Source organism: Pempheris klunzingeri, chromosome 12, assembly GCF_042242105.1.
Source record: "Pempheris klunzingeri isolate RE-2024b chromosome 12, fPemKlu1.hap1, whole genome shotgun sequence".
NCBI classification, from domain to species: Eukaryota; Metazoa; Chordata; class Actinopteri; order Acropomatiformes; family Pempheridae; genus Pempheris; species Pempheris klunzingeri.
The window spans coordinates 13325451-13458149 of NC_092023.1; the positions used below are offsets into that span (position 1 = coordinate 13325451).

General features: G+C 40.3%; 6 protein-coding genes and 1 non-coding gene across 9 annotated transcripts; 1 reads left to right on the plus strand and 6 right to left on the minus strand.

The window, feature by feature from the left end:
* Positions 1-14897: 14897 nt before the first annotated feature.
* mtx2 (metaxin 2) lies at positions 14898-20095 on the minus strand. The gene is made up of 10 exons (XM_070841380.1): positions 19944-20095; positions 18769-18816; positions 18615-18661; positions 18267-18339; positions 17803-17879; positions 17494-17586; positions 17344-17382; positions 16716-16841; positions 16530-16606; positions 14898-15988 (listed from the first exon to the last, which is right to left on the minus strand). Exons 1-10 carry the CDS (start codon positions 19981-19983, stop codon positions 15829-15831), a joined length of 780 nt encoding a protein of 259 aa, XP_070697481.1. The 5' UTR covers positions 19984-20095; the 3' UTR covers positions 14898-15828.
* A 2225-nt stretch (positions 20096-22320) lies between these two features.
* Positions 22321-24950, minus strand: LOC139211112 (homeobox protein Hox-D4b-like). Its single transcript, XM_070841381.1, has 2 exons — positions 24512-24950; positions 22321-23853 (listed from the first exon to the last, which is right to left on the minus strand). The coding sequence occupies exons 1-2, from the start codon at positions 24948-24950 to the stop codon at positions 23543-23545; spliced, it is 750 nt and encodes a 249-aa protein (XP_070697482.1). The 3' UTR covers positions 22321-23542.
* A 14416-nt stretch (positions 24951-39366) lies between these two features.
* trnaq-cug (transfer RNA glutamine (anticodon CUG)) lies at positions 39367-39438 on the minus strand. The gene has a single exon. It is a non-coding gene; the product is annotated as a tRNA-Gln (tRNA).
* Positions 39439-43917: 4479 nt separating this feature from the next.
* Positions 43918-46308, minus strand: LOC139211109 (homeobox protein Hox-D9b-like). The gene is made up of 2 exons (XM_070841377.1): positions 45627-46308; positions 43918-44162 (listed from the first exon to the last, which is right to left on the minus strand). The coding sequence occupies exons 1-2, from the start codon at positions 46306-46308 to the stop codon at positions 43918-43920; spliced, it is 927 nt and encodes a 308-aa protein (XP_070697478.1).
* Positions 46309-50041: 3733 nt separating this feature from the next.
* On the minus strand, positions 50042-53835 carry LOC139211260 (homeobox protein Hox-D11b-like). The gene is given in 4 exon segments (XM_070841548.1): positions 50042-50063; positions 50685-50861; positions 51928-52066; positions 53157-53835. Coding segments are annotated over 4 exon segments (1017 nt in total).
* A 6130-nt stretch (positions 53836-59965) lies between these two features.
* lnpk (lunapark, ER junction formation factor) lies at positions 59966-70295 on the plus strand. 3 transcript variants are annotated; one of them, XM_070841373.1, is made up of 16 exons: positions 59966-60068; positions 61206-61275; positions 62163-62204; positions 62695-62745; positions 62834-62970; positions 63100-63158; positions 63677-63717; positions 64047-64130; positions 64247-64298; positions 64512-64619; positions 64900-65010; positions 65297-65402; positions 65753-65823; positions 66038-66208; positions 67422-67511; positions 68963-70295. In XM_070841373.1, the coding sequence occupies exons 2-16, from the start codon at positions 61249-61251 to the stop codon at positions 69184-69186; spliced, it is 1374 nt and encodes a 457-aa protein (XP_070697474.1). In that variant the 5' UTR covers positions 59966-60068; positions 61206-61248; the 3' UTR covers positions 69187-70295. The 3 variants fall into 3 exon arrangements, with proteins under 3 accessions (XP_070697474.1, XP_070697475.1, XP_070697476.1); XM_070841374.1 differs by having other exon boundaries at positions 64918-65010; XM_070841375.1 differs by lacking the exon at positions 67422-67511 and having other exon boundaries at positions 68963-70293.
* Positions 70296-72365: 2070 nt separating this feature from the next.
* Positions 72366-86692, minus strand: chrna1 (cholinergic receptor, nicotinic, alpha 1 (muscle)). Its single transcript, XM_070841372.1, has 10 exons — positions 86486-86692; positions 79760-79902; positions 78326-78370; positions 77712-77821; positions 77396-77591; positions 76947-77184; positions 75728-75951; positions 75497-75611; positions 75091-75215; positions 72366-74022 (listed from the first exon to the last, which is right to left on the minus strand). Exons 1-10 carry the CDS (start codon positions 86538-86540, stop codon positions 73894-73896), a joined length of 1380 nt encoding a protein of 459 aa, XP_070697473.1. The 5' UTR covers positions 86541-86692; the 3' UTR covers positions 72366-73893.
* Positions 86693-132699: the final 46007 nt, after the last annotated feature.

Consider the following 132699-nt stretch of genomic DNA (forward strand, 5'->3'; position numbering starts at 1 on the left):
TTTTAAATAAAATTCTTGTTGCATTTATATGCTTCATATAAATTTAGGGGGAAATTACTACAAGGGCCATTATTATGATAGTAGTTTTGTCATTAAATCATTTGCTTACTGTGTTTCTTCTCCCATTATTTCAAGTTCCAACATTTTCTCTAGCCTTTTTGGTGTGCAGTACCCCACCAACACTGTTTACAGTGAGGGTGGACTCGTTCATCACCCAGGCCGAAGTTGCCGAGGTGGTCAGAAAGCTCCTCGGTGGCAAGGCACCAGGGGTGGACGAGATCCGCCCTGAATACCTCAAGTCTCTGGATGTACAGGGACTGTCTTGGTTGACACGTCTCTGTAACATCGCCTTGTGGGGGGTGCTTTGGGAGTATGGGGTCCAGGGCCTTTTGCTAAGGGCTGTCCGGTCCCTGTACGACCGGAGTAGGAGTCTGGTTCGCATTGCCAGCAGTAAGTCAGACCTGTTCCTGGTGCATGTTGGACTCCGGCAGGGCTGCCCTTTGTCACCGGTTCTGTTAATTATTTTTATGGACAGAATTTCTAGGCTCAGCCAGGGGCCGGAGGGTCTCCGGTTTGGGGACCGCATGATAGCATCTCTGCTTTTTGCGGATGATGTTGTCATGTTGGCTTCGTCGGGCCGAGACCTTCAGTGTGCACTGGAGCGGTTTGCAGCCGAGTGCAAAACGGCTGGGATGAGAATCAGCACCTCCAAGTCCGAGGCCATGGTTCTCGGAAAAAGTTTGGTTTGCCATCTCCAGGTCGGTGGAGAGTCCTTGCCTCAAGTAGAGGAGTTCAAGTATCTCGGGGTCTTGTTCACGAGTGGGGGAAGGATGGAGCGTGAGATCGACAGGCGGATTGGTGCAGCGTCTGCAGTAATGCGGTCGCTGGATCGGTCCGTCGTGGTGAAGAGGGAGCTGAGCCAAAAGGCAAAGCTCTCGATTTACCGGTTGATCTACGTTCCTACCCTTACCTATGGTCATGAACTTTGGGTCATGACCGAAAGAATGAGATCTCGGATACAAGCAGCCGAAATAAGTTTCCTCCGCAGGGTGGCCGGACTCACCCTTAGAGATAGGGTGAGGAGTTCGACCATCCGGGAGGGGCTCGGAATAGAGCCGCTGCTCCTCCACATCGAGAGGAGCCAGCTGAGGTGGCTCGGGCATCTGTTTCGGATGCCTCCTGGACGCCTCCCTGGGGAGGTTTTCCGGGCATGTCCCACCAGAAGGAGGCCCCGGGGAAGACCCAGGACAAGCTGGAGAGACTACGTCTCTTGGCTGGCTTGGGAACGCCTCGGGGTTGGAGGAGGTGTCTGGGGCCCGGGAAGTTTGGGCATCTCTGCTAAAACTGCTGCCCCTGCGACCCGACCCCGGATAAGCGGTTGAAAATGGATGGATGGATGGATTTTTGGTCCTCTTTTGATGTTGCATAGTGCATAGTGTCTCCCAAAAGACATTCAGCAAGTGATTGGCAGAGGTCAAGGGTCACCACTGAAGCTCCCACCCCACTAGTGTTTCACTTTACCAAAGCAAATAGAAGCATGGAGATGGCAGAGAATCAAATACCTTGGATGGCTTACCTCTCAGTGTTTTATTTTGTCAGGGTCTATTTTATGAGTCAGATTTTCAGTTGATGTCATCAATGTGAAAACAATTGTTTTAGGTCTTCAAGCTTAGTTAGTCAGTCATTTAGTACTGGAATGTAAATGAAGCAACCTCGTTTCCTGCTTAATATGCTTATACATCATTCATTTGCTTACCAAATTTGTTTTGGACATAACATAATTGTTGCCTGGGTGTCACTCACAGGCTACATTTCTTCAGCTGACATCTCTACACAGCTGAGTCGCCACATCCCCACGACCAAGATCCTAACTATAACCAAGTGCTCTGCAAGTACAATAAATAAAAAGCACAATAAATATTTGCAGACATATTCAACATATATGTCTAATACACTCATGATGCCCACAGGATTGATACCAGTGACTTTGGTCATTCTCTGACTTTTCCTCTGGAGCCAGAATGAGGGTCACATTTGGGGTCGTAAGTGAAATGCCCAAAGCACCACCGTGCCTAAGAACAGACGCACAGAGCCGTTAGCATAGCTCTAGATGTTTACTGTTTTGGTTTCATGTTTACAGTCTTCACACTATTTGGCTTTTGACTTTGACTTTTCATTAAGTTTCCCTCGTAGTTGTCACGCATCCCGAAATTGGCTGTAAACGCTCCTTTTTGTCATCCACCTTCCTGCATTTATTCAAGAACTGTGCAGAGTGTCACCATCCCCAGACACCACCACTATGAAAAGGTCAGAAAAAGCCTGCAGGTAGAAGGCGATGACGTCCAGTCATAAACAGAGGAGACGATGGGGGGTCTGACATCGGCTTTACCCCAGGCGACAACAGCATCTGGAGTGTGTGTGTGTGTTAATCTGAGTAGAGTGTGTGTTTAAAGCGCAGTGGGATGATCTGCCTTCATATCCACAGAAATGGAAGAGGAGATGAGGGGGTGGGTTTAAGCTTGTTATTAGGAGCACCAGTCAGATTCTCTGGAAAGGGACGGGAAATCCCTCTCTGTCTCTGTGATTGTCTCCCAATCTCTCTCTCTCTGGATTTGGAGTCTGCACTCCCCCTCACCCCATGAATCTTCCTCTACGCCTCCTACTATTGTAGCACTTCCCATGAAAGCAGCAGAAAATTGATTGTGATAGGGTTAAGCCAGTGCTAATGTCCACACAGACCAAAAAAAACCCTTCCCATGCAAAGGAATGGGATTATAATAAAGTAATAAAGTGCTGCACAAGCTATAAGATCTGCTCTCTGTTTTTCATCATGTGTAGACAGAGGATTTAGAAAACTATAAGAGTAAAGAGATTTTAGGGTTGCAGGACAATTCCAGCTTTTGTTTTTGCGTATGTAAGGTATGACTTAAAAATTGCTTGAGATTGATAAAACCAACTACTCTCAAAGACTTTAGTTTTATACTTAACATTATATCGATATTACAATTCCTTTTTTCCACAACTTTAGTCTCATGGAAGATAATTTGTAATAGGAGGTGCTTCCTTATGTTAGTGAGAAGCTTGACACATTTTTCAAGTTTCAAGTTTTAAAAATCAAAATCCAGGTTAGCTTTTCTAACCTGCACCCAATAATCAGTGTCCATAACAAAATTAATTTAACAAACAATAGTCGATAACAGACAGTGTGATAGATTTCCTTTTCTCAAGAAACTCTTTGCATGTCAAATAAACTACACCTAATGGTTCAATAGTTCAATTTGACATACAGCTCTCTCCCTCCATTGTTCCTTTCTGCCTCTCTACTGTCATCTGTCTGACAAAATATCTTAATAAAAACAAAAGAACAAAAAAACTAATTTAAAAAACTTTTTGTGCAAAGTTCTCCCTCTCCATACTGTGTGGCAGTGTTGAGACAACAGAAGTGCTCTTTTTACCACATACATTCTGTCACAGCCCATTATGATGGAAAAGCTATATCTTACCACCATCAGCTCAGTGGACAAACTAGAAAGCACACATGGTGTGGTTGGTGGATGGTCTTCAGTGGAAAACTATTCTGTAAAACAGAGCGATGCTGAAAAAGGGCCTGATGGCTGCTCGGTCAAATAAATAAAGGTTAGTGACGAATAAAACAGAGCTACCAGAGCGAGGAGAAGCACCAAGGCCAAAAAGGCAACATTCCCTTAGCATACAAAAGCCTGACAAAGAGTTCACCTAGTTGCTATTTCTGGCTAAGCGGCTCACAACAGAGGCAGAAGGATTGGATTTCAGCGCAGCGGCCCCGTGGCTCTGGGCTAGTGGCTCTGGGCTAAAGGCTAATAGGGCACAGGATATGATCAGTCAGGCATGATGAGAAGGTAGACAGGAAAAAAAAAACGAATAAGTGAGACGGGGCGAAACAAGAAAGGGAGGTGGGGATTTCTGGTGCACCCAGGCAATAGCAGTAATACATATAAACGCTCACACACACCCAGAGGGGTAAGACTTTAGTCAGTGGCCGGGGGCAGCAGTAGTATTTGATGCGTGATTAACAAATTAATCTGCAGTCCTACTCAATATGGATTAATGAACTATAAATAGCTCTCATTAATCTTCCATAGAAATAATGACATTAGCATCATTAAGAGGATCTGGATAGTTAGCATCATTTGGGTTTTTTCCGGACCACTGCCCACTTTGTGTGTATGTTTGTGTGTGTGTGTTTGTGTGTCAACATGTGTTTATGGGTGAGAGAAAAGTTTCTCAGATCAGCCACAAACCATTGGCAAGAACGACTGTAATAGTTGAGAGGTTTTAGTATGTTCAAAGTAAAGGCTGGTTTGAAATGGTAGAGAAAACCACATTACTCAAAATGGAGAAAATGTCATCTACTGTAGGTTCTATTGTGGCATCAGAATTAGTGTTCAGTCCGTCACTGCTGGTTCAATGTCAGTTTTAATGATCTTCCGTGGATCATCTCAAACCGACCGACCAATGGATTTATTTAATGTCTAGTATGAAAAAATGGTACAAGCATCATTTGCTTTAACAAGCTATTTCTGGCAAGTTGTCTGATGTCAATTACTCTGTGTGAGTGTGTTCTTTGTTGAGACTAATTAGAGTTTTTTATAAACAGATGAGATTTTTTGGAAACTGAGGACATTTATTCAGGTTCTCACATCTCTAAAGGGATATTTGAAGTTTAATATTCAGCTTTAGGTTTATGATTCTAATTAGGTTTGGCTTAAAGTTATACTAAGGGCCTGCCAGATGAATTGTGTCAACATTGTACACCTTTCACACCAACCAGTCTGCTGGTTGCTAATGATCTTAGCTCATTTTAAGTTCTGATCACCTGCCTGTTTTGTCTTGGACTTGTTGGACTGCTTTCCTGTAGCCACTGTTTTTTTTCTGAATTAAGAGAACTTTGTGTTTTACCATATCTATTCTGCCTCCATGTCCTGCTTTCAAGTCCATACAACAACTTCACAAATTCCCTAAAGGTCTATGTGCAGCACCTCTGTTTGTTTTCCTGTTCATGTTATAAACAAGTATGGGGGGTTTAGGTATGATTGCCAGGCCACTGGGTGTAGATCTTTTTTTTTAACAAACTTTTACACATGAGTTAATCCAGACCTCTGGAGCGTGACGGGACCGCCATCTGGCCATATGAGATTTGTCACTGTCCAATGAAAACCTTGCATCTCCATGCTGGTTGATTTTCATCCTTTTAGAAGCTTACACGCACCTCCTGTAAGAGCCGTCATTGTTTCGCTGATGCATTGTAACTTAATTTATTAACCTAATTTAGTTACATTTTAGAGATCAATATTCCCTGACAGAAAAATATTATTTGGTTGCATATTATTTGAAGCAAATACTGTGAGTGACAGTAAGCAACATAATGAGTATCCAGTCCCAAAGTCCAAAGTCCAAGTCCAACAAAAAAAGATGTTCCACAACTGAATTAGCCTCACCAAGCATCATGTCCGGGCTTCTTTCTCTTTACCTCTCTTTTGACAGATTTTCTGTCTGAGTTGAACACATCAGTACAAAATGGGAGCCAGCTCTTGAAAAAAGCTCTGCTCTTTGATTTTGAGTGACTGACACTGAAATCTGACATTTGTCACAGTTCTTTGAGATGACTAAAAAAAAAACATGGAACTCCAGTGTAGCTTCACTAGATAAACCTCAATATAACATTACATCAGTTATCTATGGGAATGATGTACGCCACCATAAAAGAGTCATCATAAGTGGACCCCGTAAAGAGCATCACTAACGCTGAAATAGAAGCTGTGAGGAGACGGCCCCGTATCACGCCAAAGTGTGTAATAGACCCGCCAATCCAATGAAAGGACACCATGAGAGTGTCTGTTTTCACATAAGCATGTAAATTACACGCATGAATGAAGGTGCAGTACCAGCAGGGGGCGCTAATAAAGGCAGCGATGGACAAACGTATCAACATGTAGCGACAGAGTCCGCATAGGGAGGAGGCCACTGTGGGTGGATTCATCAAATAAACACAGGACTTTAGGGTTTGTTGCCCATGTGACACAAAAGGTTAGCGATGAGTTAACGTTACTTCATTTCTGTAAAAAACAAATTTGTTTTATCCCTTTTTTTTCCCCCAAAACCACTGAGTTTTGGTACTTCATTTTAAAAGTGAAACCAATAGTTGTGTATTTGTTGTTACTCTTTTGGCTGCGGAATGAGAACGTGTAGTTTTTGACGCTTAGACAAAGCAAAACATGACAGATCTATTACACATTTTGGTGTGATGCCAGATGGAGGAGGACAAGAAGGGATGAAAAAAAGAGAGAAAAAACGAAATGAAACAGAGGAGCACTTAAACACGCAGACGTCACTGTACTGGACGGTATATCCACTTGACAAGTACATGAGAAACACATTCTACCACACCCGAACACACACACACTTTGACATTCTGCTGTCGTGTTTCCAGTAAACATCACGCTCTCTCTCTCTCACACACACACACACACACACACACAGACACTGTTGTTCCAGCTGTGGTGAATACAGCCAGCTGAACTATAACATAAGGAAAAACACACACACGTAACAATGAAAAACAAAGAGGGCACGGCACCCATTTCTTCTAAAATACAGGGTAAGGCCTCTGTAGGACATACAGTATATGTGTATGTGTACTTTTGTACTCCAAAAGCCATGAATTAGAAATTAGAGCAGTTCAGTTAAAGGGTCTGATGTTATGAAGACAACATGTGCTTTTTGAAATGCGGAATAGCCTGCAAATAGAAGTTTTGGAGTGTCTGTCCCTGGATTCATTTCTTAGAACTTTTTGAACATAAAGACAATGCAGGATGTTTTTGCATAAAAAAAATAGGACAGAAAACAACAGTGAATGAAAAGACACTCACTTACCTTTCTAATGAAACTACAGCCGAATCACCCACAGCCTTTGAGCAGGAAAAGAACATGTTTGACCTTGTGCAGACTGGATCTGAGGTATACATGGATCACTGAAGTGTGTGTGTGTGCGTGTGTGTGCATTCGTGTGTGTGTGTGTTTTTAAGGTCTGATGTTAATAGGTCTCATTATGGACAACCTCTAATCAGTAAAAATAGTAATGTAGGTCCGTGTTTAGTCTACACACACATGCATGTAGTATTCACTCACACACATTCTTTATGTTTCACATGATCATTAAATTTCAAGGCACATGTGTTGGTGTGATTATATGGTGCTGGGGTCTCTGAGGCCATTTAAGCCCTATGGTCATAGACGGCCTGTACACACACACACAGACACACACACACACTCATATACACACACACACACACACACACACAGAGACTAGGAATGAGGTCATTGGAGAAAGAGTGACAGCTTCAGGAAATGAAACACACCTCAGATTACAGTTAAACAACATTAACTTACATTTAAAACATGTGGCTTTGCATGACTCGCTCTCTCCATCAGAGCCGTGCGTCTCTTGATTGAAACCTTTCCCCCTTCTGCCGGCTGCTTTAAACACAAACAGCAGAGTGTGAAAATGTCAGTGGAAGAACACCCAGTACTCAGTATTGTTACTCAGTATTTGTGCCCAACTTGTAGTTTCTCCTTTCCTTCACATTCTCCCTGTTGGTGTCAGCACACACTCAGCAGAGTAAGAGATATCAAGGCTTATTTTCCACCCTTCAGAAGAAGCCACCTGCTGCTGTTTAATATTAAAATCAAGTTTCAGCGTTAAGTAAACCATCATAGTAAACACACAAGTTTCAGCTCAGTGTTTTCATGTCAACACACACATCAAGTTACTCTTTGCTTGCTGTCAATCACAGAACATCACAAGACTGGAGTTTTCCACCAGGAAATAATCTTTTAAAAACATTATGTTGCCTCACAAACTTCATTGTTACATCCATGCAGTGCTTGAGCTGAAAGATAAAAGGCATCTTAACTCTAAAGCAGCCTTTATGAATAAGCAGTTTTTAAGGCTGGTTTACCATGATGAATGACTATTAGGCATTTGATTGTGTTAGATTGTGTTGGTTATTTCTCACTTATGTCACTATATAAAAACAAAAAGCCCATTATTTAAGTGTTTTACGTGACTTAAGGGTGTATTGGTAGACATTTCTTTAAATTCTTAATCAATATATCCAAATAGCAGATACAAAATAATTTGTTATTCAGTCTGTTGTAGCCAGACACCTATTCTTTTCATATATGTGATCATTTTTGGTTTCTTTTTACAGAGTTTCCTCATCCTTAAGCTGAAGCACAGTATCAAAAGTTGAGAAAAGTGAGTTCTGGTGGGTCTAAATTCATATTTGTCACTGAATTAGAATTGCTGAGAATTGCTTTAAAATAAGTTGGTAGACAGCTCTCACCACACTGATTCTCAGTAGATATTGTCTCTTCAAAATCCAAACGTTTTCTGCTGCAGCTGTGTGGTTTAATTAGTCACACATTACATGCCAAACAATGGGGGCGGAGCAGCACCTGCATGCCCCCTCTCTGGGTCTGTCAGACAGAGAAAATGAAAGATCTGAATATGATAAAATAACAACATCGTCAATAGTCATCAGTAAGTGGTGGTACGCAATTAGAACTAATAGTACACAGGTTGGAAAAAATGACAAGATTTAAACATTAGATGTTTCATTTCGGTTTTGCTGCTCCACCTATAGATATTAAAAAAGTTTGCTTCTTCAATGAAATTGGAGGCTGGAATCAGTGTTAATTCACAGCGGTTACAATTGACTCCAAGATTGGCAAGCTTTCATTGTGGAGAAAGTATCTCATTCAGCATTATCCACTCCTCCACCAGTCATCCATGTACTCTGTATGTTCGAAACAGTGTTATTTTAGCCAGGAATTGGCTCAATACGCTGCATTCATTACAGTTTACATGCACCGTAGCTCGATCACTGATTGTACTGTAAACACATAGTAAAGACATAGGCGCATGTAAACGGTCCATGCTGACTCCAAATGACACCAGGATTCTTCTTTGAAACAAGTAAAGAAATTGCTGTCTTGACCACAAAACTCATTATAAATCATCACTCATCACCGAAGTTACTGACCGGCGTACGAAACAGTAACCGCAGAAAATCATCAGATAACACTTTAATACAAAAAAAAAGAAAAAAAAAAATTTAAGTGTTTTGGAATTAAGCCCTTTAGCTTTGGTTGGAGATTTCCAACACACAGTCTGGGCTCAAATCCAACATGTTTGTCTGTTTTTGTCCCTAATTTGCACATGCACATTTATATTCTAGTAAGTGAGAGCTGGCACACACAGCTTGGATTGGCTTACTATTTTATTATTTTGAGAGAAAATTTGACATGAACACTTACATATGTACCTTACAGATGAATGCACCTTAAGAGCATGGAGGAGTATCATATTCTCATATACTCCTTGCTTAAGAACACCTTGACAGCCACTTGTGGGGGAGCAGAGAACATTTAGTATTTATTCTAAGTGGATATCGCCTACACCAGGGTGAGAATAAACCACCAGGTGATCCAAATGTTAAACTGTGAATTGCTGTGAGCAAAGTAGAAGAAAATGAGAACGTGGAAACCTTTAAATGTTTAAGCCTTTTAGAGTAAACAGCAAGCTTTCCTTAGACAAATCAGACTTGTGTTTTTTTAACATGTAAATTCTGACTTTAAGTCTGCAGCAGCAAAACAAGTTTATCAGCATAAACTGTGAAGGATGAGGCTGAACACGACTACAAGAAACAACACAGTCAATTAGAAAAGACATGAAAATCATGAAGGAGGGAAGTAATAAAGCGCTGAAGTGCATGTGTACCATGTATTATTCATGTTGTGGGGACATAATTCTGTTTGCACAGTCACATTGTGGGGGATCTTCTTCATTTTAGGGACAAAATGCAAGTCCCCATTATGTAAATAATTTAATGAGAGGATGAGGCCTTGGATCAAGGTGTAAGATCAGGTTATGGTTATGGTTAGGGTAAGAGTTAGGATTAGGCAAGTAGTGGTTATAGTTAGGTCAGGGCAATTGTCCAGGAAATGAATGTAAGTCAACAGGATGCACTCCAAATTGATGGAAACACAACTGTGTGTGTGGGTGTGTGAGCACGTAGGACTCCACTTCCAGTTGTGTCTGTCAGATGCAGATGCTCAGAAACGATCTCTGCAGTGAATGGAGAAAGACATGAGCAGAAAAGGGAGAAGGAGCAGTCAGACGATGCAAAAAGAATCATTTGTTCAGTTTAGATAACCTGAAATAGATTTTAAAATGACATTTTTGGATGAACTTTGATGAAATTGATGAATTGATAAAAATGGGACATGAACTGTGTTCTCTGCCGCCAGTAGTAGATGTTTTATTGACCAAACCCAAAGCTGCATTCAGGCTGAAGGTGAAATTTTGCCACACCTGTATGAAAATGTTACCAGTAGCATGTTAACATAACTGTCTAAGTCTCAGTTAGAGCCACCCAGAGTACATGTGTGTCTATTTGCTACCATTAATTGACATTAAAATGGTACTGCAGACATCTAGTGTTGCATTTCCATAAAGTTTGGGAACTTACAGAAGACAGATTTTAAGAGATGGAGGCGATCTGTTTTTGAGTGGTGAGAATACTTAAAGTTCAAGGTGGAGTGGACGAAATGGAAATCAGGCTTGCCAAGCAACGGGAGATCAGTTTGTGCCCAAAGACCTGCCTTGACATTTTTACGGAGACCTGGCTCCATCTCAGCGGTCCGAATCAAGTCACTGATTTCGACAAGCGGACCGTTGCTCCAAGCAGACTGAGCGTAGGACTCCGTGACTCTGTGTTTACACCAATGATGCTTGGAGCTCAAATGCAGTCAATGTTGATGGTGTTGATCAATGTGGTACCCAGATGTTGAGCTATTATAGTGTGAAGAAGAAGAATATATTATCATCACTATCCTGTTGCTGCTGTTTACATTCCCCTAAATGCGAATTCAAAAAATACACAACAGCAACAAGTGGTGTTTTGATGTGTATGTGTAGAAATAACTGTATATATTGTTTTTAATTACATTTCTGAGGAAATTGCACAGTTTATTCGAGTACAGTGAAGGGGTGAGGAGGGGGTGATGAGGGGGGTGAAATGCTGCCCCCAATTAGTTTGGAACAGGTGGCCAAATGTTACAAATTGCACCTTTAAAAATATTCCTCCAAAGCCACAGAAGACAATTTGTAACTGTGTCCACGAGCCCAGCAGCACTTCATGTGTAAAATCAGCGGAGTGGCCCTTTAGCTTTATATATGCCGTTGCTAATTGTACAAGCTAGTAATTATTTGTATACCACAAGAGACTGCTTGTCAGGAAAACACAAACATAGGTTATTTTAAGTGTTTGAACTAACAACTAATGCAGCCATTGTAGAGAAAACATTAGGTTTGTCATTGGGATTCATTTGCCTTTAGTTTCACAAAATTACAAATGTGTGTAATTTTAAAACTGCTTAATTTGCATTCATTTTCTCGCTCCTTTGTCTTCCTCTAACTGATTGAAGGGTATTTAGCAAGCATTCAGAACCGTCAGCGAGGAGACTCATTTGGCTTTGTTCACTGAAAAGAGCTGCCTACAAATAGTTTTTTTGTTTTCTTGCCACGAGAGTGTAATGAGAGGGGCAAGGTTTCCTGCAGTGCTGTCACTGCGCCAAGCCTTGGCAGGGTGGTGGTAAATCACAATGAATGTGGGGGATTGTGTCATGTCTTTTTTTTTTTGCAAAGTCAGCCACTCAATGTTGGTTAACATATTTTTTCTAGGTTAGAATGATTTTGTCATGTACAAATGCATTCTCCTAAATTGTATGTGTGTGTGTGTGGCTTATGCAAACACACACCCACGGGCCCCAAATCACAAAAACGTCCCTGTACTTTGACACCTGAGACATCACACTGATCCTGTTTATGTGAATGAGATTAGAGATATACCGGGTCACTGCGCCAGAGATGACTTATTGCATTGGTTTTATCAAATTAAAGGCATCAAAAAAATTGTACACCATATGCATAGACACACATAAACTATCTCACCCACACATACAATAAAAACAATCTTCTCTTGCTGTCTTCTCTCTCTCAGAAAGTCCAGATTATGTGTCATGACTCACTCTGATATTTGAGCTGTTTAATTATCAGCCTCCACTCGTGTTGTTTAATCCGACACTTCACATCTCAACACATGTACATATGCACAATCACACTTATAAACTCATATAATACTCTTTTTTATGCATTTTAATACCTCCCTCACTCTTTCACACACACACACACACACTCTTATTCAGCGCACATTTATCTTTATGAGGATCTCTTAGTGACGCTACATGCATTATCAAAGCACCTACCTGAGACCAAGTCAGAAATCATAGATGGAAATAGTATTTACTATTATTTTCAGCATGTGATGTAAGTGATGAAATATCAGACTATGTTATGTCTCGTGCTTTGTTCCAACATCACTTATGGTTATGATTAAGTGGTTTTGATTCAATTATAATTTTCTTCTATAATACTGCTATAATGCTGAACTGTCAAAGGGAAAGAAAGCAAATCTGCTTTTTATTCCGCAACGTGAGTAATTGAAACCTCGTTTGTGCCAGTGTGTTACACATGTGACAACATGAAATGCACATCAGAGGAACTGAAATGATTATTCTGAGTGCATTCAGACTCTGCAGCTCCACCCCTTCGAATTCGTCAGTTATATATTTTTATTTATTTTATCTTATTTATTTATTTTGCATTTTGTCGCATCAGGGCCCAGCATGAGCATGCATCAGAACACAGAATGATAACCAGTGCAACCAGCTGTGCTACATAGAGGTCAGTGGTGCAATGAAAGCACAACAGAGGCCAATCCACACATCACATACAGCTGACTCATAAAACAACATATTCAGCAAATGAATAAGTGAAAAAAAAAAACAAATGAAAACAACAATAACAACACTATGCTAAACACATTGAACACTGTTTCTCTGGAAAAGATTTACTGTCAGTTTTCTTAGTTACTAAAATACAGCCTTATACAATTTTGCCATTAGCAGCAGGCCACTAAATCTCTGCAGCAGGAGGATCCTTTTCTGTCCTCATGCTGCCCCCTTCTGGAGGACAGGTTGTCATTACAATCTGTGGATATCAGTATATATGTGATCAGTGCAGCGCTACTTCTCGCACTGTATTATCTTCCACTGTATGTGCATTTAAGTACCAGCAGGAACCGCTACATATTTTATTAGGACCTGGTTCATACAACATAATCACACTGTAAAAAGCAGGCTGTGTTATAAAGTCTTACAAAATGTTTCAAAAATAAAGGTTATTATAGCAAAGGCCCTTGTATGTGTTCACTTGATTAAGCATGAGACGAGTGTTTGCTTCAGTGCATTGTGTAATCACATAATATACTGAAATAATAGTCTTTATGATTAGATTTTAAATCAAGACACCTCTACAAGACAGGCCGTCAAGATTAAGTAACATTGTTGACTTTTATCAACATTTAGTTGCAGATACAATATTGAGAAAGAAATATGCAATTTTTAAAATGACCTTAAAGTCACATGTTGAACCTCGAACGTCCAGTCCCCCTACGGTCTGAGAGCCCAGGGCAGTCTATTAAAACAAGAATTTGGAGAGAACATCGAGGACGTTGCAGCTGTCTATACTGAAAGCAGCGACAATGTTTTAGTTAAATGATAAAGTAACAGAAAGGTCAGAGAACCACCTGATGAGTTGCCATGGCTCTCGGTCTACAGGCGTCCCTGCTTCCTGTGGTCTCTGTCCTGCTCATCAGGGAAAATCTGCTCCCCTGGTCTGACTGGCTGCTACATGAGGATGCTCACCTGGTCTCACTCAGCCAGTGTCTAGTGTCTCTAAAGCTGCACTGATGATAATATGACAATAGGTGACAATATGACTCCACATTATCTCTGTTTGACCCATCACAATACAGGAAATGTGGTGTACATTGCTCAGGCATGTTTCTTAAGAGAAAATGTTTGATTTTATCTTTGATCTATAAATGAACTTAGATTATGGGATCATGTGGCTCATGGCGGCCTGAGGCTCCAGGTCATGTGGTCTGAAAATCCACAAATGTCTGTGGACTTGGCTACCCCTAAAAGTAGGATGTACTTTTCTGTGTTTGTGTTTATTTCTCTCTGTCTCTCTGTCTGTTTGGCCGATGGCCTCTCACTGAGCTATTCGGCTATTGCAGGTCATTACTCACGATGCCACAGATCCTGGAAGTTCAAAGGTCACACTCTGACCTCACAGGAAACCTGGACGACAGACACTCGCTTCGTCTGTCACACACACAAACTGCTCAGCTGGAGGGCAATCAGAGGTGATCAGACATTACAACTGAGCTTGTCTGAGGCCTGGAGGCAAAGACACGCACAGCAGAGTGTGTGAACCCAGCCGCCAATCAGGCCCAAAAATAGATTCCCTGGGATTTTCTCATAGACTGAAGCTGACTGTCTGACTCTTTTCTTAATTTGTTTTTGTCTATTTGTTGCCTTTAATTTTGCAGCATTTTCTAACTCTTAGTAAAAATATGAACATATTCCAGATAGTGAGAATGTTTCAGTGTGTGTGTGACATTTATGAGGGTTATAACTGTATTATTTAATAGTGTATGCTTCCAGCATTTCCATTATCATTTATCAATAAAAGATTATTACAAAAAATGTTAAACAGTTAAATTCCGTTCCTTTACGTTTTTGAAAGAAAATTATCGTTAATGTGCTATGCAATCTAACATTAAAACATGAAACATCAAAAATTAATCTTCCATCCTAAAACCAAGAGTTAATTTTATGCAAAAACTAAACAATAAAAATACTCAGTATGTTGAATTTAATGACTTTTATTTTGTAGGCACTTTCAATTCACACAAAGAAAACAATGGTGGCAAAACTAAGGAATAAGTCACATTCTCTTCATTATCATTATGTTCATGTGGTTATGTTTTATGTACAGAACAAAAGCAAGTATGCTAACACCGCCTCACATTTCTTACAAGCTTCTAAAGTTCCTAGAAGGAAAAAAAAAAAAAAAACAGCAAACCAATTGACCATAAACCCAGTTTAAGTCCTGCCTTCTGGAGGGCAGCCACGTCACACCACTGTCAAATCCATACACTACCTCAATGGGAGTGTGTTGTATTCATGGACGCACTGTGATACATGTCCGAGTTGACAGCATCCCTGTGTAACAGAGTGCCAACAACGAAAGAAAATAAGAGCATATAAATAAACCTCTGCTAGTGTTGGGAAGCATCCATCCTGCTGACGTGTCCTTGAGCCCGACACTGAATCCCTGTCAGCTCGTCTGACTTCTGACCTCCTTCTAGGTCAGCAAAGAGCTGCATTACTACTATCAGTATTTTTATTTAATTCTCACAATGCTAGAAATGTGAAGGCTCAATAGTCTGTTGAAAATTCATTTGGTGGCTTCCTGGAAGCTTGGAAAAATCTTTTAATCCCTTTAAGAATTATCTGTAATTTTAGAGTGTTTGGGTTCCAGTCATACGTAGAATTATAGAAAAGACCTCTCTTCCTGGTATATTTATCTATGAGCAGTGGACACATCTTACTTCTTACACATCCAACGGTCTCCTCTGGACTCCATGCATTAATGTACCAGTACGAAACAAAATGGAGAGGTAAAGCAAGAATCACGATGGGACAGGTATGTGAATTTAAGCCATTTTTAGCCTGTCAGTGCTACATTGAGGGAATGAGAGAAGGAAGGACAGAATGTACAAGGTGAGATAAAACAGAGAGGTTATTTTCAGTTCTTCAAGAGCTCTTGTCTTCAAAGTAGGTCTGTTCGATGCGTCTGCAGAAGGACAGCAGGTTGCTGTAGCTTTTGATCCTCTCTGCCAGCTCAGTGCTGGTCAGTCTGGTGGTCAGTATAGTGAAGAGGTGACCGAACACCAATGCATCCAGTTCTGTAGGCCTGCAACAAACAGATACAGTTATTACTGCTGAGGTCAACCAATCAATAGAAAATGTTATTTTTCTTGAGATTTTAGTTATGTGGTATGCCAGGTCTAATTTTTTGACCCGAGTGGCAAATTGAGATATTGAGAAACCATCTTCTTTCCAACAATCACTTCATCTGTTTCCCGTCACTCAGCTACAAATTAGAAATCTGAGCGGAAGGGTTAAAAGATGCGATGATGCTAACATACAGCACATTAGTGTTTTTTTAATCATGTCGTTAAAGGTGTTAATACATACTAACTGTTCTAAACAGAAAGAAGCTCCAATTTCAGAACATTAGCAAGTCAATATGTTTTTACACCACAAGGTGGTGCTGAAGGGAAAGCTGTCAGATACTTCCAAACACAAGATTCCTTTATGGCTTGGACCCCATAAGGTCAGCGAGGATTCAGCATATTACTGAAGTATAACCCCTCACTGTGCCATCCTATTGTGTTTTGTTATTCAGCTGCTATGGCAGACATACAACAGGCATCAGTCAAACAGATACATACTGTTTATTGAAGAAGTATGGTTGTGTTCCCAGCCTCTGAGACAAAGCCTGGCAGCACTGACTCACATCCTCATACACCTGAAACACATGACAGTACAAAAGGTTTCTCGTTTTTGAGACTACAAAACCACAAACAGCATCTGAGATGGCGTGAAAGCCTTTGTAAAGCATGCCAAACCATGCTGACCTGCTCCAAGGTTTTCCCTCCCCAGCCAATGGCGTTCATCTTCCTGCGAACCTCCCACTGCTTCTGATAGGCGAGGATGTTACTGAGAGGCCACGAGTAAGGATTGCTGTATCTGGGGCGTGAGATCTACGCAAAACCCATACGTATGACAGGCAATGAGTAATAACTCATAGACAAGTATAGACACAGGCAGTGTAACGTCACCACTTGTGTCAAGTTTTTCACCCATCATGGCAGCAACACAATGACACCTACTGGACTGAATCATGACTTCAGCTTCAAATGCTTCCTCTTAAAAAGTTTCGAAACACAGAGTGTATTCAGTTAGATCTGTTCATTTGTATGGGATTTATCATTTCATGTGCTTTACTCATTGTCATGCTGTCAAGAAAAGTTGCATATGGGAGCTTAGTTAGTTAATTTCCATGAGATCCTTTAAGTCAGTCGCCTGCCAATTCCTGTGTACAAATAACATGACTTCCAATGTCCTCCATGTTGGCATATTTGCAGACATGGCCAGAATAAATTGTTAAAATTGAGATTGCCAGCTTTGTCCTGATGAACTGTGTTTGCACATAAATACTGAAAAGGTTCTAACTTTCAAAGATCTAACTACAAGTTTACACACCTCAGCAGCTGTAGCGTCATCACACCACTGAACGTACAGCTGTAGAGAGGAGAGGACACTTGAATAAGATGTTCCAGAAATATTGATAACAATTGTGTGTAACTGTGTTGTTTCAGCTGTGTGCGTGTGTGTGTGTGTGTGTGTGTGTACCTCAGCAGTAAGCAGCATGTTGTTTACCAGCTCCATGTACGCTTTCATTTCAGCTCTCTGAACATCATCTAAGCCGTCGCTCAGAGAATGACCCTGAGAGCCCCAAAACACACACAGAGAAAATCAATCATCTAAAATTCATCCTATTTTCTAACTAATAAACAAAATAAAAAAAAAACTACAAGTGATTTCCTAACATGAGTAATGTGCCTAGAAAATAAGGTGGTAAGATGCTGTAACTCTGACTGTCTGAGCGTTAAGCCAGCTGTGATGAAAATAAGCACAAACTTCAATATCTGTGTCACACACCTTAGCTTTGGTGAACTGCACAATCGGCCCCAGTTCTGACACCACCTGGTTGCCTACGTGGATAAAGGGAATCTTACCTACACAGAGACAAAAAACACATAGATAGACCATTACAAAAATCCACACCAAATTAATCAGTCACTTTTGAAGAGTGCCAATAACCACAAAAAACAAAAGAGCTAAGCAGCGAGACAAAGTAGTTATGGCCAATAAATATGCAATAAAAGGCAAATTGAATGTTTAACCAGCCAGAAGATGTAAAAGGATAACATATGTTTCAACTTCTGGTTATACATGAATACAAACACTGACTGATCTGATTTGAAAGATGAATTAATTAAGTAATATTGTTAATTTTGCAGTGAGACAGACCACACCACTAAGAGCACATGCTGGAATTCAAACACTAGCGTGACGAGACAACGTGGCAAGAGTAAATCCTCTTTAGCAGAATGTGTACTAACCAGAGGGTGACATGTATTCAGCGTTTGCCCTACAAACCACCTGCACAGGCAGACCGCACATCCTGAGGTAGGCCTGTGTAGAGGAGCAACGGGACAGCGTCGGTTAGTGCTGACACAATCAACTGACAAGAAAAAACTGAAAATTGTCTGCAAGTAGTGCTTTTCGCGGAGAACACACACACACACACACACACACACACACACACACACACACACACACACACACACACACACACACACACACACACACACACACACACACACACACACACACACACACACACACACACACACACACACACACACACACACACACACACACACACACACACACACACAGGACTTCACCTGAACAGCAAGAGACGAGGCGCAGTCTGACAGCAGAATCTGATCCTCTGAAAGAACAACACCAGGGTACTGTTGACAGCTACACAAATAACCGTGCGTCCACAGTGACAGTTCATGTTATTTCTCCATTTCACACCAGCACTGACTGACTTACCCTTCAGTGGCTGGTACAAGGTTGCAGTTTCAGGCCAAGGCTCAGCAGCTGTCAGTGTCAAAAACAGACATACAATTATAACACGCACTTATAAGGTGACATGTTGGCTCATTAGACTGTTGTGCTGCTGGTTGGCATTATCATACTGTGCAATATACTCAAAACTGAATTAATGTAAGGTTGACTAAAATCTAACAAAAAGCAAAGAGACACGCCCCCAGAGAGGCACGGACAACACACTGGCTATCCCTATGTTTAGCTTACGTTAGGATGCAGGCTCATTTTGGACTTTTGACGTAAATAAACGTGCAAATCCGGCGAATATTGAAAAAGCAAATTCATCAGAAAGCAGATTAATTTCTCGGCAACACTTCAGGGGGTTTCACGTCAATATCAGTTGTGTATAAAGTAACAAAAACATGACTAATGCCGGAGGAGTTTGGTAAAACTCCATTCAACTCTGTACAACCTCCGTAAGATCCAAGATGGCAGATCATTTCTTCTCTTCCCAAAATGTTGTGCTGCTCAGTGGCGCTGCGGACACTGCTGCCGCTGATGGCTGGAGGCTGTATTACAACCAGCATATAGTTTTTGCATTGTCACTGCAATATAGCTTCCGGCCACAAGCGGCAGCACTGAACGCACCAAGGCCGAGCAGCATTCCAGTTTCAGCGAAGAAGAAGTTATAACCGCCATCTTGGACCTTACATTGACGGTTCAAATTAATCTAATTTATCCGCGCTTCACTGAAGTAAGTCGCATTTTTTAACTCGAATCAAAACTGTCATCGACGGGAACCCCCCTGTGCTGTTCCTGCTTAAACCTGCCGTGCTCCATTGGGTTTGTATTTTTAACATTAATCAGTTAAACAACTTTATTAGCGTTGTATGCCTAACATGGGTGCTATATTTGGTTAGCCATCTAGGACACGTAAAGTTAGCTAGTGTGACAGTCCTGAATGAGAGCTCCGGACATTGGAAGAACTAGACAAGGACAGTCCTCGATACAGTGATAGCAGAGTAGATTTGCTACGCCAGGCGACAATAATCGCTAATTTGTACTTAACGACCGTTTGGGAAATGGCTACGTCCACACTGTAGATGTTCGCTGATGCTAACTGGCTAAAGTTAGCTTAACAGACAATAATAAAGCACTGGACAACGTCAGTACATTACCCGCCATCTGCGACACGAAAGCCTCTGCCGCAAGAGACATAGTGGTGTTCTAATATCCTTATTGCTCCAAAATGGTAATTATAATGAGCGATGCGGTCAATTCCACTGCATGCAAGTTTAAGGGCAAGTGCTTGCTCCACTGTCATCGACTGGTCCGCTCGCATTTGCTGTCCGAAGAGTAAATATAGCTCGGATTTTTGGTTCCGCTTACGTCCGAGCAGAAGATATCGTTTTGCTCAGTGTGTGGATAATCTAAGTCTATGTCATAATACACTACTCACAAAGAGTTAGGGATATTCGACTTTCAGGTGAAATATATGTAAAATGTAAAAAGTTAATGCTACAGTGATATTATATCATGTAAGTAGGGCATTTAAGTAGAAGCATGCAATGGTAATTTTTATTCATCTTAAAGAATTTATTGAAAGAAAATCTAACAATAGTGGTAGGTATACCACAACAAAAAATTTTCAGTGCCTCAATAAATTGGGATGTGGCCAAAGGACGTCCACTCCTCTCCTTTCTGTGACTCTTCCAGTCTCTGTATCACTGTTACAACCTCCTGATGACACTCTGTGACCCTCTAAGCTCAGTGAACACCTCCTTCTGAGGACTTCCTGTTTGAAGCCTCCAGTGTTGAGGTGCTGCTGATCAACTGTTAGGTGTCGTCTTGGTCTCATGATGTCAGAATGTGAACAGCACGATGAGGAGGACTGTTTAAATACCAATTCTAACTGAAGCAGGAAATGTATTGGTCGATTCAGGGATCAAACCTGTTGTGAATTTTTCTGTTAAGCTTCTTGTTAGAGAACAGCAACTTGTGCACTTGTTTTTCCTAAATGAGATGTTTTCAAAGTGATGTGACTTAAGTCTGATGGAGCTTTTCTAATATGTTCGTTTTTTTTCTTTCAGGCTGCAATACCCAGTTCAACCAGGCGGGGACGTTCCTGCTTCACCACTGTCAGACTGTGTAAAGGCAGGTTGGTGTAATACATCAGCCCACACACATGACGTGCACCACGTCCAAACACATACACCTCTGTCATTACAGAATGTGATTTAGAGATGGTTACAATACAGAGACCACAATGCACAGCATATAATCAATGGGACAATTTACACTGTTTAGTTTTACTTGTGTTTATAAGAAATAAAGCCAGTTTTGCACACTGGCCATCTCCACTGTTTTCAAGTTTATTAGTTATTCTTTTTGTCCATTTAAATAAGATGACTATATTGTCAATGAGTAGATGTTTTTACTGTTCCTGTACGTTTAAAAAAAAAAAAGGCTATCACAAAATATATAATCGGCCAAGTGGATGCACAACATGGGATCCGAGTAATAAATGGCAGTTGTTTAGTGGTTTACTGAATTTCCCACAGCAGAGCAAAGTAAATAAAGTATCCCTCGGCTCTCTTTGGCGTGTGAACCTTTTAGAGGTTTTTCGTTAGTGAGTATTTGGACCTCAGTTGGCCTGAGTGGTCAGCTCTGTGGTGGATCTCCAGTACGTGATAGATATTGCTCTATGTCAGACCTTTTCCTGCACGTTTAACCACGTCTCCACCGGAAGCCACCAATTAATGCCTCTCATTTCCCTTACCCCCCCCCCCCCCCCCCCCCCCCCCCCCACACACACACACACACACACACACAAAGGGGATTTCTTTCACCTTAAGTACCTCATGTCATCCCTGCGCTGTGCGTAAACAATGCGTAAAAAGCGCACAAAGTCAAAAGATCCTCCGAAGGGCTTAGAATATTTTTTAGACCAATGTGCAGCTGTCATATTTTAACACTTTACCCTCCTGAGGAAACCTATAGATAGCTTACGTTTTTAATATTTTAAAGCAAAGTAGAAAATTCTGCCTGCAACGCCGAGTCTTTTCTGCTTCTTTATCCTCGTTTGGCTTAATGCAGCAGTTAAAGGAGAGTGTCGCTCTCCCATTTAAAATCCTCCCACGGGACAAAATCCTCGCATTTAAAAGGTTTCTCGGTTGAGATATCACTGACCAGAGATTCGTCTTGGCTCACCGCAAGTGGATAAGTCATGACTTGATCGTGTGTAACGGAGAGAAGATCGCCCTGTTTATGTTTTTAAAAAATCAATCATTTTGCCACATGTATTTCTACACTGACAGTGAAGGGAGGTTCTTTGTTTGAGCCAAAGATGAAGCTTGGATTCGTCTTTCATTCATAAATCATGTTAGGAGTAACTTCAACGTCACTTCCGTTGAAAAAGTCATCTATCCTCCACTTACTAACAGTCACAACACACAGATGGTGTGTGTGTGTGTGTGTGTGTGAGAGAGAGAGATATATTATGCAGTTTGAAACATTTTTTTTTTATTATTTTTATCATGTAAGTATGCTATTTTATCAAAACATTTCCACATATAAAATTCTTCCGCCCAGTTTGTCTTTTTTTTCCAAAGATGAACACATACAAAAACGAACAGCGACGATGCTTGCTACGAAGAATAAAATATGCTTCTAAATAATACAAATAAAAATAAGTACTGGCGTAAGGCTGTAATAGAAATCAATAGCATATTAAACTGGAATCAAAGAGAGAACACATTCTTTGAAAATGCAACACAAAGCTGTTTCAGAGAGGATTCTTTTAAACCTCTGAATCGAACAACAGACGCTTCAAAAGAAAAAAAAAAAAAAAGGTCTGTTCGTTAAAACCCTGTAACCCTGAGAAAAATAAGTTGGATTTACAGTCAGCGTCGTGCATCAAATACCTGTACCTCCAATTTGGCTTTTTTTTTTTTAAAGTATGTATTTATCTATTTATCCCCCTGCGTACAAGTGTGTACAATTTCCACCAAATTATTGCCAAGTTTGTTCACCTTTGGAATTAAAAAAAAAAAAAAAGTCTGCACGATATGGCTAGTTATCCTACTAAATATGCATTGTTTTTGGATGCTCCTCTATGTACAAAATACAAAGCTAAAACATTATGTCTCCAACCACTCTGCAAGTCAGCTGCCCAACAATTTGGCGTATCTGCTCTTCTGGTTCTTGCTTTGCCCCTTTTTAAGCGCCAGTTTGTGGAAACAACATTTTGGTAATGTGCATATTCATAAGTTAGGCTATTTCATCTTTTAGGTAGCTATTCTAAAACCCTGTATTATGTTTACCCTGTAGAAATAAAACCCTGTTTTCTCCAAAAAGACACGATCTCTCCTCGTTCATCAGATCGGGAGAGTGGAAGACTGCAACCAATAGGCGCAATGCTTTTGCGCCTTAAATACTGGAGGTCTAATTATGAAACAATTCCCTAAATCCAACAGAGATGTCACACCATCTACAAGCTTTAAGTTTACCTAAATGTAACACTCAAAGACATTCATTAATGAATTAAATATCAGACTAAAATTGGATGCAACCTATACACAACAGAATTACTTCAAAGTAAAAAGCTGAAATATAAGGCAAAAATACATTTTATACATTTCATAAAGCCTCATTCAGGCCTCTAAATGGACGGCCTATAATTTCAAAGCAGTTTAGAATTGTTTCGGGACTGCAGTCACCCTGGATCGATCAGTTTTGGAGAGTGAAGGTGCTGTCATGGCTGCCCACCGCCTCCTGTTCACCCAACCACCGCCTTCACGTCGCTGCTGCTGCTGCTGCTGCTGTTGTTGTTGCTGTCCGTGGTTTTCTTGTTTTTGCTCCTTCCTTTGGTGTTCGGCAGCTTGTTGTCCTTCTTCCAGCGCATGCGCCGGTTCTGGAACCACACCTTCACCTGCCGCTCGGACAGGCACAGCGCGTGGGCCACCTCCACGCGGCGGCGGCGCGTGAGGTAGCGGCTGAAGTGGAACTCCTTCTCGAGCTCCAGGACCTGCTGGCGCGTGTAGGCCGTCCGTAGCCGCTTTGGCTCCGGGCCCACGTGGTTCGGGTTAACTGTAAAAGGAAGGAATCAAATGTATTTATTCTTTATTTGCATTTCGAATTATCAGCTGTAGTAAGACTATTATCCTTAGCGGGTTATATGATAATAGCCTTTAGGTCTGCACTATAATAAGATGAAGAATCTGGAAATCTATTGGCATAAGATCTTATTTAAACATTAAGCCTATATTGCAGTGATTATCACGTGGTGATTTTTTTTTTTTTTTTTTTTTTAGTGCTGATTCTCATTTGCAGTTGTCTGGGGAAAAGACCAAGAAACGATTTCTACTTCTAACCTGCAGCTTTTTGTGCAGCTGCAGCGTTGCACACCAGAAGCATACAATTAGGCGCGCGTACACACACACACACACACACACACGCATGCACATATACACACGGGCAGTGGAAGGGCCATAAAACTTTATAGGGGTTGTAATTCTCCCTGACTCTCACTGAGACCATAAATAACTCGACAACAAAAAAAACGGTGCACACAAATGGACAAAACAGTAGAAAGAAAGAGGGGGGGGGGGGGGAGAGAAGAGCGAGAGTGCGCCTGGCAGACAAAAAAACATAAACATGGGAATCAGACGAGCTGAAATGATGAAGGGATGAAATGGAGAGAGGGTGAAGTAGATAGAGGGAGATGGAAGTCTCCAGGCTATCTCACCATGAGCGATGTGCACTTTCTTCATCCACGGGTAGACAACAATGGGCGGCTTGTCTCGTCCCTGGCAGCCCGTTTTCCTCTGCACCTGAGCGGGCTTCACACAGGTCATCCAGGCCTGGCACTGCAGGTCACCCACGGCAAATCTCTCCTTACCGGGTGCGTCTGTCTCCCTGTAGCCGGGGAAGGGCGCACCTTGGTGCTCCGAGTTCTCCTCTCCATCCTCCTGGTTGTGCCCCTGCAACGAGTGTTGATAGCCGGTTTGTTGTGGTGTGTATGGAGGCGGAGGGGGCTGCATGGGTTGATAGCCCCCTCCATAACCACCACTACTGTCCTGAGGGTTGTTGTAATACCCCCCTTGGTCACTAAAATTACTGTAATCTTCTTCACAAGGCGGGAACTGCGGCTCAGCATATTTACAGCTCACCACGTAGGACTCCATGATTGATTTATAGCGAGGCTGGTAGGAGAATACTAATTTTTCTTTCTCTCCCCTCTCTCTGTCTCTTTTTCCCCCTCTGGCATCAAGCCATCCTGCGGCTGTCAAATAGACGGACGGCCGCGCGGGCCACGTGACCCTGCGGCCAGCCAATGAGAGGCTGCACTTCGGATTGTTTATGTCGGACGTAATGGGATAATTTGAAGGGGGGGGGGGGGATGTTCATTATAGGACTAATGAAGTTTTGCTGGGGTGGAAAATGGTTAAGAATACATGTTTGTGGACTGAAAAATAACGTTAAGACCAAGACGTCTGTCATGTGGAGACTAATTACTAAAATAATTTGGATAGATCTATAGGTAAGATAAGATCACCGTTATTAATTCCGAAGGAAATTATTTCTATCTATCTATCTATCTATCTATCTATCTATCTATCTATCTATCTATCTATCTATCTATCTAATCTCGTCTCTTTATTTGCCCTCCCCCCACCCCATCCCTGACACAGCACCTATTGAGAAGGCACGGACTGTAGATTTATGACTTTTGGCTGAATGACTTTTACCCCCACACAGATGGCCAGAGCTGAAAAATTAATCTGGCCCATATTGAGGGACGGCGAGGCCATATTTGGCCTTGTGACGAGTCAAAGGGTCGACAACAAAACATGGCTGACCAGAAAGGCCTCCAATAAAAGAATGAGATAAAAGGTTCCCAGACAGTGACTAGTAGTTGGCTTTGTTAGGCAGGGGTCAGCCCGAGGTGTCCCGTTCACCACCACCTTCTCGGCTTTTAAAGGGAGGGGAGGGAAAACGCATCGCTTCGCTTAAAAAATGATGCTACAGCAAGCTGGAGGAGAGACAAATGCGACAGGGCTGAAAAATGAAAGCGAATGACGCTGGATCTGAAATCGAAGAACATGAAAGAGATAAGTGAGAATATGGTAAATCCTCACAGCCCTCACACGAAGCAAAAGTCACACAATGAGGATGCTTGTATTTAAACGAAGTCGTTTTTCTCTTAAATGCTAAATCATAAACGTCAGAGTCTGAAATAAATCATCAACCGAGGAATAGAACCACAAATCCACGTTAAATCCTCCAGGATTTCTTCTTTGGCTGCAGCTGCTCTCTAAGGATGCTGAAAGTTTAAGCTCAGCCAAAACCTCTTAATAACTCCTGCGATGTCCTATTACCTCTGCCTAATATACCCCGCAATAATAAAGAGAGGAGGAAGAAAGTGTTTTTGCTTGGCTGGGGCATTAAAGGGGCTCATACAGGAGGGTGTAATGGCTTTGAAGATTTTGGCATGGGTCATAGAGTACAAGTGAACTAAAGATTATATGGGCTCAAGCTATCTGACCTAATGAGCCATTTGTTCACAGTAGCTCATTATGAATGACTGGGAATGACTGATAAGCTATCAGATGGTAATAAACTGGCTAAATATCACAGTTTTCTGTCTGTATGAGCAAGATAAGGCAAGATAAAGCAGCATATTTATAGGAAATACTGTGAACAAATATTTTACAATATTACAGTCTCATTGGCTACAGCCCTTTATGAGCAGAGTGGACTGCAGAGCCATGTATCTAGTTCAGAGTAAAATCTTTACCAGGTTTATACGCACAGCAGCGTGCAGTTGTGTTTACTTTTTTCTGTGTTTAAGCTTTGTGCTGCAGCCCCTTTGCTGGTCTGGATTTCTTAAACAAGACTCAACTGAGCAGACCTTTAATGCTGCCAGGGAACAGGATCCAGTGGCACAATCCCCTAGTATACTGTGTAACTCGGCATGTGCAAACCATCCCACTCAATTTGGTGATCAGTTTGGGAGCAAAAAAAGAAAACAAAAAACCCTGATTTCTCCATTACCTCACTGGAGCTGCTTGGTGCACAGTCCACCGCAGCCTCTGGGAAAGTGTGAACAGTAAAAAAACAGCAGGACCCAGGAAGGATATGTTCCTTTGGCAAAGTAAAATCAGTGTTAACACTCATCGGTTTTTCATTCTCTTCCTTCAGATTTTGATTGATGGTTAGTCATCGCCCATAGACTCCCCCAGAACCCAATCTGTGACTAAGACAGCTCCACACACATTCGGTTCTACAGGGTATATATGGGCGAGGGTTTGCTGCACGGCTGGCTGCTGATGACTTCTTCTTCTTGTTGACAGTGATTTACACTCACATCTTCTCGCACACTTCTTTTTTTTTATTGTGTTTACTATGTCTCTGCCTCGGACCAATTACAGTAAAACACCATTCAGCCATTCATTTTTAAGATGTGCATGTTTCCCGATACATGTGATGTATCAGTGTCGTTGTTCTAATTTATTGAAACCATTAATGGTGCTGTAGCATGTAGCATTTGACATCAATAACTCATTAAGACACCCCGCATTAATTCTAATACATAAATGTAATTACTGTAAGCAAGCAGGACCATCACCTAAAAGACTGGCAGCCTCAGCACTGTGGACAAGGTGGATATTGAGTTGGGAAATGTGCATGAAATCTGTCTTGTAGCACAGTGGGAGTGATTTACAGGAGTGAACAGCAGGGGGTGGAGCTGGTGTTCCACTGGAAAGGGAGCTAAAAGTTTGTTATAATGGCACAGGGTGTAACATGTAAAACGCAGATGGAAGAATGAAGTATTTATGATAACCACCAGCATTAACAACACCGGCAGATAAGTGGTGTGAAAGGAGTCGGCCATGTATTGATGTTTGTACACCCTCCTTCACAATACATCATCCAGCTCAGCACTGTATTTCTAATTATGTGACCTTGGTGGTATTGAAGCGCCTATAGCTCTGTTGGTGAGAGCCGAGATCTGTTTTACGACTGGTAAATTCGCCTTTTTCACATTTTCCCCGTCCACCGTGGTTTTGAGGATAGAATAAGGACAGCTGGTCACCTGCCAAAGGTGGTGAACATGCGACCGGCTAGTTTTACAAGCTACCGACCACAGCACGAACGTGACCAGCATTGGGATGGTGGCTAATGGCAATTTCTGAACTTGGCCTGGACATCAGATTGGACTAAAATGAAAATAGCAGTGCTCGAAAGAACATAGCCCGGAGGGGGGAAATCTAAATTCCTCATTTAGGTCTCGCTGAAATACATTTATGATGCTCCCCAGACCATATAGATGTTTATAATTCAGCATCTGTCATCAGCTGGCCAGTAGAAGCGCTGAAGGCTACATGACCAGGGATGAATTTAAAGTCTAATCAGGCAATCTGCGATGAAAGCCAGTTTTACCATTGTGACTGATGACATAGATGCTGTAGTTGCTGTTGTTGTTATCTCTATTTGCTTGGCTACATGTTAAACAAAGGGTAAAATATACATCTATAGTAAGTATTGATTTTGATCTCAGTGTATTCATCAATGCCCGTGCTCTACTGAAGGCAGTCTGTCATCTTGTCCCACTTCCACACATCATGTCTTTATTCACACATGCACGATAATTTATCATTAAGTCACTGCTGATGCTCTCTTTCTTTAACACATGCATAAATAATATAAGCAGTGTTGTGCGTGTGTTTTTACTGTATGTTTTGGCCTAGAAGCCGTAGGGAGTTTCTGTTTCTATTTTTTTTTTTCTGTGTTCTGGCTGGGGCTCATTTTTGCTGTTTACATTCACTAAATTCCCATGGCCATTTGAACGAGGGGCTGGTGAAGCTCTGGTCTGATCCATTTGTTGCTAAAGCAGAAAGATTAGGTTGCAGAGGACCAGCAAAGCGTTATGTAGAGTGAGATCGGTTTCAGACTGAGCAGTGGGAAAGGTAAACTCAGGGGAGATTTAAAGCAGAGCTAAACATTGATCCAAATGGATTTGGTTGACTAATGAAACTGCGCACTTTAGAGCACCCATCAGATGTAAATGGTACAAATGGGCAGAAATCTTTTCAAGTTAGGACTATTAATCCATGCCCCTGCTAAAAAGGACTTTGACCTAAAACTTTCATTTTTCACACTTATTCCAGGCTAAACTCTCCTGCTGAATGGGGGGTTTTCAGAGGTGGAATCATTAGCTCGCACCTCTTCAATGGGGCTCCCTAGCTCTGAACTTTGGTGGACTCTCCCTTTAGAGGCAACAACAACAACGGAGTGATGTTTGGGGTTTTGAAAGAGCATTCTTCTTTAAGAATGTAGCCTAGCTGCCGTCAGGTCGCGAGAGGGTCAATCAGAATCGTTGACCGCGTGTTCACCGTTCACCATCAGTCCTGCGCTGGACAGGGCCACGCAGGGGCCCGAGCTGGGGACCATCCAGAGTTCACCCGGCCTGCGGGAGTCGCGAGTCCATTGTCTCAGAGGTCTCTCTCTCTCTCTCTCTCTCTCTCTCTCTCTCTCTCTCTGTGGATGGATTATTGTTGTGCAAAAGGCAAACGCTGGTTTGAAATTAAAGGGTTAAATTGTGAGAAAAGGAGGATATTTTTTTTATTATGTCATATTTGGGATTAGCAAAAATGTCATTGTATTTTTCCTGCTGCATCCTTCACTGACTTTTCCAATAACTGCCGTTTAATCACCCCCCTTATATCCATTTTAAATTATTGGTGAACTATTGATTAATGCCAGCATGTTGTAGTTTACCAGGATGAATATCCTCCGCCCATCTTTGTGTACTTATTATCAGAATATTCTAACTGTAAGTCTGATTTTGACTCTGCAGATTATTTATAGTTTTGCATACAGACCCCCCCCCCCCAGTTGTGATCTCAACACTCAGCTCACGTACCCACACACAGCCTCTCGTGTAGACGGCCCTTTAGATAAACTCTTCAGTATTTTGGTCCCTGGTCGTGACTTGGCTGTGCGATATAAAGCCATTCAGATGTGGCTTTTCTTTCTGGGGTCGTTTCACTTTTTCATCTTAGACAGGCTGACCGCCGGCTCACCCCTCCGCCCCCGGCCCTCTGCCGGGTCAAAGCCGAGCTGAGTGCAGCTTTAACCCGGTTTAGACATTAACTGCGACCTCCAGCCCTGGGAACCCGTGCACCGTCTCCCACTGACCAGCAGAAGCCCCAAAGATCCTGACTGCAGCAGGCAGATGAAACACTGAGTGAAGTTTAATGAAAGCAAATGCGGCACAAACGCCGACTCAGGAGTGCAGGAGTTTAGAATTAGTTGCTGTAATATCTGTTTCATCGAATGAACGAAGTGTGAATTACAATTTAATGAATTAAATTCGTCTGATACTAAAAAAGAATGAATTGGATGGTGGATGGGTTTTTACATATGAAACCTAAATTTTAAGGATGGTGGTAAAAATCCAAATCTAGTGAAGAAATTTTTTAGACCATAAACTAATAATTAACAGATCGAAATACTGCATAATTAACAGCACAAATTCTGTGGAACTACTACAAATATTAATAGCTGTATGTTGTGTTCTTGGATGTCTGTGTATAGATTACAGAGTGTGTTGTATCGGTCCTACGGTCCGAATAAGTTGCAGTTTTTTGCGATAATAATACAATGAAATTAATTTAGTAAAAAAAGAAAAGAAAATACACAGTTTCTGTTCGTTTACAGAACATTTGTTTGCGTTTATGCACAATCTAGTAAAGAGAATTAATCTATTTTAAAATATTTTCCTGAAACTCACTGTTCTATAAACCTGAGGATTATTTGGCACTAAGGTTATTTGACAGATTAATGTCGTGTATTGTTGCCTGAGCTCTCCTTTCTGAGTCCTCAGCCGTGACTGTAATCAAAATGTTCTCCTCGCCATAAAGCGCCGCTGCAGCCCGCAGTCCTCCTCTGGCTCCTGTTTACAGTCTGCAGAGGAGTGACGCTGGGTGTGAGCAGATATAGCAGTAAAAATGTAACATCCCAAGAAAGTGCCATAACTCCCGACCACTCAGCCTCTGTTTGCATGTGCACACACAAGCATCCATCAATACAGGACCAGGAGAGGAAATGATTCTGAATCAGCAGCTCTCAGTCTGGGGGCAGGTTGGATTTCTAAAGTTGTGAAACTGAACACTTTCAATCCTCCAGCCTGCAGACATGAAGAAAGACAAGTCTCAAAGATGGCTTTTCTGATCCAATATCGTTAGAGCTTCATCTAAATCGCTCGGCTGTTATTTCCCACCAGGCCTTATTTACAATTATTCTGAGATATCTGAACGGGATATTATGTTGTCAAAATCCTGAACCCTATAATCCTCAACATGTGGAACAAGGTTGTACCGCTTTAGAAAGAAAAGGCTGAACTGTATGCCCACTTAAGAATGGACATGCTGCGGGAATCAGTACACACACACACACACACACACACACACACACACACACATGCTGTTTCATGTTAAGGACTTCCTACGAAACTACGAAACACGGTATAAGGAACAAAAGATTTTTGGTTGAAACCCAGGATAGTTAATAAAAAAATAAAGGTTCCCACGGGCCTTAAAAGTCCTCGTACGTTTTTATGTAAAATTAAATTTTAAAAGAAAAAGAATTAAGATTTTTTTAGGATAACAATATCTTAATTTGCTTAAATGTTTTAAGTATGCTTGAAATAACAACAAAAATATTTAATAATCCTGCATCCCTGTTGAGAATAATCCTCTATTGGATCATTGTGTAGCTAAACGATAAAAACAGACTAAAAAAAAAAGAAAAAGACGTGAACCAGCGTCACTTCTTACTACTGACACACGCACTGAATTTCAGCCAAACAAGGCTCTGAAGATTATTGAACCTGATGTCCACATCTCCAAGAAAACGTGAGTTAATTATATTTTAAGTTGGGCTACAGGTGGATCTCTGGACCCCCTCGCTCACTTCACCATGGGCCCTTGGGGGCTCCCTGGACCACAGCTTGAATTCGGGGAGCACCCCCCACCACCACCACCACCACCACCTCCACCAGCAGCACACCTCTGTCCCTCCATCCGCCCCCTGCCCCTTACAGTCATAACTTCATATCTGTGCCAAATATGAAAACGAGACACACTTACTGGTTCTGTTCTGACCTTAAAACACGGATGTTCGTTGGTGTAAAATCCGGTCGGATTGGATCGAAGCTGATTATCGGAACCGTCTCCGTTGTGTCTCTCGGCGGCACAAAGAGCATTCTGTTGATTTCGGACAAATATCGGCTACCAATCCCATCTGGCCGCCTGTCGGCTATTCTCTCTGAGTTATATTTTGGGGCTTGTCAAACCGCGGCAATAAAACACACTTTATTACCGTCACGTGCTCAGTTTTTTTTTTTTCCTTCGCTCCCACGCGGGTTCATAAATTATTAGGCCCTGCACCGACAGCCACTTTATTCGATAATGGCGCCAAAGAAAAAAAATCCTTTAATCTCTGGGGTTTTTGTGCTGTTGAAGATTAAAAGATTATGAGTTTTGTGATTACAAAGAGCGAATTGGGTGGTTGTGATGAATTATTCCCTTTTTCGATTTTATTTTCAAACAGTTTTTGAATCTTTTTTTTTTTTTTTTTAAATGGCAAAGAGAATTAATTGTCTTTGTATTTCCGACGTTTAAATCGACTTATTTACCTTCTCGATGTAACTGTGGCTTTTTTATTGCTGTAATAATCGAGGGAAACGCGTTTCTTTGAAAAGATTGGGTTGGACATTTGTGAACTCTGTAAAATCCGTGCGTAAAACTTATATTTCGTGTGCGTAAAACCGAGAGTCCTCATGCCGTCACCCTGCTTATATCCCCGTGTGGTTTGCGCTGCAGTCCTTTCCTCCAAAACAAGCAGAGACTAAACGCTGTTTGCATTTTTCCGGATGTTTCTGGAATGTTGTTTGGAGCATTTGTTTCCTGCTTTGATTTCCGTAAATGGGGAGCAATAAAACCATAAAGTGGCTCTGTGAAAACACACCGCGGGTCTCTGTGTGTGGCTGTGTGGCAGCTTTGCTGCTGCTGCTGCTGAGGACATTTAAGTGTCAAAACAACACACGAAACCAAAACTTACATAAATAAGTCTTTAAAATAGGCCTGCATGAGATTACTTCATGTCAAGTTGATAATAAGAGACACAATGCTAAAAAAAAATGTTTGGAATTGCTTGATGAAGGTGTAATAAGTCAGCCATCTGACCACAGGGAAATAAAAATACACGCATTTCACATGCATTTAAATTGATGTGCAGCTACCTTTTCTTGTCTTAGTCTTAGTCTAGTAGGAACCAGTTTTTAGTTTGGATTTATTCGTGTCTTTTATAATGTTCCTAAAAAAAATCCCCAAAATATTCAGCACCCACATAACAGTTAATGATATTTTTAATAACGTGCAGGATGTCAGCCGTTTAGCAGACGAGATATTTAGTCTTAAAGAACTGCGGTGCAAAATATTTTTTATTTTTCGCTTTAATCAACAAAGCCTTTCTGAACCAGAGCCCAGTTGAAGCCATGATTTACAGCGCCTTGGCTGGGCGCCCTGCCTAACAGCGCCTCCCAGCTGCGGTAGCAGAAAATCACGTCCAGGGACTACAGGGCGGATGTTCGAGGTGCATTCAAGGTAACTGGGAGAAGGGAACTCTACTGACCTCCAAGTTGAACGAGCTGGAGGGTGAGGGGAGGATCGGGTCTGAACCCTGGGGTTGATAAACACCCGCACAGCTGCGATCTGTGCACTGAAGAATCTTGAGTCTGTAGCGCCATCTAGTGTTGTAAAAATACACAACAGCGCCACCTTTGGCCCGTGTGAAGCCTGTGAAGGATGCAGCAGCAGCAGCAGCAGCAGCAGCAGCATATCTGCACTGTGGAAGTCTCAGCTCAAGATATCTGATAAAGGACTCGGAAGATGTAGCAACTTTCCCACCAACAGGAGGAGCTTTTAGTAGCAAGTTTACTTATTTTAATCAGTTGATTTGGTAGGAATTTGTGTCAGTTACTTTTTATACAATATGCAATATATGCGTGCAAAACTGCGTCCATGATGCAAATAAAAAAAAAAACTTCAGATAATTTTTATAAAATACTGTTCAAATGGTAAATTCAGAGAGCTGTGCAGAGGTGGGTTGTTTTGTCATTTCTGCACCGCACTGCGTTTCACCTGTGTTCTGACTATTGACCCCCCCTAGTGGTTCGTATTAACACTAACACTCTTGGCATAAGAACTGGAGAAGAAGGTACAATTACCTGACCGTCCATCAAAACCACATTATCAAAATGATGCTATGTGACAGAACATGCTTATTAGATCTCACACAGTTACGTTTGTTCTAATCTGCCTTTAAAGCAGAAAATGGGTTTAATATGTGTGAACCAGACTGTCTGTATGGTAGAAATATTAAGTGAGAATGGAAACAACAAAGAGTCATTGTTAGTCTCAGTCATTGTTGATAGATAATGAAATAGTTATTGTTATTTGTCGGCTCGTGTCCTTTTTGTTACCTGTATCAGATGATAGTGGCCAACTGCACCAAACTGTGTGAGCTCTGGAAGGAAAAAAAAACCCAAATGAAATAGCATGAGTTGCCTAAAACGTGAACATCTCTGCATACATTTTCAAAGTCAATCCATGACACAAAGGCCCCTTTGCTGAAAAGCAATGATCACATATTTTGTAGTTGTTTGGTTGTAGTAAATCTAGCCAAGGGAGGTTTTCAGGACAAACCTGCGGGTTGTTTTCCTCTTTGTGGCTGAATCTGAAGCCTTTGCATCATCCTGCGGGGACGGAGACACAGACATGTTTTGTATTATGACATCTCTAGATGGAGAGTTCTGTCTGTATCTCTGTGTCCCTCTCTCAGGCTGTCTCTCTGGTATCTTTCTGTCTGTCTCAGGCTCTAATTTAATGTTTGTCTCGTTCTCTGCGTCACTGTCTTCCCTATCTCCTTTTGTCTCTTTGTTTCTCTCTCTCTCTCTCTCTCACACACACACATTGACACATAAACACACACACACACACACACAGATTCCCTGCTGCATTGCAGTAGGTTGTAAATACTGAGTGCCAGCTGAGCTTGACTGAGCAGCACCAGTGAAATACTGTCTTTGTTTCTCTCTATCTCTCACACCCCGCCTTCTGCCCTCATGGGGGGAAAAAAAGAAATGTAAAATTCAAAAAAGGGAGAAAATACTGTCTCTTTTGTCTCTGTGACCCTCTGGCTGCCCTCATAAAAAAAGAACGTCAATGAAAACAAAAACACAGGCGAAAGGATTCCTTCTGTCTTGGTCAGTCCATCTGTCCAAGTGCGTTTTATGGAGGAGGAACGAGACACTCACTTTCTTTTTTTACAGAGGCCTCAAACGATTAAATATAAAAGCAGAAGGAAGAAATATAAGCGGGCAAATGGGAGAACAGGAGTCTGTCTAGTCGGAGGACTGGATGATCCACTGAGCCTTAAAGTTTGGTTATATTCTTCTCGAATGCATGCATGTCTTTCTATACACAGACATATAGCCTACACACTTAATTGTAGATAAAACTTCACATTTTCTGCATCAGATCTGGTAATTGCAATCATGCTATTATACAAATCGCCATAAAAGACGCTCCTGCTCCCTTGTCATCATCTCCAGTAGCCTTTTGACTTGTCTGAAGCATTTAAAAATGACTGAAGCAGTTAATCAGTCTTGTATCTCTAAATGTGCAACACAAGAATTAGGTTCATATTCAACTAATGTTAATCTGATGTGCTGCTGTGCAGACACAAGAGAGCCTGATCACATTTACAACATCAGATATTGTGTAGAATATCAGCTGGAAAAGTCTGATTAACTGAGCAAATCTATTATATAAGATGCAATTAAAGCCTACTGAGGGCATTAGCACCATAACAACCACAGCAGAAATTGATTAAATTATAATTAATATTAAATCTGCACACGCAAGCATCTAGTGGAGCAGCGATTGGATATCTGTTCTGTGTTTGTACCTGATGTGAGCTGTCTGCCGGACTCCATTTCCCTCTGCAGCATCCTGAGAGCAACACAACAAAACAGGATATGAAAAACTCAAAGCAGATAGAAAAACGAAATTTCCAGCCAGAAATGAGTGGGAATCGCTCTTGCGTACAGGCAGTTAGGAAGAGTTTGGCCTAGACAGTCGAAACAGGAGAGGAAACATGCAAAGGAATCTACATACGCATCATTTTCCGCCTGCAGAAAGTTGTTTTCACAGCATATCGTTGATGAATCAAATAAAATAACGTTATTTTATGTCTACTGGGTGTAAACAAGGGACGTTTACAGTTTCATCTAACGAATAAATTAGACAGATCTAGATATTTTTATGGGGAAATACTGCGGAGACACAAAAAGATGCAGAAAGAAACCGTCCGTGGAGGCGCGCGGGTGCCGAAGCGCAGTTCTGACCTGCCAACAGCGCGCGAGCCGAGGTTGGCAGCAGCACTGAGCGCGCACACATGACCATTAGCGTCCAATGGCGGCCAGTGTCGGCTCGTAAAACGGTTTTATGACCAGTGTGTGTGTGTGTGTGTGTTTGTGTGTTTGTGTGTGTGTAAATTATGCAGACAGAAAAGAGACGCGGTGGCAGCTGCGCTCGAGAGAAAAGCTGCATTTCCAAATAAACAAACAAACACACGCACACTTTTACGCACAGAGAGAGATGTAGACACACAGGGTGAGTTCAGCCTAAAGAATGGTTTATTCGTTTGAAGGCATTTGATGTTGTCTGTTTTGCAAAGCTGATGTGTTTGTGTTTTTGTTTTTTGTTTTTCTTTTGGTGGTCCTGGTCATGTCATATTTGTCTGGCATGCAGGCCTGGAAAAAAAAAAAAACAGAAAACTAGAATTCCTTCACAAGAGAAAAGCTGTGGCAACATTTTTGCTCTAATGAAACAAAGATACAAATAAAGACGCACACAGTTTTCCTGAGACCAGAATCCCTACACATTAGTTTCTGCAGTGTATAATAAGACATTTCGGTGAGGTCTGTTACCTCAGTACATGCATGGCATATTTTCTGCTTATTAAATCTCCAGTTCATTCATAGTGGGGATGGTGTAGTATTAAAATACAAAAATGGCCTACAGATTATTAGTGAGGAGAACAGCTTGAGTTATGGTCAGACTTTAATTTATTTCTAGTGAAATTATTACATTAAAGTTCTCTAAATTTGTAACATTAATTGATATTGTTAAGATTGTTTGCAAACAGCCTCAGAGCCAATCCCTTCAGAGATACTGGTATTATATTTGCTCGCTTTGTGCTTTCTTGGAAAATTATTCCAAAATACTTAAGCAGCAGAAACACGTTGTGAACTCTATATTAGATTAGATCATATTATATCATATTATATTATGTTGACATGGTTAGCTTGTTAGCAAACATTTGCTTTACATTTACATCCAGCAGTTACAGAGCAACACTATCCCTCATTTCAAATCAAGTTTCGGCCTCCAAGGCCAATATTAATCCTCTTTTAGCTGTTTTTGCTGGCTACCAGCCCCTGAGGAAAATATGTGCCTCTTAAGCTGCTAAATGTTTCACTATGTTGACCAGCAAGTAGCCAATCGTGTCTGTCTCTGTTCGGTGCTGAGCAGATAGTGGTTAAATACCACCTGTGCAATTCTACCGTTTAAAGGAAAGAGCCAGTCACATGCTAAAATGCATGTTTTCTCTTTACTGAAGCTGCCACTCTCCCCATTCTCTGCATTTTCTATCCTGTATTTGTCCACTTGTCACATTTGGCACCTCATCCTCAGGGGACACACAACTGTGCGTTTAAATACAAGTGTCTAAAACTAAGCCAACAGTATTTCCTGTTAAATCAGATTTTTTTTATTCAGAGTGTTGTGTAAGACAAAAACTCCATAATTAACTCCACCACGTGGTATCTATGTTTTTGTTTAGGTCTAGGATTTATTGTTTTTAGAGTATTCTATAGTCATGCAAATGTCTAAGAACACGAGCAGAAAGATGGGCTGGCAACATTTTAATACCTTAATTCATTCATTCGTTCATTACCGCTTACATCCTGGACTGTTTACCAGTCGGTCACAGGACTGACACACGTAGGGACAGACAACCAACTAACCGATCATTTCTGTCATAGTTCATCAGTGGAGAAAAAGAGAGGGCTTTTTAAATGTCAACAGTATTTTTTCATTATGTTTGTAGATCACCTTTTTCAGGGTTTTCTTCCTGTATTTTGAGATATTTGCAATTTTCCCTTTTCTTAAAGTAAACATGTCTGACTGAGGTAGGTCACAGTGATTGCACAGGCCTGAAGGGGATGGTTTTATTTTGAAGAGGAAGTGGAAAGTAGCATCACACAACCCTCTTACTGGACTAATGCTCCAGTGCTTTCATGTGTAAACACACACAGAGTTGTCATTAAATATTACTGAATGGTCCTTTACTTTTATGTATCACCACCTGCATCCAAGTAAGGGAATTTTCATACAGGTTGAGAACATTTTTTTTTTTTTTCCTTATCTAATCAAGAACTTCTCATAGGCTAAACATCTAAATGTGTGCCTTGTGTCACTGATAGGAGCAGGGCTATTTCCTGAAAAGATTAGATTTCAGAGTTCAGTGATTTAACATGAGAGCAGTTGTGTTTTTTAGGGGAAATCTCACGCTGAATTTTTAATATTGAACTGCAAGTACAGCCGAGAATTAGGCCGCATGTCATGGAGTATAAGCACTGAAAGCAATTTCATCTCACTGCAATACTTTAGTATGTTACCACTGAACGTTAATTTGAAAAATGGACAGATGGATCAGCAGTGGTGTAACTAAGTACATTTACTCAAGTACTACACTTAAGTACAAGGTTGAGGTACTTGTACTTTAGTATCTTCTTTTTGTGTCACTGATTATTTTATGAAAAAGATTTTTTTCATCCTACATCCATAGCTGAAACAACCAGTTGATTAATCAATTAGGTGATTGACAAAAACCTAATTGGCCACTTTTAAACATTTAAATCATCCTCTCCGTAAAAGCATTTCATGGATCCAGCTGCTCAAAGAATGTGAGAATGTGCTGCTTTTCCTTTTCATTTCTTTAAAATTAATTTAAAATGCGGACTGTTGGCTGAACAAAACCAGCACTGTGAAGATGTTGCTTTGGGTGCACTAACTGTGACACGACTTCTCACAGTTTTCTGGATTTTTACAGATCAAACAGACGAAAATAATCAGCATATTAATAAACATTAGCTGCAGTCTGATACAAAATGGTTCCAAATGAGGTCCACCTCAACCAACTCCAACAGTAAACTGCTGGTTTTACATTAATGCATAACGAATAAAAATGTAATGACACTAATCTATTGATAATTATCAAGTGATATTGTCTGAGTACTTTCAAGTTGAACACTTAAGGCAAGCTCTCATTTTCCTGATACATTTTACCAATAATTTCCATGCAGGACTATTACCAGTGAGTGTTTTTCCACCGTGGTATTAATACTTTCACTCTAGTAAAGGATCTCAACGCTGTCAAAGTTACTTTGTCACAGAATTAAAACTCAGGTCCTACCGAGATTTGAACTCGGATCGCTGGATTCAGAGTCCAGAGTGCTAACCATTACACCATAGAACCGCTGTGGAAGTCAGCGAAGCTCAAAAAGCCCAACACCTCCACCCAGCGGACTGACTCAGTAACTACACACACTACACCCACACTCTGGATTTATGGTGTGTGTTTTTATTTGGTATTTAGAGTTTTTAGAGCCACTTCACATCTTTAAATGTGAGTCCAGAGGCGCCTCTTTGACACAACATGCATTTTATCGAACAAATTAAATTTTGATCAAGTATTTCTGTTGTTAATTTTGCCCATTTTGAACGACGCTTGTTTCCTCACACGAAAGAAGAGCATACGATGAATGACATTGGGCTGTGAAGTACATATTGTATATTAGTACAATACTACAGATGATAGTGTCCTGGTGCCAAACTCGCCTCAGTTATCACAGTCTTTGTTACTGTACCATTGTGAATAAATTTGATGTTACTGCAGACATTGCATTGGGAATAACATTTAATCGGCAGCAGAAATTCGAACATTATTGCAATTTAATTTCTGCAGCACAGTAAATACCCCCTCTGTTGTAGTTGACTTTTAAGGCGTTGTTTTTGGTGTTGTTTCCTTTTTGTTTTTATTTTTTGTGTTGGTTTTTTTGTGACACCGTCTAGTCATGGGTCCATACATTTCATCAGAATTTCGGCCATAAACTTGGTATTTTTGTTGTTGTTGTCTCCCAATTTAATTTAATTTCTCATCTACCTTTTTGCCTCTATTGTACAATCATTTATCATTTTCCTGCATATTGTAGAGTGTTAAACACAGCATATCTTTTGTTGCGTTATTATGGAGCTAAAAGAAATGTATATTGGCTCTGCTATTATTCTCATATATAAAGTCAGATCAGCGCACATTGCGAGCGTCATAAGGACGTTTTAATTTGGAAAACTATTTTTTGTTAAATCACTTTTTATACATAATAATAAGAAAACAAGAATGTAGCCCAATTCAAACTCAAATAGTCTGCAGCCTAAAATCGTGGGAGTAACGTAGATTTTAAAAATCATAGGCTGCAACTCAGATTTTTAGTAACAAGAGAAATCCAGACTGGAAGGCTCGTCAGGCATGGCCGCTTTTGTTGGTTACGTCTAAATTCCCTGTATAATGACATTTCCTGTGTGTTGTGCCTCGTGGTCTGTAGAAATGTGTTTGAGGTTGTCTGGTCTCATCTGCGGACAATGACTTTAACATTTAGAAGGACATTTGAGGCCTCAAGGCAGGAAAGGGTGTCCAATAAAACCATATAGTCACGATGACTGTCTGGCCTAAATGACTTTATGGCACCTGTGTGTGTGTGTGTGTGTGCGTGTGTGTGAGAGAGAGAGAGAGTGTGTGTGTGTGTGTGTGTGTGTGTGTGTGTGTGTGTGTGTGTGTGGAGTGTGGGGAAAGTCACGTTTATTCTCCAAATGCATGCTGTTGGTTTATGACCCTGCAGTAGGATGAGCGGATTATATGGCCGCAATAAATGAGGGAAACTACGAGGCGATGCACTGACTTTGACAAAACAAGGAGGAAGAAATGTCTCTCAGTGGACTGAAACTCACTCTACATACCTGACAGCGGTCCAACACCTTGACGTTGGAATAACATAATCATAATAAAAAACTCAATAAATCGTGAGATTTGTCCACAATCCAGAAGAAACGTCAAACATGAGATACTGCGTTTGTGGTATTTTTCTCTCATAGGATCATACCATGAAATATATAGGATAATACTAGCAGAACAACATTTTATCATTGTTGTAGTAATTTTAGAGCACTAGTTTTGTGTGTGTGTGTGTGTGTGTGTGTGTTTTTCTATTTCACAAAATATAGATAATAAATAATCATACAACTGTAATTTCATGAAGGTTATAATAATCTAACAAAACAATTTCATGGATGCCCAGAAATTTGTTTGTATTAACTGTAATAGTGGACGATATTATTATTATTGTTGTTATTATTATTATTATTATTATTATTATTATTATTATTATACAAATACACAACTGGTATTTGTGGAAACATGCATTAAAAGTCTAATAATAATTAAAAAAAAAAGAAAAACATGAGCGAGAGAGAGAGAGAAAGAAAACAGGAAAATGAACAATGCTGATGTAGTCATCTGTCATCTTCATCTTTTATTTGATTAAAAAAAATCACCACGAGCAGCATATTCAGCCTAAATGAGCAGGTGAAGTCCTCATTTCATCACATCTGGTGTCCTGTTAAACCTCAGCACAGGCCTGCCGCTGTAGGCTAACATAGCCTGTAGTGTTTCCTTTTCTCCCAGAGAGAATGTGTTCCCCTTGACTCCATCTCATCCTTGTGGAAAAAGAAAAAACACTAATATACTTTTGATATCATCAGCTATTGTATTCCTATAATATCTGAGCGTGATTATTAAAAATGAAAGTATGTTGTGCATTGTTTCTGTGTGTAGTCCTTGTAAAACGTCTCACAGGGACTATTTGTTCTCACAGGAGGTAACGGTGGAACTGAAAAATGACCATTAGAGTGCTGTCACACCATAGCTTAGCCATGACTGGTGTGTGTGTGTGTGTGTGTGTGTGTGGACAGAGGAACATACCATATCTGTATTATTAGACCCACAGTAACAACAGATATACATTGCAACAATGACAACAACAACAACAACAACAGTAACAACAAATATGCCCGTTAGGCTACATGCACAATTTATAAAAACAAAACAAGGAAGCTTTTGAGGGACAAGCTCTTAAAAGTCCCCTCTGGAAATAATTTTAGAGGACACTGGGGTTGGTTGTAACACAGGGAATTGGTCCAATCAGGAGTAGAATAAAAAATGAAAGATGACCCTTGTATAGGCCTCTCTGAGAGCGTCACTCACCTGGTCACACCTGAAATACATCCAGAATCACTCGAGCTTTACAGTATTAATGGATGATTACTTGTTTGTTTTATTGTAGAAATTTGGCAGCCCTGACGGTTTACTGTAGTTTCTGTTCCAGAGCAAATGTCCATCTCCAACACTGAGGTCACAGTTACAAGCTGTGTAATGTTTAAGCTAACCTCAGGTTGTCCAAATATTATGATCAACAACTTGTTTCTTTAGTTTTAGGCCTGTAGCCTGCACAGCAATACTGAAATTCTTGCCTTTTTACCAGTTGTTGTCCTCTATGGTGACAAAAGGTCGTTTAAAAATGCAGTAATAGAACTTCCAACATCCAATATGGGAACACATCTAGATTCCTTTAACATCTCACCTTGTTGTTGCTGTGTGTATATTCAGCTATCTAGCCAGAAGAAAATATCCGGAGAAGAGGTTAATTCACACACTTAAGTGGCATGAAGTTAGACGTATCAGTTTAAAAGGAAGTTCACAGTAAGTTAACATTATGACGCTTGTTCTGTCTGCTTTGAACAAACTTGTCCTTTACAAAGGAGCACGTGATGATTTCACTAATGGGTGCGTGAGCTTTTCAGACACTTCCCTTGTGAAAACAGCAATTTCACATATAACATCTTGAGTGGAATTTGTTACATGTGATGGATACACATTTTTGTGTTGTTGATGGCATTGTGGGCCAGAAACAAAGAGACTAAACAGCAGCGCATTTAGAGAAGGTCAAGCAACAGTTGATGAGCTCTGCGCCTCTCAGACATGCAAATGTCTTAAGATGGCAGCATTTTAAACTCAGCATGTGAGCAGATTTCAGCTTTAATTAAAGCTAATAAAGGGAACAATAAAGTACATATACCCCATATTCCTGTTTTGTCTCACTCTCTTGGGTCTTTTAGGCAATTACTTCATTATAAGTGTCAGGCTCCTGTTTGTTTAGGCTTACGTTCCACAATTAATTAATTTTTATTTCAAATAAACTCTGACTATCTTTCATGAGATCCCTCATTGGATTTATCTTTCACAGTCGCCTTGTTGTACAGTCTCTTACGGCATACTGAAAGCAGCTTTTATGGGGACAGTTTGGTTTTTTTTCTTTTGCATTAAAGCATAAAACACGATTCACATTTTGGCAGAAAGCACAGACAATTTAAGTGAAGTCAAGTGTGTGTCAAGTAGTTTCAGTTTTGGACATGTGAGATATACAACCTCATCAAAAACAGATGTGTTTTAAAAGAGTAAAATGTTTCATATCATCAATGGGTTTCTTAGAATTCAATTTATGGTTCTCCCCGTGAACGTTATCATTTAATTCTGAGTAATATTTACTACTATTTAGGTTACAGGTTGACGGTCTTCATTCTTCAACATGCAGATGGAAGAATTCAGGAGATCTAACATAAAAAGGCCAAAAGTCATTGATAGGAATTTTTTTTTTTTTTTTTAGTGTTACAACTTATCCCGGTCTCCCCTGCACAGTTTTTCAAAGCAGCTGCATTATCACAGCTGATCATGCCAGCTGAGGTTAGAGATGTTGACCATCTTGGAGCACTGTCTCCAGCTATTCCCTCAGCGCCGCCTCGCCTGGAAATCCTGGAAAAAGATCAGGCCTCTTCTCCAAATCCATCATTCATTCAAATTCCTCCTGTCCCGGGTCATCAGCTTCTTCATCTTCATCCGCCTGTTCTGGAACCAGATTTTGACCTGTCTCTCTGTCAGATTTAGGAGTCCTGCCACCTCCAGGCGCCGGTCCCTGGTCAGGTACATATTGTAGAGAAACTCCTTCTCCAGCTCCAGGGTCTGGTGTTTGCTGTACGGACACCTTTTCTTCCTGGTGGACTTGGCGTGGATCCAGCTAGCTGATGGATTTTCTGCAGAGGGGGGGAGAGAGGGTGACATAGATTTTTACTTGAACCCCTCATGTGTGTACGTACTTCCTGCTAGTGTGTGTGTGTGTGTGTGTGTGCAACTTTTGACATATTAGAAAAAAGAAACAACACACGCCAAAAACACAGCTCCATAGTTCTTTTTGTTTTTAACCGTACTCGTCCTTTTAGCAAAGCTAAAACAGTAATGGAGTTTTATTAGCATTAACTTTGTTTATGCCCTCAATTTATGCTTCCTTCATTTCAATAATTTCACATAATGTGACATTATTTTAAAGTATGATTATGGTTTTTGATGAAGCTAGAGACCTTTTTAAGATGATTTTTTTTTTTTTTTTTTGGGAAGGACAGCAGGCAGCAATAAATATATCAGAGTGTAGCCAATAAAGAGTCTAAATCTCTGTCTGAGTCCAGGCAGTGTTGATAAACAGCCAAACTGAGCTTTATATTTAGTCTTAATAAACTGCAGTTGAGGAGGGATATTTGAAACTTTGATTGATCTGAAATGCTTTATTGGCCACTTAAAAAAAAAAAAAAAAAAGTAAAGCAGCCAGAAAGTGCTGTGAAATTATAGTTAGACAGACAACCAGGCAGGAGAGCAACAAGTATTTCTGGCTCTGGCTTCATGCAGCCACACCACACAGAGGACATCTTTGCTCACTGTGCTTCAATTTCTGAATTATTTATTTAATGAACTTGACTTCGGGTTGGAAAATATCTCCTTTACTGCTTTATTTAAGAATAGGATTTATAGATAGGTCCTGTTTAAAATATTTTAGACCTCATTTAAAAGTTTAAAACAGAAGGTCATAGCGTTTTGTTCTGTTGCACATACATTTTAACAATAAACCAACAGCCTACATTTACAGAAAGTTATAATGTAATGCCACAAAAAACAAACATAGCAATGAAATATGTATGATAAACAAAGAAAAATCTATCAAAGTGTACCATAATAATAATAATAATAATAATAATAGCAATAATAATAATATAAGTATGTTGCTGTTTGAGGCATACTTCTGTGCAAGTTATTAACAGTAAAGGACCTATGAATTAGAGGGGCATCTTTAGATAGGCATGCTTATACTACATATTGGCTACATGGGCTCTTTTGCTTGCAACATTAATTTGAAGGAAACAGACTAACCCATTACTCCCAGCTCAGGTCAGAGTATCCTGAACACAGCACAAGCCTACCTACCTTTTCCCTGTGGTGACAAATTGTTGAATAACAGCAATAGCACCTTAATTATTTTAATGGACAATAAAGTTTCATATTTTACCGTTTACAAGACATTTATAGGGCTATAAAAGTCACACACACTTACTTACTTATAAGCCAGGTTCTCCCTCTCTATCACACACAACCACACACACACACACACACACCTACCTGTGTATGCACATGCTAATAAACATTCCTGAGTTTAGTATATCTGTCTTTACCCGGGTCGAGCTGCTGCTGTGTTTTTCTCTCCTCGCTCTCTTTTTTGGGCTCCGGTTTTCTTCCCAGCTCCTCCACGGTGCCCAGCCGCTCGAGGACCACCTCGGGCGGGCTGGCGAAGCTGGAGTCCGCGGGACTGTCGTGTGACGGCGGTGAACTCTCGGGTTTAACCGCCTCAAACCTCGGACTCGGGTTGGAGAGGTCACCCTGAGCGGGCAGACACCCGGGGAAACCGGCCGGCGCATGTGACAGAGGTGTCTCCGAGGTGGGAGTCGCTCCCTCCCAGCAGCGGACGAACCTGCTCTCGGAAGCGGCCGCGGTTGCGAGGTGTTCGGCGTGCGTCTGCGTCTGCGGGCCGTAGTATGGGTGGTGGTGGCTGAGGATGTGGTGTGGATGGAAAAGGCCGGGGATGGAGGCGCCGTGGGTGGACTGCAGCTGCGGGGAAGAGGACGAAGAGGAAGTAGAGGTGTTCGTCCAAGGAGAGAAGCCATTTAAGCTCGTTTGTTTGTTGGAAAAATTTGAAAAATCCGGAATGTGTGAGCCGGGGGTCCCCTCCTCCTCTGCTCCCCGGGCTGGCTTTGCGCAGCCGGCCGCCGAACTCTGCAAGCCTCCCGGGATGAAATGTGCACCGTACGGCTCCTCGGCCTGGAGCCCCATCATGGAATAATAATTAGTTAGCGACATGTTTATTTTATTATTTCAATAAAAAGACACTTAAGTGCGACTGTAAAACGTTAGATGGGCTGGTATAGTGGCTTACATCCTCCCCTAAAATGGTAGTAATTTTTTTTCTGCCCTTCTTCCCGGCTGCCCATTGGTTACACTGCGGATCACATGGTTAGACTGTATTTACCCAGTATAGGAAATAAATCTAATCATTCTTTTGTGCTCAGAAATGTGATAGTAGGCCTGAGAGCCTGCTGCCAGATGGGCCTGAATGTAGCACGAGCTTTTTAAAACTCTCTTCTTAAAACACCGTTTTACAAGCTGAATAAAAAATAGCAGGGAGTCTTTTACAAGCTTGTTTGAAGTGCGTGTCTGTGCGCGCGCGCGTGTGTGTGTGTGTGTGTGTGTAGCCTCAGTGTGTAATGTTACTGAGATTACCAGAGGAGAGATGGGCTGTGGTTTCTCTTTGTCTGGAGAAGTGACCTCCTGCATCTTGAGTTTACAATGAAAATATTGTGTGTTTCGAAAAGTTTCCCTCGAAATTCATGCTGGACGGCGCCACTTGAGCTTTCTTTCACCCACACTGTAACTACTCCCCAAAATTATAATAGGCCACATCGTCTCCGATTGGATCTGCTTTGGACAAATCGTTCAGCTGCTGTTCTGTTACGAATATCTGTTATCTATTTTTAAGATGGCATTATTTATCTACTCACTTAACGTAGACTACTTATTAATTAACTGACTAAAAAGATAAATTAATATTGCCTTCATGTCCAAAAATGCACTGATTTTACAGTTACAGTTTTGGATGTTTTGTTGTTAAGACCTGTCTTTGTCCAGTAAAAATGCATCTCCAGTTTTGTTAAGTTTACATTTTTTATCACAAAGAACTGTAGGATTAAATGTCAATCAACAGTTCATCACTCCATTGGATTATCGGAAAAAAATACATTATCACACAGGTGAAAACAGGGCTTTTCTCCTTACTTCATGAATAATTCAGATTTTTGCAAAAACACGGATCCATCAAACGAAATGTTTGTTAAATAACCCAGAAATTATGATCTATTCCTTTTGTTTAGGCTATTTTATTCAGATGGATTATTGTAGGCTGCGGGAAAGTTTGCAATCCAAAAAACTGCAGCCTTTTTGGCCCAATGCCAAGTCATTTACAGACTTTCTCCACTCGCCGTCATCTTATACATGTTTTTGTGTGAAAGTGAAATCTCATTGGCTGGAGGAGGGGATGACAAGCAGCCTGGGGGCGTGGCTTAAAGACGAGCTGTGCTCTTTTGGCAAACAAACCCTGGACCTTGAACGCTGTCCCTTGTGCACTCTTAGCGCCATCTGCAGGCTGGATGAGCTAAAAACAGGAGGGATCTCCACAGTTGATCATGTAAGAAGGCACTAATACAGTATGTCTACACCAGCAGCACAGGCTGCACTTCATAAGATCTGTCCAAGTGGAATATATTTCTAACTCTATTCTATTCAAATAAAATGTAAATAAAGGCTACCTGAGACCACCAGCCTCTCAAGTTCATATCTCATAACCAATTCTTCAGCATATCCAGATATTCAGTTCAATTGAATAGCACTTCTTAAGCTGCCAACTCTGAAGACTTTGGTCTATTTCAGCAAGCAGGGCACTTTAATGCATCTTTTTGATTTGGCACATCATCAAGCTCGCATAAGCTCTGTTAAATGGTAATAAAATTAGGAAATACACGAATCAGCGCTTATGCCTTAACTTAGCTGGACGCGTGAGGGTTCAGGCCAGAGGGATGTTATTGCAGTGAGTTCCTCTGGGTGCCAGTGTTATCATGACTGCTCTGGTGATGGAGACGGGGGTCAAGCTCGACCATGGACCTGCTGTTACAGACTCTTGAGTGTTTGCTGCGTAAAAGTCATGCAGGCTCCCATATACATTTATGTGACAGACTATAAGAAGTAATGGACAGATACTGGCGACGTTCATTCACAGTTCATTGCCATAAGCTGATGTCAGCTGTTCAAGAGATGAGCAGTGAGAAAATCATATAAGCAATAGTATTCATTTATAGGCCTGCTATCGCATTTACTTATTCATATGCACTGTAATGTAGTTAGAAGCAGATGTAGACATTTTATTCATATACTTAATTTATCAACAATTACATCTTCTCCCACGAAGACCTGTTTTACATCATCACAGATTTCAAACATTAAATGTGAGGATGAAGTTTCACAGCCATCAAGTAGTGGTTATATTCATTCAGGCGCAATTTTAAAAAATACTACTGAATCATTTCCTGAGTGTATGTGTGTATATAATTCTACAATATTTAGGCCTACCACTGCTACTAATCCTATTACTGCTATTAGTGCTACTGCCACTGATGCTTCCTACTAACTCTACCACAGTATAGACTGTACATGTGCCACTACTGCTTCTATGACTAGTGCTAATAAAAGGTGTATTTTCTGTGTTTACTGTTGCTACATTATCCCTTTCTGTAAAAATAGCATTAAAATAGCCCAATGATTTCCTTCAACTTAACAGATGATGGACAATGATAAGGAATTATAATTTTTCATAAATAAATCAGTTTAAAACATGTCAGGTTTTTTTGTGTTGGTAAAAAAAAGAGTGCTCAGCAGGCTTGTGGTCGACTTTATTATAGGCCATTAGGTTGAGTGCCTTTCGTTCCAACCAGAAACCCAAACCCTCCTTTCATCTCCCCGTCTTTTTTTTTTTACGTCACACACAAATACACACTCGTGCACAGTCCCACTCACACACACACACTGAGAGAGTGTGTGAGACAAAAGAAAGGAAGAGACAGCAGACTGTCTCTATTGCCCCAATAAAAGTCATTAGAATGAGGAAATGGTGGTTGTGACGGCGTTTTGTATTGTGGTTGGTTTTGCGGTTCAAGGTTCATTTGCAGCCTTGGACTCACTGTGGTGTTGTTCAAAGTCTGACTCAGAACCACTGAGTGAAAAGAGGAGAGAATACATGGCAGATGAGCTATTTAGTAATTTTATTTTTTAGTAGTTTGACATTTCTAGTATTATGGTCTTTATTTATAGTGTAAGATGAGGCTGCGGTGTTCTGCTTTTTTAAGTTCTGTTTACTATTTAGGCACCATCCAGCCAAAATCTATTTAATTGTGCTTCTGGGTATGTTTTTTGTTGCAGAAACGATCACGCATGAACCTCATTTCATTTTATTTCTATAGAAAAAGCACCCTGTGAATGGCCTCAGACAGCGCTGTAACAAACCTGCATTTAAAATAAGCAATATTTGTGTTGTTTCTGCAGATAACTTGCATCTTAAAAAGATCAATTTTACGTAATGCTTTGTAAGGCTCACAAACATTTTGAATTTTAGATTGAAGTGCAAATGCATTTAAAACTAAGATATCCTATCATGTCACAGCTCCAATCTATTTAGCTTCATGGATTCCACACTCCTGTAGGCGCTGCAGTTCCCTCAGAGCCCTTTCAAAACAAACAGCATACACTTCCTCTTATAGAGATATTGTTCAAGCTTCAAATATGTATGTATGAATGGAAATACAATACACGAATACACTGTAATCCAAATACTATAATGTTGTAGTAAATGCAAGGAAACACGCTTGACACAAAAATAAAAGCTTGCATGAAATAATGACAGTGACAATGATATGTCATTCAATATTTAATCATGTTTAATTAATCATCAAAGTAAACCAAGCAATATGATTGAATTCGTATGTCTTTCTTATGCAGTCAGTCTGAATGGCCTAAAAACACAGAACAATGTTAACACAAATATCAGAATAATGACTGTAGATTGTCTTGCTTGCATAAAATGATATAAGTTTGTATTTATATGCTAAATAGATGGTTAAGTGTGAGGTTGTGAGGTATCAGTATGTTGTAATCAGTTATTTACATACACATTAGATTGTCAGAAGTGCAAGTCATCATCAAAAACACTCCCCTCCCCACAAAACAAGAAAAGAAAAATCAATCAAATACTCTCAGAAATGTGAAATCCAAAACACAAGGCTCAACTGACAAGCATATGAAGAGCTTCACAACCTTAGTATTTATAGGACATGAAGGCCTGAGGCAGACAGAGGGCTGTTTTCTTCACAGTAAGCTGCGTGGCTTTAAAGGGAAGTTAGGTTCAAACGAAGCAAGAGGAGCTTTCTGAATTTTTGTTGAAAGATGAGGAGTGAGATGGAATAATCAATAGAAACGTTGCTGTTTTTGACAGCTCAGGATGCGTCTGTGCTCAAGAAAAACACAGAGCCTAAACCTGAGCCGTGGGGTTCTCCTTTGACAGCTGGAAGCAAGTGGGTTTGTTTATTTGTTTGTTTGTTGTTATTTTTTATTTATGACTCTATTCACCCACCTACATGACTGGAATGATACAGCATTTTGACAAGGCGTACAGAATTGTCACACAATCAGTGCATGACATCGAAAGAAAGACCGTCTCTCAGAACAGGTTGTATCCTGTGTAGTACTGCAGCCTCTCTCTTTTCATTTTCTTCTCTTTCATTCTTCTGTTCTGGAACCAGATTTTCACCTGACTGGATCAGCCAAGAACAGGACAGAAACACGTTTTTACTGTTTGCTGTTAGATGAGAGTTTTTCTCAAGCATGCATGAACACAACAAATTGCAATATGCAATGTTTCTGCTGATGCAGAATACATTTTGGTCAAAACATAATGCTGCTGGAGAATATTCATGAGCAATGTAATTGCATGATGGTCCTCACCAACATTTCTTAATTGGTTATGCCAACAATATATACGCATGTGCAAAATGAATATGATTGTGGTTAAAAACTAAAAAGATGTGGTTACAGAAACATCATCAGTTCTCCAAAACTACCCAGTGAATAAAGATTGTGTATTTTATTCCCAGAATAGTGTTTATGTTATCCGCCAATCATCACATTGACCTCTCACTGCACCACATGAATGTCTCAGTACTTCCTGCCTCTTTACATTAATTGTTAACACACTCAACGTAAAAGGGCCACAATTTAAGATTATTTTCATTTTCAATTTGTCTGCCAATAATTTACGAGATAAATCGTGCAACTATTTGTGAAAAATTAGCCCTAAATGATGTCTTCTATTGTCCGATCAGCAGTTCAAAACCCAAAGATCAGTTTATTATGATATAAAACTGAAAGAAGCAGAAAATCCCCACAGTGGAAAACAACAGAATGACTAAACAATTAACTGATAACTGAAATAGTACCTCATTAATTTACTTTCAGTATTCAAATCAATTTATCGACTAATTGTTGTAGATCTAATTGTTAATTCCATTATGTTTTCCCCTGTTGGCTGTATGATTATGATTATTAAAGCCACTTCTGCTTCCAGATTCAAAAGCAAGCGCTTACCTTTCATGGTCGATAAACAACCATTAGATAATCATGCTAATCATACTTCCATAGTTTCCACAGCCTGGATGTAAGTGTGCTGCTGTGTCTCTGTCTCTTGTGTGTATTTTACAGCTCAGTCATGTGTCAAAGTGAAGCAGAACGAGGTTCCAGCTGTTGCCTACTTATTTTACAGTGTGATGTTTCACGTTTATTTAAATGAAACCGAATCAAAGAAATGCTGAAACATGCACGCACCGATCTGTCAGGTGTAGAAAGCGGGACAGCTGCTTCCGTCTGTCCTTGTCGATGTAAACGTTGAGCAGAAACTCTCTCTCCAGCTCTATGATCTGCTGCTTGGAGTACGGACAGCGCTTCTTCCTCCTCACACAGGGCTCTGCTGGAGAGAGAGGGAAGAGATTAGACATAGATAGATCTCTCCAAAACATCCAACAGAGATGAGCAACAGCTTTTAAACCGACTCACAAAAATAAAAGTCATGTGAATTAGTCAGTGGAGTTGAATTGAAATTAATTTTCAACTTTTAATTTAAGGTGAATGTCAAGGTCTGGGAAGTGAGTTCAAGAAGTTATCTTGACCTTCATGCTGCGTGGCTGTGTTAGAGAAGCCAGAGGCGAATCAATGCTCTCATTACAGAGTGTGAGCATCAGGTTATCTGCACACATTTGTAGCTCTGCCATTTGTAAGTTATAGTATTTAGACTCACATGCATGGTTTAGTACTATGTGACTGCTATTCCACACACATCAGCTGGGCATGTAAACTGCCAACAAATGGAGAGAAAATGGAAACGTTAACAAATTTTACAGTTTAAGTTGACAAATCCTAATCACATTTACCAGCATGGGTCTTTGCATGAGTCAGTTAGAGGCCTCACTCACATCATACGCAACACTTATTTTTTTATTTTGTTGATAGTTATGCTATATTCAGTATCCCAATAGGCTCTATTTTGAAAAGAGGAACCTGGTCTAACAGCATTTATCAGACTGAATAAACAGTGAGAGGCAGACTATACAATAAATAACAGGCCCACATAAATAAAAGAGCTCTCCTATTAACCTATTTGCAGCCTCGACAGAGGTCAATATACATAAATGATAAAGAATATTGTTGCCTGGCAGGTTTGGACTATTGTGGCTCTTGACATTTTATTTGCCAACATTTTCAGCCAGTTTACGCTGATGCAGCCGAACTGTGAAAACTTTCAGTCTCGGAGCATGAGAGGAGTCCAGGTAGAAACAGGTAGACATGATTATAGCAGTATATAATGTTTTTAGTCAAATATGTAAGATATCAAAGAAGGTTTCAGGTCATCAGGTAAATTGTACAAATCTGTCATGAGACCCCACGTGGGATTATGTTGACACTAGAAACTGCTGTCGGGTTTTGTCTCGTTTGGGAAATAAACTATCCAGCTTGTTCTGAATTATTGTGGGCTACTTTACTGAAGGACTTCTACTTACCGGAGTCTCCTCCACTGCCGCTGGATAACGGCGCATCCTCCTCGTCCTTCCCAGCCTGCGGTGACTCTGACCAGGCCTTCACCTCGCTGCTCTCCCCGTCCTGACAGCCCCTCCACTCGGGCTTTTTCTCCTGCTGGCTCCCAGGAGAACTCTCCTCTTTCGGGCCCAGCCCCTCCTCTGTGTGCTGGAAAAACTGGTCGAAAACCGGCGGCAGGATTCTGCTCCGTCCTGCCGGGAAGAGGAGCTGGGGGTCCGGGTTGAACGCCGTGTATCTGCCGGGGAAACCTCGCGGGTCTCCGGCGAACGCCTGTGCGTGAAAACGGGGACCGGAGACGCCGTAAACCGGCCCGCCGTCCAGATGGCTGCTCCTGCCCGTGTTGAACATCGTCTCCGGCGGGGATGGTAAGCCCTGGTACTCGTGATAAACGCTCCCCCCCGGTAAGTTGAAGCTGGATGGGTGATGAGAGGTGATGGGGCCGCTCGCCTGGTAGAGGGTCCATTTCCACGGAGGAGGACGCTGCTGCCGGGGCTCATGGTAGCAGCAGCCCCGGTACTCCGGCAGCCCTCTGGCTGGGGCGGTGCGGTGGTCCAGCAGAGCAGCGCTGTTCTCCGTTAAAAACGGTGAAGTGATGGAGCCAAAGTTAGACTTTGACGGATGGGTGCTGCTTGTTAAATACATGGTCAATTAAAATACTTTAAATTCTTAACAGGCTGTGGTTTGGGCCAGTGAATGACCTGAAAAAAAACCTAGAAATTGTCAGAAACAGGGTAAGATGTCTTCCCCTTCCTCTATTTCTACACAAGGCACAGCAGATTAGTTGTTACCCTGTTATCCTAAGTGTATTGCAATTACAATCAATAAAAACCTGTGAACCTACTTTCCTGAGCTAAGCCCTGAAAGTTAAAACCAGAAACATAATTATGGCGACATGCCCTGTGTCCGCATCTCTCCATTACGCCCCAGACCAAAATGAAACCTCTTCTTCATGTCCTTTGGAAAGTGAGGAAAGCATCTTTGACCTTGAGCCCAAACTCGGTCTGCTGAGCGCAGTTACAGTACAGGCTGGGCTGCACGTTTCTGCAGTCAGGCCATGTCAAACGCAAGCCTATCTGTTCCCACACACACACACACACACACACACACACACACACACACTACAATAGTGCAGTAAGTATGACTTTATGGCATTCTGTCTAATACATAAATAGACAGCAGGGGATATTGAAATTTAAACCTTACATCTGCTACATGTAATCTAAAATGAAAATCATTTTTTTTCAAGCACAAAGAAAAAACGTTTTTTATGCACGTGTCATAAGGCTCACTGGATATTTTTGTCTAATAAAACCACAGCAGATGTTTAAAGCAAATTTCTACCATGTCTTTTCCAGGTAAAGAAGGAGCACTAACATTTCTTGCAGGAGGGCTGGACGTAAAAGCCTAGTTTGTACATTTATGAGGGAGGCTTAAATGTATTTGGTGAAAAGTGCCTTTTCAAAGGTTGTTATCCTTTATTGTCGTCCATTTTGTCCCATGTGCCCATGCTGGCTCGGTCCAGTTTAAGGAAAACATCTCAGCAATGACAATGACATCAAGGCAGAGACACATTTATGTAAAATATGATATTTGTGAAGAGAAAATAATTCTACTCGCATGACTTTCAAGGCTCAGTTTCTAATTCTGATATTTTGCTGGCAACTGTGTTTCATCACAGCATTGAATATATTTAGATTTGTCCATTTTTGCAAACCTAGAAATCCTCATCATCACCCACTTGTTTATTGTTACATGATGGCAAAGGCTTTGCCGTCAGAACGTAGTCCCACATAAATCTGATGAATGAAAAGATATCAAGGAAAATATCGTCATTGTATCCTGTTTGTAAAATTATCAATACTGTTTCTGATAATAGAAACTGATATATGGTAAAAGTGGTATAGTTGCAGTAGCAGCTGATACAGTTACAGTCACACAGCAGCAGTGTAGCAGAGCAGTAGACAGGTGGCTCATCTCCCTCCATATAGTTAATTACTGCCTATTAAGCGCTAGTAGCAACAGCACAATACTATAAGTACTGCTCAAGTTACATCTCGGTTATTTATTATAGTGCAGTACAGTACATTGTGATGTGACGGGATTTTCCCATTCAAAAGACATTTCCCTCTCCATGCATTTGCGCATCATGTGGAAATCTCATTGAATTGTTGTCCTGAGGGCAAGGTCGCCACAGTCCCAGAGTTGTTTTTTTCTTCTATATAGACTATATAATGAGTTCGATTATGACCCGCCCTTTAATCAGCCTACAGACACCGCTGGCTACGTACAAATGTGCCAAATATAAATGCATGTAAAATAGGATTATTGTCACACAGAAAGTAATGACCCGCTGAGTTTGATTAAGATCTCTCAACACACGCACACATACACTCGCATTGAGTTAAACGTACAGTCCAAGCAAAAGGCAGTTGGATGCTGCTGCCAATCTCGAGAGAAGGACAACAAGGCCGAGCAACAACCGAGGCCTTTAAGTACCAGAGCAACTTTTAACGTAACCCCAAAAACAAAACCAAGGAGAGAGAAGAAGAGAGCGCAAAGCCTCTATGGCAAAAGGCTTTGAGCTCTCTTCTCCACCTTGTATAAGCATTTTCAGCTGAGGTTCATTATTGTTTAAGCTCTGCACTGAGACAACAAACGACACAAGAACAGAGACAATAGACAAAGGAGTGAGGGAGCCCCTCCAGATGCTGGCTGGTCAGCTAACTGGCTGACTACCTATCTGTTAGAGTGACTGCTGACCGTGTAGATCACGGCCTGGAGTGTCTCCTTGGTGTAACAGGACCACCACACACACATTCATTGTCATGTAATACATTGCAAATTGTCTGCATGTATGGTGATTTTGTGTGACAGTTGAATCAAACAGTACAAATAATTAATGTTCTCCTGCTGACCAAGAGGCCCCTTTTCAGTGTCAGTGTCAGGGTCCTGTTGCTGTTCCTGCTGGCTCGCTGTTGCACCACTGGGAAGCGTAGCAACGGAGCCATCGCCAATGTTATTGGTAACATCTGTGATTTGTGCTGTGAAAACTACCTATAGTCCCTGTTTGTTAGGCAGCGTGTTGGATGGTGTATGACTGCTGACGTTTAGTTTTCATGTGATCTACAATGCCTAGGGTGCCTCAGCAGGGGCCCAGTGGGATGTTACACTTAACTTGATACATCATTGTGATCAGGACGCTTCTCTCATCACCATGCAGGTGTTCACACATGCTTCTCTGAGCAGGAGGGCCATGAACAGACTAGAGGGGGGTAAAGGAAAAGATATCTATTCTTTCCACCAACAGATTCTTAGCTGCGCAGGTTTGTTTCTGGTTACATGTCATAAATTTGGATGATATGTCTTATAACTTAAAGCTCTCGCAGCCAGAGTGAACACAGCAAATGAACAAACCAGATGTAGACCTACAACGTGCATTATGGCTATATTTAGGTCATCGCATAGGCAGATGAAAGTCTTTAAAGGGGCTGAAACAGGCTCCACCAGAAAGCCGTTAGCAATATAAATACCATACTGGTGTATGGGGACTTTCCCATTTATTGCATAATAAAATTTTTATGTCTAATTAAAAGACTATCAATGCTCCTCAAGAGGACATCTGAATGAAACACATCAGGACATTGTCCTAAAGGAGAGGTCATCTCTCTCAACCCATGTTTCAACTACTGCCTCTCCTGTTCATGACCTATTATATACTGAGCATGTATTAGCACGTGTTAGCCTCCAGTAAACATGCTCCTCATTAACTTTCCCTCAGTGTGACTTCAATAGGAGCTTGAGTCGTCGTGTGTTTTACTGTGCCTGTGCCTGAAGTAATGGCCCAGACTGTTTGAATGAATGTACCAGCCAAATCTAAATAAACACAATACCATGGTGGGACTTCCTGAAACATGATGTGCAGATTTCTCAGTTCAGGCCTGTAGCCACCATTTGAAAAAGCGAAACGAGAAAGATGAGCGTCCTTTGTTAAACTGGGCTACGCACCATCAGCCTCGTACGGAAACATTAAATACTGTTAAATACTGTGGCAGTCCAATAAGTGGGTCATCTGAAATTTCTTTTTTCAAAGAAAATTACTAAAAGGTAGACCTTATTATTATCATTATTATTATCATTATTATTATTATTATTATTATTATTATTATTATATAATTATTATATAATAATTAAGACATCTGCTTTACGTTACCACTGAAAGGTATCAATCATGTTATTTAATTAATAATATTGAATTATAATTATATTTAAATAACATTAATCAACCCATATCCCTCTATCCCTGCACATTTCCCTGTATATAAATATATAATGTGCAAATAATGTACATTTAAATTATATTAAATCATTTATGTAGATCGGGAGAAAACAGGTGTAAACTTGATTTGTTTGTTTCTTGTCTTCCTTAAACCTTGTCAAAGGCTCGCTCCTATAACGTATTATAGGCCTGGAATAAGAGTGGTAATAGTGGTAGTTTGTCGTCGATATTTTTGTTTGTTTGCTTTTTCATTTCTAGTAAAGGAATCAGACTTATAGGACATTGGTGAATTGATGTGTAGCGTTAGTGGAAGTGCAGACATTTAGAGGATTAACTGACGGGTTAAGACGCGTCCACACGTAGAGCAATTATGAGGAAAATCTGAAAGGGCGAACCTGAACAAGAGAGAGGAAAGGAAGATAAGGACAGATTCAGAAAAGAAATCTACAAAAACAACCACATATTTTATATGATTGGATTTCTAGATGTTTTCAAACGAGTCCTGCCGAATAATGGAGCCTTACCTTGTTGGGTGGATTAAAGGCCGAGAGGCAGCAAGTCCAGACCAACTTCACGGGCTGTGCGTCGGCATGCAAGTCTGTCCTAAAGCAGGTGTCTCCTTTTTTTAGGGAAGCACACATCGACTGCCAAGTCCAATAAATGGTCTAACCCCCCCAAACGTTAAGTGTCTTTGAACCATGTGCCACTCGAAATGTTCGGACAATAAAAGAGCAAATGGTGGGCGCAGGAGGCCGTTCATCCTCCGGGGAGAGGCCTGGGACCACTGGAATACCAAACCATGGCTGCTAAAATCAGCAAAACTCTAATGATATAAATTCATTTTATGAAGAGATTTTTGATTAAGAAGTGGTAAGATAAGGAAGCACACACACAAACAAACACACCCACAAAAACATAAATATTCTTAGAGAATAGACCACAACTAAGGGACACTGCAGCCAATTTTGCACAGATTTTCCACAGTTTACCAGCATTTTCTTTGAGAGTTTTAGGGGATAATTTGCTTTTAAATTTGCCACAATTCTGAACAAACTGCATGCATTTATCTGTATGCTCAGACCGGTTTGAGTTCACAACTATGCTAAGATGTATGTAAATCCTACAACACATAAACACATTTAAACACATAAACACAGTCACACAGGAATACTCACTCATGAGCACATTTCATTTTATTGTCTTTCATTTTGCAGCGTGCATGATGGTTGGTGTTGTGTGCTTTCACCATCCATTTGCCCAAAAACCGCACACAAACACTCTCAGTGTGCGTTTGTTGTGTATTTTGTGTAGGAGGGATGTTGAAGAACTAAAAGTCCCCCTGTTCATTTTTATTCAGAGTGTTTAATTTATTAAGGGTTAATGAAACGGAAATAACATCAGCATCAGGATTACTCATCAGCTATAATATACATCAACAGTGTGTGTGTGTGTGTGTGTGTGTGTGTGTGTGTGTGTGTGTGTGTGTGTTTGTGTGTGTGTGAGGGGAAAAGAGGAAGTTTTATTAGGCCCATAACTCTTCAGACTCCAGAGGAAGCTGTAAGCATTACGGCTGAAGGCCAAATCTCTGCACACTGCTGCCTAATCTGAAACAGCTCAGCTGGGAGTTGAGAGAAAGCTGCTGAATATTAGAGAGATTCCACGGCTTCACAACATTTTCTACACGGTGATAACAGCGGAAACATATATGTGTGTTTGAGGATCTGAGCTGCATCCCAGTTACCTTTTGCTGTGTTACATCCAGCTACCCAGGTGTGTGTCTGGAGAATATGTCACTTTCACAAGGAAAACTATGTAACTATTCACTTATATTGTAAACTAAGTGTGTATCTGAGGTTCTGCTACCTAAACCATGTCAACTATGTGGTGTCAGCTGCAAAAACTGCAAAAAGTCTTACCAACTGTTGTTACCCGCAGGGAGGGAACTGTAGTTGCTGTTCAGCTGGAAAGGAAGTCTATTGGAGATTACTTTATTGAAATAAAACTACATAATGACTACATTGCATTTACATGTTGAAGACTCAACTCACTGTCTCACTGATCAGCTCACGTTCAATGCTGAATTCACGTTAAATTACACAATTGCGACATCTAGTGGCAGAAGTGTGACTCACAGCTTAAAATGTAAGAAATGACACTATATTTAATTTTTAGTCAAAACCTTTTCGTATATATTGACTGGATTTATGTTCTACCTTATTACCCTATTCTTTCTTCCTTATTATTTGGCTTGTTAATTATTCCAATGCTTATCAATTAATTTATATTTGGCCCTTCATTATTAGATATTGGTATTCATTAGCTTGTCATTATTTACTCTGAATATTTATTATTTGATTATCAGAAAATTGTTAAATCCCATGGCTTGACCAAAAGACTAGAAAAAACTACAACGCAAAGGACTCTGGGAAACAGCTACAGGGTTACGTCATCCAGAGGTTACGTCTGGTACGTCTTTACGCCGCGCCAACTCTCGGTTGGCAGTTGAGATGTCATACAGTAAAAGCTCTGCTGTTTGCTGGTTTCTGCGCTAACTTGACTAAATGACGGGTTAACAGAAACACTTGACACTCTGTCCAATGTAAGTACTTATTTAAATTAAAGTCATAGTCAAGCTGAGCAACCTTAACAGTAGTGTGTTGCTTTTGACGTCGGTACTAGTCTGTTGTTGTCATGCAGTAGCTAGCTAGGTAGCTGTTACAGCAGTTAACATAAAGTTATGTATACTTTAGCTATGATTTTGTGTAATTAGCTAACATCAAAGGTATACCTAAAGCTAAACCTTAGCTTGGTCACTAACGGCCTCTCTTTGTGGTTATATAATGTAACTCTCGTTTTCCAGCAACGGTGTGAAATATCCAGTGTTTTGATGGATCAGCTAACAAGCTAGCTAACGTTGACCACAGCTCCAGTAGCTGGAAACGTCAGATTTAACACACTTTATTTGCCTCATGTGGACAGACGGAGCTAAATAGGAAAGTAACTTATTTACCAACAAACCGCTGTACGTTATAAATCGGATATCTTAATGTAAAGCCAGTTAAAATTGTAGCATTACAAGCTTTAATGTCTGGTGACCGCACTGAAACTATAACCCCACGTATTCTACCATCCTTAGCTTAAAGAGGTTACAAGTATAGTTAGAGGTCTGCACCCTTACATTTCTTACTGAACTGCCGGAACAACAACCCTGATAACACAACAGCATCATGTGTAGAAATGACTGAGTCATGATTTGATAAGACATATCTAGTCTAAAAGTAAACCACTCGTGGATGTCACCATATAACCTTTGAGTGGATGTTGCCCTTTATACAGAGATATTGAGTTTGTGGTGGCCATGTAGAGTGAACTGTTTTCAGTGTTGGATATATGACAGAATACACTGAATATGAAGTGCATCAGACAATTTTCAGCAATGGACCTACTTTGCTGTGGGACATTTATAGGTACTGTGCAGCCTTAAGTTTATTGTATTCTTAAAGTTATATAAGGAGACATAAGCAAAGATTTTCTTTGGAAATCCAACTTGGAACAATGGCAGCCATTGTGTCCAATCAGTCTATAGGCAGCTAGCTAAAGCCTGTGCTTATGTATGTGTTGTGTAATTGTGGCCTTAAATGTGGTGTTTAACAAACATTGTGTGTAACTGTAACATTAAGGATTATGTGCTTTTATATGTTTGAAACATGTTTAACAGATATTTTGTGTTCCATAGTGAACCAAAGGAATCAAAGAGGAGACTCCTGTAACTTACAGATATGGGGGCCCTGATATCCAGATGGAAGGTGAGTGGATCACTTTAGGTTTAAGTACAAGGAAAGGATGCGGGATGATAGCACTTAATTATCAGAAGAGAATAATACAGGTTTCACAAAATCATTGTGAAAGTCCTTTTTATATACAGATTTAGCAGATCAAACTGATTTTCTGGGCCTCTGCTCCTCGGGGAGAGAGCTGGGACTGACTTTTAAATGGTTGCTTTTCATCTCAGGGACCGAAGAGAGATGATGTATAACACTGGGCCAAGTCATGAGCATCATTAAAATGTTGTAATCAGTTCCGAAATATACAAGCAGTTCTTTGTTTTTATTGAGTGTCTGATAACTGGTATCAATCTGATAACTGGTAGATTGATCTGTAAGTCTTAAATTCTGATGCACTCTGATAATTTTGTATCTACACTAAATTGTGAAATTAAATGATCACACAGCACCTGATTCTTACAGAAAATACCACTGAGAGGAAATTAGGTGGTGACGACAATGTGGGTGTGTTAGTCAGCGACACTGAACTCTGCTCTCGTGTTAGGTGAAATACTATATTTAGACATGCTAGAGAAGTCAAAGGGAAAGAGAGGGGGACAGGCAGAGAGACGGCAAGAAAGATTGCAGAGAGAGAGAGAGAGAGAGCGAGAGAGAGAGAAGGATATACATAGGTATAGATGTAGAGGTACATCTATGGTACATCACATTTGCTTTAATCTACATGTAGCTGAACTGGAACCAAACCATTTAATAAGCTAAGTGACCATGTGTTTACAGGAACAGGGTTGACTGTTCACTGACATTGACATGATTAAATACATATGATCTGTTGGCTGTGAATGACACAGAGAAACCCAGTGTTGTTCATCAACTTAATAATGGTTTTCTGATCCTTATCGCCAATCCAGACAAAGCCGACCACAGTTGAGCAGCTGGAGAACCTGGACAAGGTACTGAATAAATATTGCATCAAGAGTTTATGTGCTCACACCATGCTTACAGTATAATGCAGAAAATTGATGCCATGTCTCTCTTATTCACAGTTTACATTTTAGTTTTTCATATTGAAGATGTACAATACAACCACAGGGGCCTGACTCAAAAACAGGATTATTGAATTATGGGTTTATGGCACTTAACATTGGGTGGGAATTCCACTTTTTACTGAACAAAGTAATCCAGCTGATGCCATTCAAACTGCCTCGTGAGGAGGGTTACCATGTTATTGAAGATAAGATGTGGTGTTTTCTTGTATCAACCTGAAACAGTAACACATGCTTGAGTATCCCAAGTGAAAGCCGAGCAAATAGATCATAACTCAAAGTTAAGCCAGTGGCTTTTCTCACAATTCACAAGTATTGAACTCTAAACTTAACATCTGATTATTTGTCAGTCTTTGTGCTGCTTAAACAACCTTTAACCTCCATGTTTCCCTTGTAGGAGATTAAAGAGCTCGAGGAGTTTAGAGCCAAAAACCAACGTCTGCAAAAGGTGAAGTCTGCAAAACATCCAAGACGTGCAACGATAATCTTGAGTTGTAGTTTATATGTCCTCACCCACCATGTGTGTCTGTCTGCAGCTGTGGGTCGGCCGGTTGATTCTCTACTCTTCAGTCCTTTACCTGTTGACCTCTCTGATCGTGTACTGTCTCTACCTACCTGAGCAATGGCTGCAGAGACTAGCCATGGCTCTGCCTTTCTTCATATACCCTGTGCTGTGAGTGCTCACATCGTTGCAAAGTACAGATGTGTTATTTTTGATTTGGTACTCAGCACTTAAGATGTCCTCACATGCATAGTATTTCTGGATTATTTCCCATGAATTCTCTGTCTTTCATGTCGCCAGGGTGTGGTTCATCAGAAAGCTGTTGATCTTCCTCTTTTCCAAACGCACTGAGAGAAACAGTAAGTTGTCTATCAGTCCCTCTCTGTCCATCTATCCATCCAGGTAATACATAACATTTCTTTTTCAAGCGTTTGGTAATTTGACGTACCAAATGACACTTTGACTGTGCATTTTTATTTCTTCTGTTTCGCCGTTGCAGACTCAAATTCACTGCCTTGCCATTATTGTCATAATATTGATTTAACTGTCATTCATTGTTTTCCACCAGTGATTTATTCTGTTATGTCTTAAATTCAATAGCAACATATGAAACTGCATTGATTTTACAGCCTGTCCTATAGAGGCAAATAGCTGTGTTAAGTTGTGCTCTATACACCAGAAATCAGTTTCTACATGGATATTTTAATCTGACCAACTAAAACAACAAATGTAGTTTGATGATATTGTAATAACATGAACTTATTTTCTTATTGATGAGCTAAGTATTGGAGTTTCAAATATGTTTGATCTTGTATATTTCCCTGGATGGAAATTAACTGATTTGACATAAAGTTAACTGACTACTTCTTTTTTTTAGGCGATAAACTAGAAGAATCAAAGGTTGCCAAAAAAAAGATTGTAAGTGTCCATTTCATTTCATTTATGCATCTTTTACTGACTTGTTTACAGAGAGTTTGGGTGTTGAACGACGAGTCAAGTCAAAATACAAAAATTTGCCTTTTTCCTCAATATGAAAAGTAGAGTTTCTTGTCATCGTCACAACTCATCAAACAAGAATTGCTAACGAGCTACTTTTCAGTCTATTCTTTTATCTGTAGTGTCCCTTCTCAACATTTAGGTTTAGCTACTTCGAGATGAGTCACTCTGGTCTAGTTTATCCCGATGTTTTAACCAAAGAACTGAAATTCAGGCTGCATGTTAGAGCCAATGTTTCCTTGTGTTTCCAGCTGGAGGAAGTGATGGAAACAGAGACATACAAAAATGCCAAACTCATCCTGGAACGCTTTGATCCTGAAGCTAAGAAAAAAGCTGTGAGTGTCATTGTCATTTTCTTTTTTGCTTTATCGGGCTCTTTGTTAAGTTTGACCTTTTATTGTATCTTTGTTTTGTTTGACTTTTACTGGTTTTGTTTGCTGTTATGTTGTAGGAGCTGGAGTCGACTCCAGTGCGTCCTCAGATGACTCCCAGGCCAGGACAAGGTACAGCACACATCAATACACACCAGAAAGATGAAGCATCAAGTTTCAAAGTTTGTCGAGTGGCATTTGATGGAGCTCAAGCTAAAGTTATGCAGACACAAGAGCTACCAAAAGTGATTCCATGTCACTCTAATACAATTACAGGATAGACGCATCAAATTCTTTCCTCCGCGAAATAGTAAATTTGATTATGAATATCTCTTCTCTATGCAGAGATTCGACAGAGAGGGGTGGCAATGAGGCCGATGGGAACCCCAGCTGGAATGCCAATGACTCCTGTGGGAGCACGGCCCCCAATGGGACCAGGAGGCACACCTGTGGGTAAGGGGGCACACAGATACTTAACATGAAGTATGAAGAGGTGTCGCAGTTTGTAAGTGCATTGGCTCTGATGGTGGATCCACACAGCATGTTAGCTGGCAGTGAAAGCTCATCAATTCTGTTCTTTCACATCAGTCAAGTCTGGAGATTATCAGGCATCCAGGTTATGGGCGAAATACTAAGTCAAAATCAACCGGAACAAACAGCAAGTCCAGTTGCCTTTGACTTAGTTCTTTTAGAAGACTTTCTGTGTCTTTATTCCATGTTGCTCTCCCTACAGAACCTGTTCCTCTCTCAGCTCCAGGGGGACCACCAGAGAGATCTGCTCTGTCTGCTCATGTCCCACAGGGGGCAATACCCAGGACCCCTTGTTCTCCTATACCAGGTGTAGGTAGGTTATAAAGCCTTTGAGTGCATCTTGCAATAAATGCTTATAACTTTTAACAAAACATGTGTTTTAGCAAGTTTCTGCATTTGAAGCTTGAGCTTTTTAAAACCCATGTAGATCATTTACGCACAACCTGTCAAATTGCTCATTGTTTGGAGTCCAGAGCCTGGGTGGCTGAACACAGCAAAAGTCTGCGAACTAAAATGTGAAACCTTCGAGATATATTTAACACACAGTATATTATTTCATGAATTTAATACATTCTTCTGTGTGTGGACTGTTTTTGCAGGCATGCACCCACCAGGTCCTCCATTAGCAAGACCAATTCTGCCCAAAGACAGGGGAGCTGTGGACAGAGTCATTGAGTACCTGGTAGGGGATGGACCACAGAACAGGTGAAGACTCATCTTTTAGATGTAAAACTCCTTGTGGAAGTAGCTTCTTACTTACTCTCAAACTCACATTCTCATGTGGCAGTCTGCAAATTCTCCACAAGGGAGATCTGTTCAATTCATTGTCAGACCACCTCTACCTATCCCAACCTGCATTATCTACAGGATTGGGACGTAACAGGAGCAGCAGTTTAACCATGTAGATGAAAACATGTTCACTAAATAGAGTGCATGCTCTGGGGTACATGTCTCTTAGAAAAAAGTCATTTATGAAATAAGTAATCCCAAAAAAGTCATAATATCAAACTCTCTGTCTCTCTGCCCCTCCCTCTGTCTCTCCTTCCCTCCTATAGATACGCTCTGATCTGCCAACAGTGTTTTTCTCATAACGGCATGGCTCTGAAAGAGGAGTTTGAATATTTAGGTAAGAACTGAAACGCATCATTGCATTTCATTTTATGAGAAGGACCATCTCATTTAAGAGGGCGCACAAGGCGCAGCTGAAGGAGTTTATTGTAATGCAAATTGGAATTAATAGCCAGTGTAATCTTAATACTCGTCTTTTCAGTATTTTATAAAATTATACAATCCCTCCTTCTAATTCTCGTTCTTGTTTCTTTCTATTTCCAACCCTCCAGGTTTCCGTTGTGCGTATTGCTATTTCATGAATCCAGCCAGGAAGACGCGCCCTCAGGCTCCCAGGCTTCCAGAGTTCAGCTACGAGAGGAGGCTGCGAGCAGAATCGCGCTCCCCTGGACCAACCCCACGTTCTGGGACAGACACAGAGGAGAGCCCGCCCCCTTCTGGAGGTACTGAATAACACAGTGCGCAAGACCAACCAATACCAGGTCTCCTCAGGTCTGAATTGAGCAAACGGTGAAAGGAATTAGTGGTGAGAAATACTGAAGGTAGCAGAGGCTTATTAGAAGTAATATAAAACCTGTGAACTAATGCAGCGTTTGCCCCGATTCATACAGTCCGGAGGAACAGTCAGACATTATTTTACTGAATAAACATGTGAGATCAGACAAAAAGAGAATTAGGTCTGAATCTGAAGAATTGAAAAAAATTGTCTCACTGGACATGTGTGCTACACTTCTCAGAGAGACCTACACACACACACACACACACACACACACACATGCACGCACGCGCACACACGTGCACACACACACACACACACACACACACACACACACACACATGCACGCACACACACACTGTCTCGTACTCACACCGTTGTGTGCATCTTTATGTTACTTACTCCATGTCCTAACCTCGCGTGTAAAATGCTTCCTAGTATAGTGCTCCAGTTGACCTTTTTCATTTTTGTGTTTGATTCTTTTCCCAACTTAAATGATGTGATCTACTTTTATCCTTTAGTAGTTGTTAGTGAGCAGTGACCCAGCAGAGGAGAGACAACACCTCATTCAAATATCACCCTCCTCTTTGCCACAGGAAGAAACTGAAATTCTAATTCAGAAATACAACTTTGATGAGATACAGGCTGCCAAAAGTCTCCTTCAAAGTAATGTCTCAGTATATTTATTCATCATTGTGCCAGAGGAAATCAGTTGAAAAAACTTCTAGGTGCAGAGAACCATCTTGTTTGTTGTGGTTGTAGAACACAATTCAGCTAGTAACCAAACCAGTTGCAAACAAACTTCTTTGCTTGCTCCCTTTTGAAGTATTGCGGTGGCATGCCAGTTAAAGTGTGTGTCTCATCCAAAATGCTTGTTGGTATCATTCTGGAAATTGATTGTGTGTGTGTGTGTGTGACAAGTAGAAGAGGGAACACAGACACAGTGAACAAAATGCTCTGACATGACAGATTGCTTCAATAAATAGCTCAGTGCAAAGAAGAAGCAGCAAAGATTTAGCTTCTAATTTTAGTTCCCTCAACAGCCTGCATCCGTCAGATTCTACATTCAGGTTCCTCGGCACATCTCCTCTGTCAGAGGAGTCACAAACAGTGTTGTGCTACAGTGACCACTGGGTTTAACAGTGTGATCTTGCCTCTAGCCAAGGCTCCGGCTCCGTGGAATTTGGTCCACAGTTTCCAGATCCAGCAGAGTCCAAAGAGCACTCAGAACCGACCTCTGCAGAGTCCAGGTTCCCCTCTTCTCCCTGCATTGTCTGATCTGGTTTAATTTGAACTGATTTGATAGATCTGAAATTTCTTCACTCTAGAATCTATAACCTTGTAGAACGCAACCCAATGCCTAGGGCAAATTACTGCCTCCAATCACACTCTAACACTGGGTTTTAGCAGTTACTGGTTTTCTACACCAGACCTGGGTCAAATAGTGTTTACTATTACATTTGATCCAATGTAGACATTTGAAATTCATCCTGAAAAGTCCATAAAATCACAGGAAGTTGTGTGCTTTTATTGACAGGTGATCTAGTATTGTCTGAATTGTCCTGATAGATTAATCCCAAACATTTGATGCTGCATAAATTTAAACAAATGCTTAAATTATTATGGTATTAAATTATTAATACTATTAATAGAAAATACACTTTGACCCAGATCTGGTTTTCACTGAGTGTACAAAATATATATATATATATAATTGATTGACTTTCTCTCCAGTCTACATAGTTAATGTCTACATTTTTTTTTTAATGTAAACGCTTTCTTAACTGGTGTCAGCTACACTTTTTTTCAGTAAAAGAGGGGGAAAAAGTCAAATATTTTGTGCATTAAGTGTCATTTTGCGTCCGGTCATTAAATCCCCATTTGGACAAGATGTATTTCCTTCCGGAAGCTTCTGTTTTAATTCAACCAGTAGCACAGTTATACCCAATCCCAGTTTTAATTAGAGTGCCCAATAACCCAGTTTTTGTGCAGATGCTGTTCATTCTATAATTAAGGTCGCATTTAAAGTATGTATGTATGAGTTTTTACACATTCAGGCATTTATTTTCAGTTTAGCAAGTGACTCAGGTTCACAACAATGACTTTAGTAACCAAAGAGCAGGACAACTATTTTACTTCCCATCTCCTCCTGGAATATTAATCCTGTCCTAACGGGGCTCTAGTCTTCTGTTTGCCTGTTTCCGTTTATCTGGATTCGTGATTGTTTATTTTCTATGTAATGGACTGAATCTTATAGAATGCAAATGGTGCATCTAGATTGTGAATCCCGTCTGATTTTTAGATCCACAGTGAAACCTACTAAGCATTACATTAAGAAGCAGTGATTCTAGAAATGTAATTATATTGTTTTTCCAATTGTGTGTCTAACACTCTGTAGTTGATTTTTGGGTTTTTGACACATGGCAGTTTTAATCATTGTCTTTCAGCTGTATTGTTGGATGGGAGGAGGGAGAGTTTAAGAGCCTCTTACATTCTCTGCTTCTCCCATCTCTCTTGGTGAATCAACTCTAACAACCCTAACAAAGGGAATGCTGCTAATTGATTAAGCACTGATTTTAACTCCCAACAACCAATCATGTGTTGTATCGCAAACTATACATATTACCTTTACCTTTCCCTTCCATATTGTTCTGTCTCTGTCGCTTATTGGTAATGTCTTTCCTACTCGTCGTCTTCTCAGATGAAAAAGAGGTTGGGGAAGATGAAGGACCCACTGAAGAAGTAGAGAGTGAGAGCCAGTCAGAGGAGCAGCAGCAGCCACAGCAGCAGCAGGAGGAGGAGAAGGAGGAGGAGGAAGAGGAAGAGGAAGAGGAAGAGGTGGAAAAAGTGGCTCAGGGTGAAGAAGATGTGGAATCAGAGCAGAGTCACGCCGCCCTCTGTGAGAACGAATCTCAGCCATCGTAGTTACAGAGTCCAGAAGAGGACCAGGGACATGTGATCACTCTGTACAAACAAAAGATGTTGGTATTGGCCATGATAGACAGATTGCATTTTAAAGCAATATTGGTAGACAAGGACTTCGACCAACGATAGAATAATGATATCGTTCTTCCTTGCAACCAAAAACTTCATCAGTCTCACTTGTGTTGCAGTTCGCAACTTTAGGCTCCATTGAAATTTGACTTCATCACCGACAAAACAACATCACACTAAGACAAAGCACATAGAGGAGATTATGTAGATGATGTACTGAGTAAATGGTGTGTAGTCTTAATGAAAACTTCATAATTCAGTATGAGAATCTAATTTATGTTCATCATATTTCGTAGCAAAATTGTTCCAACGATATTGCCTTAAATAATGCCAACATATCATGGCCGTTACAGTTTGGATGGTTGACTGGGAAGGTGTTAGATTGATGATTGTAGTTTTAATCTTAAGGCTGTTAAGTAGTTGGCTTCTGATAGCGCTCTATATGTGGTGACCGACATAAATCATCACTCCGTATTCTATGATTTACACTGTAAGGTTCTCTGAGGTTTGAAGTAGTTGGCTGCTGTACGATTTGTTAATGAAAGTGGTTTGATTTTTAGATGAAACATCTGGTTCACAAATGTTTTGTCCTTTGATGCAGTAAAAACAAAAACATGGTTGAATCTAAATACCTTCTTTGACGCCGAGCCCACTCAGAGTGGTATTTAGTTCAATATCCCAGTTTATTCTGATGCCATTTTAAATATAGTACATGCATATTTTGTATCGTTTTGTTGGGAAGTGTACTAATATTTCTCACTAAGCTCTGGGAGAAATCAAAGTGCATCTCAAGACAAACCTGTTGTGCATCTGGATGTCATCAATTTTGCTTAAAGTACATGCGTCCAAGAATGCCATTACGTTTCAGGGTTCTTCATTGCCTGTTTTTAAGCCCCCATACAAACGCATTGCGGAATGTATTTTTTGGTCATAAATTTGTAATGGTCATGTTTTGCCAAAAAGTGACACACTCTGATGTACACATTTTAATCTTTTGAGATTTTAAAACATTTTTTCATGACATGTCAGCAGCTTGTACCAGATGAACCATACCTTGGATATGAGGTTACCCTGAAAAGTACAGTTTGTGCATCAGTGTTTGATTTGGTCTTCAGAAAATGGATGGCACGAACCAGAGAAAGCAGCTGCTGCAAGTCTGTTATTGACCATTAACGCCTTTTGCCAACTTTCTGTAGACCAACTCCTGTCAGCAGCAAATTATTTTCACTTATGTTAAATGTCCCACTTATTACTGCAGCTACCCAGAGCATGTTGTGCTGCACCCAGTAACTGAACACATCAGTAAAGCCATCAGTTGGGTTGCAGCACAAAACGTGTGTTTTGAGCAGAGGTGCATGTTTGCTAGTTAGCTGTTTGAAATGTGTCGTTCAGTATAACCCTGCTCTCCCCGACACTACATGTCGACTCATCAGGTCTGGAAAATCAGTCAGACGTTACGTTACAACATGCTCTGGGTAATCACCTTGTCCTGTCAGCCAGTCACGCTAACCCGTTAGCTTAAGATGAGCATTAGTGCTGATGACCAATGCCATCAATGAAGTAATCACTGAATAAACTAAGCCTGGCAGGTAAAATAACTGACTGACTTAAGCTAAAACTGCCAGTTTATCTCTATCTGGTCATTGCCAATCATAGTTCTCAATAGGATTATCATTTGCCAAATGCACAGTTTTATCTGTATTTCCTGACTGTTTGCACTGAGTTTCTCTTTGTATTTATTTGGCCATATTGTGTTCAGCTATCGCTGCCCTATGATTTGGTTTTAAACATTTAGAAGTGTAATCTGTAAATGCCACGGCACTGTCACAACTATTTAAAAGTATAAGCCTGGTTTAGATTCTGTAGCACATTCAGGTTGCTGTAGATTAGTATCTGTTGAAATGTTTTAAAGTTGTTTTTGTTCTTTGCTCTTAAGTTCATTTAAAGTGTTTTAAGTATGTTCACTCACAGTTGGTACCTGGTGCCATCATAATGCCTGCTTTGGCTGCTACTGATCTTTTTCATTAGTTTACAGTGTCACCTGCACTATGCCTAGATATTATGGCAACATAAAACGTCACCTAGTGTTTTTAGAAGTGTTTTTAATAGAACCAGAAGTAATAGCGAGTGTCTATGCAAACATGAATATGTTGTATCACCTGTGTTGTGCAGGTCCAGAAACACACCCGGGGGGGTAAGGGGTCAAACTATTCTTTAGGGGTACACAGACGACACATTAAAGTCTATTTAATGTGTATGTATGTGTAGAAGTTTTGGTTCGCCTTCTGAATTAGCAGATGGCATCGAAGTGCTTTTGGACTTTGTTGAATGTTGAGGAGAGTCTATATAATGAATTTGAAGTTGCTCGACTCCACAGCTTGACAATTAGATTTTGTCCTGTCCTGTCCTGTTATGTTATGTTATGTTATGTCATGTCATGTCATGTCCACCACCTGGTTCTCCAAAAGCTGCAAAATATTGCACCGTGGTATCGGGCCTGGACCAGCTTACTGACTTGGTTGACTGAATGGTATCAGAGAAGCTTTTATCCTCATAATATCTGCTGGAGATGAAAATGTTGTAAAATATGAAGCTGCCACTTTAATATTTAAAAACGTTTCAGAGACAGGTTGTCTCACACCCTGACACGTGTTTAACCTGTTTACATTGTATTTTTAGGTTTGTTTCTCTGCTAGATTTATCAGTTACACTTTTGCCAATGTTGGTTGTCGCAAAATGTGCGCGTGGCCTGCCTAATAAAGTTTTTCAAACAACAAAAGGAAGGCAATAATTGCTCTGTTGTGGTTCTTACATGCTTTCCCTTTTGAGTTGCTCAGTCTCAGCTTGTGCCCACCTAAATCCCACATGGGCCATCCATTGTATCTTGACCAGGAGCTACATTGTGTTTTTTATATGGAAGAAATCTGATATACAAAAAATGTGATAAACAACCAGATTATACGCCTGCAACCAAAAATTAAATTAGAAAAATGTAACATTGAATGATATAACACTGAAGTCTGAGCTTTGGGTATAAGAATATGACTATAATACAACAATAAAGAAAGATAAATGGCATAAAATGAATTATAACTTTTATTTTTCACTCTATTTCACATCTACACAACTGAAAATATATATATAAAAAAAAAAAAACAAGACCGCCACAACATGACAGCAGAACTTGATTGTATTATTAAATCAAACCAAATGGATGGTCTTGTCATCAAGGTATCACATCTGCAAAATCAATCAAGTTGCCTTCTGCACAGGCAGCAACACTGCAGCTGTGATATTTCCAATTTAAATTTAATGGAATTTCTCACATCCATTGCTTAACAATCCTCCTTTGCTGTGTTTTATTTGCTGTGTTTTATTTCCCATCAGCTTTAATCCCCCGTTCCCTAAATGAGGAACAGGTCTTTTATTAATTCTAAATTTTGATGTCAGGTGTGGTCGCTGGTGGAAAATCTGTGACAAAAAAAAAGTGACAAATCACGACTGTTATGGAGGAGCAGTCCACCAGCTTAGTGCAGCTTTGAAATGGCTACTTGAGAATGGAGTTACACACCTTCTTTTATTCTACTTTCACTCCTCCTGCAACAGACTTCAGGCCTGTTTTCAGTTTTTACTGATGGTCATTGAAAAATAATCTGACTTTCAACCCCAGTCCTTCAATGTGGCTGAAAATAACACTCAAAACTACGGAGCTCTTAACAAGCTGTACAACAGAGTTAAGAGGAATTTACATGTGTCAGTGGCAAAGCAAACCTCACCACTAAGCCATCAGTATCTGAATAATTCACAACTTTGAATATAAAAAAGTTGAGAAGTCAAATGAGTGACAGGCAAAACCAAACAATAAAACTTCCACATAGGAAAATATCTCACCTGCACTAAAACACCAAGACAATATCATCAGCCAGGTTCAGACTACAGAACTGGCAATGAAATTGGACTGAAATACAGTTAAATAAGTAGCTCCACATAGACTTTCACTGTACACTGAAGCGCTCAACTGACCTACAGTGATGGGATGGAGACGGATGGTAGATTTGTTTTGTTCACTCAAAATGTTAATAGAAAATACATGTAATTCCTAATGATACCAATCTGTTAGTCATCAGCACATTGGGCAAGAAAAGTTGATGCTAAAGGTTTTTTCCTCCTGTGATTCAAACCTTAAAACAAGCTGCCAAAAAACCCTCCAAAAAAACAAAACTGGCTATGGCTTTGACATAAGAGTAATAAAATACACTCACCAAGCCCATGAGAGTGGATTTGCAGCAAGAAAAAAAAAAACACTGTAGAAAAACAACTAAAACGATAGAAAATTTGTTAGTGACAAGAATAGCTTCAAGTATGTCCCATCTAGATCAGGAAGATGACTGGATTTGCCTTCAACCGCAGTCTCTTCAAATACACAAACTCAGAGGAGAGTGAGAATACTTTACAGCAGTTAAAAATCAACTCAAACTGTGTCTGATACAGAGGGAGAAAGAGCAAACACAACCCGAAACAGTCCAATGACAACCGCTCCTCTGATGCATCGCCAAGTGTGCCGTCTATCCTGATGACACACACACACACACACACACACACACACACACACACACACTCCTTTTATGGGTCAGGCCTCTACAGCATGTTGAGCTCGATGAGTCTCCCTGCAAAGACGGCAAGCGTACCGATGATGCACACAGCCATGAATACACAGAGCAGGATGTGGTCCAAAACCATAGCAACGAACTTCCACTCCTCTGCGGCCTGGAAGGAGATGATACGAGGAAGAGAGAACGTCATGTTTGTGGACCTCCGACTTTGGACATACACGTTGTTAATTAATGTAATTGCCACTGCCAAAGAGGTTACATTTGTGGTTTCATTTGTTTGTGTAGCTGGCAGGATATAGAAATAAGACATTTCAATGAAATTGTCTAAAAGTCTAAAAAAAGGGATAAACAGCCTGGCTCCTAATCAGAACCTCTAAATTAAAGGATAACTTACACATAAGATTGACTGGACTGATTGGAAGAAAGTCTCAGTCGACAGGCCGTAATGTAATCCTTTGGGGGAACCTTGCCAGTCAATGTACTTCCAGTAAAAGTGCATATTTTTGCCACTGACAGGCTCAGAAGCGTCTGACATTATCTCCACAGAGATAGACCTGTGAGATCCTTTTTGTCAAAGCCACCAAACTCCATTGACAAAAGCAGTAATTTTACCTCAGAGAATGGGAGGTGCTAATCTAGTTGCTGCGACTTTGGTGTAGTGTGGATCTGACCTAACGCTTTAAAACACCATAGTCACATGATTACACAAACAAACAAACAAACAAACCAATTGAGGCAGCAGCAGATCAACGTCTGTTTCCGGCTAAAGAAAAAGGATCTTACAGGTATATCTCTAGGGATTTTTCCTGATATGCTGTTAGACACATTGAATAACAATCTGAGCCTGTCGGTAGCAAAACACAAGTACTTTTAGTGCATGTAAATTGACTGATGCGGTTGCCCCAAAGGATTACATAGCAGCCATCACGGCTGCCAGCAGAGGTTTTCTACTTGACCAGATCCAAAACTTTTTGCTATTTTTTCCACTTCAATCACCTTAATGAAAAAAATGGCATAGCAATGCAGATACAGAAGGAGCACACACAAATAAAAGAAAATCTTTTTCAATATTTTACATTTCTAATATACAACATTTTGATTTGTTGACCAGTCTTGGTAGAAGCTTTATAGTTATTTAACAAGAATATGGATGGCAGTTTTATGAACTTTCTAAACTTGTATAGGTTCATACACTGTATTATCCATTTAGGTGTTGCCTTACATTGTTAGATTCCTCGTCTGATTTCATGGTCTCAGCGATGTACTTCACTCCCTCGATGGCACTGCGAACATCTGGGTTTTTAGCGATGGGAGACTGGTAGGTGACACTGGTGGGGGTGGGGTTACCTACAGAGGGGAGAACAGGGACACGTTGTAGTTGTGGGGTCATGCATGGAGATCAGGAAACTTCTAAGAAGCACTATCTTACTGACTTGTTTCACGTATTTAGCTTTTAAATCATTACAAAAGAGTGCTTGTTCACATCTGGGGTCAGTCGGCGTTATCTCCGTTACTCACATTATCTAAAACCTTTCCACGGACAATAACACAGTGTGTATGCTTGTGTAACTGCTTGTTACGTGGACACACACACACACAGTATAAAACACTCTAAGTTGCGGCCTTGCCTGAGATGTCAGAGATGTCCATGTCGGTGGGGAACAACCTCTTCTGCCGGATCTCCTGGCTGGGACGCTTCATTGTTGAGAAGAACATCATGTTGGGAATGGTTTCGATGAAGACCTGAAATACAGACAGATGCAGGTATTGATTACAAACCATTCAAACTGTATTTTATCAGCACACACAACAGCGATTGCATTTCTTAAACCATCACATGTGGATGATAAAACATGAACCTTGCGGATCCAGGCGGGCATGGTGTGCGTGCTGGGCGAGCGGTGATGCGTGTTGATGACGATGACGGTGATGATGATGGAGGCGATGACAAACACCATTGTGAAGAGCATGTATTTCCCTATGAGAGGAACTGCGCTGGAGGTAGAGGGGATCAGCTCAACAATAACCAGCAGGAAGACAGTCAGGGACAGCAGGACAGAGATGGAGAGAGTCATCTTTTCACCTGGACACACAGACATGGACACATAAAGACTGATGTTCAGGCTACTTTTACACTGCAGGTCACATTTCTGCATATATTGCCTTTTGTTTTTTGCCATTTATTGTACAGCACTGAGCTAAATTTGAACTATATCCACATTGTTTTTTTTACAATTATCATGTCCTGCATTTTAAACTGACCTTAGGGTTACAAATTGTAATTCATCTCTCTAATAGCAGAGAATAGTGGGCAGTTAGGGTTTTATGGGCAAAATGATAAACTAACTTGTCAATATTGAGTTAACATCACTTTAATGCATATTCACATTAAACTGAGGCGTGTTTATGTGTGTTATGTTTGCAGAGAGTGAGGGGTCGGGATGAGAGGAACACGTGTTATGTGTAAGATGAATGAATGTCATATGAATGCACATGTCTCGTGTTTGTTGTCCTGTGTCTTATACAAGTGGATAATATATCAGTGTTTTACGTTAGCCTGATGTTAGCCATCCTAGGACGCTATCTTATGCAGCAATTCATCATTCTATGTTTGTTGGAAAGAGATTTGAAGAAAAAATCTCATGGTGGAAATGAAATTAAATAAAGATAATTATGTAAAAGAAATGATTGGGTTAACATTGTGGTGTTTTATGCTCCAGTATTACAAAATCACACTCAAGAATGGGAATAAGTTTCTGTAGTGAAAGCAAATGACAAGGAAATTCCCATCTGTGAGTTTAAATGAAAGTCATATGGATCTGTATCCAAATACTATTGGATTTAACGGATTTTCCACATATGAAAGTGGCCCAAACGGAAAATATTTGACATCATATGTCCCTTTCAAAGTTTCCACATTCAAACATTAATGATTAGTGCCATATGTGGGTAAATACATTTGAAACTGATTACTTGTTGAAACTGTTCCATGGTCATACCTACTTCATTTGGTCACAATCAAATTTTCAGAAAGTTTCTGGACAAGTTTCTTTGCACTCCAAAAACCGCTCTACGTACCGGAGTCAGTAGGCAGGTAGAAGACCAATCCGGTGAGAAAAGAGAAAAGCATGCAGGGGATGATGACGTTGACGATGAAATAGAGAGGCAGCCGCAGCATCAGGAAATGGTAGGTGATGTCAAGGTATGGTGTGTCGGGACAGCAGGTGTAGTAAACCCAGTGTTTCCAGCTCCTGTAGTCCTTTAACACCCATTCACCCGACTCCATAAAGTTACTGAGGTCAGGCCGATCGCTGTCCTGTAAGACACAAGAGGAGGAAATAATGCAGCGCAGGAAAAAAATGGTATTACAAAAGAGATTTGGGGATGATATGTTTTATACTATAATGTTTTCATATTCTACTTTTTCAACTGATCTCCTGTGCTATGACGGCAGGTTAAGGTGTACGGCTACTAAATCTGCAGTATATTTGAAATTCGGTCTATTTAAATGTATAAATGCCACTCACTGGGTTGATGACGACCAGCAGTCCATCGTATGTCCAGGTTCCCAGTTTCATGCTACAGTTCTGCAGGTCAAATGGGAAATGGAGGACAATGATCTCACAGTAACTCTTAAAGATGGCTGGAGGATTCCATGTTATCAACCCAGTGTGCTCCAACAGGACTTTGGTTTCATGGATGATGGCAAAGTCGCCATCAGCACTGCAGAGGAGGGGGAGGAGGAGGAGGAGGACAGTGACAGAGGAGAGGACAAGTGTGAGGGGAGCAGCGAGATGTTTAAGGATGTTTAATATACCAGAGAGATGAAAAATGTGTGCTTACTTGTTGTATAGCACCAGGTCAGGTTTCCATATGTCGGTTGAAGGTATTCGGATCTTCCTGATGCCTCCGTATTCATCTGGATTCCACTTCAAGTTCACATCTAACCATTGCTGGAAGGAAAATTGGACAACTTTAGAGCATTTTGTCCACTAATGTGCTGATAAACTTCAGTTGTTTTATTTCAGTCTGATGATTATTTACACTTAAATCCTATTCATTGCATACATTGTAGAAACACAATCACTTGCAGTCAACATCTCAGCAGAACAAATAAAAATCTCGGTACCTCCAGCAGCCTTTCTTATTCATATTTATATTTATATGAATTCCTTTGTGATCTAATTTGTGTGACTCACCAGGAAAACACAGCACATTGAAATATAGTAAGTATATGATAAGAATAATAAAATAAATAAATTCTACAGCAGATCAATTTTTCAAACCTTTGATAACCAGAAACATGTACAGTCACCCCTGACAATACAACAGAAGTAACAGAGTAGATTTTTTTTTTAACAAATATGGGGCCTAATTTCCAAATGCTCTTAATTTTTTAAGAGAATTAACTTTTTTTTTCTTACTGGGATCTCTAAATAAATAGTCAGGATACTTACCTGTCTGAGACGGACATTACTGGTCACAATCTGGTTCACTTCATCCTGAGAGATGCAGCAAAAGGCAGAAAACGGTCAGGACCACGTGCTTTTCATGACTAAATATAACTTGTATTCTTGTACCCATTCAGATGCTGTTTCCATGGACTCTGGTTAATTATCTTACAGATCAAAAAAGAAAAGCAGGTGCAACATTTCCCCTTCCTGTCTTGACATCAAGGCAGATGCGCATGCGCTGAAGGCCCTCATTTGAATATTACGGCTCGAGGAAACGCGAACGTGGCCTTTCTAATTAACATGACGTCAAGTTTTCAAAACAATACAAGTGTATTTTTGGAGATGGACACCAGCCGCTCTACCGTGACAACATGCCGGTAATGTCAGAGACCTTTGGGTGCGTACTGACCTCATGCTGAGCTCAGGTGAGTATTAATTAGAGGTTTATGGCTGCACTGCTGAAGCTAGCCGGCTAACTTTAATTAATGTCTAATGTTGACAGCTTGTGGGAAAAGAGCATTTCAGGGTCAGGAGGGAGACTTCCGGCCATCTTTGCAGACTGTGGAGATGCCTGAACACGCAGAAGGAGAGCTACAAACAGTAGGAGAAGCTTGTTGTTGTGCTGCTTGTGTTGTGTTGGGTCATAACCTGCTATAGGTGACGGCCATGGTCTGCTTGGTGCGTTGTTTTCAAGTAGTTTCATTGTGCTTGGATTGATGTGAGTGGCAGTCTTGGTCTTTTATGTTGTGCCTAAACCGCTCATAGTATTATTTTAGCTGCCATGCCATCACATGGGATGAAAGCTTGTGGTTTTCTGCCTCTGTGTGACACATTCATAGAGCTGAAGCTTGTTTGCAGAGTGGTTATGCTGGATGTGTTTCTTTTAATCCCTCGTCCATTGTGTCCATTTTCATCCATTCTGAATTGACTGAGGTTAGCACATCTGATTTATACACTTCAGTACCAAGGCCAGTGACGTAAAGCTCTGCTGCTCTGACTTTTTCTCACATTACTTCCTCTGTTTGCTTATATTTTGACGATGTTATTTGTTGTTAATGAATCTATCTTCAGACATGTTGGCAGCATGTTTTCACGTCAGGATTGTTGTGACTTGAAAATAGTGATGACCTCGGCGTGTTTTAAGGGTCGAGAAGGAAGAGGTTTTTACAGAAGCATCGGTTTTCGCTTGAGATTGTGTATTGCACTGCTCACAAGAAAGCCCAAGTGAAACTAAACCTGCAGATGTTACGGTGTATTCTTATGGGGTACAGGGACAATACATCGTTTTCATGTAAAATGCAGACATTTAGTCATGGACTGTCTTCACAAAGACGCTTAAGTGTTTGCAGAAAGCCAAGGGACCTTCGCGTTAAAATGTTGTGTTAATAATGTCATGCCACTTAAATTTAATTAATGAAATCATGAGGTTTTTTTTACCACACTGATGAGCTGTATTAGCTGCAGTCCCACGGTGACCACTACTGCCTCACTAAAGTGGTTAACTGGACGAACCACCTTGTTGTAACCGGTAAAAAGGGCTTTCACCAGACGAGTCTCGTCCTCTGAGCAGATTACTGGACCTAGGACACACAGACACACACACATAAAATTCAGTCAGGCAGCTATACTTAATTATTTTTTACACACTCTTTACTTGATGAGTCTCATGGTCTGAATATATTGCACAGGGAGGTCAGGGATCAGTCAGACTGAGAGATAAATACGGAGAGATAAACAGAGACTTGGTGGTGTGGAGGAATTGACCTAACAAACCTTCAAACTTGGAACTAGTGTCAGTTATGTCAGCTTTTTGTGGCACACAGACTCATGATATTCGTAACAAGTTGTATTTTTGGCTGACTTTGGCGGAGGTACACAGTGAGTGTGACATGCTGCCATACCCAGCTGGCACCCGTGACCCCACAAATGTTTTCACACCGGAACTGAAATCACAGCTGAAGTGAGAGGGAAGCCAGCAGATTGCATTTAACTGTGATTCACACACCAAACATTTCCCTGGCTTACCACCAGCAACCTCAAACCCTTCGCTGTGACTCTAGAGAGAGAGAGAGGGGAGGGGAATCATCATAGAGAGAAAGGCGGTGACGGGCAGATGCAGACAGATCAACAACAACAGCAGCAGTAAAGTGACTGGCATTCCATATTGGTGAAAAGCCTCCATACTGAATGTCCCGTGAGCTGTCTAAGCGCTGTGATCAAATCTGTTTCTGTGTAAGTCCTCAAAGCGAACCTAATCTGAGTGCTAAGAGGGAGTTTGGGAAAACCAGCCCCGGCCAATCCACTTGACATTAAGTCTGGATCAGCCAGAGTTCAGAACAGTTAACCTGCATTTAACACCTCTTCATAAAAAAGACGTTTCCAGCTAGCAGTCTTACAGTTTTTTCAAGCCATGCCTGTATGAGCCCATAAATTATTTTATGCCTATGGGATACACGCTGTAAAAATGTAGTCTCACTACAGCCCACAACAGCCAAGACCAGCTTCACTTGTTTGTTGCTGATGAACTACAGACAGATTCTGGGATACAGAAAATATATGAATTCATTTAGTTATTAATTCATTTTTTAAGTGCTTACTCTTTGTCAGCCTGTCTCCCCACAGGCTCTTAGGAGGCATTGCATTCATAGCTCTGTTGAACCACAAGCATTTATCAGTAGTACAACTGGCCTGTGCAGGGAGCTTTTATGTAACCGTGCCCCTGATCCAGAATTTTCTTCACACTCATTTGGACAGTACAGCATGTTGGTTATTGCTTAGATTCATGTAGTTTATGTGGCTAAACTTGGAAACATGGTGCCCACCACAATTAAGTTTGCTCCGATTCCGAGAAACAAAAGCCGTGCTGTGTGACTGGGTTTAGACCTTTTGCCTCTGGAAAAATCCCAACAGGTTATTATGTCAGCACATTATATCATCATAAATCAGCAGACTAGATGTTGGCAGTCGTGGAAACCGAGTCGTGAGGTTTTGAAAGTCCATGATTATTGTAATTCAAGACATGAAATGAAATATAGTGTGAGTGATACTCAACTTATGGTTCTTACTTCAGTCTTACATGTAAGGCGTAAATAGGCATAAATGTTTTACAAATGCAGTTTCTTTTGAATACTTCAGTTTTTGTACATTTTCGTATAAACATATCTCTGATCAGTCGGTGTCAGAAACGATGGAGATATACTCTCTGAAACTACCCTGGAAATTTTATCTTGCTCATGCTTTGTACTTTGACTAATGCGTCACCTTTGTTCATGTAATCACAAAACACGTCATGTACTTTTGTCATAATATGACCCAGCAGATCAGCATAGTGCTGCCAGCCAGGATGTGACCCTTTGCATGTTATTTCTAGAATCTGCTGGCGATTCACACTCGGCTTGAACTCAGCAAGCAAGGATCTTGTTTCATTTAGCCAGCAAGAGCAGAGGACACACACACACACACACACACACACACACACAGGCTGTTGGTTTTTGGTTTTCTTTCAGGGCTTCTTCTGGGATGTGTCTTAAAGATGTAGATAAATAGAGCGGTGATGTTCATTTCCCTGGCTGTCAGCCTTTGTCTCCGTCTGTCGCTGGCTGCCTACCGCTTGTCTGTTGTCCTGCTGGCATGCTTTGATCTGGCCACATACAAAAATAGAAGAGAGGCGGGACAGAGGAGCCACTTGGACCTGTCAATCATCGCCGACTCTCAACTCCTGTTTCCGCATGTTACAGAACTACCACTGCAAAGTGATACAGCTAAGGCACTTTCCATTTTCTGCCACTGGCCACCGACAAAAGTGTGGTTGTGGAGATTATTTCGAATTGCATCTTAGTCCATGAAGATATTGTGAGCATGGAGAAAGCTTTTGACTAAATGTCACTAACTTGAGTCACATGACAGGTAGGAAAATTGGTAGAGGTCGACCAATAGTGGATTTTTAAAGATTTATATAATAATGATAGTTTGGGGCAGGAAAAAACTGATGGCTGATTAATTGGCCAAATCCTTCCTGCAGTCCACACAAACACTGAGGCACAGCCTTCCACATACTACCACACGCAGAGCCCAGAAAAACACCCATTAACATACACAAGAAAGTATATAACAAAATTATTGAACCTTTTGCAGGAGTAGCCCAAACTTAACGAAACAGAGTGATGCCTCTTGCTACGAATAAACTAGTTTAGCAAAGCTTGGGGAACTTGGCCAATGTAAACAAAATGAAGTGATAACTCATATACTAATAAACAAGTTTTGCGATGCCCAGAATACAGCTGGTGTGCTGCTGTGGACACCTGGGGATGGATGGGCTGGGAGGCCGGCGGTGTGCTGCTGGATTTATGGAGTGGAGCATAAAGTTGTTTGAGGGTAAAAGTACAAAAGGCAGACTTTTTGGCTGGTTGCCAGGAGTTAGTAATCTAGGCTACCAGGGACTAAACTGTGATGTACATCCCCGTGTCGCAAATGGAGGCTGTGCAGCCACTGGGTACTGCCTGAGCCAAGTTTCGATTAATCGGTCAAACTGATTAATCGGTCAACCTCTAGAAAATGGTGTTGAGGAAAGTAAGTTAGCCGTACTCTGGTAAAGTATTTCACCAGAGCTTTAGAACAAAGAACAAGTCTGTCACTTTGCCTCATCTGTCGATTTTGACTTTTTGTGTCCCCCAGAGAATCAGTATGAATTGTTGCTTTCGGTCTCATGTGGTTGATTAGGTATGGATGGCCATAGATAGCTAGTCAGCTCACTCTAAGAGTTGTGGCTGTCATCACAGACACATTACAATGATCACTCATCAGAAAATATGTTTAGCTGCATAACAGTCTTGTCTGTTAAGGTTAGGGATTGATCAAATGTTTTTAGCCCTGATACTGATTATGATACCAGGACTTTGAGTGTTACAGTTGGGCCCAGTAACTAGCTAAAAGTAATTTACCACTGTCCAGCCCTCCTCATCTTTTTTGTCTACTCATCTGGAGCTATGCTAAGTAATGTTAGTGTTAGCTGACGCAAAACAGTTTCTCTTGCATGCTAGTAAGCACGCAGGTACTGTCACTTGGCAAAGTTTCTTTTGGAACAAGCCTTTAAATCACCATGTTTTGGTCCTGACAACTTTGCTTGATGTAAATAAAAGCACAGTAAGATAATCCGCGATAACCCCAATCGTGGAGGCATTTCTGTTTAGAGGTCTGATCACAGTGTTTACCGGTGCTCTGCTGATGCATGATGTAGTACACATGCGTAAATCTATATATATATATAGAATAGAATTTAATTGAATCGATCGGCCTGTGGATTGGATCGGGGATTGGTGACAATGGGGCCCCATTGTCACCAATCCCCGATCCAATTATTTGAGTCAGTATCGGCCCGATATCTGCTACCAGTATCTAACCTAGTTAAGGTTGCTGTTGAGTAAATAAATGAATTCTCCCTCTTGCTCAATTTAAATTGTTGTGTTGTGTATGATAGTGTAACATTGGTTCAAAATAGAAAACAAAGTTTTTGAAGCGACACGGCTGTGACCCAGAGGTTGTTCCCCTGTTTGCTTGAATTGACTCCTGGGGAGCTATAAAGTTTTTTACCTTTTTCTAATCACCAAGCGGGAGATAGAATCTTTCATTCGCCATGCAAGGCATGCATGAAGAAGAAGCATAGGGGGGCATACAAGCAACTGCTTCAAGATTAAAGTGATCCCCAGGAGTCAATTCAAGCAAACAGGGGAACAACCTCCGGGTCACAGCCGTGTCGCTCAAAAACTCAACAGCCAATAGGAACGCGCCCTTGAAAGAGCCCGTCCACGCGATAGGTTTGTGTCAAAACTCAAACAAAGAATCTGGCAGCGCAAACGAAAAAGCCAGAAGTGTAACCAAAAGAGAGAGAGGGGGCGAGAGCAAAACTACATCCTTGAACAAAATAAAAGACAGTTATTTGTTTTCAAGAGACATTTTTTATTTTGAAGGTTATAATTTTTTGCTTCAGTTAATTTTTTTCTCTCTCAAATCCATTTATTTTGATTGACTTTTAATAAGTTTTGCTTGAAACTTTTGAAACAAATCTGATTCCATAGCTGACCAGTTGAATAAAGAACTGCAGATGTTGATTCAAAAATAAGACTCACATTTATCTACGTGATGTGGCCGTTACTCATACAAAAGAGCTTTATGTTTTGGAAAGTAAAGATTTTCATTAACCTGAGACAAAACAAACATGTTTTGAGGCTGTTTGATAAACTGAGATACAGGCCCCAGCTAGTAAATATTTTTTAAAGTGGATGTTTAGCAGCGGGGAGTAAAGAACTTCAGATGATTTACTCCGTTACACCGTTTTTATTGCACATCTGCAGTGATGCAGATAATGTCCAACTGGTGGCTTACAGGCTGCATCCATTCATCCTGACACACCGTCTCTATCCGGCCATCACATCAATTTGTCACCAGTGAGTTTCATAAAACATGCCAGTTCCCAAATCACTGAGTTGGAACGGACAAACAATAGTAATTCCTATTGAAAATAATAGACTGTTAATCTCTTTGGGGCAGACACTGAATGATTTGATATAGAAAGAACGAAAAGATAAATACTGAAGATTGAATCAAAAATTAAAATAAAATCAGGTATGATAATGAAAAATAAATTGGTGGTTGTGTTAATACAAAGTGTTTCATAACTACTTTAGTCAGTGCTTTTGTGTTTTTTTTTCTTTGTTTAAGACCTGATGAAAAGCCTCTGCTAATTATTTTTAGGTTAGATTACACTGTCTGATAATGTACATCAGGGATCAATTTCAGCTCATTAACCTGAAGCACATTTAAGCCTTTTTCACAGCTGTTATTAATCTTGTATATGTGTGTAGCATCTTTGAGAAGATACTCAACTCTCAGGTGTGATCTAATGGCTGTACGATCAGCACTAAGGACACTGGGATATTTCCGTGCTCTTGTTTCTCCTTCCTTATTTCATTTACAGTTCATCACAAATCACATGTTGCCTTTTGAGATACTTCCAAAACCCTAATGCTTCACGACAGGTATGAGTGGATCATGTAATTGGTTGTTAAGTAGATGTTTTCAGTAATGGAACTCATGGTCTCTTTGTTTTTCGCCACTTGCCAGATCACATTGTTATAATTACTGTCTTGGGTATGAGCATTTAATGATGTGCAGTGTATTCATTTGCAGAGCTCAGTAGATGAGGATAAGCAGACGATTCACTTAATGAGCAAAAATAGACAAGATCGAGCATAGAAATATGGATGACTCGCAAATCTTAAAGTGCTCCATGTTTTAGGGGGGTGAGGTATGCCTGGTTCTTAGACTGTCCAGTACTTGAAAGGTCACAGGTTTAATCCCCCCCAAGAGACAGTGTGTGCATCAACAAGCATGTGTCCTGCCCAAGTGTCCTTGAACAAAGACACTGAAGCCATACCTACTCACTGATAAATATAAATCACTCTTGAAGAGGACATCAGCTACGGTAAATGCCTTAAATATGAATGCAGCAAGGAATGCTTACAATGCTGAGCTGCTTTTTTTAGGATACCTGAAGGACAAAGTCGAGCACACTCTCAATTGTACATTTTCTTCAGGTTCCTTCATGGATCTATGTAGGCAGGCGATATTGTGATATATACAATTCAGAACTGTAAAATATATATCTATATATAGTGAATTAGAAGCTACATATACCATGATAGAGGATTTTACTCCTATTGCTTCCCCCTAGTATGTGCATAGTAGTATTTTTTGGGTTCCCAGGCCATGTGTGAGGAAGCTCTGTCCTGTTTCTCAGCAATGCACTAGAAGAGTCTCTGGAGAGATCTGTGCTTTATCCAGAAATCATGGGTTTAGCAACATGCAAAGGACTTTGCTTACATACGTTTACCACGTATAATCTTCTTAGAAAATATAACTGATTAGTTAATGGCCCTCAGAAAAAGACCACTGGGAGGTTGTTTTCCAAGTCGCTGAAGTTGGTGAGATTTAATTTACACTTGGCCTATCCATCATTGATGTCTTAACACACATTTTTTAGCTATAAAGAGACCACACGCTCCGTGCTACACCAAGCTCAAAAACATAACCAAGAAGGGTGAACTGTCAAACCCCCATACACACACACGCGCACACACACACGCTCTCGCACACAAAAAGACCTACCGGCCAATATACTGAGAATCCATGCCAGCAAGATCTGGACCTTTGAAAGGTTCATATCTCCACCAGACGTCTTTGGAAAGAGCCGTGAAATCTACAGCATCCGCTCAATAATATGTTGTTAACCAGTTAGCAGGTTGCAAGCTAACTTATTAGCCGACTTTACATAGAAGCAAACATATGCGCTAAATCTGCAGCAGGCACGTTGGAGTTAAAGTGAGTGGTGGGAAGGTGGATCGGCCAGTAAGTGAACTCTGAGCTCTGGTTTCTCCGTTCCACCTCCCCCACCAACAACATCCCAGCCTCTCAGCACACATCAAGGCACGGGAGACAGCTGTGTGTGTGTGTGTGTGTTTGTGTGTTGAATATACACAAATCAACGCTGTCATCATTTCTTATACACGTGGAAGTTTTTCTTATGGTAATGACTCCCATATAAGCATCTTAAATCAGTGAGATAGAGAGACAGAGGGCAGAGAGAGGTTTAAACACAAACGGCGCCGCAGAAAGGAGGAAAGACAGACGGACAGTGTATGGGACAGAGAGGCAGACAGGGGGACAGCTGAGAGCTGTCACAGACAGAATGAGAAGTATGTCCACACATGCTGCTACCCCGTAACACACACATACACACAGACACACACACACTGTACCCAAGACCCTGCCAGCATGCATGCCATGACAGGAAACTCACCAGTGTGTGTATCAGACTGAACAACTGTCCAGTCACATATCTTACAAAGACAACAGAGGTTTAAGGTTTCACTGCTTCTTGAGGTGCCTTTTTTGATAGTTAAAACGATTACTTGCTTTTTTCTCAATCATATAATTACAAATTAAGACTTTTTAGCTCTCATAGGTTGTGATGCACATTAGTCATCATTGTTATTGACCGATATATTGATTAATTAATCAAAAGAAAAGTCAAGAAAATGATAATAAGTTGGTTGTGAAAGACAATTAGGCAATCGCGTGAACATTAACAATAAAATTGAAATAGAAATACTTTGGACTGGACCTGTTACGTTTTGGTGAACAGGCTGAGGTTGTTATGTTGCTTTTCATCCACTGGATGGCAGGAAGCAGTTGAGCAAGCTCAGCCCAGAGCAGAAGCTGAGAGCATCAAACCAGGAACAATATTACAACAAAATGGGTCCATGGGTTGATTTTCTCATCTGATTAATAAAGTTAAACCAACTGAAACCCCCGACATAGAAACCACACATGGTAAGTGGTTCAAACACTTCAAGTGGGAGCAGTGTGATACCCTGATAATAGGAGCACTCCTAACCCTCAGCTACACATAATAATATCCCAACAATAAAGCTTATCTATACAGCAGTAAAATCAGGATAAATATAAGTAATCTGTGAATAAGAGGTGTGAATACCACTATTATCCCATGCCGTGCTATTGAGTCACCCTAAATCACAGCAGGGGAAATTCCTTCACTGTGACTGTGACCGCTCTAACCAATGCCATCATCGATTCAGCCCATTGGTCCAATTCTTTTTTGATTCCCTTATTGATTCCTGATCAATTTTCTGTGTTAAAAAGCAGGCCTACACACACTATGCAACTGTCTTATTTTCTCTTGAGTCTGAACACAGTGTCTGTCTGTCTGTGATCATCTAAATGGATTAAAACAGACAATATTTGTACAGCATTTGTTATCTTTTTAAGTTTTCATTTCATGTTACATTTTCATCTGCGTTGCTCGCATTGACTGTCACTCTCTGTCGTCTGCTCGCTCTTCCCTCACTCCACAGCTCAATAGCCATACACACCTGACACTCCTTAACCACTGCCCTATTTACGTCCTGTAAACCCTTACTTGAAATGATCATTGTACAGACATCATAACTAGTGATGTTGTCCTCTCTCTTTCTCTCACTGGTGTCAAGGCTACGGTTTGGATTGTTTCTTCTTTCCAATGTGACTCCATCTTTTCCAGTGGTCCAGTCATTGTTCTGCAATGTCCAATTGTTGACATCAATAAAGGGAACTGATAAGGTCAGAAGCATATGGTTCCACTGGTTCGGAGCATTTGGAACCGGTTCCAAATTCCCATCCCTACACAGTCAATCACGTGACACTGTTAAAAACTTGCAGGCATTAGTGCTCTGTGGACAATGAACTGATTTCGTGTAAACCTGCTGTTTTGACGATGCTTCCAGCCACATGCTGTACTGTAAATACAATAATATCTTTCTTAATGCTGTAACTTTATGACAAGAGTGTATATGACCAATGAACTTGTGTGGATGAACTTCCTTTTTCCCCCAGATCTGTTAAACTTTCTCTGTTTTCTCTTACTTAACATTAAACAGAAAACACTATTCTGAGTTAGGAATCTGGTCATACAAACAACATATTTCCACCACCATGGGGTGATATAAGTGTCTAGCTAGGCTTTTCCTTGTAGCTCTTACCAATGTATTTATTCTGCTTTGTGCCCACAAGATCTAAAGGACATTTTATGATGTGGTTATTTTGAGGTACTGTGCTCAGTTAAAACAATTATTTAAATAAATCAAACACAAACCTGAGGGAATCAACTGTTTTCCCCACTAGATGGCAATACAACACTTAGGAACCACAGGACACGCCACGGGGCTTGTGGCCTATACGAGGGTGGACGTGTAAGTATGATTGTGTGTCTGTGTGTGGTTCGATCTGCTTGCCTATTTTTCCGTCTGTCTGGCACTCTAAGGTATGCCTCTCTCAGCCAGTCTGTACATTTGCCACCAACTGCATTTTCTCTCTCTCTCTCTCCGTCTCTGTGTTCCCTTCTGTCTGTCTGTTTCGCTGCTCTCATGTGCCTCTGCTTGTTTTCCTTCCTTGCCTCGATGTCTCTGTTTCTGTTCAGCACACACACTTTGCTCTTTCCTCACTCAAACATGGGGTGGAGACTGAAGAACTGAGACTTTGAAAGGAATATGAAAGAGTACTTTGAGATGGGTAATATGAGCCACTTGTCAGTGTCTTACAGGAACCTCATATCTCAGAATTTAATGGCATGCGGGGATTTCATTATTTCCATTCCCATCCTGGCCTAAAATTATTACCCAAAGTTCATCTGTATATCTAGAATATACTGAAGATGCACCTGGGTGCTGTCAATCAAGACTTTGAATTACCAAACACCCTTTAAAATCCTCCATTTCTTAGATTAGTCAGTTTCTTCACAGTAAGTGCCACCTCCTTGAAATGGCAGATATCTCATTTTAGAATGAAACTTAATCTCCTTGTTGATGAAAAGGTTACTCAGTTGAAGTTTGTTGACGGTTTCTGCTGGAAACCGTCAACAAACCAGTAACAACATCTCATGCATTCAGACACTCTGTTGTTGATTGTTGTCCTTTTCTTCCTAAATTTCTAATCCTACTGGAGCATCCTAAATTAACTTTTTGACTCACCAACCAAAGGGACCAGTAAATGAGAAAATCCAATAGCTAGCCATATTTTTAACTGGCCAAAATAATAAATTGCCCTTTTGTGCCACATATATTGTGTTGAATACAAGCTTAAAGAAGAGGCCGGAGCAAAATTAATTAATAAACTGTAAACTACTACTGTACTATCATTTAGAATTATTATAATATCAGTGATTTATCAGTTCAAGCCAGAATACAAGTCAAAAAGCCCTCATCTCAAAGGTTTCCTGAAGTATTTATTATTAAATGTACTGATGGGTTAAACATAAAAGTGAAGGCTTTGTGAAGGAACTGGGTGCTTAATCATTTTAATCAACTCAAACCTCCTCATTACACTGCTCACATTCTTCTGCAATCAGTCTATTATTATTATTCACAATACTACTACTACTACTACTACTACTACTACTAATAATAATAGTGATAGTTATAATAATACTAATTCACACTTTAATTAGATAATAGTTATTTAATTTGCCTAATAGTACGATTAGCAGACCAGCAGCAAGTGATTTAGTAGCGTAGCTGATGTCCAGTAGAAAAGGCACTCGAGACAGTTTTGTAGCACTGTTTAGACGTGCATAAGAACACATATGGTATTGTTTTGTTTGCGTGTGTATATGTGTGTGTTTGTGTCAAACTCCCGATGCAGTCAAAGGAGGACAGAAGCAGCGTGCGTGTAAATGACACCAAAACGCAGAGGAGACTCTCAGCATAGATTTCTGTTTCATGACTATTTTGTTACAAACATTTACCCGTCAGCATAGCGGATAGCCTTCACAGATTTACTTGACAAATGGAAAATCTACCCGCATTTGGTGCTTGATGGGTGTTAATTTTGGACCCTGTCTTACTGGCAAATAAACAGCCATAATTTGATATGTGACTGGTGGCTTAATTTACAAGGTGAATGTAAGTTCTGTGAAGGTTAGAGCAAAGCTTTTCTTTGAGGGTAACGTGCACAATTAAAACCAGGTTAAGAAAACCTACTTTTAACTGTGTTACTTACATGTACACCACTAAGGTAAACTGATGCTTTAAGAGAATTAGCAAAGAATAAAGAGAATTTCCTCTGTGGAGAGCTACTGTTTGTTTGGTTGTTTCTTTGTGCTGTACTGAAATCCTGCATAATCCACAGGGTCAAAAACACACTTTTTGTCTCGTTGAAGTTCTTGTTTTAAAGACAGCCACAATGAGGATGAGGGCAGCTCATCACAGAGTAGAATATGGCAGCATAAACCTTCTCTAGTTTGAACTGACATTTATCCTTTATAAATACAGCTAACTGTCAAAGGAAAGAAACGGTCAAAGCAAATGAAGGATTTGATTTTGGCTGCACACAGTTTGAATGTTCTACACTAGAGTCAAACTGTTGCACCAAAAAACTGTAAAGTCTGATTCAGTTCTATGGTTGGCTGTTCTGTTGAAGCTATAATTCATGCCAATTTCAGTGCTGGAAAAGGTCCAAGGGCCAACTTAAAACTCCTTATTTTTGATTTGTTTGTTGTTATGGGGGAAGATATTGCAGAGATATAACTGTTAATTGTATAATTTTGTCAAAGAAGGTAGTTGATGTTCCCACAGTTGTTAAATGGACCCAGACTGGAGCTCTGGTGGGGAGGTCGGTGTAATATTTCACCCACAGCGGATGCTTGGAGATAAACTCTGAATGCTTTCAGATGAAAAGGAGCTGAATTCTCCAGCTGGCTAAAAGATGTCTGCTGAAGAGCTCACATATCCAGTGGTTGGAATCTGAGAAGACCGTACAGAAATATGTTTAACATATGTTGAATGAAAATGTTCACAGTTTTAGGTGATTGATTATCATTTATAGTGATGTTTAAGGAATGTAGGAATTGTTTTTCACATGACTATGGAAAGTTAATAAATGACAGAGTAAGTAAAGAGAAAGATGAAGAAAGGATAGATATATTATAGATGCTAAACCAGAACAAGCCTTCAGGGTGAGCATAGCCAGAGATTTTCAGAATGAAATCTATTTCAAGGGTTTTTTAAAAAGGCCTTTGTTGTGAGACACCATCAGGAGAAATGAAAGTGTCCTTACGAGGCACAAAAAAAGTCAATTTCATCCTGTTATGATATTTGGAAATGCGGCTTTGTATGACAAATGGTTTTGTGTAATACCGATGCAGCCCTAAAAGGATAGTTATTTGCAGATAGGAAAATATCTGGATGTCTCGAGTATTGAATATTGGAAATGTATTGCGTTAGAGAGCACCAATGATGAAAGTTATATAATTTTTTTGGAACATCACCAAAGATGAAATATGTTATGTCACATGCTCCAACCCACAGGGAGGTCAAATTACAGAGTCGGCCATAGAGCTAGACTCTATGAAGCCAGGAGAAATCAAAGGCAAATAATGTCTTGCTAAAGGACACTTCAGCAGGAAGGAGTCATGCTGTCAGGAGGAGATTGTAGGCAGCAGGGAGTGAAATGAGCAGGGAACGACTGATGAACTGGACACCATTGTCATTGGAAGCAGTCAGTCTGCTGTAATGTCTTCAAGCAAAACTTTGAATCTCTATTTGCTTCCAAAAAGTTTTTAGTTATGTTGAATTTCCCCATCAGGATGACTAAATGATTACATTCATGACTACAACATCCAATGTGCCTAGAAATTATTTATTCAAGTCAGATCCATGAAAGTGTCCCTGTTTTAACGTCTGCATTTATTCTTTGGCATTGATGCTTACAAATGTGTCTGAACTCTTTCCAGAGGTTTCCTGCTTGGTTTATTTGATAAGGCCCAAACAAAACCACATGTTCCTGGCTTTGAATGGTTCTGGTGTACTCATGTCACCTGCTCCATCACAGATGCATGATTTTAAATAAGATGCGACAAGCTTGGCGCTAAATCTGGAGGAGAACTGGAACGTTTGGCACGACAAACCTTCCTTTGACTGTTTTGAGTATGTCTGCTATGTCAGATTAGGTCAAAGTCCTTTCACACAGTGATACTGAACACCTGTTTGCTATTACTACATTATGCAACAATGACAACATTGTTTACTTTTGACTGGTAGCTGTCTATGGCATCATATGCGTGGACAATTTCAACAAATGTTTAACCACTGTTTTAAAAAAGCTCTTCTACTGCTTTATTTCCGCTTGTTGTTGCAGTTTTTCCACTACACATTAACACAGTGGCAAAATGCTTTTTCAGGTTGTTGCTCCACTGTGACAGGGGTATCGGAGGGTTTGCAGGTCTGCAAGCACACATGTTGTGAAAAAACCACTAATAAGCAAATTTGCCAAACAATAATCCCTCTGTCTGACTTTGGAGCAGGTATATCTTTGCTTTTACATAGCTGAGATCCAAGCAGCTGCAAGAACAAAGGTTGGTGTTGGCTCCATTATGAACTAGAGAATCAATTGTTTGTTGTTGTTATGTGTCTGAATTCCTGGTGAGAAAGTGAACAAAATAGACTTTGTTATACACACGTGCAGAGAAACTCAACTGTCTGACTCCGCAGCGTGGGGTATTGACTGCAGCACAGTTTGAAAGTAGAAGGAGACAGAAGGACAGACTGGAAGAGACATTTAATTTGTTGCTGTTTCAGGGCATCCCTCCAGTCCTCCTTCTCTTCCTCTTTGTGATTCCTGCAGTGATGATTCTCTGAAGTAGCAAAAAGTCTGACCTGCTCTTCAGTTTTGAAAGAAAGTGTTTGGGGATTGGGAATTCAAAAGACAAATGTCCCCTTGAACGGGCCCCAGGTGAGAAATGATTACCAAGTTTAAGTCCCCAAATGATAAGAGTCCTAGTATATTTTAATTAGCCTGGATTCTTGGTTGAGATGCTATATTTACTCGCATTAAGTCCTTGTAAGATGAGATCACTGATGTGTTCTTAATTTACCTACATTTACTCAGTTTTGGTCCCTGATGGACAAAAGGTAATATGACTGAGTCGTGGTTTTAACAACATGAAGTTTGTTTTGTTGGTTTGTTAAGGTTCAGACTGTAATTGGAGGGGAAGCAGGGCATGTAAACAAAAGCCACATGAACTGACAAGTGTTATTTGGATGGATTTGTTTCTGCTCAGTGGGGAGGGCAGAAATAAATCAAATTTTACTCCTTGTAACTTAAATTAAGTTGAACAGACTTGCCTGCATTCTGTTTCGTAGTTAACCCCTACCAGTTCATACCAGTGTAATCAGGAGACTGACTTGAGTCTCTGTGATGGTGGAGTTATGTAAGGTGGTGGCAGGGACGTTAACATCAGTGTCAAGAGCTGAAGGCAACATGTCACAAGTGCAGCAAAAAGAAAAAGGTTGAGAGAGCGGCCTCAGTGATGAGCATGATGTGAGGAATGTGACGGACTTCTTCATTCATAGAAATAGGCTGCATATTCTGATATGACTACACATTTAGACTGTTTAATTATAAGGAAAGGGAACTAGAGGTTCACTTATCTCTATTTAAAATGGACTGGTAAATTGACTTAATTTATATAGTGCTTAATACAAATCGCCTCACAATTTATTTCTCATCCACCCATTCACAAACATACTCACTCACCAATTGCAGTGGGCTACTATACCAGGTTGCTGGACTGAAGATTAAAGGGAATTTGGGGTGTCTTTCTCATGAAGTAGAAACCAGGGACATGAGGACAGGAGGAGCTGGGGATCAAACAGCCCTGCCGTCAGTGAATGACCCTAAACCACATCTGTCCCATTGAAAGCTTCACTAATTAATGTTTTTACTGTAACAATGGGCCAGATCACCTATGGTACCAATCAAACACACAGTTACCATCCAGTATCACCCAAGGCAGCCAGCTATTTGCAGCAAACAAGCTCTGATTAACTGACTACCTGGCTCAAATGTTCTTCCTGCCTGTTGTTGAGTTCAATTTATACAGAACACATAATAAAATAAAGACAGTTCAGGCAGTTCCTTTTATTTTATATTATACCCTGCAGCCTGTCTGTTTTCAATTATGTACTGCCTACCAGTTCACTTGAGAGAGGATGGAAACTTACTTTTACTTGTAAAAGAACACCTTGCTAAAGTTTATATAAACTATTCACTATGTGTCAAACTGTCCTGACTTTGCCTGAGTACCATGGTGTGGAAATAAATATTCAGCTGGATTCCCTACTTGACAAGTGCATTAAGAGTTTTAATGTGCCTGAGACAGAGGCGAGGAGATTGCATTTACTCAATTTGGAAGCAATATACCCTGGCATAAAATCACTTTGTGAGCTCATCAAAAGCTGTTTGTCAGCCACTTTTGTTCACTTGTTCCTTTTCTTCATCTGTGTGTTTTTATTTAAAATTCAAAGGAACGCAAATGTTAAGTTTGCCAGTACACTTAAAATTGACATGTGACTTCGGTAAAACTAATTCAGCGTAACTGATGTTAAACTTTATTTCCTATCTGTCTCTCTTTCTCACTCTCTTCTCTTTCTTACATGTATACTCGCACACAAGTAATCCACAAAATACACAATCAGACCACACTCCCATAAACTCTCACACTGGGGGTCAGTGTGTGACCTGTGTATAATGGGGTTGTGACCCCTCCAACCACTGTGGAGAACTCATCACTGGGCTCTGAGCTAAGTACACCTGACAATACTGGTAATCTCTCTCTCTCTCACACTCACACACACACACACACACACACACACACACACACACCATCATACATTCCCACTTCATCATTTGCTGTAATCACACCACACACACAGAATTTATGACATGCGATAACACACAACAAACCCATCAAACACATTCACAGAAAGATGACAGATGTGTGATCTCATACACACACACACACACACACACACACACACACACACACACACACACACACACACACACACACACACACACACACACACACACACTGTCTGTCCGTGATTGTGACGATCAGTGCTGCCTGATGTGTGTGATTTACATCAGACATGTTACAGTAGCTGCACACATCTTTACTTTTTCCATCACACGTCTACTTTAACCATCCTTCCAGGCTATGAAGCGTTCTTGGGATGAATTTCATTGGCCAGCTGTTTGACAGTCAGACACACCACGCAGCGGTCATGTGAACTGATTTCACTATGTTGTAATGTAATTGTTTGCCATGTCTGCGGTAACTTGTTTTTGTTTGCTTTGTCAGTAATATGTACAGCCTATTTCTAATTGTACAAAGATAATTATGTAGAGTAGTCAGTCAGTACCAATGTAGATTGACGAGCTGTAGTCTAAGCACAACGAGAATCAGAAGATGTTCAAAGAACATTATTCCATGTCAACTTTTTCAACAGACAAAACAGACAAAAACTCTGTTTACACCCTGAAGATCGAGAACTTTATGACTCATTTAACTGTCATGGAGGGTGACCAGTGTAATCGATCCTGGTCAGAGGCTGAGTGTGTGGTTATGGCAGAAGTGCATTGCAAAAAATGAAGCTGCTCATGGAAAGACCAGTCAGACGTATTGATTTTTCTATAAAATACACAAAATGGATAGTCTCTTTCTTTTTCATGTCCTTATGTGTCATTGTCATAAAGACTGTTTTATTCATTTTATTTCAAATTAATACGTTTCCAACTTTTTTATCAGGTTGAGCTGAAATGCCATTCATTTTTCATTGCCAAAATCCCTTTGAAAATTTCAAATCCCCTGAACATAAAAGGGCATAAAATCCAAAGTAAATAAATCATTTATTTTGTTAATCTGTGAACAGAATCGTACTGAAACATTAACATAGTATTTAATGGAGGTATTCACCACAATGAGATGCTGAGAGAAATGCTATTACTATCTTATCACTTTGATAAACTATGTAGCAGTGTGTGACATTCACCACCAACAAAGTAGAAATACAAGATCAGACAGTTTGAAGGCATCTCAGTAATCTGCTCACAAACACCAAGTTGTGATCACCCAAAGGCCTCTTAAATTAAAAAATCGAAATATCTCAGCTTCCTTCATCATTTATCCTGAACGTCCTGTAAAAAGTGGTGCTGTTTAACATTGTTCTGTCGATGTGTATGTTAATTAAATGTGAATGTTATGTAACCTGATGATGATGTGTCCTTAAGAAAGGTGTCAAAGGTGATATTTACAGTATCATAAGACTTCAGCCTGCATTTTTCTGACACTTCGTTCATCCTAGTCTGTCTGTCTGACTCAAAATCTACAAGTCAAAAAATGCTGTTGTTTTATACTTTTCTGTCATGTCCTTTGATGTAGCATCCAAAGTGTAGAAGGAAAGGTTTCTCCATGGGGTGAATATCCCTTTTTTCCATAATGTTTCCTCCTCTCTGAGGCCTTTCTGCTCACCCCTTCTGTCTTTGTCTTGCTTTGTCTCACTCTTTGTACTGTGGATATGCATCTATGTCTCTCGGCTTTGTATCTGTCTGTGTATCCCTCTCTGCCTTGTTTTTTTCCTGGCTTTGGTGTGACCTCTGTTTTGACAGAGGCATTAACATGGCGTCAAAGGAGAGGTAGGAGGCATAGAGGACAAGAAGAAACGAGAGACGAACTGTACTCATGCCACATATGAGTCACTGTATTATGCAATTACGTAAACAGCAGCAGCACTCATTCTTTACATTTTAAAAAGCACATTAGTGCCAGAAGCTGAGGAATGACTAAGGTCCCCCTTGCCATCTGGTTGCAGCTGAGTAGAGCTCAACCAATTACAGGTGAATTCATTGGGACAAAGTTTATTGGCTTAAAGTCTGAATAAAAAATCTAATTTAAATACTTAAATAAAAGAGAGTGAGAAAATAAATAACTAAATAAATAAAATAAGCACTTTCATAAATCAAACAGCTACTGTGACTGACATGGCTTGAGAAGGGACTTGTGGTAAATCAAATTTACAGAAATATATACTGTATATTCATTCAAGAGAAAGTGGAGCCCAAAAGGATCAATTGATTTTTTTTTTCTAAGTGAACACCACTGATCAATTAAATGCAGGGCTGTTGAATTCCAGTCCTGGAGGGCCGGAGCCCTGCAGCTCTTTGTTCCTTCCTGGTACTTCATTAGCCACACCTGTCCAGTATCTGCCTGAGACCTGGTATAGCTTATTACCTACTGAGGAGGAACAAAAGCCTGCAGGGCTCCGACCCTCCTGGACTGGAATTGAGCCAGGTAGATTTCTGAGGAAATTGGGTGGTGAGTGGGTAACTTTTCACAAAATCGTCAGTAAAAGCCCTTCTACTTCAGAAGAGAAAAGTGCTTATCTGTCTCCTTCTGATAAAAGGAGACATATGTGACAGGAAAATAAAAGGTGACAGACGGAGTGGCTGCAGAAAGGTTTGCAAAAGAGTGGCAGAGAGAGACAGAGAGAGAGCAAGAGAAAGAACAGAGAAGATCGAAAGGAGTTGTTGTAGAAATCCTCTTGATGTTTGATATGGATGTGTTGTGATGTTCCACATTGTAAAACCTCTCCTAGACACAACATCTCTCCAGGGCTTCACATGTCTGCTCTCCTCTGTCGGTCTGTTGATCTATTTCTGTTTGTCCTCCTGTCTTCTTGTCTGTCTGCATATTGTGTCTGGAGGGTGAGATTTACTAAGTCAGAAATCTCTGCATGTGGCCAACTCATTTATAAGCATTGATTAATAAAATCATCAAGCCATTGTCATTTTCTGCCACAGCGTACTAAAAATCAAATGCTGTACTGATAACCTCTGTTGGCATGTGATTGAGTAGCTCGCATATGGTACATAAAGATAACGTAAAGATCCAAATTGTATTGTATTAAATTAGACCTGTCTGTTTTTAGTCTGGGGTGCATAATAAAAGTAAAGAGTTGTAATTTGCGTCTTGTTCTGAAACCAGGTTTTTATAACCTCGTGTTGTACCGAAACCGGACATAACACTGAAATAATGTGTAGTATGTTTCTTTAAATGTTTGGATCTGGTCAAAGTGTTCAAAACACAACCCCTGTAGATGTCTGTGCCGGTGTATTTTCGTTAGCTGGGTGGCTGCCAACAAACCGTCATCTCGTATCTTTCCTGAGACCACTGGAGGCCAATGTAGGCCAACAACCGTAATGTTCGCCTTCAGCCTGTCTCATGGCCAACAAAGACAAAGGACATGTGCATGTCAGTTTGGCAAAACATGCCTCATCCTCTGTAAACAGCTGGAAGCTGTAGGGCTAAATACTGTGTAACCTTGAGGAGTTTGATGCCAGTGTTATGTATGTCTTCACCCCCGCAGTGAGCATAATTTAACTGATTCCCCCGGAGCACATTAGCAATGCGCGGTGGGTCAGTTCGTTTGACCCAAGCCGTCAGACTAGCAGCATGTGGCAAAGAACCAGAGGAAAAACTCTCAGAGCGAAGACAAGAAATGGCAGACAAGTGATCTTTTCATCTTAGCACAGAAAAACTAGACCGAGCGAAGGAGAGAACACAGGCAGCAAAAAACAGACTGAACAGCACGGGAAGCAAAAAGACAGCTAGAAAGACAACCATATGATGGGCAAGAAAACAAACAACAGATCCTCTCATCTCTGAAAAAATAAAAAAGACATGAAGAGAGAGAAAAAAGGGCAAAAGAGAGAGACAGATGACTACTGACAAAACAGAGTGAGGAATTTCAAAAAATACAGCAACACAAACGGGCAGATGCAGAACCCATGGCAGAGAAGACAGCAAACGGACAAATTTCATCTGAGCTTCAAAAGTGGAAACAAGAGTGGAGAGAAAACAGAGGAGAAAAAAAACGAGAATGGGGATGACAGAAAACCAGAAGCTGCACGAAACAGAAACAATAAAACAACAAACCTGTCTCATCTGTGATTCAGTGTGTATTCTGCAAAGGAGGTGCAAATAGCAAAGACAGCAGACAAGGCTGGAAAAGAGCAGGGAAGAGAAAGATGGAAAAGAGGTAAAAAGAAGAGAAGAATTTTGATACATATTCCAAATACTCAACTACTTCACACTCATCCAACAGTATCTGCTGTTCAACACAGTTAAGCTTCATCTGTGTCATGATAGTCTCACACCAGTCATATTGATTCACTATCTGGCCACAAGCTTCACAATCAACTGTTAATTGCATCACTGTATAAACAGACATTAAAAATTATGGACAACAAAACCAACAAGGTGACACCATTATCATACCTTAAGAAAAGCACAGCATGATTAGCTCTGAGAGCTTCATAAGTGATTGAAACTTGTTCTAAATGCCTACATGGTCACGCTCAGTCCATGCTGAATGAATGACACCAGCACAGCGGCACAGGAACACTCAGGCACTCAGACCTCAGTGAACGGTAACTGTTGCATTGCACGACTATCAGTCTTCTCTGTTCTGGGAGCTGAACTTTTGAACAGTCTGCCAAATGATTTAAAATTTTGATGTTTAATATTTTTAAAAGAGGTATTGAATCATGAATCTCACACCTAATACCCCTTCGGACACACCTATCTTTTGTGGTTGTATTTGTGGATCTGATTGTGGATGTATTTTTGTGGTGATTGTGGATGTATTTGTGAATGTGAATTAGTGGATTTATTTGTGGCATATGTGAATGTATTTCTATGGATGTATTTGTGACTGTGTGTTTGTATTTATGGATGCATTTTCTTTTGTTTTTTCCATTGTAAGGCCCGAGGACAGCTGTTGTTGTTAATTAGTGCTTTGCTACACACTAAACACAGTACATCTGGTCCTTTTGCACAGGCTAAATATATGGTTCAATTCTAATGCTACTGTGATGTCCACATCAAATAGAATGAACTGGATTTAAAAAATGGATTGTTTACTGTGTCTTTGTTACACAGGCTTTATGAAGGCAAAATAAATCCAGCTTACCCAGATGATGGTCAGTCCGAGCATGATCATGTTCATTTTTAAAATGACAGAAAACAGACCTTTTGCGCACGGAGGATTTCATCTAAAAGCAACCGTTTTTGATTTCTTTGTGAGATTTACAGCTGCCTCTAGCTGTCATTTCCCCTCTGTTATAGGGAAGAAAGCAATCAAGCCCCAATCACGGTTACAACAGACTTACCCAAGTCAACCCTTGTAGTGTGACTTACTGTAATGCTTGTTCCATCTGTTGCCGTCGAATGATGTCCCAGCGGTAATAGTGTTCGCCCTCTGAAGCTCACTGAAGCAACCCCCAGAAAATCCCCACTTTTGTCATGGACTGTTTGGAAAATACCTCCCAGTAGGTCTGTGGGACACCCTGCTATATGATAACTGAAATAAAAATCCTTCTACTTCAAAAGCCAGTTGACATAATTAAAATATAACCATATTATTATTATTAAGATGCTAGTATAATAGTTTCATAATAATGTGGTGCTTTTCTTTTGATCCTCAATGATCCACTTAAACTGTGTGCTACCAGGCTGGTTTATAGAGGATCAGTGAAACACAGGACCATGGTGCTCTCTGAGCACAACACAGGTAGCACAGATGGAAAATCACTTTGAGTGCAGCTAGTATGACACTAAATCACATTATCAAGTCACTACTGGCTGTTTTTTGTACAGTGACCAGCAAAAAGATCATCTCAGCCAGTGACCTACAGTGAGGCTGCTTTCTGTAATTCTGAATCAAGCTGTGTCATTTTCTCACTTAATCAAACAGCAACATCAATTAAGGCTTCTGAGAAATTGCTAAAAACTTTCCTTTTCAGCCTTGCTTTTACCTGTAATCTGTAATTGCTACACGACTGATCTATTGTCCAGATTTTGTAGATTAGATCAGATATTCTGCTACATCCTAGAAAACAACACATTGTCGAGACATGTAAAAAGCTGTTTGCCTTTTAAATTGTCACTCTTCCAGCATGTTTGTGTTTTAAGCTACTTTAATTTGTCTCCTGGGCACAAAGGTTAACCACTATACTATGAACATGGGAACAATGTGTTGATTCAGGGTTGTTCCTCTTGGATGACCTCTCATGCATAGGGTTTGATGTTGTCAAATGATGTCAGAGCATTAATAGCCCTCACCTACCAAGGCTGAGTAAAACTCTTTGAATGACATTTAGCTTCTCAGAGACTGTCAGCGCAGAGATTAATAAGGAATAACCATGTTTGCTGAAAGCCTCTTATAGGGGTGGAATGACTTCATGTTCTAAACAAGTGTCTCATTAGGGTGGAGGAAATATGAGCCACAGTGAAACTTCCTTTAAAGGTAGGATAAGTTGGCACCAGCAATAAGGCTGGTTTAAAGCATCAAGAATTAAAAATGTCCAAAGAAGGTGAGGGTGTTTCTTTGAATAAAACTCAACATCTATAAAATGAGGAACAATTATTTTGCTGAGTGGCGACTGCATCGGCTACTCCCCACCAGTATTGGTATTTTGTTATCTGGTCACAATTTACCACGCAGACATTTTCCCAAATAATGACACTACACATAGTCTTTTGCATTCACATACTACTTTTTTCAATTCATGGCAACATACTGTCACATGGCTTTGTTTTGAGTTAAAGCTAACAATTGAAAACTAACACAAAAGTGTTTGTTTCCTTTGCTGGGTGAAAGTTTTCTGACCACTTCCTATCTTCGGAGGGCCTGCTCTGCAGAAGACGTGTTTAGATAAAACCAGGACTCCATGTCTTTCTGTGTAGTCTGTTATCTCTGTTTTTCCTTTCCCTTTTCTCATCTCTTATCATCTTATATTTTGCTCTCTTCCGTATTTTTGCCATGTTACTTTCTTCTCTTTTATCTCGGATTCTCTGTTTGCATACTCTCCCCTCTCTCTCCCACCTATTGTCTGTGCTCTAATCTAGCTGTCAGTCATGTTGTCATGTTGGTTCCAAAGTCTCATTTCCTGGGCAGGAATACATTAGCAGAGGGCTGCTCCGCTATTACCTGCTGAATTACCAGGCTGTCCCTGACAATTAGTTTGGAGACAGCGTACATGGTGGACTGCGGTGGACACAGCCATCCTGACAACTGGCACCCAGCCAGACACCAACACAGAGGGCCTCAAAATACAGGGCTTTTCCCACAAATGTGCATTATGTCTCCTTTCCCCTGAGAAATATTGGGGAGGTTTGATGTCCTGATAGTGACCTATGACAATTGGTGACAGAAACATTGCTACATAACATATTAATATTACGCCAAAACATTTTTTATTCAATTTTATTCCAGCTTATGATTGGAAAGTTCTCTTTCAGCCCCACTGGCAGTGCAGGACCCTTGGATAGCAATGTCTGCTCATCAATTGTCCATCAGTTCACTTATGCAGCACATTGATTCAGGAGAGCTTGTGATCAGATTTCAGTGAGATTTAGTGTGGATGTTCACAGTGCTGCATACATGCTGGTGATGGGTGACCTCCAGGGTAAGATCTCATCCACAAGAGGTTATCTTGAAAACCAATAACAATTTCCCAGTATTTAATAAGACTGTCATTGATGTTTTATGATCTATAACATTAAAATGCACACAATGTAAACCCTCATGGGGACAGGCCATAAGTATTGGGTTACGACTGCAAGTTTGCTGGTTCAGGTCTCCAAAATGTTAGAAATTATGCATGGGAAAATGAAATTAACACTGCTGTTTATTTTAATTGAAAGTTGTCCCCTGAAATTCATAGAGCCTCACATTGTAAAGCATATTAAACCATTACACAGTGGTCAAAATGCATTATGTACAACAGGCACTTTACTAGCAGATTGTCTTGATTTTTGCTTTCAAATTTATATAAAATGCAGGTGGGATATCGTCACTCCCCGTGGTGGTGTTTAATTAATATTTCAGAAAAAACTCAAGAACCCTGGCTTTGTTTTCAAGGCTTTGCAGCATTACTTAATCAATCTTCCCATACCAGGAATGTCATTTTATTTGAAATCAGCTTGTTGTAATCCCATTACATCTGTTGCTCTACAACTTTTGATTTTCATTCTATCCCAGGCTCAATCTGCCAACATTGCCCATAACCTTTGATATCAATTCTCTCAGAGCTATGTGCTGTTTGCTTGTTTTCTACCGTGTCTGGTGAGATGTTGAGATGTGCCGTGCTTATTAAAGCACTTGAGGTTTTCCCTTTGTCACTTGCCTCATCTTTTTTTTTTATCATTTTGTTTCAAATCGTACATACTATGCAAATTGATAGCTGAGCTATCTTAAAATATTCATTGGGATCCATTTGAATGTTTCTATATTCTGCTTGTGGTACTTGAACCAGCCCTTATGAAGCAGGATTCTGATTGACCAAGAAAAGACAATTTTAAAGAATGGATAGTTTCCAGCATGTCACTTGAGTTGGAGACACTGCATTCAGGCAGATTCTGTGTTTCATCCAATGTAGATTGGACTTTTTGAAGTTTAAAGAGGCACTCTGACTTTAAACAAGTTCAGTTTATTTGTCATGGAAGTAATACAAAACCTGTAGACTGTTGTATAATATTGAGTGTTTGAGGGGATAAAATAACCCTGATGATATCATTAGGGTTATACAGGCTCAGGCTGAGTGACTGTGTTACAAACTGGGGCATTATATTTGAAAGAAACATTTCTATTGAATTGCATTATGGGAAAGGAAGGATCCAGTATTTTTTGTAGCTTGACCCACACTTGGGGCTATCACTCAACTTTTTTTTTGATATTTGTTATCATTGCATCGTTCTCTGAGCAAAACAGTAGCACCTGAAAGAACAAGTTGACATGGATATGACAGTCATCTCTACACAGTTCATATTCATAATACTGTAGAATATGAAAAGTAGATCTCTATCAGATCTCCAAAGTACGTTCGGAAGCACATGTTTGAATTAACTTTCTGAAGAAGATGTTGTTTTGCAGTGTCGCCATCCTTTAATATCTGATTAACATTCTGACTCAGCCTTGTTCTGTCAACATGTGAATGTTTGAAGCTGGATCAGACAAAGAGAGCAGGCTTGACATCAGACCTTTGATAGGACGGTCGTGTGTGTGTGTGTGTGTGTGTGTGTGTGTGTGTGTGTGTTTTCTGCCCTGGCTATTCCACATTAAAGAGACACACTTGAGAGAGAAAAAGGACTGGTAGAAACTGGCCTTTTGATCCTAACCTTGGATAGGGAGAGAGGTGGAGAGGGAGGGGGATGGGGAGGGAGAGAGAGAGAGAGGGAGAAGGCTACTGTGTGAAGAGAGCATTGAAACTGGAGTGTCCAGTCTTTTTAAGTGGCAGAAGTGCAAATAAAGGAAAAAAACCCAAACTGACCATAAGTCCAGAAAGAGAACCCACAGCTAATATTTTGATAGAATCCTGAGAAATGTGGAAGCAGGCAGAGGAAGGATAATCTGACAAAGATGGACATGAATCACACTTTTTGTGGGAAATCAGGCTGGTCAGCTTCAGCTTGTAGGTATAAACCACAACATATTTCATTCCATAGAAGCAGTGATAAAGAACACACACACCCATAAAAGCACCCATATAAACCTTAACCTCACTAATCTATCAAGAATGAAGGCGATAAATTCAAAATTGCACCTAATAGAGACATAATGGTTGAAGTTTGAGTCGCTCCATCAAACAAATTGCTAGACAATTCAAGGATAATTATCTTTTTAAATGATTGGAGCAAAACTAGCAACCTTATGTCACAAACTTTATGCAGGGAGAATTTCAAACTAGAAAGGGATGGGGAAGTCTATTTTTGTGTTTCAAAGGCAGTGAATATAGACAACCAAGGGCCAAAAATATAAGACTGCTCAGAGAGCTAGAGCCGAGGTCATTTTCACCCAGCCATATCCAATTGGCACTCTCAGTCAGTTGGAATCCATTCCCTTAACATCAGCTTTGAAATACATCATACTGCGGCGTGTACACACATACTGACTCCATTTCCACCGGAAACATTGTCGGGGTGTGTGTATGTGTGAGTGAGTGTGTGTGGGGGACACCATTTGTACTGGTTTTGTTGTCAGCAAGGGAAATAAGCATTTTCATCATCTTGTTGTCCCATTCCGTTTTAAAATGATATCAGGACGTCATTAAGAGCCTACCCATTCTATTCTGTTCTATTGCATTCAATCCCCAGACATCACAGAGATTGATGGTGCAAACCTTCCCTCCCGTCTCTCGCGAATCCAAATTACACTTCAGGTAAAGCAAAGGCAATGGGGTCAGCTTGTAATCTGCTAAAGCATAATCACTCTCATGCATAATAGAACGATCCCGCGGTGTAATAATAATGCAGACATGGAGATAGTTAGTTGCCTGGGCAATCAGTTATTTGCTGCAGACATTTCCATTTGACATCTCAGGCGTTGAACTGATGCTTTTATCCAGAGCCACTTACAGTAAGGACACAGGCTAAAACAAATGGGAATAAAACAGCCTTTTTAAGCCAACGCTATGCCTTCTGACTTAATGGGACACTTATTTTCTCATTTTTGCATTTTCTGATGTAACTAATGCTGTTGTCCAGAGAAACAAAAGTGCCAAGTGGTTTCTCAGGTGTTGGTGTTTGACTATTTTTAAGAATAAACAGCTCAGGATGTGTGGTGGCTTCAAAGGTTAATACTTGGTAGTTGTCTGCAACACAAAAAAAACCTAAAAGAGACCTTAAAAGTGAACGAAATGCTTTAACTGCTCCTGTAAAGAGTTTTCTAGTATTTTCAAGAGCTAAACTAGAAAAAAAATGTAGTATCTTGCTCTACTACACATACTGAAAGTCTCTCTGAGTACAGCATCTCCATCCTGCATTTGACTGATGGCTGGCCCCGCGGGAACTTAGCGCCCAGAGGTAAGAAGAAACACGCTACACCTTCCTTGGCAGAATGAGCTAAACTCACAGGTCAGCCTTTCTGTTGGTCTTTGATGATGGGGAAGCTCATACTTGTGATTTAACTTTGACGGCAGAGGTGAAAGGAGGAAGAGCTTCTTGAACTCAAGTCTGCTCATCTGTCTGTATCGCTGTCATTTTTAATGTGTGACTTTGTGTCCGTGTTAGATGTTAGCAGTCTCTGGGGGTGTCGGCACACGAAGCTGTGTGTGTCTCCTTCGGGGATGTTAATATTCTTTGGTCAATTTGCCCATCAGGACAGACAGTGTTTATGTCTTTTCATCTCTCTTTCTGTTTGTGTAAATATCAGTGAAGGTGTGTTTTTTGGGTGCCAATCAGTTCTGTTTGTGTATTGAGCATCTAAAGGTGTGTATGTTTGTGTGTGTAGTCTCAGTGGTGCACTTTCCTTCAGAGCCATTTCAGATAATTGCAACCCTCAGACTCAGACTGATTTCCACTTGTCTGCCCTGAATTTCAATATAGCTGCTCTTTAACATCAAGGTCCTCCATATGACTAAGTGAAAGAGAGAGAGAGAGAAGGACAAAAAGAGAGGCGAGGCGAGGCAAGACCATCGTCCTCATTGATATATATATAATATCTGATGCTGCTCATGTGGGAATTCTTGAATCCTTAATTTTGAATTCATGAATCGTTGGGTCTCTCTCTAATTAAAGAGTTTGGTCTAGACCTGCTCTTCATGTAAAGCGTCTTGAGATAACGCTGTTGTGAATTGGCGCTATATAAATAAAGATTGATCGATTGATTGAGTGTCTGTCCACTTTCAGTCTATCTTGTCAGAATAGGTGGCAAGCTAGTTATGAAAAAGTTCATTATTGGAAGTGGCAAATGCCTTTTTCAGAGCTGTGCTGATTTGAAGGTTAAGTTCTGTCGCTGTGAAAGCTTCGTTCTCACCAGACACGTGTCCAACTGCAAGAGAAAAAAGTTAATTACCAGTGCATTGCATTAATGCAGGTTTTCGCTTCACATTTTTCTACACTCTCTGTAGAATTATTTAATTATTATCAACAACTGTCGTGAAGACGAAAAATAAATACATTTCCTAACAGTTAATTAGCAGTGTGGTGTAACATGTCCGCACCAATGTTGACCAAAAACTACTAAAAATCCCTAAAAAAGCAGAACATTTCTTTATAACAATGAACGTGGCAAGTGTAGTTTATTAAAGAAATTCTTTTTCGCCTTAACTTTCAGATAGCTGCCTCTTGAGGGGTAGTAAGCCCTGCACTTTAAGTCCATATATGTCCTGCTCTAGAGAATACTGTAAACTTTCAGAAAACCACAGTATCTCTGTAACCCTCTGTTTATTTGTTTCCAACAAGCACATCAGCATCCAAGCTGTGTGCCTCTCTCTCTCTCTCTCTCTCTCCCCCCATAGTTTCTCTTCCTTGTTCTACCTTTTCACCGAGGCTTCTCTGTGCGGGACCATCCTGGGACCTCTCTATCTTTCCCCTGGCTGTTGGTGCCTAATTCCAGATGTTTGGCTCTGGATCTTCATCCTCCAGGAGATTCAGCCTCTTCTCTCATCTCTCTCTTTCATTCTCTGCTGTTTGCTTGTTGGTCATGTCTTTCTCTCCCTGTGTGTGTGTGTGTGTGTGTGTTTGTTCTTTTCCTCCATCTGTATGAATAGTGAGCTTGAGCTTTGCACTTGTGAATCTGTGGAGTATGACTTCACCCAGGTCTCAGTGGTGGAGAGGAGGTCGTGTGGTGAAACATGAAGTTACTCAATGTACTCGCAGATCCATATACTTCACAAATGTTTACAATCTATCCATAGTTTTTGACATCCTGATTATATAATTATGTCTCCCTGATTATGTATACTGTGATTTTACTATGTTCTGTTCTGTACATGCATTTTTTTTGGGGGGGTTTATTCGTATCCAGATTGAGGGTCTAAGATTAGAGTTTTCATTTGCTGTACAGATTGTAAAGTCCCTTTAGGCAAATTTTGTGATATTGGGCTGTACAAATGAAATTGACTTGACTAGTTTATTACTTTTTTGGTTTAACAACTACATGACTATGTTTTGTTGTCTGGAGAGTAGCTCCATGTTTGATTTATGCCACTGGGCACGCCTGAGGACACACCTCACTGTTTGGAGATTCTCCTGCAACCATCTCCCCATGAATTTTAGGGGCTCTTGGGGGCTGCCCACTGCTTTAGACGTCATCCATTTAGCTTCCCCTGTAGGCAGTGGCGTAGTGGCAGTCAGTTAGCCTCTCTGCTCCTTATTCAGTGACTTTCTGTCATTCACCTTCCCAGTTTCCTCGTCTATCAAATAATCAAGCTCTTTTTCTGTTAACTAGTTCTTCTCCTACCTGGTCTTCAACCAGCTGATTGGTTCTCCATAGGAGTCCAGTCCTTCATCTCCCACGCCCCTGGACTTCAGCAGTAGGGAGGGGACATGCTTTTCAAATATTTGCATAGTAGTTAAATTATAAAAAAAATCAAATAGTAATAGTATTGTCATCCAGCCATGGTCCATACTTATCCTTAAGGGTTACATTAGGTCTGGAGCCAATCCCAGCTGACATTGGGCGAGAGTCAGGGTGCACCCTGTTAACCACCAGTTAACCTAACCTAAAGAATGGTGTTTTTGTTTGAAATGCACATACTTATGCAGCAGTCCATTGAGTTTTCTGATTGCATTAAATGATTAATAGTTTCAACTGTGTTGCATTGCTTCTCTTAGTCAGTGATATGTATCCTTGCCAAGAAAGAAATTAATTTCCTCGACCAGCGATCGGACACTTGAAAGATGCCTTATTAATAGAATAGAATGAATATCTTGGAATAGCAGAGGCGGTAATCACAGCACAGAGAGAATAAAGCGCTATGTTTCTGAAGGACAGAGGCGAAAGATCATAAACAACCATCAAAAACCGCTACCGATTCAGATTGGCCAGACTTGTGTTGCGGTTCTTTTGTTGAATATTTATCACGTTCAAAGACAGCACAAATTTCCTGTTAAAGAATAGTCTCTGAACTGGTTTTCTTTCTTGTTTTTCTCAGCTGTTGCTTTTTATGCGGGTGTGAGAGGGAATCAAAGCTGAGTGCTCCACTCCCAACACAGTGATCAGTGTTTTCACGGAGACCCTCTTTGATGCTGTAATGAGCCCAGTGTGGTAGGTTATTATTATCCAGAGAGACAGTGAGCGGAGAAAAGATAGATGGAGAGACATAGAGGGAGAGAGGGGGAGGACGGGAAAGCAAATCAGTGGGTGGTATGTTTGGAACAGTTTATCTGAACTCTGGAGCAGTTAGTTTGACTCATTTGAGCAGATGAACAAAATGCTATTTTAACGTGTAATCATCACAGGCTGCTTGAAAGTCGGGACTTTTTCAACCAAGATGCATAATGAAAAAAAGATTTGTTTACAAGGTGCCCCTGAAATGGCCAGTGTTCATATTCTGTGATTTATCAGTGTGCTGATCTGATAAAAGACCATAGAACAAAATTATGGCAAAACCAGAATGGCTGAACTAGTTAGAATTGTTCTTCCCAAAGCTCTGTTTTCCTTATGGGCATACTGCCCATCTTTATGTTGTCTGCAAGCCCTGGCTTGCTTTTCACTAATACAGTATAAACTTAACTGTTGTACAGACAAAGGAAGACACACTTGTTGTGCACTGGATGGAGCAAGTTTAGTTATTGGCAATATCATATCAATAAGATTTAGCACTTATCAGTGCACTTATCAATATCAGTAAAAATTATTTATAAATTAATTATTAATTAATTATTAATTAATACGTGAACACGTCACTCCAATACGGCGGACGAGCTCGCGAGATGTGACTAGAGGGAACGAGAGTACAGTGGAGACTGAAATCCCTTCCCTGAGCACTAGAGGCAGGGCACTACTAAGTGTGTAATAGCTACTGTAATTACCGGCCTTAACACTGGGGGCAGGATGCTGCCGGGTGTTGTAACGGCGGTAGTTACGAGCTTAAACACTAGGGGCTGACTGCTAAAAGTGTAATGGCGACTGTAACTACAAGTCTGAACTCTAGAGTTAGACTGTAATGGCGCCGACCATGCCTGTAAGGAACGGTATGAATGCGTGTATGCATGTGAATGTGATGTGGGTTAGTAGGAAGAAAGAGGAAAGGAAAGCATTCAACACAAAACACTGCAAATATGGTTTTTAACCGTCACAAGAGCGCACCATAACCGTATGTCTATCACTCAGCGGCTCGATCAGCAAACTCCGTTTACCGATAGCGGCGCTGGTCCTTTAACTGGCCACACCCCCTACCTGGGTTTATTGGAGGCAACGCCGACAAGTTTTGGTGCCCGTTTATTTTATGGCCCTTTGTTCACAGTCTGTTCCTTTGTTAGGCTTTTCCAGGTACATGTAGGCCGCTCTTTGTCTGGCCATGCGGCAAGGCACAACACACTCTAGGGGTGAGAATCTTTTAGCACCAGCGTATTCATCCTAGTCTGTATTAAGAAGAGAAATAGAGGATAGAAAAGAAAACAGAGTTGACACTTGGGAGAGACTGAGAGCAAGAGAGAGACAGAAATTGTGATTTAGAGATAAACAGAGGGAGACTGCAACAACTGTCTCTAAATCAGTCCCCAGCAGCTGTGTGATAAGTAGCTCTGCACTTGAAAAGAACTGAGCATGGCTTCTTCAGTATCCATGCAGCAGTGGAAGGCAACCACTGCTACCTTTAATGCTAAATAGAGTAGAATAGAAAAGAATAGAATAGAATAGAGTTGAATAGACTATATCTTTATTTGCCACCAGGGTGGAAATTTGTCTGTGGCTCACCTAACACAAGAAACAACAACATTAAAACAGTGAAACAAACACATGGGCGAGGTCATGTTACACATTAACAACACTTCATGTCACAGTCTATGGCTCAGATCTCATCAGTCACTGTAAGATTATTAATGGAACCTGAAATGAAAGACTTTTTTAAATACACTTATTCTGAAATTACTTGTAATTTTTACCGACAATAAAAAGAAATCCAGGCCAAAGGAGCGTTTAGTGTACTTGACATGAGTTGTGGAAAAAGTCAGTTCTGCAGTCCTTGACAAAGAATCTCAGTCGTATTTGATATGGAGTTGCCAGGTGTGTGTTTTGTAAGTCAGGAAAATCAGACACAAAATCTTGCAGCAGTCTGACATTTTGTCTAGGCATCTCCTTTGTCTGCTATACACAACCAAAACCAAAACAAAGTTTCTGTGTAACAAATAAAAGGCAAAAATCTATGTGACATTGTTGGAAAAGAAATGACTGAGTGATTAGTGAGAAAAAACTTTTCACCATTTGACAACTTGAATGTCAGTGGTTGTGTCAAAATCAGAGGTTTTTGTACTTACTGATATCCTCCTGCAAAAATACTGAGCTGCAGAATATTGCAGATAAAAAATGAGAGGAGCAAAAGCGTAACCTCTTTTTTTTTTTCACCAGACTGACAAATCAGTGCATAACAGGCAAATAAGGATGCAGATTCATGCAGAAGACTACTGTAAGTCAAGAGCTACTCAATGCAAAAGTAGTCAAAGTAAGTAGTTTGCCCTTTTTCTCGTGCTGCAAGGTTGTGGTAATTAGAGGTGTTTTTCACCAAAAAGCAGGCAGTGTTATTATTCCAATTGGAGTGTTGAAAAATCACCCAGTAGCACTTTACAACGTTATGCACAGTAGGAAAAGGACAGGGAGCGAGAGGGAGGCTTATCTGAATGAAAAGCTCTTATCATGTTGTTTCCGCCTCTCTAAGCCATCGCCATATCTCCAAGGTCAACAGCTAAATAAATGTCTTTATGGGGGATGTTAGCCAGTTTTATGCAGAAATCTTGTCCAATTATACACTTTGTAACTGTCAAGTGACAAACCACCCTTATTCCCACCTGCTACACACACACACACACACACACACACACACACAGGCACGCACACACTCTTTGTGAGGACACCCCTTGACCTAACACATTCCCCAGCCCCTTCCCCTAACCTCAACAATCACAACTAAATGCCTAACCCTAACCTTAACCTAATTCTAACCTTAACCTTAAAACCAAGTCTTTACCCTCAAATGGCCCTTTGAAGTTGTGAGGACCACAACAATGGTTTTAAACCATTTGTTCTCTTAACTACACCAAGACACGCACACACACAGACACACACACAGACACACACACAGACACACACACACACACACACACTTGAGTGTGTGTTCTTCTGACTCCAATACCTTGGCTTATGTATTTCTCATACATTTCATTTTTTCAATGCATTTCTCATTTTACAAATCTCTTTTTTTACACAGAACACATTGCTGGCTGTATGTAACCGTCACAAAACATCAAAGTCAGCAGTTACGCTGTTTATGTTGTTTCGTTGTGACTATCATTCCATCAGTTAGGATTTTATGATTTTATCTTATTGTTTAAGTGTTGAGAGATGGAGAGATGGTTCCTCTCTCAGCGCATCACATTAAATACACCTCACATGCTTATTGTAATCTACCTGTAATCTGTAATCAGTATGGCAGGTGAATGTTGAAGCAGCTTGGGTAATAATTTGAAAGTTAATCTCATTTCTCACTTTAAATAAACAGTTCAAATAATTGGGTTAATTGTATCCATAGATATGATAGCTACATCATCCAAGCAGTTAAATTGTATTTTTTAGTGACAAGATATGGCAGAACAAGAGTTCATGTGAACTTTTAATAAACACAGTACGAATTCCTGCCTAGACTTCCTCTTTTTCCCCCTAGGATTTGCTCTCTCCATGGTTCTCATCAATCTCTCCCTCACTCCTCTCTCATGCTACATGTCTTCACAAAACCTGCATATTCACACACACACAGAGAAGCCACATAGCTGTCAAAGCTTTGCTGAATCCTGCCTCCATTCCCTCAACATAAACACGCACGCACACACATACCAACACACTTAGCCGTGTCTGTGTATAAACACACACACACACACACACACACACACACACACACACACACACACACAACCTCTCCCCCTCCCAGTAATCTCTCCTTTTAGCGTCTCCTCTGTCCTATTATGTGGGGATTTTCCTTCTGATGGGAATTCGAGCAGCAGCCACATTGAAAGGCTACCTAATTAGCCATAGATGGACGACTTCCAATACAAGTAAATGAGCAAAGATCTGCCAGTGGACAAATCATTTTAACCCTGACAAGAAAGGGGACATCTAGTAGCGCTAAATCACAATCACAGGCAACCACTCCCTATAAGAGAGAAAACCCACCTGCTTTGAGGCTGCATTTCATTCTTTGTGGCTCAAATCTGGTCTTTTCATGGCTGTCCAAACAGGTCAGGGAAGAATTGTGCAGTTTTTTCTTTTTCAGTTTCCACCACAATTGATCAGGACCAACTTTAGAATTTAAAAAATCCATTCCTTGACTTCTGGGGCAGTGTAATACAGCTGTTCATGGTCATAATGGAGGTGCTCTCTCTTAGTAGATAAAGGGTTGGAAAAGCTGACTGTGTTTGTGAGCTGAACGCAGCAGGTCTTTCAAAAACGGTTCTTTCTCTGTACTCACTAGCAAAATTACAGTCAGTTTTATCACAAGACAAGACTTTTTCCTTTTTTCTTTTTTTTGAGGGGAAAAGACCATCCCATCTGCTGAGGCCTTGCTTGGTACCAGGACCACAGTAATTCCCTGCTGTGACACCGCAGTGGAAATATGTGCAGTACGATTGGGTGCAGTGAAAGCAGGCTACACAGAGCTCATGAAAGAACACCAGACATGATTTTAAATTATTTAAGTCCATGTTAAATACACTACTAATGCACTATTTTATTATTATGAATTTGTCTTGGAAAAGGGAACCTTGGGACCATCAGATTTTCATTTATAGAAAATGATAATTAAGAAACATATAACAATATGATACTTGAATGCATGAAAACCTGTTACATGACCATGTTTACTTGCAAATGTAAGCTATGATCACACAAATCCTCCACATTTTAACAGTTTTGTATTTTATTTTGATGATAAGTGCTAGTTTATAAGTTGCTAAGTTGCCAAATCATGCTATATCACTGACCAGTCCTTTTGGCTCCCCATGGTTGTCCATCCATTGACAACACTGACTTGGTCACAGCACAGTTCCTTCTATCTCCTAATGCATGTGCATGCATGAATTTTGTTTTTAAACAAGAAGGTGTGCTTTATTGCAATCACTTCAGTGATGCTAAGAGAACTCGCTGCAAACAGAGTCCTGGATGCATCACTGTCGTGCCAATAACGAGTGTGAAAAACACCCTTGAGTATAACATTGTGATTATACAACAGCAACCAACAAAATAAAAAATGTAGTTAAAACTGATTGTGGGGCAATTTATTCTCAAAATGAAAACAAAAAAAAATTCACCAGTGTTATATTTGTTTCCATGGTAATACATTGGAGTCTGACTAATAACTGGAAATTGATCAATCACGTCAGTAGACCCCAAGGCAAGCTAATGCTTTCTGGAACTCGTGGGATTTCCCAAACTGAATGAATACCACATGTATAAACCCAAAGCTGCAGCGAGCCGCTGTGCCGCTGTGCTGCTGATCCATCGAAGTGCTGAAGCTGAGATGAGAGGTAACCAGCTGCAGAGACACCTGAATATGTGCTTGCCACGAAAACTGGATAGAATGAATAAGTTTTGTTAGTGAAATATTCTGTAAAAAGTAACTAATGGATTTTATAATGATCAACAAAGCTAAGTCCTTCAAGTAAATCAAAATCAACAACAAAATAATCCATTTTGTAACAATATTGTTGGCTTTTGCTTCCATTGTAGTTGCTACAATTCACAATACTGCCACTGAAATGGAGGAGCAATATCTTCAGTGATGAGCATGGCAGCGGGTAGGTGTGCTGTCATGCTGATTTGGGTACACTCTAAATGTCTAGTTGACCAATGAAATTGCTTGGTTGGAACTACTTGTTGTATAATAAACAGTAAACTAAGATACCGGATTCTGGCAGGAAACCAGCGCTGCAGTAGTCACTCATGCTGTCCTTGGTGATGAAAATTTTATTTCTTAGTTGATGACAATCCTCCAAAAGTTGAACTAAAGCAGAAATGGCACACTGCAAGCCATCAGGGTGATCCTCTTAAAGAACCGAAAGCTGTTAGTGGTCCTTTGGCCCCTATTCGCTCCTCTAAAGCACTGTTTAATACTCCCTCACTCCACCTATATCCATCCATCTTTCACTTTATACCCCTTTCTCTCTGCCTGCCTTTACATTTCCATCTTGCTTTATGACTCCTTCTTTTCCCCTACTCATCCATTGCTTTATCCTCCATTCATCCATCCTTTGACCTCTGTCCATACTCCCATCCATGCATCCATGATGGAGTGTACAAAGCCTTGAATCTTGGGGATTAGGTCTACAGATTTCCTCTCCCCTCCCGTTTTCTACTTCCCTCCCTTCATGCCTCAGTCTACAGGTTTTTTCCCCCAAACTACCATTTGAGCTCCCTCTCTCCTTCTACCAACATCTAATTTTCTTCCTCTCCATCTCTCTGTCTGCCTTGCTGTCTATCCTTCAGTGAATAATCCCTCGAATTGTGGGGCCAATAGAGAAGATGCGGGGCATTTTGTTTAGTCTTAGTGAGGTAATCTATGCTGTGATGTGGAGAGTTTGTCGATTAGACAGGAGGCTTACAGAGGGACAAATTACGTCTGGCAGAGGACAGTGAGAGAACAAGTCATTTTTTTTAATGCCAAGTTGGGTCAATACACTGTCAATACACTCAATACAAATACATTGGTTCGAGCAGTTACTCATTGGTTTGAGTTGCAACTTAAAACTTTGGACAGTTCTGTGAAGGTTTGGTAATGTGAACACATAAACCTGACCCTCCACTGATTTTATGTTTTGTCATCAAAGCAAATGTTAAAATGAAATTCTGGTAACACTGAATATGATTTGAAAACGTATTTTGTCATCCCATTTGTACAAAGTCCCAACAATTGTAAGATGGACTCACTGACCTTGAGGGGAAAAAAAAAAAATTGACGAGTTTAGAAATGTAACTCCTTTGCTTTTTGGCTTAAAGTATCGAAGTAGGAAAAATTATAGTCACAAATGTGCGAAAAGGTTCACTATATTGGTCATTGCTTTTATGGTTGTATCGAACACTGAATGAATGAATGAAGAAGAGAATGAAGAGCCGGGCCTAAAACTTGGAACTGAATTTATTTAGAATACAGAAAACAATGCAAATCAACATGACAAGCAGTCAGAGTCACAGTGCCAACAATGTGATGGAAACAAGTCTAACAATGGCAGGAGGAATTTATTTCTGTGGAACTCAAATTAGGATTTTTGTTAGAAAACAATTGGAACTGAAAGGAGATTTTAATTTCTGCTGGGAGCCTGTCTGTACGTATAGAGCATTAGAGTGTAAACTGGCTGTTTGTTATACACCCTCGAGCCAAAGCAGACAGATTCAGACTGCAGGATTTTCTGTCTCCAGGCTTTCGACATTAAATAAGTCTGGTGTTGTAGAAATCTATTCAATTGTGAAGTATTTGAGATTTGCCCCGGGAAACCGATAGATGTAAATTGAAGGTTGGTCCTGCAACTGCACGGCCCTCCTCTCATCTCAAATTTATTCAGAAACTGACTTTGGTGGATACCTGATGAGAAATGTAACAATTGCCACGATTTTCCACTTTGAGAGTTATAGGAATAGACCTAAGGCAGCCCAGAATGTGGTGTTTTTATCCTGTTTGGTATTGGCCGGGTTATGGTGAGGTGATATGATGATGGGTGAGTGAAGGACAGGACTGTCAGCCATCTGCTGTGCAGCCTACTTGAAGAGAAATCTGTCCAAAGCAGATCACCCTTGCCAGCTCACACTGAACACACCAACCCTTTTAACTAAAGCCTGGCTGTGATAGGCCCCAGAAAAACATTATTCTTACCAATATCTAACACAAAACACGACCAGCAGTGTAAGGTAGCACAACAAGTAATGAGCAAGCAAACTGATTGATTGGGAAATGCTGTAAATGGGTAAATGTTGCTTCTTTCTCCCTCACTTTCACTTTCCTAAGCACAATCCTGAGCACAATCATTAGAGACCACACACACACACACACACACACACACACAAATAGTAGCAATGCTGAAGGCAAACACATGTACACACCCTACTCTTTGGAGCGGAGATGCAGTGGCACACACACACACACACACACACACACACACACACACACACACACACACACACACACACACACATCTCGGATGTTAATTTTGCATATGTTGGCTGTGATCGATGGTTGCTCGGGTTAATGGTTATAAATGCATTGGCACCAAGACCTAATCAACCACATACACTAGTGCACATAGTTGAGCAGACACACACGCTCTCTCTCTCTCTCTGTCACTCTCAGTCTGTCTCTCTCTCTCCCTCAACTTTAACCGACCTAACTGTAATCTAGTCCAGAGTGGGGTGAACGCTTCGTTCTTCCGATTTAATTTCCTGTTGAGCTTCATTTCATTACTCAGTCATGAACCGCCATGTTTACAGTCCCACGTGCCAGTATTCCATCACATATAGAAAAAAGGAGATAATTTGTCAAAGAAACAAAGCAGATTCTTTACTCATTAAAATGCGATTCATGATGAAATCCGTCAATAGAAGATGGGAATCCTGACTAAAACAATGAATACACTACAGTGTAAAATGAATCTACACCCATGTTTCCGCAGTTCTTTTGTGATGGAGAGTCCAAGGTCCCTTGCAGTCGGTAATGGTGCGTAGAGAGGGAAGTGTCCTTAGTGCTAGCGTTGTCCTTAAATTGATATATGAGCAACTCATGGTTGATGTTTTCACTCTCAGTTCTACATGGCTGACTTTTGTGTCTGATATGAGGAAGGCCGTGACAGAGGGGTACATGTATGATGTGTTATCTACTACTTACTGTACGGACACAGTTGATTTCCGTCTAAAGTTAAGTGCTGTGCTGGCCTTGAAAAGTCTACATCCTCGTCTTTTTTCACTGGAGTGATAGCTAACCTAGTCTTGTGATATGCATTACAATCTTCCATTTTGAGGAATGTAACTTCCACATTATCAGTGTTAAATGTGGTTGTTAAAAACCATCCACCAATTAATCCTGTACAAATCAAATGGTAAGTATAATTGTATTTATTTATTAGATTTCTTTATTTGAGCTCCTGTCTTTGTCAGTTTTTCCTACAACATGGATCATGATGTCAGCTTCTGCCATTCAAGACACCAGGGGAACTATGTGGCAAAACATTTAACTTCCAAAAAAAAAAAAGAGTAACAAGTGCATGGGGAGTGTAGAGAGGTGGAGATACGAGTACCAGCACCCGGGCATCTGTTCAGAGATTGTAAGCCCTGAAACATAAGTATTGCATTTCACCCAAATATAAATCCAGTATTTTCAAATGTGAATGAATGGGAAAACAGGGTATTGCTGAAAATAAATACAATGTTTTCCTTCCCCCGCCCCTTCTGCGGCAAAGCTGGATTTTTAATATCAGACTTTTGTTTGCATATGTAATGCCATCTAAGCTCATTGTGGAAAGTTCAGATTAATTTCTGAGGCTAAGATGAGCCTTGCATCATAACAGGGAGCAGAGGGGAGCAGAGAGGGAGATAAAGACGGAGAGACACAAAGCAGATGCAAACGACACACAAAGACACACAGGCCACAGGACAGACGGGCATTATCAGAGGAGTATTACTGTACCTCATAGGCTTACAGGCACACAGCTCTGACAGCTCTTATTATTGATAGAACAACAAACTCAGCTCCACGCCGAAAAGAAAAGGTCACATTATACAATTTATGGTTTAGAAGGCGGATGTGTCACCTCCAAAAGTACACTGAAAATGTCAAGATATCATTCCCACTTCAGAGTAAGAGCAGGCCTTTTTATAGAGCCGCTGTGTCCACAGCAGTTTTTACACCGTGAGGTGATACCTTATAATTGTAAGAACAGAGCAACACAGTATTTGGAATAAAACTGGCAATATTAATGGACAAATAAGACATCGTAGGAATGAAGTGATTATGCCTAGAAGAAGTGCTCAAGTCTGGGCAGCTGCTCTCCAAAGATTAGCTTAATCAGCCACGAGTGTGTTGCTGTAGCAGCTGCTGACAGCAGTCTTCCCTCCAAAAAAAAAAGAAGGTGGGCGATAGAGGAAAAGGACGAAAGACAACCAAAAAGAAAGGAGAATTGTTATTCTAACCCTTGACAATTCCATTTTAAGATTAAAGGACAAAGACCAGTTTTCCACTTGCTTTTAGACATGCGCATAGCATGAAAAGCAATATGAGGTGCAGAAGTGAAAAATTGAAAGCAAAAGTAATTTGTCATTGCTCTTGAGCTGAACCTCTTAACATCTAACATTTTACAACACCTCATAAATGGTATGAATTGGTCCTGGAGTCACGCACCATTTTATGAACACAGTATGATGCCTGCTGCTGGTTATGTGAGCTTGTTGCAGTGTCAGTACAAAGTTATGCTCTACAGTCACATAAGATATGAGTCCCTGTGTGTGTGTTCTGTATGTTTGTGTTTGTAAATGAAAATGCATTTATGTGTCTGTGCAAAGCATGTGCATCACAGCACGTCGGTGTGTGTGTGTGTGTGTGTTTATGTCTAAGAACACAGTTCCAGTACTGGTAGAGAGACTGAATGGTGTGCCTCAAGCAGGGCTCACACTACAGGAGTTTTAAAATCCTAACTGATTTCGAAGTTGGGTTCCATCACACACACAAGGAGAAACCTCACAGATGTTCTTCTCTCTAATCTTGAACACACACACACTACAAAAATGTGAAAATAATGGCTCATCACACAGTACAGGATATTAAGATTATCATGCCAGAGGGAGCAATACACCACCTCGCGTCTGGAGTCCTGGAATCGTGTCCTGGAGGGACAGGGCCTTGAACTTAAATGGTACAGAATTTGGGCTAACATATTTATTTTCATCAAGAAACCCATCACAGCAACTGTAAGTTTGCGCATAGATTTTATACCACACTATAAAGGCCTTTCAAAATAAGGCTCCCAGGAAGTCCAAACTGTATTTTAAACAAAGAAACGTCACTCTCTATCTAATCTCTGGTTAAGTGTCATGAAAACATCCTGGGATTTCCAGTTTCCAAACAGCCCACCCTACGTTTATTCAACAATTACTCTGCCCTCAGTGATAACGCATGGTTAGTCCCAGGGAAATAATATTTGCCGGTTTAACTGCGTCCAAGAAGTCCATAATAGCCTCATGGTTCTCCCCTGAGCCTCCATCAATAAAAGCATAGTTGGATCACTTTAGCTGTATTGCTTTCATAGAAAGATCGTTAGCTATAATTCATTAAGCGTGGGCTTCTACTGTAGAGACTCAGTCTCTATTGAACCCATGTTTTATATAGATAATGTGGTACTCTATAGAATATAAGTAACCTTGTACACACTCTGTCGTTTGTGTAAAATGTTTTTATGTGTTGAATTATGTATTTACCTTGTGCACAAGGTAAATACATGTGACAAATTCAACAAAATGTTGATCACATAAAAGACTTCTAAAATAAGTGAGTACCCTGCCTTTAATATGTATGATCACTTCATAAAAAATAGATTAAGGAAATACCCATAATGCTGTCATTAAGGGAAAGAGATGTTAAGGTGCAGTTAAGTGGTTAAAAAAAACAACCTTAGTGATTTAATTTGTGTAGCCCACCAAATAAAAAGTACCTTCTGCTGTACGTCCACATAAAACAGGACAAAGGAAGATAGATTGTCCCCTCAAAATGTACACATATGGCTGTGTCTCCAAATGCTTCAGTCATATCAAATAAAAAGACTTTGAGGTTAGTTAAATTGAGTCATTTTAGAAGCTCCAATATGACTGCCGAGCTCTTCATTGCACTGAGACAGCTCTTCTTAACGTGATGAATGACTCTGCTGGTTTAGCTATAGATCTTAATGCAGCTGTTGACAACGTTGATCATTCCCCTCCCACTCGTCTCAAGCAAGCATCAGATGTCTCAAACTCTGACTCAGCATCTGAGCTTTTCCCCTGGACCAACACTGAGCTTGTCTGCACAACTTTCACTCAATCCCACTTGTCCATCCACCCCAGGCTGGCATAGGGCGAGTACAGATGTGCAAATTACAAGCAATTTCAAATGACGATCATTTGTCATATTAATAATCAGTGATTATCAGTTGTTCAATGTTATTAAGCCTAAATTCGAAATTAATGCTTTACATTGATTTTTAGTTAAACAATTTCATATCAAATATGAAAAGGCAGTTAAATTAATTTATTGCCTTTTGTTAGAGGACATAAATCAAAAACTGAACATACGGGGCAAATAAAGCAAAACCTTAGTCATTCTGACATCAAAGAACAAGAAGTGTAATCTATGGAAATATTTTGTGTGGGAGATGTTTCCTGCAGAATACTAAACCTGTTTTTGTTTTTCAGTCGATATGCAATTAATTGACAGATTTGATTAACATGACCACACCTATTTTTTTATAGTGTTTTAAAGAATATGTTCCTCTTAGGAGACACATCTGGAAAAGAAAGCAGCCTCTGGTCTGGCTCGAGCCAAACATTTTTCTTCATAATAAACAATGATCCTGTCATGTAACACAGCAACAATTCCCACCACGTTGATTTAACACATAGCGACCCTCCATTCTGCACGTAATGGTTGAAAAACCAATCATCACTTCTTTTACATAGGACCTTAATCTTAAAAAATTAATCTTCCTTATGGTTTATGGTAAAGTGTACATGCAGCAGCCCAACAGTGACTGATGCCATGGAGCTTCTCCAGTTGTTTAGTGTGCTGGCTGTAGCATTTTTTAAAGATTCATAGTTAATTTCATGGTTTGTTAGAATATTTCATATAGATGAATGATGCCCATGTCTTTCAGTGTGATGTGTTTGTTTGAGGTAGTCATACCGTAGTGTGTCAGATTGGTTGATATCACTATTAGCTACCAAGTATTCACAATGAGGAAATGTTGTGTTTTATATTCTGTTCTTGCATTTCACATTTTTGTGCCTATTGCAAATGATTGGATGGTGTATGTTCTACTTTTCTTTATAAAATAAAAACACATCACCATATACAGAAAACTGGTCTTTTGCTTGCAACATGACTGTTGGTTCACTGTGTTCTTTCCAGCCACAACAGGCAGATCTGATAATGCAACAGTACACAACCTGCCCAGTGGACACAGTCCTCTAAAATGTGTTTCTATAATTATGGAGGAGTAATATTCACCATTTTATTTGGTCTCTGCAGTAAATCCTTACAGACGATCTTTTCACAACAGATTAAGGAGCCTGTGATTTTAGTTCTTCCTTAGTGGGACCTCATTGCAGCATTTGAAACCATTGATCATGGAGTGTTAATTGATTGCCTTGAGCAGAAGGTGGGTATCTCCGGTTCAGCATGAGTTGGCTCAGGTCCTATCTGTCCAACAGAATCTTTTCCACAAAAATAAGCAATTCCTCATGTTCCTCAGCATACGTCCCTTGTGGGGTTCCTCTGGGCTAATTTCTAGTCACCATTATTAACTACCTTTACATATTCTCTGTTCCTAGTATGATTCAGAGATTATTCTTCTGCCAAAATCATATTATTAAGAACTGCAGTAATGACAGTAAGTGTGAAGTGTGAATGAAACTGGAATAGTCAGATTTGGCCTATTTTCTAACCATAAAGTAATGGCTAAAAAAAGTCAAAAGTTATGGGGAAAGACACTTATTTAGGGTCTTTAAAGTGCTTCATGCTTTTACACATATCTTGTATGTAGTCATGCACCTTTTTTCTTGCCTTGTCTTGCTCAAACATGTCTCTTACATCTCTAACTGGTCTGAATGAAGCATGTTTTTCACCGGTTTCTACTGATGGTGTACCATCTTCAGGGAAGCTCACATAACATAATAATAATAATTACTTGGCAGATGGGAAGTTGTCCAATTGAGTTATTTACCAAATTGTTTTTCCTGGTTCCTTAATTGAATTTTGTAATGCCTAAATTGATTTTTCTTTTTTTTGCAAATATGGAGGTGAAAAGAAGTTACCATTTTTATTGTTGTAGTCTATTAGTGAAGTGACATCATATCCGCTTCAAGAAAAACAAAGCAGAGGCAAGAAAGCAGGCATTGAATGACGGTCCGAGAATGGGTGGGATACGACCTGCACCTTCACATTTCAAATCCAATGCAAACACTGTCCTCCCTCGCTGCACTCACTGCGTGCTATGAGTTGGGCATCGGTGGTGGTTGACAAAACCAGTGGGGACATTCATGAAACTATAACAACTTTCAGTAAACATCCAAAGTGCCATTCGTTTTGGATATTTTTTGTGTTTATAGTTCTATGGTGGTGTATATACCCCAGGATAATAAAGTGGAACTATATGAAATAGCCTTCAGGATATTCCATATTTTGAATGTTTGAAAGTTTGCAGGTATCATTATTGCAATTAAAATAAGTACAAAGGGCAGACTTCACTATGAAGGATTGCTGTAATGCAGAGGCATAGATTTCTGTTGTCAGTGTCCTGGCAAATAGAACAACTTCTTCCTTCTTGAGGAAACTCAAGCTGTGTCTCAGTGTAGAGTTCACTCTACACTCTAAGCAACGTGGGTATGGATCTGCCTCAACACTTGATAAACTCTCATTCGCTCCCAGCAAGCATCCAACAGACGGCAGCTAGCAGGAGGTGGCCAAGTTCAAAATCACCCTAGTCAACAGATAGAGGATTTTCATGCTGCTATTATGACAGCAAAAAATAATATGAAGAGATAAATTCACCGTGTCATGGTTTGTGTCATGCCAGTCTGATATTCAGTGCTTTTACCCCAACCTCCATTAACTGTTTGTACTTCAGTAGAAACAATTCAGAATTTGGGCAATCCCTGGTAATGGACGATCACTTTTTGATGATAGCTGTGAATTATATGTAATGGTGGTTGAGCATCATGCCCACCTGTGGTGGACTTCCGCTGTTATTGTTTCAACTTTACTCTTGGCGCTTAAGTATATGTTCTCATTAAACATTTTGTTTTCTCCATCTTACCTACTGTGCTCTATGATATACCACAAAATAACAACAAAATTCCAGCAGAGAGCATTAAAGCACGATAAAGTGAAAACAATAACTGAGCCATCTTAAATTGACCTTCATAAATGTTGCTTCTTTTGAAGAATGCAGAAGTAACAGGCTGCTTTGGCTTTTACTGCTGGCAGTAACTTTGAAAACCACAACAAAGAGCTTGACATGCTGACTGAAAGAGGGCTTCAATTCAGTGGCACCAATGACAAGAGTATTCACTTAGCATGTATTTGTATCTAAGAAAATGAAGGTGAGGGGGCTGACAGAGAAGGAAGGTTAAGAGAGACGAACAAGAACAGAATGTGCACTTCTATATATTTCAGCCAACCCGTGAAGAGAGGATGGAATTGGTTTGTTTCTAATTAAAGCTATAGATGACGCACTTACAAACCGCATCTACTGGACTGGAAGCAGCAGACAGCCAGGAGTGAGAACCAAGAAAAATAAAAGCAACAAATACACTAGGTTTCCATTTACTGAGACGCTTCTGCTTGTCATCTTAACAGGCTTGTGTGAATTGAAATCTGGCTGCTGCTTGTCAAATAAACGGCTGTTTTTGGCTGCCGTACTATCCATTCTTGGTAATTGACTTAACACAGACTCAAATGAAGCAATTGAAACAATTTGCCTGATTGTATGAATTTCTTGTTGAAACTCAAACACACAGAAATGCGTACAGACATTTGCCTCAATCTCTAGATTCCACTGGCCACAGCTGTATCTGTTAGAGATCCCCCCCCCCCGTACTATTAGAGGTACTCACACTCAGAATGCCTGCTGATGCAGAGTGCCTATCTGTTGCCAGTGATCTTTTTCCCCCAAATTTAAAATGTATAAACCTGTCTGTGTGGAGCTGATGAAGGTCGTTCTTCTATAATGAGTCTATGCAGCAGTCACTGTCCTATGTTTGCCCATTTGGAAAGTAAGTGAAATGGCTTCATTCAGCGTAATTATATGCTTCTGCATCTCAACCAAACCACTTCATCTGTGCATAGCTCCATCTCTTTTGTCATAAAACCAAAACCAAGCAGCCAAGCACAAAGCTCTCTTAGTGGGGTGGGTGTGTGTGTGTGTGTGTGTGTGTATGTGTTTTTTTTTTTTTTAAGAGTCCTTCATGGTTCTTATGTACAGATTTTTTTTTCTTTGTACTCAACATTATTACAGACCTACAATTATGACAAATACGCAGTACACAGTCTATGTGACAAGTCTTATGTTTTACCTGCAAGATCCACTTCTCAGTACCTTTTTATTTCATGTGATGTGAAAAGTAAAACTTGTGCCCTGGTCATGGTTTAGTTATAAAGTATTAGCACACTATGGACAGTCTCTCTTGTCTGGCTGCCAGTAAAGAAAACAAAACATTTGTTCATGTTATCAGGTCACTATTTGATAATCAGCAGCATTAGCATATGGACACTGAGCATTTATTCCCTGGACTGGCACTGGGTGACAACTGCTGACTTCTATGTGCTGCAATCGCTGTGTTTTCAAACCTTAATGCTAATGAGTAGTTGGTGAAGTGTCAGTTTGTTTTGCAGAGTTTACAGTGAGTTTCAAAAGTATTTAACCTGAAGTTGTTTTAGAGACGCTAACATGTTGTTCACATTCTGACAAGAAAAATTAGAGGCAGCCTTTGAAACCCCAGAAGCAATCTGTTTTTGAGCGTTGTCTTTCAATTCAAAGGATTTTATTTTCTTGTTCAGCCCAAATTCTGTTAACTTAACACATTCATTTCACGTGTTCTCTGTCTGTGTGTGAGTAAGTGTGTCTGTGCCTAATGTGTGCATTGACAATGTGATAGATTTGATACATGCAGCAATTAATCATCACTACTGACAGAACAGACACACACACACACACACACACACACACACACACACATGCTACAGATGTGAACATGACAAGGCCAGATGTATGTCTGTTTGATGTTTCGTGGTTTGTCCAGATGGGACAGTGCTGGAAATGATCAAGAGATGAGACACGATGAGAGATGGGGAAAATATGGAGGGGAAAAAACTAAAACTACTCATGTGTTTGTGTGTAGCAGTGAACGGGGCAAATAAAGTGAGCGGAAGGAGAGAATAAAAAAAGCTGCATAATCATCAGTCAGTGATTTGTTAGACATGTGGACAACATCTGTCCACAAGTTGCTCAACAACTGAATGCTGTAGGTTCCCATGACAACCCATTGCATACAGATAGCACTACTGTAACGGTAATAGCACTAGTAGCATTATTAACGTACGGCTCAATAAGTTTGCCTATATAACTTATGGAGAATATCATCACGGAAATTAGGCGGCGCTTTTCACAGCCGATTTAAGCTAAAACTCCGAAGATAACCTGCTCCTGACCAGGTTATGTTTGCAGCATAAGTAAAGGTAACGTAGCCAGGTTTAAATGGAGCCACTGCTTTGGCATAGAAAACTCTAGCTTTACCTCAGCCTAGTCTGCTGGATGAGCCTCCCTGTGTTGATACCATGTGCTTGTTTCAATTCAATTCAATTCAATTCAATTCAATTTTATTTGTATAGCCCAATATCACAACAGAGTGTCTCATAGTGCTTTACAAAGTTCACTGAAATAAACAAGTGTAAGCGGTTGTTCAGTCACCTCCCCATGTCTATATTCTTTCATATATATTTTATATCTGGTCTTTTATTATTACAAAGCCATTTTAAATATTCCACGACAGATTTTGCCTGTTTGCAAATGTATGCATTTGTGTCTTGCATGCACTTTTCTGACTCGTGATACTTTTGATTGAAATACTTCAATATAATTAAAAAGAGAGAATTCCGAAGCTCCTCACATAATCTCACGCAACTCAGTGATGGTGATTAGTTGTCCTTACCCTTCTGCTGTCTATAACAATACGGCCTTAGCTTTTAATTAACCCTCTTACCAGCGGTAGCTTTTAAAGGGGACATAAGATATGCTTTTGAAGAGACACAGGCTTATGCTAATTAGCTTCATTAGCAAGGGTGACCTTTATAAAAGCGTATATTGTTGCCTTGAATGAAAACCAGACTAGTGCAGTTTTGACCTTTTTTTGATTACCTTTTTAATGAATCAAAAGTTTACCTGTCTAGTGATGTGCTGAGTCAGTTTCAGTTTCACTACCTCGGGCGCATAAAATCCATTAACACCTAAAAATTGTTCATGTCATCAATTTGAAAATTAACCATTTTTTTCTTTATTTTTGTGGCAACTGTAATATTCATATGATGCTGGGCTATTGAATTAAACTCAGTTTCAGAGGTAAAGTTGAGGTTTTTAAGTAACAAAGCAAAGGAGCTTAAGCAGCTTTTGGGAGTCTTTCATCTCCCACTGCAAACAGGGAGACTGATGTCTTAGAGATGACGTGCTATGAATTAGGACTCATGATACATGGAGGCACAAATCTCTTTCTGGTTCCCTCAGGTATCTGTGGATAGATTGTGAGGTGTGCAAAATATCTAGAATACAAAATGACTATTCGATTTAATGATTCAATCATAGTATACATTAAATTATTGTCTCTTTACATACACGAGGCCTTGTGCTCACTCATTGTCATTATCACTGTCATTGACTTGATATTGTTTAAGATATGCAGTGTGTTCATTGCAGCCTTTGAATGTCTGCACTGGAGCATGCAGTCACAGAATTGCTGCTGCACTGCTGTCTCATACTCAAGCTGTCTTTGAGAAGTGAAGTGACGAAACCAGGAAGGCCTTCACTATGGGAACAATAAAGAATGCATATACTTAATACCATGAAACAGAATTCATCCAAGATACTGAACATATTTTACATTACTTTAATTCGAAGAGAAGGACTTGGAAATGTCTTATATACAGGACTTTATATGTGCACCTTTATTCAGTGACAGTCAGACCATCGCAAGACTAATACAATCACGGAAAAAGTAGGAACAGGCACTACTGTACATATATTCATTACATACTGCAATGTTGGACTCTTTAGTGTTATGATTTATTCAATAAACAATTTAGGAAACCATCAGTATGCATATTTGGCAAATACATTATCGAGTAAGCCCGATTTCATGTGCATACATTGTGTTCAATAAATCAGGTTCAAGAAAAATAACACCATGACTTTAAAGTTGCTGTAGAACAATATTACGAATAGTCTGTGACTAGTGTTTGAATGAAAACGGTGAAATAGTGTGCCGGATACAATGGGGCCGTTGCTATTGCCAGAAAGATTGTACCGAAAGCAACCTCTCCAATGATGACAAAAATGGCAAGACACAGGAGGCGGTAAAGAAGTGGGAGACATAGAGAAAGAAGAAAAATGGAGATGTATGAAAAGAGGAAACAAAGAGGAGAGAAGGTTAATGAACACTATTCTTAGGGAATGGTACAGTAGCTGGATTCCCTACAGGAAAATATAATAGCTGATCTTAACCCTGCATTATCCAAATGAAATACTTTGACATTAAACCAGCCTTTTGAAAAGACATAAATGGATTGTACTGGATTTAAAATATCCCATAGTTTCTAAATATGTGCCTGTCCTATTCAAAGAACTTGTGTGAACAGCCATCAGTGAGACCTGTTTCGGAGGAGCTACATGTAACTAATGAGGCTTCAGAATAGAAATGTGAACTCACATCCAGTTTGCTCCTAAGTTTTCCAGTAATTTCTTTTGAAGGCAGACACAAATATACACGAATGTAAAGGAGTATGTGTGGTTACCTTTGGTCCTGGGTTGGAAAATGTTATGTAAAAGCATGAGACACAGTAATATAAAACAAAACATGTATATGTTTTTGCATGACCCTGATGTCTACAGGAGACTTGTATATTTCTCATTTTTAATAAGTCTGACATTTTGTTTTTGTGTAAGCCCCGGCTTAATCTAATGAATGTTCAAATCGGAAACATGTGACTGCCAACAGCATTAGCGCTGCTGCACAAACATTGCTTCTCTATTTTGCATGAGGGTACTGTTGATATTAGAATGAACGGCTGAGATTTACAGCCTGTGATTAGCTGATGAATGGGGAGCACAGTCGCAGAACTAAAAGCCCTCCAGCCAACTGGTAGAGTCAAGATAATCATATACGCTTAGCCATTTAATATCAATACAGTGAATATGCATTTCCTCGTTCGGAAAAACAAACCGAAATGATGAATCGAGGACAGAATTACCATTAGAGGCATTCAATGTAAGAATTCACTGAATAATTCAAGGTGTTTGTTCTTGGAGGAAGCGACAGTATCTTTGTGATTGAAGCAGTCGTGTGATATTAGACGCATTTCTCAGGTGTTATTGTGCACGCACAGATTACACCGAGACATTTGTATAATTAGATGGACCTTTCCTGATACCTGCTAATGTCTTACCGTAGAAGTTTACAAGAGCAGCAAATACAGATGACCTTTTCAAAGCATTCATACCAAAAAAGTAGGTGGCGTTCTTTCCTGTTTCTCAATGGAACAAACATTATTTATGGTGATGTAATGGCATGCCAGACACTACATCTGACCATTAATTGTGAATATGTCACCAAATATGCTTGAACTGATGAATTATGCTAAATTCCTGATGTTACTTAGTACCACAAAATGTTCCTCATTGAAAGGTTAAGATTTTACATTATGTTCATTTTGAACATGCAGTTTTAATATACAGAAAGCAGGTAGGAGTTCAGTGCTCATAGATTCATAAACAGGACAATCTTCACATCACACAGACTGGTTAGAGATCAGGATTCAGAGCTGTTAATACAGAAGCAGAGATGTTGGATGAAGCACAGGTTTTACACTCAACCTTAACCTCATTTCATGTTGTTAGTAAAGAGCTAGAATAGCTAGAATAAAGAATAGCCTTTTTTTTTTTTTATCGGATTGTGTTTCATTAAATTATGGCAGCTTTTACTCGAACCTTTAAATTACATTTTGCAGTGAAACCCTGGAATTGACCAACTGTTACTGAAGCAAATTACTTATATAAATGTACATGTAGAGGGAGGAAATGCAGTTACGAACTAATCCACTACAAACTATCCGTGAACTAAAAAAAACAAAGCCATTCAGCAGAGGCTCATGGGTATTGTATTATTCGGAGTTGTCCACCATCCCAAACTGACAGACACAACATCATTTCTTTATGACTAAAACTGGTGGCCCTAAAGCCAGATGGACATCATCTGGGAGAGTTGCATGTTTCTGTTAAAGAGGAAAACACTTCCTGGACCAGCAGCCCCTCCCAATTACCAACTCTGTACAGACTTGAAACAGACTTGTTATTTTTCTTTTTTCTTAAAATGGGCAGTTTTATATTACCTTCACCCAGTTTTGAATAGGACGATATCTCCAGCAGAACTCCATTGATATCTTAAAACATTTTCATTAACCATTAACACTAATTCATCAATCATTTTATTGAAGCTTTTCTCCAACACTTCAAATGACTCGATATCTTGCAAATTGGGACTGGCTGAAAGCTCTCGTTCCTTCTCATTTCAGAGCGGCCTTTACCGTTTCGCAGATGCATATTTTGTGGCGAGGGACAATTAAGTTCAGAGCCACTGGGTTATAAGAGCCAAGAAAAGCATCAGTATTCCTTAAGAACACCCAAGTATGAAGAACAGAGGTATATGTTTTAATTAGCCAGCAATGACGACTGAAGGTAATATGTTCCAATTAGGCAGCAATCAACACAGACAGTATTATATGATTAGGTTAGCTATTTCTGATGATTGAAGGTACTATATGTTTTAATTAGCCAGCAATGGAAGGTTGCGGATATATGTTTTAATTAGCACCGTCTCCTGTGGCCTTAAGGCCTCAGGGGTTCAACATTAGGTAGTGTTAATCAAACCTGCAGAAATGAGACTAATTGTTTTCATACAGCAGTTCTCCTGTGGCACGACAGAAATAATCCCTTCACATTGCGCATTCTTTTTTTTTTTTTTTTTCAAAGCTTCAGTAGTCAAAGTTAGGTAAAACTAGCACTGGTTGGCCTACTTTCATCTGCTCCCAAGTGACCTGTGTGCTACAGCAGGTATACATACCATCCCATATAACTGTGAAGCTGCTGCATCCTGTTTTGATTTTCACAGGAACAGAAAAAATTAGCACTTGTAACTTTGTGGGACAAAGATCTGACAGTCTCAAAATATTAAGATGGTTCCTATGACTCATAGCACATTCAAACACTCTTTTATCCCTGAATAAATTTAATTGGTAAGCTATCAGCTGAGTCACAAAACACAACACAAAGGCACAAACACAGCATCTCAGGCCTTTTGTTGAATGAACTCCTGCAATCCTATCGTCCTGTCTAAAGTTAACCAAAACTTTCAAATGCATCAAAACTTCTTGTTAAGTGAGGACTTTTTTTTTGCATGTTTCTGCAAATCACACATACTTAAAGGAAGGATGCAAACAGTGATGTTTGTGATTTAGGGTAATTGGCTATACCATACATAAACACAAGTTTGGTGCTTTAACCCCGATTAAGATACGATACACAGGATAAAAAATCAAAGTAGATAGTCTATCAATTTTGTATCCAAGTGCTCAGTCTAAACCCAATCACCTGGTGTATATTTCAGAATTTGTCCTCATATCATGTCTGCCTTTCTGTTTCATTACATCATATACTGAAGACTCTGGCTGTGTGTGTGTGTATGAAAGATTGTTTGGTTATACATGGCTGCTCTTTAACAGGGAGTGCTGTGGGGTTGATGGGCTCCAGAGACCTGCTCTCTGTCTCTCTGTCTCACTGTCTCACTGTCTCACTGTCTCACTGTCTGTCACTCAGTCACTCACTCAGTCTCTCACTCTCTCTCTCAGTCTCTCACTCTCTCTCACTCTCTCACTCACTCACTCACTCAGCACTGTGG

Coding starts and splice junctions, on each gene's coding strand:
- mtx2 (XM_070841380.1), bottom strand. CDS start 19,983: ATGTCTCTTGCGGCAGAGGCTTTCGTGTCGCAGATGGCGG. Junction 18,662..18,768: donor CTTGTACCAGCCACTGAAGG/GTAAGTCAGTCA, acceptor TTGTTCTTTCAG/AGGATCAGATTCTGCTGTCA. Junction 18,340..18,614: donor CCTCGTCTCTTGCTGTTCAG/GTGAAGTCCTGT, acceptor TCCTCTACACAG/GCCTACCTCAGGATGTGCGG.
- LOC139211112 (XM_070841381.1), bottom strand. CDS start 24,950: ATGGAGTCCTACGTGGTGAGCTGTAAATATGCTGAGCCGCAGTTCCCG. Junction 23,854..24,511: donor GAAAGTGCACATCGCTCATG/GTGAGATAGCCT, acceptor TTCCTTTTACAG/TTAACCCGAACCACGTGGGC.
- LOC139211109 (XM_070841377.1), bottom strand. CDS start 46,308: ATGTCGCTAACTAATTATTATTCCATGATGGGGCTCCAGGCCGAGGAG. Junction 44,163..45,626: donor ACAGCAGCAGCTCGACCCGG/GTAAAGACAGAT, acceptor CCCCCTCTGCAG/AAAATCCATCAGCTAGCTGG.
- lnpk (XM_070841373.1), top strand. CDS start 61,249: ATGGGGGCCCTGATATCCAGATGGAAG. Junction 63,159..63,676: donor CAAACGCACTGAGAGAAACA/GTAAGTTGTCTA, acceptor TCTTTTTTTTAG/GCGATAAACTAGAAGAATCA. Junction 67,512..68,962: donor CCGACCTCTGCAGAGTCCAG/GTTCCCCTCTTC, acceptor TCGTCTTCTCAG/ATGAAAAAGAGGTTGGGGAA.
- chrna1 (XM_070841372.1), bottom strand. CDS start 86,540: ATGAACCTTTCAAAGGTCCAGATCTTGCTGGCATGGATTCTCAGTATA. Junction 78,371..79,759: donor TAATACAGCTCATCAGTGTG/GTAAAAAAAACC, acceptor TGCATCTCTCAG/GATGAAGTGAACCAGATTGT. Junction 77,592..77,711: donor GACCTGGTGCTATACAACAA/GTAAGCACACAT, acceptor CCTCCTCTGCAG/TGCTGATGGCGACTTTGCCA.